The sequence below is a fragment of the Mustela nigripes genome, chromosome 13, assembly GCF_022355385.1.
Source record: "Mustela nigripes isolate SB6536 chromosome 13, MUSNIG.SB6536, whole genome shotgun sequence".
Classification (NCBI taxonomy): Eukaryota; Metazoa; Chordata; class Mammalia; order Carnivora; family Mustelidae; genus Mustela; species Mustela nigripes.
Window position 1 is genome coordinate 101,415,783 of NC_081569.1, and position 132,854 is coordinate 101,548,636.

Consider the following 132,854-nt stretch of genomic DNA (forward strand, 5'->3'; position numbering starts at 1 on the left):
GTCCCACTTCCTCTTCATAACCCCTGTCTGACTTTCTCAAAAGAATGTAACCCTCCTTAGGCATCACGCTATTTATCTATGATAGGCTGCAAAGAGGCAGTTAAGAAGGTTGGCATCTGTATGGTGAGATGCAAGTTGAATGGTTCTCACTTGTTTTCCTCTAGTATGTATTAGGAAAACATCAGAAACACTTTTCATTGGCAAACATACATCCAATTCCCACAAACAGAATCTAAAGCCATGTCCAATATCCTCTGAGTCCATAGAGAAGTTTCTTATTGTTTATTTTATTTTAGTATTTTCCTCTAACCACAAGGAAGATGATCACTTGGCAGCTGTGATGAGAAGAGTCCAGGCCGAAGTCTGACAGACCTAGATTCCAAATCTTCTAACTCTTCTCTATACTGTGTGACCTTGAGAAAATACTGAACCTCTCCTCTCTGGGCGATATTTTCCTCACGTGCAAAAAGGGACAATTTCTTTTGAAAATAATGAATGCAAAACACCTTGTTAATAATTATTATGATTATAGCAAATAATTTTTTAAGATTTTATTTATTCATTTATCAGGGAGAGAGAAAGAACAAGCAGGGGGAGCAGCAGGTAGAGAGGGAGAAGCAGGCTCCCTGCCCAGTGGTGACCGGATGCAGGGTTTTTTTTGTTTGTTTTTTGGGGTATTTTTTTGGGGGGGGGTTGTTTTTTTTGCCAATAGTAGGTTATATCAATTTATTTCACATAAGAACAGCGGATTTCAGGCCTATGATTTCAGGTTTTGATCCCAGGGTCCTGGGATCATGACCTGAGCCAAGGGCAGACGTTTAAACAACGGTGCCACCCAGGCACCCAATAGCAAATAATTCTTTATTCTTTTTTTCCCTTAAAATCTTCCATCACCTTTAAACAAAATAAGAGCAAAATAATTGTATTTCTTATAATCTTTCATCTCTCTAAGAACAAAAAGCCTAACTGTGTGCGTGTGGCTGCACCTGTCTGTTCACTTGCATAGTGTCACCATTTCCCAGGAATCAATACAATTATTTGCCCCTAGACATAGTTTCCCAGCAACACACATCTTGAACCAATTCAGCTGAATTTCCTTTGTCATTTATTGCCACCTGGCTCCTGCATCAAGTGACTCTGTAACCTTCCACAAACATTAGGAGTATGCCTACTTAAGGGAAATGAGTAAATATTATGTTTATACACTGTCTTTCTCTTGGGATTTTACGATACAGAGCAAAAAGCTATAGCCAAAGCCACCATAGTCTGTTCAAAGGCAGCTGGGTAGGTATTTTGGTGCCACGCAAACAGAGCAGAACAAATTCTCTCCCAGGGTTTTCTGACTGGGAGGAAAGGCAGGACTTGCAACAACTATTGATGATCAAGAGAGACCCAGGAAATAATCTGATTTTTCTGCACAAGAGTCTACCTTGACATCTTCTCTTTCTTTCCACTGGGAACAGGCTGACAAGTACCTTTAAGGCAAAACAACAGTCAAGTTATTGCCAAACAGTAATTTAGCAAATAGTATATAATTTTTCCATGTTTCAAGTGTAAATATCCTTCACTTTAAATTCTCTTTATCTTTCCAAATCAAATTTTTAAAAAATATTTTATATATTTATTTGACAGACAGAGATCACAACTAGGCAGAGAGGCAGAGAGAGAGGAAGGGAAGCAGGTTCTCCGCTGAGCAGAGAGCCCGATGCGGGGCTCGATCCCAGGACCCTGAGATCATGACCTGAGACGAAGGCAGAGGCTTTAACCCACTGAGCCACCCAGGCTCCTCCCAAATCAAATTTTTAAAACTTTATTTTGTTTGGATTCTTGTAGGCAAGATGTTTACCTTGGTATTCACTATGTGATTGCTAAGCAAATTAATCATTTTAAAATAATAATGTACAGTTTTTTTTATTTGAAAAATAATGATAGATGTTTTTGATAGGGTTAAAATCTCCTATAACTTCACCACAATTGTTATCAATTTGCTATATTTCTTTTTAATCTTTTTACTTTCCTATATATAGATGGTTATTTTTATTTCATATTGTTATATTCCATTGGCAACCTGCTTTGTATTCTATGAATTTTTCCATGTTACAACAAAATTTTTGTAGCCACTTAAAAAAAAATAGCTTACTATCCAGTTAATTTGATCAATCTCTTATTAACAATAGAGTACATCATTATCCACTATCACTCAAGGATAATCACTCTCAAATGACCTTTGCCAGGGTCTTAAATTTGTACCAGGTATAGATAAGTAAATTACTCTTTACTTTTAAGGTACTTTTCCTTAGCTTGTACTTGAAAAAATCTGTATTACAAATGATGTGAACTTGCATAAGTTATTTAGCTTCTAAACTCAGCCCTTTTATGTGTAAAAAACGAGGATGATAATAGAACCGCATTAGAAGATGACGTGATATTGGGCACCTGGGTGGCTCAGTGGGTTAAACCACTGCCTTCAGCTCAGGTCATGATCTCAGGGTCCTGGGATCGAGTCCCGCATTGGGCTCTCTGCTCAGCAGGGAGCCTGCTTCCTCCTCTCTCTCTCTCTCTCTCTGCCTGCCTCTCTGCCTACTTGTGATCTCTCTCTGTTAAATAAATAAAATCTAAAAAAAAAAAAAAAAAAAAAAAAGATGATGTGAGATCAATTCCTCTCATATACTAAGCAATCACTGAATGCTACTGATAAATGCATGGTATGGGTTTTTGTTGTTTTTTGTTTTGTTTTGATTTTAAAGATTTTATTTATTTGACAGAGAGAGACACAGCGAGAGAGGGAACACAAGCAAGGGGAGTGGGAGAGGGAGAAGCAGTCTCCCTGCTCAGCAGAAAGCCCGATGCGGGGCTCCATCCCAGGACACTGGGATCATGCCCTGAGCCAAAGGCAGATGCTTAATGACTGAGCCACCTAGGCGCCCTGAATGGTATGTTTTAAGCAAGATTCATCTCCAGTCAAAACAAATGGAAAAAGAACTTTGGGACTTTTAGTAACAGATATTAAATTGGGTTATGGACTTGCCCCAAGTGTAGGGGACAGCCCAAAGAAATGTAAGTCATACAATAAATGGACAATGTTAACTTCTGATCCAGCAGTGTCCAGCTTGCCTTCGTCAGGCACTGCCAGCCTGTCTCCTTGGTAGTCACAGACCACAACACAGCGAAACAGTGGCTCTCTACGCTGGCCACCTCAGGGCCTCCAGGCAAGCTAAGGCCAGCTCCTCTCAATTGTCAAGCAAATCTTGAAGCTCTACCAGACAAACAAGATGCTTTCCTGCAAAGAGCAGCATGTATTATTTTTCTTTAGCCTTTAAATGTCTAGTTGTTATTCCAAACAAAATTTTATAATGGGGCCCACATTTGGAATTTACTATAAGGTATTTTCCAAAGATTCTAAAATGCCTTGTATGGGGTTGAAGAAAAAAACTACTAGATTTTTCAGGTTTTTAACAAAGTTGAATTTAAATAAAAAAATTTTCATGGGCGCCTGGGTGGCTCAGATGGTTTAGCGTCTGCCTTCAGCTCAGGTCATGATCCCAGCGTCCTGGAATCGAGTCCCACATCAGGCTCTGTGCTTAGCACGGAGTCTGCTTCTCACTCCCCCTCTTTTCCCCCTGCTTGGGCTCTCTCACTCTCTCTGTCAAATAAATAAATAAAATTAACTCAATGAAAATAAATTTTTTAAAAAGATGAGAAAAAAAAGAAAACACAAAGAAACATTTTATTTTGAAATAATTTTAAATAAAATTTGCAAAAACAGCACAAAGTATTCCCATCTACCTTTCTATGAGATCCCCTAAATGTAAGCATTTTATTGTGCTTGCTTCATCATCCCTCTCCGCTGTTTTAAGTCACTGAATACTGTGTATGAGTTCAATGTGTGTTCTTCCTTTTTTTTTTTTTTAAAAGATTTTATTTATTTATTTGCCAGAGAGATCAATCACAGGTAGGTAGAGAGACTGGCAGAGAGAGAGAGAGAGAGCGGGAAGCAGGCTCCCTGCTGAGCAGAGAGCCCGATGTGGGACTCGATCCCACGACCCTGAGATCATGACCTGAGCCAAAGGCAGCGGCTTAACCCACTGAGCCACCCAGGCACCCTGTTCTTCCTTTTTTTAAAGTAAGCTCTGTGCTTACTTAAAAACTCAAACTCATGACCCCAACCAAGATCAAGAGTCACACACTCTACCAAGTGAGCCAGCCAGTGGCCCCTCAATGTGTTTTCTTTTCTTTTTTTTTTTTTTTTAAGATTTTATTTATTTATTTGCCAGAGAGAGAGATCACAGGTAGGTAGAGAGACTGGCAGAGAGAGAGAGAGAGCAGGAAGCAGGCTCCCTGCTGAGCAGAGAGCCCGATGCGGGACTTGATCCCAGGACCCTGAGATCATGACCTGAGCCGAAGGCAGTGGCTTAACCCACTGAGCCACCCAGGCGCCCCCTCAATGTTTTTTCTTTACAATCACTTCCTTCATGTGAACTGGTACTTGTTTCCTATAATTTACAACTCAGTGTATGATTTTAACATATATACAAAAGTATACACACACAGATACATACATTTATATTTTTTCAAAGTGATCAACACATATGGCCAAACAGTCAAATGGAAAAGATGGCTTTGTAACAGAAGGCTGTAGTTCTGCACTCAGCTCTGCTCCTCAGAGGCAATAAATATTTTAACCAGTCCTTTTTACTTTGGGTTCTTCCCCAGCCTACACATCTCTAAATCATACACTCCTACTGTTATTTTTTACTCATCAACTTTGGACATTTCCTTTTAACTTTCTACTTTGAAAACCAAGAATTTAGCCTACTTACTCCCTCCCTCCCATAGAGGTATCATTATTAAATACCAAATCAATTAAATACTAATTTAATAATAAATTACTATTCACTATTAAATACTAATCAATTAAATACTAAATCTCCACTTTTGTTCTATAGAAAGACAACTGCTCTCCCACTTTGTAATCAGAGGATATTAGCATTTTAATTATTTACCCTCTCCCCTTCATCTAAAGTCTAAAAAAAGTAAACTTTTTTTTTTTTAAGATTTTATTCATTTATTTGTCAGAGAGACAGAGAAAGCACAAACAGAGGGAGCTGCGGGCAGCAGGAGAAGCAGACTCTCTGCTGAGGAAAGAGCCTGAGCAGGGACTTGATCCCAGGACCCTGTAATCCTGACCTGAGCTGAAGTCAGGTGCTTAACCAACTTCTTGGCCATCCAGGCACTTACACTGTCAATTTATAACATTTTCACCTTGTTCCATTATTTGTCTAAGTTCATCTTATGAAAGGGAAAACTAATATGAATTTACATTTCCATAATGATGTAAACATGAGTCATTGCAGAGTAAGTAGCACGCTAAGAGCCCTTTTCCACAAGGCCAAGATCATGACCCCCTGTCACTTAGTGGAGTGTCAAATTGGAATGGGGATTCTACCTTTCACCTCCACCAAATCCCTTAATAGAATCTTCATGTTTTCCCAACTTTTTACTATTACCTGATCAGTTGCTGTCTGGGTATCTTTGGGCTTACCTTTTCTTTCTCAGGTTTTGTGAGCACAAAGGAATCCCTAAAATTCCAGAATGTGCTTCTCTGGTTCTCCATGGAAAATTTTCTTTCTTTCTTTAGAGCAGCCTTCCATTTTAATTGGTTGCCAAGAATGAAACCAATTCGGAAGATTTCACATAAATTCTAGATTTCTGTCTTCTATTGAAAAATTACAAGATTAGTTATGTGGACTCAGATTCTGCAGTAATGTGCAACAGCACTGTTTTCCTTCCCTTTCCTTGTCTGGCCCCTGAGGTCCTGGGTTTTCAACTCTTGAAATACAGACTTCCACTTAATCTTCTTGGCTCCAGCCCCACATCTCACTCCTGCCTCTCTCAGGTTCCAGAGGGCAGGCCATGCCTTTCTGGAACTGTAGCACCTCCTTATGTATTCCCCCTAACTTACTGTGTGGTCCACAAACCAGAACAGTTTCAATGGTATCAGATGCAGAAGCTCATGCTCCATCCTAGATCTACTGAATATAATCTGCAGGTTAACAACATTCCCTTGGTGACTCTTAGGCAGATTAAGAAAAGAACTGGTCTAGACTGTAGTTTCCCTGTCCTTGCTTCCTTGGACATTCCCTCCCCGCCCCCTTTTTGTCTTCCTAGGTTTATTCAATTATCTCATACTTGAATGTTCCCCACCCCTTCCACTTCATCATCAATTTTGTAGATGTAGTTTTAATTTTCATTTATTTTCCATTATTTAATAGGATCTCTAGAGACAAGGGGGAAAAAAATCTGTGTGGTCAGTAATTCAACAATTTGATAGCTCTTAAAACACTAGAGCAATAGAAAATTTTGCCATGCCCTGTTTTTGTTTTATTTGCTTGCTTATGTTTTTTACCTCTCCTCTCAATAAGAGCACAGATGGGAGAGGTGATGGCAGATGTTTATGATCTTGATGGAACAGTTCCTCATGCAGGAGTCTCCTGATGCCCTCTGGTTGATTACTTTACACCTGAAAAACCGGTGGCCACCATACTGCCAGAAGTACTGGCATAAAAAAAAAAAAAAAAAAAAAAAAAAAAAAAAAAAAAAAGGCAAACAAAGGAAACAGCTTAGCGGAGACGTGCAAAACCATGTTTCTTTGTTGTTCTGGGTGTATTTTTATTTTTAGCCTCACAACTGCTACTGTACATTTGTCCCAGCCAGTCATCCAAGTATTTGTGGAAATTAACTGCAATGTTATGAATGTTTCACAGATGGATGAACCAAAGCTGATGAGAAAACAAACTGGTTCTGATCTTTTCACCATTTTGGGGATCTGAGTTTTATCTGGCTGAAAATAAATGTTTTCAATCAGAAACTGTACGGGAATGCCTGAGTGGCACAGTCAGTTGAGCCTCGGACTCTCGGTTTCGGCTCAGGTCTGATCACAGGGTAGTGGGGTTGAGTCTCACGTTGAGCCCTGAGCTCCGTGCAGCGTCTGCTTGGGTTTTCTCTCCCTCCCCCTTTGCCCCTCCCCACCCTGTGCACTCTTTCTCTTTTTCAAATAAATACAACTTTTAAAAAGAGAGAAAAAAGAAAATGTACCACATAGAGATTTTTTTCTTCCCGCCGGAAACTGAATATCCTACTAAAAGTGGCTTGAACTAGTGTCTCTCAAAATTGGCTGCACATTGGAATTAACTGGGAAACCTGGCTCCCACTGGCCGAGGTCTGATCTCATTGGTTGGGGTGTGACCGAGGCATCGAAAATGATTCCCAGGTGCAACCAAGGATGAGAACCACAGACTGAAACGATGCGGACACTTACTGTTTCATTTAACCAGAAGTCTGGAGATGGCACTGCAGGCAAGGCCTGGGGGTTCGGTAATGTCATCAAGGACCCAGGCTCCTCCCAACTTTCTCCTTAGTCATTCTCAGGGTCTCCACCCTGATACTGATGGCTGCTGTAGCTCCAAACACAGAGTGGTCAAACACAGCAGGAAAAGGGGAGATCAAAACCCCCGGCCTCTCACTTGTCCCTCTAGAAAAACTGTCCAGGGAAATCCCACCCTGACCCCTTTGCCTCAAGAGATTTCTCCTTATTTCATTGGCTAGAAGGCTCTTAGACCAACGGCCAGTGAAGGAGAATGGCTTCTGTCAATTGCTTTTTACAAAAGAAAATGAGGGTTTCCTTAAACTAAGTAAAAAGAAGGGGATGACTATTGGGTGGGCAACTGACAGCATCTGTCTCTGTAACCTTGTTATCCCAAACAAACGAACAGTAACTCATCATTAACCTATGGATGCCATCAGGCTCTGTAGGACCCCATGTTAATCTTTATTTTCTTTTTGGAACAGTTCTAACTATTTATAAGAAGTAATATTCCATGACTTTTAATTCTTTCTTAGAGGTCTTCCAAAAAACAAAGAGAAATTTAATTTAAAAATAAACAGAATAAAATTCATTCCATCTTGGTGGTTACCATATGGGCTCATTGACACCTTTTTTTTTTTTTTTTTAAGATTTTATTTATTTAGGGATGCCTGGGTGGCTCAGTTGGTTAAGCGGCTGCTGTCAGCTCAGGTCATGATCCCAGCAACCTGGGATTGAGTCCTGTATCAGGCTCCTTACTTGGCAGGGAGCCTGCTTCTCCCCCTGCCTCTGCCTGCCACTCTATCTGCCTGTGCTCACTCTCTCTGACAAATAAATAAATAAAATATTTTTTAAAAATGTAAAAACAAAAAAAGATTTTATTTGTTTATTTGACAGACAGAGATCACAGGTAGGCAGAGAAAGAGGAAGGGAAGCAGGCTCCCTGCTTAGCAGAGAGCCTGATGCGGGGCTTAATCCTAGGACCCTGGGGTCATGACCTGAGCCGACAGCAGAGGCTTTAACCCACTGAGCCACCCAGACGTCCCTGATTGACACCTTTTATAAATTTAAGATACATTATGGGATTTTATTGATCTTATTTTCATTGGTTCATGTTTTGCCATTTCATCATTTAGGGAATTCTCTTATCATACCCTTCAATTTTTTCTATCTATATTTTAAAAGGCAAATAAATTATAAGAAAAGGGTAAAATGATGGAATCACCCAAAAGGATGATGCAAATCAGTGGTTAAAAAAAAAAAAAAAAAACCAACGAGGGGTGCCTGGGTGGCTCAGTGGGTTAAGCTTCTGCCTTCGGCTCAGGTCATGATCTCAGGGTCCTGGAATCGAGTCCCGCATCAGGCTCTCTGCGAGGCAGGGAGCCTGCTTCCTCCTCTCTCTCTCTGCCTACCTCTCTGCCTACTTGTGATCTCTGTCTGTCAAATAAATAAAATCGTAAAACAAAAAAACAAAAAACGGTTATCCTTCAGTTCTCTTATTGCATTGCCCAAAGTATTGCATCAGTTTTCCAGGAGGAATAAAAGAAGACTGGAGGAACTATTTTATAGTTTGCTTTAAGATTTCACAGAACAAGATGAGATTTCAGAATTTCTCATTCTCCAACCATAGCAGCAAACAAAAAATTGACAAGATGAGATGTTTCAAAATTGTTAGATGAATCAGAAGATAAATGCAAAGACACAGATAGCAACACTCTAGACTCTAATGGTGGTGGAATTGATCATATAAATGAAACCACAGATTACGAATTTTCAGATGATGGTGTTACTGATGAATTTTCTCAAACTCAAAAATCAATAAGTGACCTGTATTATTTCTTAGGACAGAAAGGGAATGTGGCATTTTCATCCAGTTGGCCATTCATTCGACAGGAAGCATGTTATTACTACACAATATTTTGCGACAAAAACCTGGACTCTCTTTTGCTTAAAGGACATATGATGGCATTCTTTATATTTTTCCTATTGTTTGTGTGCCAATATTCGTTTGAAGTGGTGGTTATGTATAAATTCTTGTGAACTTTCCTAATAAAGGTTTGTTTTGTTTTTTTGTTTTGTTTTGTTTTGTTTTTACTTACTATCCCTTTATTTTTCTACAAATTAATATCATGACTTTAAAGTGGTATAATGAATATCATTTTTGGTGTATTGGCAAAGATCATTCAGATTACCCAGTTGTGGCTCAGAATCCTTTATCTGTGTCAATGAGGAAAACATTGTTTAGAAGAGGTACTGTGCCAAGCTTTGAAGATACTCAAAAACAGGTCTGCTCTCAAAGAGTTATAACCACTGTTGTATGTCAGGAATATAAATTCTCTCCCGTTAGCTACAAATGCCATGTAACATTTTTCATTGTCAACTATAGGATATCCTCAGTATTTTCCCCTACTTCTCCCAATGTTAACACCTTAAACAACTGTAGTAGAATTTCAAAGCCAAGAAACTGACATTGGAACAATCCATACAACTCATTCAGATTTTACCAGTACAGATTTATTTGTGTGTGTGTATAGCTCTATGCCATTTTAAAATATATAAAGCCTCGTGAAACCATCACCATGATGAAGATATTCAACTGTACCATCACCACAAGACTTGCTTTATAGACATATCCCCCCTCCCCATTTTAACTCTGGCAACCACTAATCTATTCCCCAACTCTATATTATTTTAAGAATAGTATATAAATGGAATCACATGGTAGAACAGAAAACAAATTATCTTTTGAGACTGACTTTTTTTCAGTCAACATAATTCTCTTGAGTTTAATCCAAACTGTTGTATGTATCAGTATTTTGTTCTTTTTTGTTGTTGAATACTGTACTCTAATGTGATACACCTTTTGTTTCACCATTTAGCCATGGAGGGATATTTGCTTAGTTTCTAGTGCAAGTCTATTAAGAGCAAAGCTGCTATGAACAGATATATTCCTGTCTGGTTCGTTTGGGATAATAAGGTTACAGAGACAGAAGTAAATTTTCATTTCTCTGAAATAAGTGACTAAGAGCTCAATTGCTGGTCATATAGAAAGTCCGTTTTCCTTTTGAAAGAAATTGCCAAATTATTTTCTAGAGTGGTGGTACCATTTTACAATCCCACCAGCAATACACGAATGATCTATGTCCTACCTTGCATTTGGTGTTGCCACTATTTTTCATTTTAGCTGCTCTGATATGTGTATAATGGTGTCTCATTGTTGTTTTAATTTGCATTTCTCTAATGGCTGATGAGACTCAACATTTTATCCTGTGTTTATTTGCCATCTGTAAATCCTCTTAGCGAAATGTCTGTTGATGTCTTTTGCTCATTTTCTAGTTGGACTGTATGTTTTGTTTCGTTTTTAATGCTGAGTTTAAGAGTTCTTTATATATTCTAGATATACCCAGCTACTATTTTTAATCAGCTGCTGTAGCATTTAATTTGAGGGAGAAATGATGTCACGAAGAGTCTCTATCTCATTGAGCCACACGAATACTCCTCCCTCTTTAGAAAAACCATCTATATCAATTCCAATCCAGCTGTCTTCATCGTGGACACTCTTGGGGTTGGGGGGTAGGTTCCAACCTACAGCAAAACATTTCATTTGCTATTAATCTGTTCCATACTCTAAAAATCGAGTGCCAGCTCTTCATCCTTCTTTCTCGAGGGTTTTTCTTATCAGAGTCCCAAAGCAGTTGAGATAATACTGACACAGCAATTTTTCTCTTTGTTTTTAATTTCTCCCCCCTGCTTTTCCACTTTCATTAGATGGGTTTCTTCTGCCCATTCATTTTTCTGCTTCCGTATAAATTTAGCTTTCCCCTGCTATGGCAATGGCACTCACTTCTACACTCAACTTCTATTCACTCTACTGAACCTTTGCAGCTCAGTTCCTCAGCTTAACTGATTCTGCTTCTGTATCCAAATTCCAGGTTTCTGGGAGAGAGACTGGATCCCTGAATATTGGGGTCATTTGTGCACTTTCAGCACAGCTGTGGCCTGGAGAAGTGAAGTCAAGTGGCAAGTGATAGGTTTGTTTTTAAATTCATCTAGCCTGGGATGCCTCGGTGGCTAAGTCAGTTAAGCACAGGACTCATGATTTTGGCTCAAGTCATGATCTCACAGTCATGATCTCAGAGTCATGGAGTAGAGTCCCAGGTCTAGCCCTGCTTTGCATCGGGCTCTGTGCTCAGCAGGGAGTCTGCTGGAGATTCTTCCTCTCCCTCTGCCCCTACCCCACCCCATGCTCTCTCTCTCTAAAATAAATAAATCTTTAAAAAAATTAAATATAGACTAAATTTCTAAAATTGGTTAGACTATTCAGATATTTCTTTCTTCAAATCAGTTTTTTAAAATAACTTCATAGAAGACATCCCATACAGTCACCCACTTAAAGTATACAATTCAGTGGTTTTTAGTAAATCAGAGTTGTGCAATCACTGCCACTACCCAATTCCAGAACATTTCATCACTCCAAAAAGAAACCTTGTCCCCATTGGCAGTCACTCACCCTTTCCTCTTAATCCATACCCTTAGGCAACCACCCGAACACTTTGTCTCTATAGATTTGCCTATTCTGGACATTTCATATAAATGGAATCATAGGGTACATGGTCTTTGTGACTGGCTTCTTTCACTTATCATCCTTTCATATTTTATCCATATTATAACCTGTACCAGGACTCCCATTTCTTTTTATTGCCAAATATTCCATTGCGTGAATATACCAAAAGTTTAACCATGCATCACATGATGGATATTTAGGTTGTTTTTACTTTTTAGGTATATAAATGATGGTGCTCTGAACTTTCATGTACCAATTTTTGTGTATACATGTTTTTATCACTCTTGGATTTATACCTAGTTGTGGAAATGCTGGGTCATATGAGAACTCTAACCTTTAGAGGAATCACAAATCTGTCATGTTCAATTCCTACATTCCAGTATCTGAGAATTCCAGTTTCTCCATATCCTCCTCACCAAGACTTGTTATTGTCCATCTTTTTCATTATAGCCAACTTAGTGGGTGTGATATATCTCTTTGAGGTTTTTATTTGCATTTTCCTGCTGGCTAGATACTGAGCACTTTTTCATCTGTTTATAGGGCATTTGTTTATTGTCTTTGGAGAAATGTCTGTTCAAGTCCTTTGACCACTTTTAAATTGGATTGTCCTTTAATTATTGAGTTTTAAGAGTTATTTATACATTCTAGATGCAAGTCCCTTAGCAGGTATTATTTGCAAAAAAAAAAAAAAAAAAAGTTCCCATTCTGGCTTTTTCACTTTCTTGATGGTGTTTTTGAAGCACATTTTAAATTTTGATGTTGACTTTGCCTTATTTTTTAATTCCAGTTAATTTACATAGTGTAATATTAGTTTCAGGTATACAAGATAGTGATGCAACAATTCTGTGCACATCACTTCGTGCTCATCATGACAAGTGCATTCCTTAATCCCTATCACCTATTTCACCCATTCTCCCACCCACGTATTTTTTGTTGTGTTTCCTTCTGATGCTATATCTAAGAAACCATTGTTTAATCCAACGTCATAAAGATTTACATTTGTTTTCTTCTAAAAATCGTTTGTAGCTTACATTTAAGTCATAATCTATTTGGAGTTAATTTTTTTTTTTTTTTTTAAGTAAAAATGTATGGGGATGCCTGGGTGGCTCAGTCAGTCAAGCATCTGCCTTTAGCTCAGGTCATGATCCCAGAGTCCTGGGATTGAGTCCCACATTAGACTCTTTGCTCAGCTGGGAACCTGCTTCTCCCTCCACCTGCTACTCCCCACGCTTGTATGCATGCTCTCTGACAAATAAAATCTTAAAAAAAAAATATGCACGTGTTTACATGTATCCAGTTGTCCTGGCACCATTTGTGGAAAAGACTAACATTTTCCCATTGAATTGCTCCACCAACCTTGTGAAAAATCAATTGACAGTGAGAGTTTATTTCTAGACTCTCAATTCCATTGCATTGATCTATAGGTCTACTCTCCTGCCAGGACCACATTGTCTTCATTGTTATAGCTTCACAAAGTTTTGAAATTATGAAGTGTGAATCCTCCAACTTGTTCTTTCTTTTTAAAGATTATTTTGGCTATTCTGGGCTCCTTAAATTTCTATATGAATTTTAGGATGAACTTGTCATTTTTTGCAAAAAACAAACAAAAACCAAACCCAGCTGGGGTTTTGATCAAGAATGCATTGAATCTGTAGATCAGTTTGGGGAATATGGCCATTCTAATAATGCAGTGTTAAGTCTTCTAGTCCGTAAATACAGGGTGTCTTTGCATTTATTTAGGTCTTCTTTTATGTCTTTCAACAATGTTTTGTAGGTCAGAGTATAAAGTTTTGCTTACCTGTCAAGTGTATTCCTAAGTATTTTAGAGTTTTGATGTCTTAAGTCACTTTTACTAAGCTCTGCTTTTGTAGGTACTTATTTCATCAAAATTTTCCAACTTACTGTCATAAAGTTATTTATAATAGTCCTGAATTGGTCAGTGTTCAACCAGAGAAATAGAACTAGCAGGAAAATATATTAGAAGATTTCTTGCAGGAATTCACTCACACAGTTATGGAGATTAGAAGGCAAGTCTGAAACCCTAGATATACAGTGTAGACCTCTAGGAAGGGCAGGCAGGAAATCTGGCTTGAGCTGAAACTGCTGTGTACAGGTTTATTTCTTCTCCCTCAGGAGAGCCTCAGTTCTGCTCTTTAAGAAAGTCTTTCAACTGATTGAATCAGGCCCACCCACATTATCTAGGATTATCCTACTTAAAGTCACCTGATTATAATATAATCTGTAAAATACCTTCATAGCAGTACATAGGTTAGTGTTTCACTGAATAACTGGCAGATGTGGCCTAGGCAATTGACAGACAAAACTGATCATGATAGGCCTCTTTCAAAAATCTGTACCATTTGTAGTTAATACATTCCTTTCTATTCCTAGAATCACTTATCACTCTTTTTCTATTATGATTAATCTTGCCAGATATTTTCCAAATTCGTCTTTCAAAGAACCAACTTTTGGCTTTCTGATCCCATTATGTTTATTTTCAATTCCATCACTTTTTACCCTTTATGATACAGGGTATCATAAACAACAAGACCATCACCAGCAAAAGGCAACACTTCAAATTTTAGGTTTGAGTTGTTTGGTTTTCTTTTGGATTTTTTGGGTCCTTTTTTTATACATTTTGGGACCATGAATTTGGACAGCATATCTATGTGAAAGAAAAAACACATGCACAGAAGAAAGCCTGATGACATACACCAAAATATTAACAGTGGTTACCTCCAGATATTAGGATTGGAGGGGATATTCCTCCTTATTCTTCCCATATTAAAAAAGTTGTACTTCTGGGCCCTCTTGGTTGCCGTTGATTAAGTGTCCGATTTCAGCTCAGGGCATGATCCAAGGTTCCTGGGATCAAGCCCTGCGTGCCTGTGTTGGGCTCCCTATTCAGCAGGGAGTCTGCTTCTCCCTCTCCCCCTGCTTGTATTCTCTCAAATAAATTAATAAAATCTTTTAAAAATTATGACTTCTATTATAATGCATACATGTTGAAAACTAATATAAACTAATAATTAATATAAATTAATATAAAACTAATAGAATACTGTATGTCAACTCAAACTAAAAAAATGTATACACTTCTAATTAAATGAAATGCCGGATTTTTAAAAAGATCTTTTCAATGCAGGATTCTTGATTGATCCTAGATTGGGTGGTTGGCAGGGAGGGAAGGCTAAAGGATGCTTTAGGGGAAATTTTAATATGAAATGCATTTTAGGTAATAATGCTCTTCTGTTAGATTTCTTTGGTATAATATATTGTGGTTACATAAAAAAGAATGTCTTTGTTCTTCGGGGACACAGCTTGAGGCACTGAGGGTGAAATATTATGATGCATATTTCAAAGGGCTTGGGAAAAACCCTATTTATAAAGCATATATTACAAAATGTCAACAGTAAGTCAATCCTCAGATAAAGGTTGAATTATGTTCACTGCACTACTTGAAATTTTCCTTAGGTGTGAAAATTTTCAAAATAGAAACCTGAGGAAAAATTACATACTTCTATAATAAAGCCGTTGGAAAACAAGAAAGACCCATAAGACAACCAGTCACTGATTAAGATACTTTCTACATGGATGGGTCGCATCTTTTTGTCTACAGGGATCTGTTTCATGTTGGTGACAGTGGCTCACCACAGGCTGCTGCACTGATACGATAGGCTGTAGATTACCACAGCGCCCAGAGGTGGCAGGCATAACTCAGTGCTCACTCACTTGCTCTCTGGAATAATCAGATGATGCTCTTTTGATGAATATAAAGTATAAAAAGAACCTCCTCTTTGAGAAGTTTTTACTATTTCATACAAAGAATGAAATTAAACAAATGGCTATATTCTACAGCACATAACAAGCTCAGAATGGGCAATATTATTGAAATCATGATGGTGGTTAATATATTCATTCACTTCCATTTCCATTTTCCCACTCTTAAGTCCCAATTCTCTGAAAAAAATTCTTTTTAAAGGTTTAATCTTATATAGCAAAGGAATAAAGGTAATGTTTCTTGGTTTTCAAGTTCTGATTTAAAATTTAAACCAAGTCAATACAAAAATGTTCCTTCAACCAAATAAAAACCCTTTTTGGAACACCTGGTTGTCTCAGTTGGTTAAGCCGCTGCCTTTAGCTCAGGTCATGATCCCGGGGTCCTGCGATCAAGTCCCACATCAGGCTCCTTGCTCAGCAGGGAGCCTGCTTCTTTCTCTGCCTCTGCCTGCCACTCTGTCTGCTTGTGCTCTCTTGTGTGCACTCTCCGACAAATAAATAAAATCTTTAAAAAAAAAACAAAAAAACCCACCTTTTCCTTCAAATCCTTAGTATTATCAGGTTCCTATGGAACTGTAATAACTGAAGGACTATATCCTATGTACAACAAATAAGTTGAAGAAATAAAAATAAATGTATGTCTACAAACATGTTTTCCAAAGTACTATAAACTTTTACCTCAACTTCTTGAAATAAAAATTCATCCAGTATTCAGAACAAAATCAAATAATGAAGCAACATCAAATACCCAATAGCATAACTAATAATAGCCAACATCTATATAAAACATTACTACGTACTAGGAACTAAGTGCTTTTATCTCATTTAATTCCCATAACCCTAAAGTAGGTACTATTATTATACCCATTTTACAGATGAGTGGTCAAAGGCTAGAAACTTGTCCAAGGTTTATTTGGCTGGTAGGTATTACAGGGAGTCTTCAGACGCAGGTTGTTTGGCTTTGAAATCTGTGCTCCTAACCACTGCACTATAATGTCCCTCTATACTAGCTACTAATTAAAAAGTCAGAAATGCATTCCTTCCTAACCTTAGTCATCATGATAAAGCGTACCTTTGGCTTCTACATATCTGAATTTTCAACATTTTATATTCCTTCCAACATATAATACCATCCTCAATTCTGAGCCACCTGATTTATTTTTACTATAACCCCCCTTTCATCCCCACCCCTGTGTACTCTGCTCTCATTAAGTGGCTGCATTTATATTAAACTCTGCTTAGAATAATAACCAAAAATATATGAAATAATTAAATCTTGTTTGTCCAAAATTAAAGAGGAGTTCAACACTTTCCCTAACTCTTCAACTACTCTCTTATCAAGGCTTCAAAGACTTGCTCAGGAAAGTACTGCTGATGATGATAACCAGAGTATCTTACCAAGAACACATTATGCCCTGGGCTGAAATACTATCAAAACAGTATCCACAATCTTCTTTTCCATGTGTATGATGCTTAGCAGGATGGGGATGATGGTGGAAATTATGGCAATAAATATAAACTGTATTTTCTAGAAACACTTTCATTTCATGGAAATACAATGTTAAGACCACAGCAAGCTAAATATGGAAATGTGAAAGTCATTTATTTTTTAAAAACCAGGCAAATACAAAGACAACTGAAACCCATATGTGAAGAAATTTCTGAAACAAACAAAATAAAAAAATCTCATCTAAAAAATCATTTACATGTTTAGGGTTCATATTAAAAAACATGGTCCCTAGTTCAGTATAGACATAGAGAAGAGTCTATGGTAACAAACCTGGAGGACAATTTCTGTAATACTTCTCCGTACATGACATAAACCGAACGAGGAAACCCCTTGAAGGTACTTCAGTGTTCAGAGGTTTTAAGACACTGGCTTTGATGATTTTAAAGGTAAGAAACAACACCAAACTGGCTTCCACTAGGACACGCCAGTGGCTTCACATCGGTGACTAATCACAGTGTTTCTCAATGTCCCTCCATTTGGGAGCAGAGCAATCTGCAGAGATGACAGTTTTTACACATGCCCTGTCACCTACACCAATATAATCACCACATTATCTTACGAAGACAGGTAGTTGTCACTAAACTCTCAAAAATATATAATAAGTTTTCTAAATTTTTTTTTTTTTAAAGTCCAGGTTTATCAATGATGAATAAAAAATCCATTACCCACTTTCCCACTTTCTTTAACTCTATTCCTGCTTAAATGCAAAAGCTGACAGCTTCTGATTGGTCGAAAGATCTAAAGGTTTTTGCTTTTTAGGCAAATTCAGATTCTCCTTTGCTTTTTCCTTCTCATTTTCAGTTTCATAACTTTCATCAACCACATGTTTTCGCTTCTTTGCTTCAGCTCCATCACTTGTAGTTCCTCCTTTGGCCTTGGAAGCCCATGCCTTTGTAAAAATATGGGAGGAGGAAAGATTTTTAGGCAGTAACAAAGAAATAGGAAGAAAATTATTTCCTTTCTTTTCCAGGTAAAAATCCATATATAAAAGAGCAAAATTTTTTTTTTAAAGCAGCATAATTAGCACTTGAATTGTTAAGCTAATCATTAAGGGTTCTCATTGTTAACAGATTTTACTTAATTGCAGAGCACGTTAAAAAATTTACATTCTACCTCTAATATTTCAATCTAAACTCTGCTTGTATTTAACCATATTAAGTGCAAAATATTATAACAGCAGCTACTTTTTAAAAAATGAAACTTTTTGAGATTATTTATAAGCAGTTGTAGGTAACAATACAGAAGGATCTCATGTACCAGTTTCCCGGTTTACCCCAATAGGAGCATCTTGCAAAACAAATGTAGTATCACAATCAGGGTACTGACATCAATACAATTCCTCTCTTTTTTATTTCTACTCCTATGTGTGTTGTGTATATTTAATTCCAATGTAGATTCCATGTTCAAGATACAAAACAGTTCCATCATTATAAGGATCCCTCATGTTGTCCCCCAAACCTACACTTCCTACCCAGGTCCCCACTCCTGGTAATTAGTGCTCTATTCTTCATCCCTATCACTTTGTCATTTCAGGAATGACATTTCAGATATTCTTTAAGGACTGGCTTCTATTCACTAAGCAAGAACCTTATGAAGTTCAGTCGTTTCCATTTGTCTCTTATTCACTGACTGAATGACTGATTTTTTAAGGAGGTTCCACACCCAGCATGGAGACCAACGAAGGGCTTGAACTCACAACCTTGAGATCAAGAACTGAGCAGAGATCAAGGGCCCGATGCTTAACTGATTGAGGCACCCAAGCGCCCCTCCATCAGTCTCTTAAATCTATTTTAATATGTAATAGTTCCTCCTTCTTCCACTTTGCTTCTTTTCCCGTTTCTTTACTACAGAAAAGGAACCCTTTGAAGCTGCAGAATTTCTCACATTAACAGACTGGATTTAAGAAAACATTTAAGGTTTACCTTAACAATACTAATTACATTTTTAAGTATTCAAATACACAATCACAACCTTTACTAAGTCTCTTCCTCTTCTGCTGTATAAAACCATTCAAATGCCATTTTATCTAATTCTTTAGAATTTCTATCCTCTTATAAATTCTTATAAAAAATGAGAAGTATGAAGTTGCCAGTGAAATTCTAATAAGGCTAGAGGTGGTTAAACCAGTTTCTAGCCTCCTCATTTTGTAATGCACTTTATTCTTAAAATCCAGTTTATCGAGGCAGGTATCTATTTCACCAGGTGCCCATGCTGTGTACTGTCAGCCCTGGGGAAGTGAAATCTGAGGATTTAACTGATATACCCTGAACATTCCTTCCCCTTGCACCAGAAAGCTGCTCCTAGCCCTCCCTCACATGGCAGAAATTACATGAGGAGCAATAGGTACCAGCCACCTGTCCTAATTTCCAAGTGAAAGGCTATAATAGAACACTACCTTTTCTCCCCAAAAGCAGTATTCTCATTTTGGGTTTTTTGGGGTTTTTTTTTTTTTCCTTAAAGTAAGCTCTATACCCATAGTGAGGCTTAAACTCACAATCCCAAGATCAAGAGTCACTTGCTCTACTGACTGAGCCAGCCAGACAGTCCAGTATTCTCACTTTGTATTCAATGTGTAGTACATTGAAGTACACAGCATTTTAAAAAATTCTTCTTAAATTACAAGAACCTTAAAATCCAAACATGTGAATTTCATTTTTACTTATTCACTTAGTTTGCTTTTGATTTAGAAGTAATGTAATTTTTCTTAGAGTAGCCTACTAACTTGCATTATATAGGAACTTATATACAGATATAAACAGTATATCTACCCCAAATTTAACCCCGGCACTAAATAATAATTATTACACACCCACGCAGTCAAAGCTGACATTTCAGTTATTTAATTCCCTCTCAACCAAGAGTGTACCAGAGTATCTGCAATTTCCAAAAACAGAAAAAGGGAATTATCTGTAAGAATTTTTAAAATCTGGGAATTTAATAAGATCTCAATCTCAGCAAAATTATCCTTACCTTCCTTTCTTCAGCTGACAATACTCTAAATCTCATCATTCCTTCTTTTATTATGTCTGCTTCATCTGAAAAGTTAGGATTGTCAGACAAAATACTACTTCTGTTTTCTTCTAGCCACATCTGGAACCCAGTCTTTGGCCTAAAATAGCAATTATGTGAAAAAAATTTTATACTTAAAATGCAGTTTAAAGTGCTTTATGATTTTTCAGGTTAGTAATGAACCATTAGTCTTTGCATACCTATATAAAGTAAGAGAGACACAATTAATTTTTTTTAAAGATTTTTTTTTTTGACAGAGCACAAGCAGGGGGAACAGGAGAGGGAGAAGCAGGGAGCCTGATGCCAGCTTGATCCCAGGACTCTGGGATCATGACCTGAGTCAAAGGCAGACACTTAACCAACTGAGTCACCCAGGCGCCCCGAGAGACACAATTAATTACATCTGTTAATATTCATACTACATATTACCCTGGAGACCATGGGAATAACGAACTGAAAAATCCTTTGTAAGATCAATTCAAAGATTTTACATATTTGTATTTTCCAAGTGGAGCAACCATGAACTCTACCCTTTCAGCTCTTTTTAGAATACCTACACACTCAAGATCTCCAATTCCCCTCAGCCCCGCTGGGCCAGTAAAATTTTTCCAAGTATCTTTGGTGGGTTCTCTTTCCATTTCCCAAACCAGCTATTTGAAATTCTTATTTCTCTCAAGATCCTTACCCAACCCCTCTCTGCTCTCATAGCTGACCTGGGAGTGGGGGTCCTTTCTTGTGCAACTATTATGTAAAGCATAAACACAGCACACTTGTCAATTTCATTAGACTTTACTTCTGACACAATTGTCTTTAGGTCATAAGCAAAGGTTTTTAACGTAAACATTTAATATTTACTGAGCACTTACTATGTGCTAGGCATTGTTCTAAAAGCCATGTATTACCTCATTTCACCCTATAAGATAGGTGCAATTACTGTCTCCATTCCATGGATGAGGAAATTGAGGCTCAGAAACTTGAAATAACTTATTCCAGATTACACAGCAGAAATCAGACCCGGGATTGAACAATTTGGCAGTGTGACTCCAGCGTCCCCATGCTTAACACATCAGCTCTACTACTGCCCCACACTACCCTGTAGCCAAATGGAGCCTGAATAATAAATTTAAGGACACAGCAAAAATTAGATGCAAAAATACCACAGAAAAATATTTATGATAAAATTTTAAATGGAACCAGAAAGACAGGATATAACATTATAGCTCTAATACAAATCTCGTTAAATATAAAATCTTAATTTTACTAAAAAAAGATAGGGAAGAATTACCTTTATGAGTAATTGCGGGATTTTGCCTAAACTTTTTAATTTTTAGAAAAACAAGCTATTAAAAAAATATTATTAGTCTGGCTAGAACTACTTGCCCAATTTTTGGAAATATCCTAATATACTTCTACTTTCAGAAAAATAATAGAGCAAATAAAAATAAACAGCAACACTAAACAAAGGTTCTTGAATTTCTAGAAATATTCATTTTAATCAAACTTGGGGCAAGTCTAGCTAATAGCTTACAATCTCTCCCCAAACAGCTATTGTTCAAGAGAAAAACAAAATCGAACATTTCTCTTCTGATTGAGTATATCAACATTTGTGACAAAATATTTAGTTAAGGGGTGCCTGGGCGGCTCAGTGGGTTAAGCCTCTACCTTCGGCTCAGGTCATGATCTCAGGGTCCTGGGATCAAGCCCCGCATCGGGCTCTCTGCTCAGCGGGGAGCCTGCTTACCCCCCTCTCTCTGCCTGCCTCTTTGCCTACTTGTGATCTCTCTCTCTCTCTGTCAAATAAATAAATAAAATCTTTTTAAAAAAATTTAGTTAAGCAGTGATAATTCTTTAATGAAATTTCATGTAAGTAAGTTTTCTGTATAGCTCACTGATAGTAAAAAAAAAATTGGAATCTTCTTAAATAAAATCTTCATCATTTAATATCTGATTTGAATTCAGGACAAAAATGGGAAAAATAAAAACCAAAGCTACTCCTCAGATTAAATTGGTTAACATGAGTGGCACCTGGCTGGCTCAGCTGGTAGAGCATGCAGCGTCTGAACTTGGGGTAATGAGTCTGAGCCCTATGTTGAGTATAGAAATTACTTAAAAAATAAAACCTTTAAGGGGCACCTGGGTGGCTCAGTGGGTTAGTATCTGCCTTTGGCTCAGGTCATGATCTCAGGGATCCTGGGACTGAGTCCCATGTCGGGCTCTCTGCTCAGCGGGGAGTCATCTTCTCCTTCTCCCTCTGCCCCTCCTCCCTGCTTGCGCTTGAGCGCTCTCTCACAAGAAAATAAATAAAAATCTTTAAAAAAAAGAGAGACCTCAAGAAATGTGGTAACATATTACACTGGCAGACAAATAGGATACAGGCAAATAAGAACTCTCATATTGCAGGAGGCACAGAAAATGATACAACATCAACAGAGAAAAATTTGGCAATATCTATTGAAATTACAAGTGCACATTAACTTGAAGCATACAGGAATTCATCTTATAGCTATAGGTATATGTGAGAAATGACATTCATATGAAGTTATTCTTTGTGCTACCGTTTGTACTAGCAAAAGACCAGCAACCACCTTCTGTCCACCAGTAGAGAACTGAATAAATTATGGTATATCCATTCAGTGTATGTGAAAAGATTAAAGAAACTCTTTATGTAGTAATATGAGATGCTCTATAAAAAATGTTAAATGAAAAGAAGCAAGGTACAGAATAACATGTATGCTACCATTTCTGTAAAAATAAAAAAACAGATAAATCTAAGTGTTTGAACATGCACAAAAAATATTGGAGGGCTATGTGAGAAATCTGTTGTAGTGACTGTGCAAGAGGGGAACTGGGTGGACAGGAAAGATGTTTACTCTTTATCACACTTTTTTTGGGTAACTTTTCACTGTTTCTCCCATGCAACTATCTATTTTAAGATAAACAAAAAAATTATAAAATATGTACAATTTAAAACACATATAATTTATCAGGGTGGATCTTATTAAGTAACATAAATAGACATTAATCAATATTTATGGCTTCCTTCCTTAAAGTTATGTGTTCAGAATGTCCACTAACAGTATCAATGTATTACTTGTAATAATCAACAAGAGGGTTGAGTAATTTTGTATTGTTTCTGTATGCCTTTTATTGGGATATTATATCTTAAGAATAATAAATTTATTTATGTACTGACCTTTGATTTTCAGTGCTTTGAGGAGACATAGCTGGTGTTTCAGATGATGACTTTTTAGGATGTTCTTCTTTTACATCCTCAGTCTTATCAGTTTGGGAAGTTCTTTTCTGGAAATAGGATGCTGCAGATGCCTGTAAAAACATAATGAATACTGCAACAAAATCTAGTAAGATATTATATACTACAATCAACTTTTGAAAAGTGTGGGAAAATATATGTAGAATTCTTAAACCAACATGTGAAGAAGCCCCCTGAAGTTTTCAGCTGAACATAAACAAGACTACAGACACAAAATCCCCTAAAACTACAAATTCCGTATTTTCTAAGTGCTGAATTTTACTATATGAAATGGAAAAGAAAAAAGATCTATTGTACTAATGACAAATCTGGGATGAAATACAAAATCTGCGCTGAAACCAGAAGGCAAAATCAGAATACAGAACAAGACTGGGGGGTGCCTGGGTGGCTCAGCTGTTAAGCATCTGCCTTCAGCTCAGGTCATGATTCCAGGGTCCTGGGACCAAGCCCCACATTGGGCTCCCTGCTCAGCGGTAAGCTTGCTTCTCCCTCTCCACTCCCCCTGCTTGTATTCCCTTTCTTGCTGTCTCTCTCTCTGTCAAATAAATAAATAGAATCTTCAAAAAAAAAAGATTGGTGCCAGCTACTACAGCATCATCTTTAAACAAAGATACGCATCAGAATCATCTGGGAAATTTTTTTTAAAGACCAAACAGATTCCCGAGTCCCTGGGCCCTGAATGTGTATGTATATATATGTATGTATGTTATATATATATATATATATAAGTATATAAGTATATATGTTATATATATATGTATGTATGGTATATATGTATATGTATGTATACATATATATATGTGTATATATATATATATAAGTATATAAGTATATATATACACATATATACTTTTTGGGGGGTGGAAAGAAAACAAAATCAGATTGGAGAACCACTACCCTTGCTAGACAATCAATCATAAACAACTGGAGCCTCCTGTCCCATACCTGAAAGAGTGAACAAAACAAACAGAATATGTGCTGCTTATTGTTAATGTTGGTAGTTGAAATTGTACCTGCTTAGACTTTGGCTTTGGAACTAGAGGCTTTATAACTGGAGACTTTTCATTATTTGTAGCTCGATTAAGTGCAGTAGATTTCTTGGATGATTTGTTCATATTGTCTAAAATATTACTTGAACGTGCTGAATTCACTGAAGTGGATGGTTCTTTGGAATTGGCTGATACCTAAAGAACAAACTATTAGCATTTTATATTTAAAGAAGAAAAAAAATCCCAAGAGATTAATTTTTCCTTAAAGTATGTCAGGTTTATATTGTGGTCTCACATTTGGAATTGAACACATTTTGTACAATAAAATTAAGACTGATACACATATTAAATATATCACATCCCCAAGGAAAAGAGGGAATAATCTTTCAAAACTATCAGTATAGAGGGGCACCTGGGTGGCTCAGTTGGTTAAACAACTGCCTTCAGCTCAGGTCATGATCCCGGAATCTTGGGATCAAGTCCCACATCAGGCTCCCAGCTCTATGGGGTCTGCTTCTCCCTCTGACCTTCTCCCCTCTCATGCTCTCTCTCACTCTCTCTCTCTCAAGTAAATAAATAAAATCTTTAAAAAAAAAAAAAAGATCAGTATTTAGAGGGTAAGTAGAACATATAACTCTTAGACCAAGTGTGAACTAGTGCTGCTTTCATCTGTTTTCATGAAGATCTGCTTTAGTCTTTAATGCCTCCAAGTCTGGAGAGTGTCATCTGGTAGTCTGGAAATATTTCTTTGTATAAAAATGTACTGAAATACATTTTAAATATCACTAGAAAGAGTTTACCTTGAAGGGGTTTACTCGTCCTTGGTTGCTACAGGTAACTGCACCTTTCGTAACAAAGAAACCCTCACTTAATAGCGGCAAAACATAGACTTCTGATCTAATAATAGATGGAATATTTTAATATGTATCGTACAAAAACAAATGTATTTTGCAGCTTTAAAACTATTAACAACTATATATGACCTCCTACCTCTTTCCAAGCTAAAATACAAGCTAGTAAATGGGAACTACCCCAACTTGTTAATATGAAATATAACAACCCAATATTCATATAGATCTATCCTTCTCTCCTATTACCATGGAAGAACGGTGACTCGTTTTAGCTAAGTTAACAACTCCTCTACTTGTGCCCTAGATCCCAATCCCTCCTGCTTTGTCAGGAAACTCACCCTATCAGTGCCTACACCATCTTTGGATGTATACTACTTTTTCCTCTTTATTGGCTACTCAAGTTTCCTAACTTAAACAAACAAAAACAAGCCCTCTCAACCCCATAGAGCCAAATTCGAGAGCTGTCAACAAAGCTATTCCCAGTTCCTCAAGGTTCATACATTCCCACATCCAAAATATAATGGCTTCCAGCCCTACTATCCTATAGAATCTGCTCTTGCTAAGGACCCAATAAAGTCCGTGTGGCCAAATATGGTGGGTAGTTTTCAGTCATCATCATTTTGACGCACTCAATAGCATTCTACATAGCTGAGTGTCCCTTTCTTTTTGATACTGTTTCCTACCCTTGAGTTCTGAGATTCCATGTTCCTATCTCCTTCCTCTCTTACCTCATTTTCTTTTGATGGTTCCTCCTCCCGCTCAGTGTTTAAATGCTGGGGATTCTCCACCCCCTAAGCTCACTTTTCTTCTCACTTTATATCCTCCTCCAATGCTCAATCACCCATGCCCATGATTTAAATTGCTATCATTATGCCAACAATTTTCACTTTATATCTCCCTCCCAGACTACTTTCCTGAGTTCCTAACCCAAACATCCAATAGTAGTTCATCTTCCTCCTATCTAAACCTGAGTTTCCCTAGTGTTTTCTAACCCAGTAAATGGTACCATCATTCATTCAAATATTCAAGCTGGGAAACTGAGTCATTCTGTATACCCTGAACTTTCATTCTCTCTACTTTCATTTTCTTCAGCAACACTTTATCAATTCTTCTCATTCTTTCTCCCATTAGTCACCACCACCCGAGTCTAAGACACTATTCAATGTCACTTGAGCTGTCTCCTTATGTGCATTCCTCCTCTGCCAGTGTGCACACTCTCCCTCTGCTTTAAACCTACAAAGGCCTCCCAGTGACCTCAGAATAAAGATCAAAATCCTTACTGTGGCCTCCATGGATCTGCATGATTTAGCTCCCGCCCTTCCCTCCAAAACCACTAGGTGTCATATTTCTCTGCCTCTGTGCTCTTCGCACTACTCTTAGTCTTCGCAAATGCTATTCCTTAAGTCACACGCCTTTCCCTTGCTTCAGCTCTCACCCACTTCAGCCTAGCTGATTCTTATTCACCTCTGCTTTAAACATTCCATGAGGCCTCTCTTGGGGTCCTGACAAAGCCCTTACCTCTGACTAGATTACAGCACACTGTTATATGTTCTTATAATACTCTGTACATGTGTTTACAGGTAATTTTTTAAAATCAAAGGACTATATACACATGGTTTAAAAATTCAGTTGATACTATGTAAGATTTACGCAGGAGTGAACCATGCATGTCTACCCGACTTCTGTATGTCCCACCTAGTCAAATACCTGACACACAATAGGCACTTAATAAATATTTGTAAAATTAGCAGTTTCACAAACAATATTTCTGATAAAAACAAACCGAGGGCAGAAGAGTGGAGGTGGGGGTGGGCAAAACGGGTGTATTTGAATAGATATATCACTTTAAAGACTACTTGAACAATTTTCTTGATATTACAGAATCACAAATATTTCTTACCTGACTTAATAGCTGGCACATCAGCAGAATTTGCACTTTTAGAAAATGGAATCTGTCCTATAAAATTTAAAACAATACATTGTAAATGAGGAGAGAAAGTTACTCTCTATAATCAACAATCAGCATAGATATATTAACAAAGCACTGGTATTCAATTTTCCTCAGCCAAGTAAAATAGGGAAAGCCACATAAATGAAATTTCTCATCCTTAAATTACCTTAAAAATGTATCTTATGGGGCACCAGGGTGGCTCAGTTGGTTAAGCATCCAACTCTTGATTTCAGCTTAGGTCATAATCTCCAGGTTGTGAAATTGAGACCCATCTGGCTACTCGCTTGGCGGGCAGTCTGCTTCTCTCCCTACCTCTCCCTCTGTCCCTCCCCCAACTCATACACATACTCTTTCTCTAAAATAAATAAATGAATCTTTTAAAAAAAATCTTGCCATGGTTATGTAATTCTGGTTCTTCTTCTTTATCATCAGATTCTCTGGTGTCCTCTGCATCTTCTTCAACTTGGTTTCTAAGCCTTGGCTGGCCCCACTCTGTAGCAGTATTACTGTAACTAAAAGACAATATATTATTCAATAAAGAGCTATACAGGGGCGCTTGGGTGGCTCAGTGGGTTAAGCCGCTGCCTTCGGCTCAGGTCATGATCTCAGGGTCCTGGGATCGAGCCCCATATCGGGCTCTCTGTTCGGCAGGGAGCCTGCCTCCCTCTCTCTCTCTCTGCCTGCCTCTCCATCTACTTGTGATTTCTCTCTGTCAAATAAATAAATAAAATCTTAAAAAAAAAAAAAGAGCTATACAAAGACCAATTTGGGGCGCCTGGGTGGCTCAGTGGGTTGGGCCACTGCCTTCGGCTCGGGTCATGATCTCAGGGTCCTGGGATCGAGTCCTGCATCAGCTCTCTGCTCAGCAGGGAGCCTGCTTCCTTATCTCTCTCTCTCTGGCTGCCTCTCTGTCTACTTGTGATTTCTCTCTGTCAAATTAAAAAAAAAAAAAAAAAAAAGACCAATTTAATATTCAGAATGGTAAAGAAGAATTTAAGCAACTGATTATTTCTTACCCGGCATTCAGCTCTTTTCTGAAATCTTCCTCTTCCTCTTCTTCTACCTGGGTTGCTGCCAATTCAGCTGCCTTCTCTACAGCCAGTTCACTAAGTCTTTGAGCCAATATTAATCTCCGGGAACGAGAAGCATATTTAATGGCTAAATTCACAGCATTTTGAGTCATTAAATCAGCTAGTTCCACACAACGGAATTCCCGATCCAGTTTACAAGAAAGCTAACTCAGAATGGAAAAAAAATAAAGCCATGTCAAGGAAACTTTTTATTTAAAAATTTTTAAAATTTATTATTATGTTCAATTAGCCAGTATATAATACATCATTAGTTTTTGATGTAGTGCTCAACAATTCATTAGTTGCATATAACACCCAAGAGAAACTTTTTAAAAATAAGAGAATGATACTAGTAATAAAACTGAGAAATCAGTTTTCTAGATAATGCATCTCACTGACTTTAAGAACCATATTTTTATACATTTTAACATCTCTGAAAGTGGGAGCATCTCACAACTGACGGTGGGTCAGAGTTTAATTTGTAGCAATTTGGGGGAGGCTTAAATAATGATGCATTTTACAATCAATAGTAGCTTAGATTCAATGAAATAAGGCTTAGGATTTCAGGCTATTAATTGCAAGGGAAGTAAAGACCCTCCTTTACAATTCAAATGTAGTTTTCTTAAACTTGTTTCACTGCCCACCCACCCTCACCCCACCCTCGCCAAATAAGGCAGCAAGTTCAAAAAAGGAATAGATAGTAAATGATTTATTTGTTATTACTTTGCCCAGAATTGTTACACAAATACTACTAAGTGAGTTTGGGTGGGGAGAAGTAGATTTAGCCATTCATTTTTAAGTGTGATTGTCTAAGATCTCCAACTTCCAGAAACAGTTACACAACTTCTAATTAACAACTCTCTTTTTCTTGCTCTATTTTTTTATATGTAACAATACAAAACAAAGGGCATTCATTTAACATCTTAGAAAACACTTGACTACTTTTCTTTTGGTATGAATTTTTACAACTCAAAGTGAGGCAACTCAAGTACAATGTAAGGAAAATTAGTACTTCACAGACTACTAAGGGTTTCCTAATTCATAGGGTAGAAGGATTATTTTGTTACTTAGACATCCCACATCTCATGCCTCAGCACAGAGGTTTAGACAATCACCTGCATGTCCTTTTCAAGGTTCCTACTATCACTCATCTATAAACAGTACTTCTTAATCAGGGTAGTACTCTGCCTCAGGTGACATTTGGAAATGAAAAGTAGGATTCTCATAGTAATGAGGCTGAAGTTCCAGCATTTGCCAGGGGGACAGGAATGCTAAAGAACTGACCAGTCCTTAAGCTACTGATATACTCTGTTCAGAAACACTGTTCCAGAGGAAATGCTCCTCCAATGCTACATGGTAAATAACCAAACGGATATTCTTACCTGTGCTGTGGGAAATAAGAAGGTTACTAGCTCCTACACCACAAATGACATTTTTATAAAAGGAACAAAACTTACTCTACAATAAGCTAATTAAATTTCTTTAATACTGGGAGGCACTCAGTTGGTTAAGTGACTGCCTCTGGTTCAGGTCATGATCAGAGTTCCAGGATTAAGTCTCACATTGGGCTCCCTGCTCAGCAGGGAGTCTGCTTCTCCCTCTGACCCCCCCCCCCCCCCCCGTCACACTCTCTCATTCTCTCTCTCTCTCAAATAAATAAGTAAATAAAATCTTTAGAAAAAAATTTCTTTAATACTATACTCAAGACAGTGTCACATAGTGGTGACAACAGTGAATACTACTGTTGGGCTGGCAGGAAGGGCTACTAAAGATGGCGAAAGTTCCCGCCACAAGACCTGAGCTCAGACAGGAGAACAAAGGCCCAAGCAGTAATCTGAGACCCCCGCCCCCGCTCCCATGGACCAATGGGATCCCGATGAGCAGGCGGGATATCCAAATAAGGGAAACTTCCAAAAGACCCCTGAGCTTCCTCCGAGACCCCTTAAAAGCCCCCTCCTCCCTGCCTTGGGTGCGACTTCCGCCACTCTGAGCGGCGGAACCTCACCCGAGGGTGCCCACCTCCTCCCGGCGCAACTTTCCTGGCTCCCCTTCTCCTGAGCCCTGAAACTTCGACGGAGAGCGTTTTTAATAAATCTTGCCTTGCACCCACTTTGCCTGGTGTTGTGTTTATCTCGCCAGAAAAAACTTTACAACTACCTTTTTCCAACAACATGATGGCTCTAGAGAGTATAAGGCTAAGTGAAATGAGTCACAGAAAGATAAATACCATATGATTTCACTCATATGTATAATTTAAGAAATAAAACAAACAGAGAAAAAAGGACAAACAAAAAAACTAGACTCTTAACTATAGAGAACTGGTGGTTACCATAGGAGACATTGGTAGGGAGATGGATGAAATAGGAGGAGGAAGTTAAAAGTACACATATCTGCTCATGATCTTAATTACAAGGTAATGTCTAAAATATTTTACTTATTTTTAAAAATATTTTAACTGCAACATCAACTGGAAAATAATTGAGTAATGTATAGAATTGTTAAATCACTGTATTGTACACCTGAAATTAACATAACACTATAAATGATACTAGAATTAAAATTTTAAAAATTTTAAAAAAAGTTTCTGAGGTTGTGGAACTTGGTGCTAATTCACATACTTTTAAGAAATCCAATCTATAGAAAAGTGCAACTTTAATTTTTCCAGCATATTTATTATACTCACCGCAAGCATTTTCATTAAAAGCTCCTGTTGTTCTTTTATTGCTTGATTTTTAGTGCTTTCTTCATACTCATAACCATTTTTAGCTAAATAATCAAGGTAATTGTGAAACATGATGGAACGCCAAAATTGTTCCTACAAAAGTGAAAAAAACAGCTTAGAGAAAACTACCAGCTTAATACCAGGCAAGTATTAAATATCTATCTTGGGGCACCTGGGTGGCTCAGTGGGTTAAACCGCTGCCTTTGGCTCAGGTCATGGTCTCAGGGTCCTGGGATCGAGCCCCACATGGGGCTCTCTGCTCAGCAGGGAGCCTGCTTCCTCCTCTCTCTCTGCCTGCCTCTCTGCCTGTTTGTGATCTCTCTCTGTCAAATAAATAAATAAAATCTTAAAAAAAAAATCTATCTTAAGATAACGGATTCTGAATTAAAATAATTTTTTAAATACTTTTTCTATAGTTTATTTTGTAATTCAAATTTTAACATGATACCAAACCTTAACTTCATCCTTTGTACTTAAAAAAAAAAAAAGGAAATATAACATTTTAAACAGTATCTTAGCTATCATTAATGCTCAGAGAAGGTGGTACTACTTTTTAAGAGGCTGGTTTACTTCCTATTTAAAGTAACTAATTACAAGATTTCAAATGACTTTTGATGGTACAGGGCTATGCCTAGAGTGAAGCAAGCCTGGTCTAAGACCCAATATTTATGGAGATCTACCCTCTCAGGCACTCACCCAACTCTGAGAGTGAGTGAGAGCCTTTACCCTGATGTTCATGCCCATTTCCCTCACAGACAAAAATCCCTGGACACAGAGATGGCAATCAGGTACCCTTGTGATCATAAGCAGTCACCCTCCCACCCTGTTACCACTATTTATTTAATCATAAAGTAATGAGTATTCAACACTGTTTATCAGGGAAATTTTTAAATGTCTGCATCACAGGCAGTGTATTATCAAATTCAGAGTGTCAAGGTAAGATTTCGACATACCTCCATTTGTCCTTTCTCTGTTGCAATCTGACAATAAGGAAGCTTAAAGGATAGTATAGCTACAGCAGGTCGTGGAAGGGTGGGAGGAAACCGAGAACCTTTGCAAGGAATGCACCTGTCAAAAAAAAAAAAGTGTCACTACAAAAACTCCCTTCCCAAATCATAAAAACTGATCTCAATGTCCTGGGATCGAGCCCCACATCTGGGCTGTCTGCTCAGGAGGGAGCCTGCTTCCCTCTCTCTCTCTCTGCCTCCCTCTCTGCCTACTTGTGATCTCTCTCTCTGTGTCAAATAAATAAAATCTTTAAAAAATAGAATAAAATAAAATACAGCAGCTATGCCATAAATAGTTTTCAAGGGATCCATGTTATAAAACAGATCACCCAAGATGAAATACTGATGAAGCATTTCCTTTTATTTATCAGTTTGGGAATACTTGGTACTGCTGGTAGAAAGTGTCAAATAAGAGAAAAAGACAGTGATATGTCCAATAGAGATAAGTATCTACTACTAGATATTGGTAAAGTGAAGCAGAAAATCCAGTATATACCTGGTTATAATATATACCTGCTCTGCTAAATCAGTGGTTGCCTTATGAGATAATAAATAGCTCAGTGGTGAGAGCTTTGTCTAAACCTTTTCTGATTAGGATATGAAAGTATTTAAAGATGCCCATCGGTATGAATAGTAATGCAATTCATTAATTAAAAAGCATTCATTAATCACAGAGTGACATACGCATGTAGAATACCCTTTCAACTTATGTACTCCAAATTATTTATAAGAAAACCACTGGAAAACCTTGCTCACACACGAAGTACCTTGGGTGAATTTTTTATTTTCTCTAGTCATTTAAAAATACAGTACAATGTTCAATGCCTATTAATAACCACACATTTAATTTATAGTACAGCCTTTTAGTCATGGCTTAAAGTCATGACTTTCTTAAAGGGAAATACTAAGTAGAAATCAGATCCTCAGGTGTAAATTTTTTTCATAAATGTCTTCTAGTATTATCAAATGCCCACTAGAATAGTTAAAAATTAAATAAGTGGCAATACTCAGCAATCTTTTAAACTAGAGAGGCCCCCCTTCCTAATAAGATTTGAATACACTTTCTTCTTTTTGTGACCCTACAATAAAAAATACAAACATGTTTTTAGCGTTCCAATACTTTTGAACGTATAATCTCATTTCTTCTTCTTCCTCTCCTTTTATGATTTCATATAAATCAGTGGCTATCACCATAACAGGTGGTAGTTTGAATACCTGAAAAAAATCTCTTGTAGCAATTCTGTCATTCACAGAAGCTAGTGGTTTATTAGTCATGCAAAATGAAAAAGCATATGTGCATTCGGAAAGGAACAAGTCTAATGATACATATATATGTATATTAACATAATCAGAAGGAACATTGGGAATAATCTTAATTGCCTTAACTTTTATTTTTTTCTATAAGAAGACTTATATTCTCTTGTTTAAAAAAATTTTATACCTCAAATACTCTATTGACTTATCACAGTAAGCAATTATCACAAAGAAAAATTAGGACTTTATTAATGGTTTTTTAAAGCTACATTTATATCAAAGCAGGGAATTAGTAACCTGCTTTGATATAAATAAAATTTCTTATACTTTTAGCTTTAAAGACTTGAAGTAAAAAGACCTGTTCTCCATTAAATACCCCTTTCATTAAAGAAGAGGAAGAACAAACTCATTTGACTGCTAATTTGGTGGGTTTTGCCTATAATGAATAAGCCTCCAGGAAATTGCGTGGCTAAACCATCTGGAGGAAAAAATGCAAAAAATAAACTAGGGTTTACTAAGAAAACAAAATTACTTCAATTCCTTTTCAAATAGATAATAAAACTTGTTCTCTTATTAAGGGAAGAATCGAAAAAATATTAGACTAGTGAAAACTGGGGCCAATGTCCAGACTAAGCTTTCCCCGGGTAACAAGTTTTGCTTTGTGTTCTGGGTTGCACAGAGGAGACTTTGTTCACAATTTGTTTAGAGCACGTACTCAGGAGTAGATAATGATTTTAGCAGCCAACTCTTCCAGGCCTTTACATAGTGCAGCACATATAGTCAGTACTGTAACAAATGCTTGTTAAAACTCAAAACAAGAATTCGTTTGCAAGCATGCTTAAAACTCTTAAGAGCTTTTAAAAGCTAAAGAGAAAAGGAAGGAAGGCTAATGTTAGTAGAGAGCAAACTGGACTGTAGCATGCAAAATTAGGAAACTCAGTTATATATTAACCAGTAGTGATTATGAAAAAAAAATCTTCAGTGGAAACAATAAAGATAGTTTTTGCTAAACTGAAGTGTCATTCGAATGGAGATAGGAGTGATAACTTCTACAGATTAGTAATTACTCATATTCATGATTAAAGGCAGGTATTTCATATGGAATCAAATGACAAGTTTTAAATTCCTTTATTTATATCCCTAGGAGTTGAACAGTTAAGTCATATACTAACTCTGTTTAACTGTTTGAGAAAATGCCAAACTGAACCGAGTTTCTATCCCCACCTAGCGCTGTTTAGGGTTCCACATGCTCAATAGCACTAATTATTGTCCATCTTTCAGATAATAACCATCCTGGTGGGTATGAAGTGGTATCTCTGTGATTTTGATTTGCATAATGATGCTTAATAACTAATGAATACCTTTTCATGCATTATAGGCCGTGCGTGTTTTCTTTCGAGAAATGTCAGTTCAAATACTCTGCCTAGTTTTTAATTGAGTTACCTTTTCTTAGGTTACAAGAGTTCTTTATATATTCTGATACACATCCCTTTTAAATCTACATTGTACTCTAGTATGCACTTGTACCTAACATTATTACCTATTCTACTAATAGAAATTTAGGGTTCCAATCTTTTGCTAATATTAACAATCCTACAAGGCAGTGTATCTTTTGCACGTGTCATTTCCACATGTGCTAGCAGCACTATTTCCTAAACTTTAATGCACACACAAATCACCTGAGGATCTTGTTAAAATGCAAGTTCTGATTCAGTAAGTCTGAAGTGATGCCTGAGATCTGGTGTTTCTTTTCTTTGAAAGATTTTATTTATTTATTTGAGAGAAAGTGCATGCATATGCGTGCAAGAAAGAGAGCATGAGGGGCAGGGAGGCCGACATGTGGCTCCATCCCAAGACCCTGGGATCATGATCTGAGGGGAAAGCAGATGCTTAACTGAATGAGCCACCTCGGTGTCCTGAGATCTGGCATTTCTAATAAGCTCCCTGGTGATGCTGATGCTGATGGTCCATGGATCACACTTTAAACAGCAAGTACTAGTACATCTGCAGAAAAAATCCTAAGGCAGATAAAAAAGCACATGCATTTCTAATTCTGGTAGTTCTTGACAAACTGCCTTCCATAGGGATTATAACCAATTATACTCCTATCAGCAATTATAAGCTTGATTATTTCCCCCCAGTCTCACCAACTAAGAGCGTTATCATTTTCAGATTCTCCTTACTCGATAAGTAAAAAGAGTGTTTTTATAAGTTTTGATTCATATTTTTCTTATTTTGATATCAATCATCTTTTCACATATCCAAGAGCCATTTTTATTTTCTTTTCTAATTAGTGCCTTTCTAGAAATAGTCTCTCCTTACAACTTCTGTAATATGATGTTCTTCAAGTGATTTTTCTCTTATTTGCTTAGCCAATATTCATTTTCCTCATTCAAAAGCTCCATCTCCCAATACCTGACCTCTAAAGGCTGGAATTTCTAAGGGGTGGATTCTGTGACCTTTTTGTTTCTTTCTTCTAAGTGATCTCGTTTATTACTATTACTTTATTTTTTTTAAGTGTTTTATTTATTTTTGAGAGAGAGAGAACATGTGAGTGTGGGGTGGGGGGCAGAGAGAGAAGCAGGCTCCCCATTGAGCAGGGAACCCAATGTGGGGCTCAATCCCAGGACCTGGAGATCACGACCTGAGCCAAAGGCAGTCACTTCACTGACTGAGACACCCAGGTGCCCCTTGTTTATTACCATGAATACTTTACTTACTATGAAGTATATACTTACTATGAAAGTATAAAACTTTAAATACCTTCTATATTCTGGTGATTCCCAAATTTATATCTTACAGTCATATATTATAATACCTTCTTGATATCACCACTTAGATATTCTGCAGGCATTTCAACAATATACCCAAGAGCGAATTTGTTTTCACCTCTCATTTCTATAAATGGTATGACTATACATCTAGTTGCTTTAATTGGAGACATGGGTGTCATTATTGAGTCTTCTCTCTCACTCCCAACATGCCATCTATCAGAAAATCCTACTTGTTTCTATCTCAAATCTAGTTTCCTTAATTTCTGCTGACACCACCCTAGTTCCAGCTACACTAGTAGCTCTGCTGGATGACTGCAAAATCTTCCTCAATGTCTCTCAAAGGAGGCACTGATAGCACTTGGGAAGGAAGGACGATCTGTAGTTCAGTAGGACCATCCTGCACATTCTAAGATGTTCAACAGCCCTGGCCACAGCTCTCTAGATGCCAGGTAACTCCTGATCATTGTGATGGCTAAAAATATGATACTATGTCTCCAAACACTCTCAGAAAGCAGAATAAATTCCCCGACTGAAAACTGGGCTCCCTAATTTCAGTCTTACCTCTGCCAAGACATTTAGCACATGTATTTTTCTTTTTATAGTATAAATCAGATTACATCATTCCCCAGATAAAACTGTAGAATGGCTTCATGATACAATTTCAAAAGAAATATTAACTTCTCTATATGGTCTATAATGCAGCCTATATCTAACTTTCTGATATCAGCATGGACTTATGCTTCCCATCAACCCTCAACTTCTTGTATGCTAGCCATTTTTGCATTCTTTCAATTCTTTAAATACACCTAGCTCTTTCTGACCTGAGGACTTTTATACATGCTGTCTATTCTGCATGGATCATTTTTCACTTCACTTTTGCCTCACAGACTCCTTGGTCTTGGGTCTCATTTTAATTCTATCTCTTTATCAAGAGTCCTATGTGATCGTGCTACCTAGAATGTGCCCTTCTGTTATGCTCCATCGTGGGTCTGCTCAGATTAATTTGTGGCATTTATCCCAAGTAGTAATTAACATTTACTTATTTCTGGTATCTGTCTCCCCAGTCTATAAGTTCCATGAAAGCAAAGAACTCTTTGTTCACCAAGTACCGATATAATGTCACTGCCAGTTGCTTAGACCAAGAAGATATCAAGTGTCAAAGAAAGAAGAAAATATTTAATATTGAATAGAGACTAAATGGATTGAGAGTTGTACACCTGCAGTCAGCTACTAAATTTCTATTAGCCCTCTCTCTGGTTACAATTACTGAGCCCTTTAAAACTCTCAGGGGCGCCTGGGTGGCTCAGTGGGTTAAGCTGCTGCCTTCGGCTCGGGTCATGATCTCAGAGTCCTGGGATCGAGTCCCACATCGGGCTCTCTGCTCAGCGGGGAGCCTGCTTCCTCCTCTCTCTCTGCCTGCCTCTCTGCCTAACTTGTGATCTCTCTCTCTGTCAAATAAATAAATAAATAAATCTTTGAAAAAAAAAAAAAAAACTCTCAAAAAGCCACTGAATTATTCAATTCTAAATCACAGTTTAAAATAAAAGGCTGTAATAAAAGATGAAATGCCACATTTAGCTCTCCCTTCCCTGTCTGGCTGAAATAATACTAAAGTCTTACCATTAAATTTAACTTCTATTTTGGTCAGTAAGTTCTAAGTCAAGCAATCAGTTGAAAACTTCAAAATGAATTTCTAAGCTAGTAAATATGGAAAGCAAATATATGAACTAAGGTGAAGGACAAAAAAAAATTGTAAATACTTTAAAGTGTATAAAATAAAAAATTTCACAGTACTTTTTAGAAACAACCAAGCACTTTCTAATAGCCTACCTGAGTTGCTGGGGATTTTCATGGATACCAACCACCCAGTAGTGATCAGATTTTCCTTTGCAGTGTTCTCTTGTGTTACATATTGGAGTCCATGTGTTACCAAGCCCTCTGTTAAGCATTCGAACAACACCTTCTGAATCCACATAACAGGGAGTACCTACACAGCAATTGAAAAAGGAATCATTTGGAGAAATAGCTACATATTTGTGAAATAAATCCTATATCAAAAATATATACCAATGATTCAAATGTCAGTTCTAAAGCAAAAAGGTGAATAATTAAAGATAATTTCCCACAAAACTTCATTAACCACACAGAGTAAGACCTAACTGAATAAAAGAAAAAAAATTGCATGACTAAAATTTACCCAAGGGAAAAGCTGACAGTTTCAGTGAGAACTATGCCACCTAGTGGAATATAGCAGTATTTTTAAAAGCCAATTTCAGTTAAAAAAAAAAAAAAAAAGAGTTAAACCTGAATCTGAAGTTTCGCTAGTTAAGAGAGACTTGGAAAAATGACCAGAACCTGACGCACAGTGATGATATAGAGAAATTTGTGTTTAGTACTCTTCTTCTTCTTGCTTTCTTGGCCTTGTCACTGTTGTATTCCTCAACTTCTACCTAAGCAATTCTTAACCTGAAAACAAGTCAGCATCTCTGTTTCCCACTTACTCTGTTCTCATGTCAGGAAGTACACAGCATATTTGCTAATTACCCCTTTCATTATCTGTGACTTCATACACCTCTCACACTGCAAACAGGATGTTCCTCAAGTCTAGATCTAACTGGTAGGGGGAAAAAAACAAAGCTATATGAATGGAAGTTATTAATGGTCACATTAGAACATAAATAACTAATAAGGGGCACCTGGGTGATCAGTGGGTTAAAGCTTCTGCCTTCGGCTCCAGTCATGATCCCAGCATCCTGGGATCAAGCCCCACGTTGGGCTCTCTGCTCAGCAGGGAGCCTGCTTCCCTCTCTCTCTCTGTCTGCCTCTCTGCCTACTTGTGATCTCTCTCTCTCTCTCTCTCTGTCATATAAATGAATAATAAAATCTTAAAAAAAAAAACTGCTAAAAAAAAGGAAAGGGGAAAAAGTGAAGCTAATTTGAATAATATATTTTATTAAATCCAATATATCCAAAATATTATCATTTTAACATGTAATTAATATGAAAGAATTACTAAGATTCTTCTTTTTTTGTACTAAACTTTCAAAGTTTGGAGTATTTCATACTTACCACCATCTCAATCTGGATTAGCCACATTTCAAGTGCTCAATAGCCAGCCATACATGGCTACTGCAGTAGACAGTGCAGCTATTGAAATTTCCTATTTTTTTTGCATAGAATCTCCTGGAAAAGCCACAACTTGACTACTGACTTGTATCTCCTCGTTATCTAAAACAAACTTCTGGAGAAATGTATTTCTCTCTTTGTATGTTTTCTAAACAGAATTCACATGAACATCAGATCTTATACATAAAAGAATGGCTATCTTGCCTAACAATTCCAGTTTCCCCACTGCCAACATAGTAGAGAAATTTACACATAGAATATAGATAATTCACCTTAAGAAAAATAATTAGGAATAAAACAATGGAACAATCTCTACTTGAAAAAATGTCTTTAATATAAATAAGTTAATTTATCTTGCCTTCAGCTGAAAATCCAACCCACACTAGGTAGGATTTCCTCGTGAGAGGAAGAGGATCACCATGTAAAATTTGTTTTTTCTTTTTCCCCAGCTCTAGCAGTTGAACTCCAAGGCACTGATCACCATCAAATCCTGCACCTAGTGAGAATATATAAATAGAAATCAGATTTCAAAGACTATTTAGCTATAATGCAGTCTAGAGTACCTTCTGTGAACTGAACTGATTTTGTGATAAACTCTATATTAACTAGCACTACTTTTTATGGATAACCCCCCTGACTGAGGTACCATTCTGGTATAAAGCAGAATACTATGTTACAGGGACTATTTATACAAAGTGGTATTAAGCGGTAATTCACTCACCCAAGAAATATTTACAACGAGCTTACTATGTGCGAGGTACTAAGGCTACAATAGTAAAGAAGACATATCCTCAGGAAATTTATATTCAGGTAGAAGACTAATTTTGGGAAAAAAAATGTTAAGTGTTAACAGAGAATTAAAATAATAATGTGATACAGAGTGTCAGACTGAGTGATTACTTTAGACTGGACAGTCTAAAGGTAGCCTGTGTGAGAAAGTAAAATTTAGCTGAGATATAAATTGCAAGTTAGTTAGGGGAAAGAGCTGTAATACAGTAAACAGAAGGAACAGCTAACAAAAAGATCCTAAGATGGGAACAAGCTTGGTAAATTTGAAAAACACAAAGAAGCTAGTATGGCGAGAATGAACGATGAGAAAAAGTGGCAAGAGATGTGGTTGAAGAGGCAGGCAAAGGTCAGATCATGTAGGACCTTGCTAGCTGTGATTAAAGGTTTGATTTTTATTCTAAAGCAATGGGAAGTCATCAGAGGAATTTGAGCAGAAGAGGGACATGTTCTGATTTATGTTTTTAAAAGATCACTCAGGTTGTTATATGGAGAATGGACAATGGAAGGCAAGGGTTGAAGCTAACAAGCCAGGTACAGGACTACTAGTCCAGGAGAAGAGGGGTTTTAGTGGAGGAGATGAAAAGACGGTTTGGAATGTTTTACTTGATAGAACTGACATGGTGATATGACTTCACTGATAGGGTTGACGTGGGGGCGGTGAGGGCAAGAGAAGAATTCATGATTCATTTCTGACTTGACTGGCTGGGTTAAGAGTATGCCATTTACGCAGATGGGGAAAACTAAGTAAAAGGCAAGGCGGAAGGTAAAAAACAAAAACGCAAAAGTTTTATTATGACCAAATTTGAAATGAGTATCAAAATTGTACAAAGAGATTGCAAGTGGCCACTGGATATATAAGTCTATAGATACAAGGAGAGGGTAGGGCTGGTGATACTAATTTATAGGTCATGGACACACAGATCTATATAAAGCCACAGGCCCTGGGGGTACCTGGATGGCTCAATTGGTTGAGTGTCTGCCTTTGGCTCGGGTGGTCCTGGGATCAAGCCCCACTTTGGGCTCCCTGCTCAGTGGGGAGCCTTGTACTCCCTCTCCCTCTGTCTACCACTCTGCCTACTTGTGCTCTCTCTCTTAAATGAATAAAAAAATCTTAAAAAATAAAATAATAAAGCCACAAGCCTTAAGGAGATATCCCAGGGTAGTTACTCAAGCTGTACTTTTGAGCTATGAGTCAAGAAATGAATTTAAAGTTGCAAATAGTATTTAAAGAAAATTGAAATCAGGGGCGCCTGCACGGCTAAGTTGGTTAAGCATCTGCCTTTGGCTCAGGTCATGATCCCACCGTCCTGGGATCTAGCCCCACACTGGGCTTCTTGCTCAGCAGGGAGCCTGCTTCTCTCCCTCTGCCTGCTGCTCCCGCTGCTTGTGCTCTTTCTCTCTGTCAAATAAATAAGATCTTTAAAGAAAATGAAATCAAGGAATAAATACTGTCCATGAGACTTTTATTTCAGTTACATTTACAGATATGTACAGAATAGCAATGTAGAATGTAGTTCTTATTAGGGCTAAGAGTCAAAAGACTGAAAGTTCCTCATCTAGAGAAGGTACTAGAGAAGCAGGGCTGTGATAGAGTCCTGGAGCACTCCAGCCAAGAGGCTGGCATAGGAGGTAGAGCCAGAAGAATAGCCAAAGGAGTTATCAGTAAAAAAACATCTAGAGTGATGTTACAGAATCCAAGAAAGGAAAGAGCTGGGTAGGGGATGAGTAAAATAGGTGGTGGGGTTTAAGGAATGCACCTGTGTGATGAGCACTGGTAATGTATGGAATTGCTGAATCATTATATTGTACACCCGGAACTAATATAATACTGTATTTAAACTAAGTTGGAATCAAAATTTTAAAAAAGAGAGAAAGATGGAACTAGAGTGTACTGTGCTAAGCAAAATAAGGCAGTCAGAGAAAGACAAATATCATATGATTTCACTCATATGTGGAATTTAAGAAACGCAACAGATGAAGATAGGGGAAGGGAAGGAAAAATAAAATATGATAAAAATAGAGAGGAAGAAAAAGCACAAGAGACTCAATAGTTAAGAGAACAAACTGAGGGTTGAGGGAGGGGAGGTGGGCAGGGGGATGGGTTAAATGCATGATTGGTATTAAAGAGGGCACATTTGTGATGAGTACTGGGTGTTATATGTAAATGATGAATCACTAAATTCTACTCCTGAAACCAATACTACACTATTTATGTTAACTTGAATTTAAATAATATTTTTAAAAAATAGAAAATGTGTTTCTAATGGAATTATAAAAAAAAATAAGCATAAAAAGATTATCAGTACTCTTCCTTCTTTTCTTAAGTAAGCTCTAGGCCCAACATGGGGCTTGAACTCATGGCCCTGAGATGAAGGTTGCCTGCCCCCTATCAATAATCTTGATAAAATCAACAGCCATATTGGTCTAGAAATGTTAAACATAGTATTTTCCATTTGTACAGGGGTAACGCACTGTATTAAATATTTAAGGTCTTATCTACATGGGTTTGATTACAGAAACTAATAAAGTATTCTCTAAATAATGAAAAAAAAAATAATAATCTTGATAAAATCAGTCCTGACACATAGTGATGGGTACTGAAGACAGAATATGAAATGAAGGAAGCAGCAACTTTTTAAGTCATATTCAAACTGTCTTGGTCCTGTACACTAGAAGTTAGTTTATTTTTTGAGGCATTTAAACTCTGAAAATTCTTACAGGATTTAAACATGGAAGTAACTAAACCTGGAATTCTTTCTACAATACAGTTTTCCTACAAATAAAATATTTTCCTTTTCATTACTATAAGTGAATACAACAAAATTCTGTAAATTTGAAGACCATACTGATTCAAATACAAAATGAATGCAAAAGCAGGTATATAACCCAAAACAAAATAAAAGAAAGAGAAAAATTCTCAAGTAATTTTCATTTTACTTCAGGTCTCAGTAAAATTATAAAAGACTAGGAAAAAACCTACCTCTATGATAAACAATGAAAAGCTGTTCTCCATGTCCTGCCATTGATACTATAGGGCCAGGAAGACTGAAGATCTCTTTCTGAACACCTCCAATAGTGAACAGTCGAAGGAGCATGGCACTAGTGGCAGCAGCTGCCCATCCCAGACCAAGACATATGGCTTCAATATCTTCATTCTGAGGCATATCTACTAACCACTCTTTGCTTGAATCCCAAGAACTGAAGTGCAGACAGTGAAGCTTGCTAAAAATTAAAACAAGACAGAAACAAACTTTCATATTTGCTATTTTATATCTATAAAACTAATCATGATACCCCAGTGACAAAACCAAATAGCTAATTTTTCTATTAAACATAAATAGTCCAAAAATAGCTTTGAAAAAGTAATTATGAAATATCCTTAAAATGGACTATATTAAAGCCATTTAACAGTCATGTTAACAGGAAAGTGCTCATAGCTTAATGTTAAATGAAAACAGGCAGACTAAAATCTGCAGAATAGGACCTTAGGTTGCAAATATACAGAAAAAGATGACTAAATTTTAAAAAAGAGATGAAGCATCAAAATGTTAAAGAGTTCTTTCACTGCCAAAACAATTTAATACAGGAAAACAAAAGAAAAAAGGAAAAAAAATCACACAATCCCACCAGCAAGATCACCAACCACTGCAAACAATTTGATGTTTCCAGTCTTTTTTCTTTGCATACATACAGACACATAAGTTATTAAAGTTAAGTTTGGGAATGCAGATACTATAGTATTCAGAAACAGAGGTAGTACTGATTTTCTGAAGAGTAATTTAAAATTCTATTTTTTTTTAAGAAATGTATTTATATGAGAGAGAAAGAGAGAACAAGTGCCTGAGTGGGGGTAAGTGGCAAAGGGAGAGGATGAAGCAGACTCTCTGCTCAGCAGAAAGCCTGATGCGGGGCTCAAACACAGGACCCTGGGATCATGACCTGAGCCAAAGGCAGACACTTAACCAACTGAGCCACCCAGGCACCTCTAAATTCAATTTTAAAATGAAAAGTCACATTGTATATAGCTATGAAATAACATATCCAGGAAAACAGGGAAAGATATCTGAAATCAAAATTGCACATGGAAACAAATGTTCTAATTATGTGAAGACTCTGAGTTGGAGACACTGAGTCAACAGTGGTTTATTTTAGTGTACTAATTTAATTCAATAATGAGGTATTGAAAAAAATAATGAAGTAGTATGTGGATTTTACAATGTGTATATTAGGAAACCAATTAAAATGTTAAGATGAGTTTCTCAGACTTTAATGCAAACTCAAGCACCTGTAGATCTCATTAAAATGCAGATTCTGATTTAGGTCTGGGGTGGAGTCTGAGAGTCTGTTTTTGACAAGCTTCAAGTGACCCATGCTCCTAGTTTGCGGACCACACTTAGAGCAGCAAGAAGCTAAGGTATCCGATTAGGATTTTAATTTCGAATCACCTCAGAGTTGGTAAAACCTATAATCAAGTGTATAAGCATTAAAATCAGCTGAAAAATCAGGAAAAGGCAATCTGGCTGAAATAACAGAAAGACGAATAAAAATTTTTCTTCTTCTTTAAAAAAATATGGATGGATTCAGCACTCCACTGCTTTTCCATCATAATTTTGTCTATGTATCTACTTAACAAATATCATTCTGCCCTCTCCCTTTTTAAAAAGAGTTTCAATTCGGGGCGCTTGGGTCACTCAGTGGGTTAAAGCCTCTGTCTTTAGCTCAGGTCATGATCCTAGGGTCCAGGGATCGATGCCCGCACTGGGCTCTCTGCTCAGCGGGGAGCCTACTTCCTCCTCTCTCTCTGCCTGCCTCTCTGCCTACTTGTGCTCTCTGTCTGTCAAATAAATAAATAAAATCTTTAAAAATATTACATAAAAAATTTTTTTAAAAAAAGTTTCAATTCTATTTTATAATGACAAAAAAACCCAAAAAGCAGAAAAAATCCAGGTCAGTAGTTGTCCAAGGCTGGTATTAACTGCAAAGGGATACAAGGGAATATTTTTGAGAGATAAAAAAACATTTTGAGGAGCACCTGGCTGACTCAGTCAGTACAACATGTGACTCTTGGTCTTGGGGTTATGGGTTTGAGCCCTACACTGCTGTAGGGATTACTTAAAAATATAGCAGCAATGTCCACAACAGCCAAACTATGGAAAGAGCCGAGCTGTCCACTGACAGATGAATGGATGAAGGAGATGTGGTACAGGGACACCTGAGTGGCTCAGCTGGTTAAGCGTCTACCATCGGTTCATGTCATGATTCCGCACTGGGCTCCTTGCTCAGTGGGGAGCCTGCTTCCCCTCTGCCTGTTGCTCCCCTCGCTTGTGTTCTCTCTCTCCTTCTCTTTCTCTCTGACAAATACATAAATTAAAAAAAAAAAAAAAAAGTAGACACACACACACACACACACACACACACACACAGGAGTATTACACAGCCATCAAAAATGAAATCTTGCCATTTGTAATGACAGGATGGAACCAGAGTGTATGATGCTAAGCAAAATATGTCAATCAGAGAAAGACAATTATCATGATTTCACTCAAATATGGAATTTAAGGGGCGCCTGGGTGGCTCAGTGAATTAAGCCTCTGTCTTTGGCTCAGGTCATGATCTCAGGGTCCTGGGATCGAGGCTCTGATTTTCTGAGCCTACATCAGGCTCTCCGCTCAGCAGGGAGCCTGCTTCCCCTTCTCTCTCTGCCTGCTCCTCTGCCTACTTGTGATCTCTGTCTGTCAAATAAACAAATAGAATATTTAAAAAAATATATTTAAAAATGTGGAATTTAAGAAACAAAACAGAGGATCATAGGGGAAACGAGGAAAAAATAAAACAGGGCAAAACCAAAGAGGGAGACAAACCATAAAAGACTCTTAATAATAAGAAACAAACTGAGGGCTGCTGAAGGGTATGCGGTTGGGGTGATGGACACTAAGAAGGGCATGTGATGTAATGAGTACTGGGTATTATATAAGAATGATGAATCACAGGTCTGTACCTCTGAAACCAAAAACATATATGTTAATTAAATGAGTTTAAATTAAAAAGTTTTTAAAAATTTAAAAAAATTTTTTGACTGTGACAGTTGATACATACACATTCGTTAAACTCACTAAACTGTATACCTAAGAAGTACATTTTATTATACATGAATTACACTAATAAAGTAAAGTTAAAAAGGGGGCAGGGGTTTGTACAAAAAGAAATCTAGAAAAGATACATACCAAATTGTTAACAGTGGTTATATCTGAAAGTAGAATTCTGGGGGGGATTTTTATTTCCTAAAAATCCTGTACTGCTTGTTTGTTTACAATATATATATTAAATATTATGTAATTATGTCTATAATATATAAGCAATTACAGAGATAATTATATAATTATAATTATATACCATATTATATACATCTATATATCATACATATTTTACAATAGTAATGAAACAGAGTAACAATGTTTTATCTAACTCTTTAGTTTCTCTTGCAATTATAAATTGTTAATTGTATCATGTCATTTCCCCTGCCCCCCCACAATGCAGGGCTTGAACTCACAACCCTGAGATCAAGAGCTGAGCTGAGATTAAGAGTCAGATGCCTAAACCGAATGAGTCACCCAGATGCCCCATGCCATCCTGATTTGTAGTTAGAGACTGTAAAGGACAGGACAATTAGGCAAAAAGAGACATGTTCTGAGGTATTATGTATGAAACTCTTCTGTATCTAACAATCCAGCAGTGACCAATTCTTCCTAATAATCTGAAATTTACCTTGGTAGTTCATCAGTACTTTCACATGCCAACAAAACAGCTTCATAAGATAGATCTGCTACTGTGTAATTCAAAGTGTTTGATAAGTGTGTTGCGTGGTGTATGGAGGTATCATGGAACTCCACATCTATGGCATTGTCTTGCTCATCATTATAGCAGCGAATAATTCCAACAGAGTTCCATACCTATAAACATTAAGGTTAAATACAAGTCTGAGATAAATTAAAGGTCCTAAAATCAGTGGACTAAAGTAGTACAAATTAATAAATATTATAATTCAGTCTGTATTGAAATTGAAGTTATGGGAGCAAACACAGCTTAACTACCTTTAAATAGTTTCAAGTAACAGTAGTGACATCAGAACTACAATTACTACCTACTCTTTTCATGAGAAGAAGGCACATAAATATTTAGTAGCAAGTGGAGTATTTCATTTAATATTTTAAAAATTACGTGACTGCCATAAAAAAATACAATTCTGAACAACCAAACTATTAAATTCCCCAACAGAAATATTTTAAAAATTTACTTACTTATAAATATGGATATAAATGACAGCATATTTTCCTGCTCCAACTAACTATTTTATATCGTAGGAATAAATATATACATTTTAAGGCAATATAAACCAATACCATTAAACATAAACCAATACCATTTAGAAAACTTATCTTCCACCCATATATACTACAGGCTCACACTTTCCTCTACTACAAACAACTATAAATAAAATATGTAACAACAAGAAATTAAGACCTATTACTTGATGATGACTACGGACACCAATTAACAGTTTTATTAAAATAAAACAAGACTTCTAATATTTACATACAAATTTATGCCAGGCCTATCCTTTCAAAAAGGACAAGAGGCAAAGTCCTCAGTGGAAAGCCTCAAATAAATAAAAATATTAAACTTTTTAGTTCTCAGAACAAAAAGCTAATATATTCATTCATCCATTTAGGAAATATATTCTTTTTTTTTTTTTTAAAGATTTATTTATTTATTTGACAGAGAGAGATTACAAGTAGGCAGAGAGGCAGGCAGAGAGAGAGAGGAGGAAGCAGGCTCCCTGCTGAGCAGAGAGCCCGATGCGGGACTCGATCCCAGGACCCTGAGATCATGACCTGAGCCGAAGGCAGCGGCTTAACCCACTGAGCCACCCAGGCGCCCCTAGGAAATATATTCTTAATGCCTACTGTGCCATACCTTGTTTTAAGTGCTATCAGTAAACAAAACAAAAAACATTTCTTATCCTTCTGGAGTTTATATTCCAGTGGGATGGGGTGGGGAAAAGGGGCAGATAGTTTGTTTTCCATAGTACCTATCATCTTCTAATATATTATATTAGGAACCGCCTTCAAAAAATACCTTCTAACCAGTGTTTTGGAATCAGTATAAACTTCTATATAAAAATATGAGAAATAAAGTTTGGAAGTACAATCAAGAGATATTGCAAGATATATAGTCACATTATGTTCATTATGTCACTTTGCAAAGCAGATTTTTTTTTTTTGCAAAGCAAAATTTTATTTAATGTGATTTCCAATAATAAGGTTGAAATAAGGTTAAAACTGTAAATTAACCATAAAATAAATAAACCACAAAATTATAATGAACCAAAGTGCTTTTGGCCAGTTAATCAAGGTTTTAAAAAATATTTCGTACCAAACAAAACTAACTATAGTGAGATAAAACACTTACAATTTAAAGAGTTAAATAAAACGATTTTAAAGTTAAATGTAGATCCAAGGCTTACCATGAACCTATGCGTGAGATGCATGGGAGTAGAACCTGACTGGAATGGCTTTTGCCGGGGAGTTGGCATTGGCCCATCATAAAACGGCCTTTGGGATGTTACAAGTGGTAGATTATGAATGCTGTTGGCCTGATCATCTTCGTCTTCCTCTTTGGAAAGACTAGAACCAGCTTTTAACAAGGTAACATCTAGAAAATAAAAAATCATACTTAGAGAATCATAAATACCAATGATGTAGAAAAAGGAAAGCATTATGAAATCTAAATAAACTTTTCTATTCATATTTAATAATACTAGCATGCTATCTGCCTCTTCTACTATGTTAACATTTACAGTGATGGTACAAAACAATAGAGGGTAAAACTGTTGGTGTGGCAGTGGCACCAGTCTGTATTAGTAGTCAATTCATTGTTAACCACCACTCAATTGCTATAAAAATATTAATTCTGTTGAATCTTGATCCAACATAGATTTTTAAAAAATGTTCTTTGTGCTAAAATACAAAGTGTGCATAAAGAGTGACGTCCACCTCAAAAAAAAAAAAGCATTTGTGCAACTGAGTTGTAAGCTGAACTAGTTGATTTTTTCACAGAACACCATTTATACTTCAAAGAATGCGAAATAAACTATGGCTATGCAGTCTTTGGTATTTGGTAAACATTTTCTTTAAATAAATGAAGTTAATCATTTAAGAAAAAATAACTGACAGAATTTGTTGTCAATGATAAAATTTGAGTTTTCAAGCAAAAATCAGAATATTAGAAAATGGGGCACCTGGGTGGCTCAGTGTGTTAAGCCTCTGCCTTCAGCTTGGGTCATGATTCCAGGGTCCTGCGACTGAGCCCCAGATCGGGCTCTCTGCTCGGCAGGGAGCCTGTTTCCCCCTCTCTCTGCCTGACTCTCTGCCTACTTGAGATCTCTCTCTCTCTCTCAAATAAATAAATAAAATCTTAAAAAATATATATTAGAAAACTTGTACCTGCCACCATGTCATGCCTGACTGCTTCCTAATATTTAAAAACTTCTGATGAGATTGGTGATGATACTGATACTGGATAATAGTGTCAAAATTAAAAGACCTGCAGACCTATAGTGAACCAGTATTTTCCAAATTACCAATGCATATATTTTAAAATCAAACATGGTAAATTAAAAGATTCATTCAAGTCAGACCAATGGATTTTAATGTAATACAGCTGGAATATTCACTGGAGTTTCTGGATTTCACATTGCAAGTAAGTTGAGTTTTTCAGTACAGAAGCAAAGAAGACTATCTAGAAGTATTTCTTTTCTTTTCTTTTTTTTTAAGATTTTATTTATTTATTTGACAGACAGGAATCACAAGCAGGCAGAGAGGCAGAGAGAGAGAGAGGAAGGGAAAGCAGGCTCCCCGCTGAGCAGAGAGCCTGATGTGGGGCTCGACCCCAGGACCTTGAGATCATGACCTGAGCCGAAGGCAGAGGCTTTATTTAACCCACTGAGCCACCCAGGCTAGAAGTATTTCAACAGGCTGTTAAAATACTCCCTTTTCAAACTACATGTTCATGTGAGCCTGAAAACTATACACATACATCAAGTAAAAACATATATGACAACAGACTGAACTCTGAGGCATTATGAGAGAATTCAAGTCATCTTCTATGCTAGACATTAAAGAAATTTTCAAAAGGATAAAATAATGCCAATTTTCTTATGAAATTTTTTCATCTGAAACATTATTATGTATACATAAATGAGTTTATTGTTATTTTAAAGTAAATATTTTTTAAATTTCTTAGTTTTAGTTTCTACCATGGTAAATAATGATGTAACTCCACAAATAATTTTGAGATCCTCAAAAGTTTTTAAGAATGTAATGAGCAGGGGTGCCTGGGTGGCTCAGTGGGTTAAAGCCTCCGCCTTCAGCTCAGGTCATGATCCCAGGGGCCTCTGCTCATCAGGGAGCCTGCTTCCTCCCCTCTCTGACTGCCTCTCTGCCTACTTGTAATCTCTATCTGTCAAATAAATAAATAAAATCTTAAAAAAAAAAAAAAAAAAGAATGTAATGAGCTCCTGAGATCAAACATTTGAGGACTTCTGTTGTATAAAACCCGTATGATTTAAATGTAGCACAATTTACCACCACAAAATGGTATTTAGCATTTGATAATACCACTTATTTGATAATGATACATTTATTTGATAATGTTAAATGTACTATTTTAGCATGTAAGTTGTTGCAACAGGCACTTTATAAATTTTTATTTTATTTTATTTATTTGTTTGACAGAGAAAGAGACAGCGAGAGAGGGAACACAAGCAGGGGAAGTGGGAGAGGGAGAAGCAAGCTTCCTACTGAGCAGGAAGCCTGATGTGGGGCTCGATCCCAGGACTCCGGGACTATGACGTGAGCCAAAGGCAGATGCTTAACAACTGAGCCACCCAGGCACCCCTAAAGTGTTCTTTCAATTGTTATCTCTATTTCTTCAACAGATACTATACTATTCGGGTTACATATTTCTTGAGTTAGCTTGGTAGCTTATATCAAAGAATCATCCATTTTATCAAAGTTGTTACATTTATGGGCACAAAGTTGTTCATAACATTCTCCTTTATTCTTCTGTTATTAATAGCAGTGCTATCTTATAGAAATGAATTATATGTATAATTTTAAATTTTCTAGTAGCCATATTTTAAATAGTAAAAAAAAAAACCCAGGTCTAATTAATTTTAATATTATTCTATGTTAAAACATTATAATTTCAACACGTACTCATGTACAAAAAGGACTAAAATATTTTACACTCTTCTCATATTCTCTTCAAAATCTGGTTGCGTTTCACACTTACAACACATCTCATTTTAAACTAACCACATTTCAAATGCTCAATAGCCACAGGTAGTTAGTGGCTACCATACTAGATAGTATAGGTCTATAGGATCTATGGTGATGAGTCGCCTTTCATCACTTATATTAGTCATTTGGGTCTTCTTTTCCTTTCTGGTCAGTCAGATTCAATGACTTTACCAATCTTTTTAAAGAACTAGCTTTTGGTTTCACTGACTTTCTTTATAGGTTTTTGGTTGTCAATATCATTGCATTGTTTATTTTCTTCTTTCTGCTAGTATGGATTTTAATTTCCTCTTAATTTTCTAATTTGCTAAAGCATAAGCTTAGATCATTGATTTGAAACCTTTCTAACAAGTATTTTTTTTTTAAAGATTTTGTTCATTTATTTGACAGACAGAGGTCACAAGTAGGCAGAGAGGCAGGCAGAGAGAGAGAGAGAAAGAAGCAGGCTCCCTGCTGAGCAGAGAGCCCGATGTGGGGCTCCATCCCAGAACCCTGGGATCACGACCTGAGCCGAAGGCAGAGGCTTAACCCAATGAGCCACCCAGGTGCCCCCAAGTATTTGATATTACACATTTCCCTCTGTACACTGCATTAGCTACATTCTGTAAATTTAATAATGACTTCAAATAAAAAAATCTTTTCAATGAAAAATTGAAAAGATCATCAATGGGATGCACAATCATATCCACAAAATCAACACATACCAACTGAATTATCATCATCTTCTAGGATGTGACTTCGTTGTCTAGGACGACCTGAGGCCAGCATGAGGTCATCATCTTCTTCCTCATCATTTATAATCCTCTTTGAAAAAGAGGGAGTCTCAACTGCATTGTCATTTAGAAAATCACCAGCATTATTTGCATCATCTCCATCAAAAAGATCATTGTAATCCTTTTCCACTTTGCTAGATACCTTGAACAAATTAACACAAATTACAAAGTATCAGTGAACTATTTAGATAGACTCCTTTACTCAAATGGCAATTCTGTAATACACACCTATACATTCTACCATGTAAGCAAATGTACCTGACAAGAATAATAAATGTATTTACAAGGACTGTATTTATATTTATGTGAGAACTAGTCATTACTTTAAGTGCCTTACAGACTAAGGATGGGACAGGAGTGCAGGACAGATATGTAAAGAACTACTGTATATATACCCAAATACAAGGTAAGATTTTACTCCTCAAAGGTCATTCTCCAGAGAAGTCACCTTAAGTCCCTAAAAATGTCTTTTATTATAAGATTCTCTCATTTACTTTTATTAAATTGATTTTATACTGCTTAGGTAGGATATGTTTGCTTTCAATGATCTCAGTTAAAGCTAGTTTTTTTGTGGGCTTTCTTTTGATGCTTATAAAAGTAAATGGATAGAACCAACAGACAAAGGACGCAAGAAAATTCAACACTAATCCCTGATTACTGGGAATATGAACAATGTAGATGTAGAATCTACCTTTGGAGACCCCAGATGACTGTAAACAGTTTTTTAGATCACATTACTGTATTTGTTGGGTAATCTCCATGCCCAACGAGCGGCTTGAACTCACAACCCTGAGATCAAGAGATGCATGCCCTACTGACTCAGAAAGCCGATGAGATCACTTTAAAAAGTGAATAGTGGGCTCCTGGGTGGCTCAGTCGGTTGAGTGTCTGAGCTGAAGCTCAGGTCATGAACCCAGGGTCCTGGGATCAAGCCCCATGTCTGGGTCCTTACTCAGCAGGGAGTCTGCTTTTTCCTCTGTCCTTCCCTCTGCTCATGCTCTCACACTCAAATAAATAAAATCTTAAAAAAAAAAAGAAAACTAAGCAGATACACTGTAGAGCTCACAGGTGACTCCCATAGTATAAATGAATGTACAAATGCTCAATACATTTGTTATTGTATAACAATTTTTTTTACAACTGTATAACTGTACAAATGTTAAGCCAATGGAAGCTTATAGTTTGGTAAAAATTCTTTTTTTTTTTTAAATTTTATTTATTTATTTGACAGAGTAAGAGAGGAAATACAAGCAGAGGAAGCCAGAGAGGGAGAAGCAGGCTTCCCGCTGAGCAGGGAGCCCAAAGTAGGGCTCGATCCCAGGATGCTGGGTTTATGACCTGAGTCGAAGGCAGACATTTAATGACTGAGCCACCCAGGCGCCCCTGGTATAAAATTCTAATGAGAGCACCATCAACAGATTCAAAAAGACTTTATCACAAATCTTTTAGATGGAAATACATAAAATTGTGTTCTAGAAAACTAATGTTTAATGAAAGGAGAGAACAGAAATAAAAAATGCTTCTAAACTCTTATATTTAAACATATGATCTGAAAATAATAATTAAGAACTAAATGCTCTAGGAAGGTTTGCTTTTTTTAAATATTTAACTATTTTATCTTTAGTCCTAGGAGTTTACATACTCACTTGGGTTAAAAACTTTTTTTGGATTTTCTTTTTAAAAAATGAGGAATTTTATCGGAGAAATTAAAATCAAAACCTCATTGAGATACCACCACCTTATACCAGTTAGAATGGCCAAAATTATCAGGACAGGAAACAACAAGTGTTGGAAAGGATGTGGGGAAAGGGAAACACTCTTACACTGTTGTTGGGAATGCAAGTTGGGGCAGCCACTTTGGAAAGCAGTGTGGAGATTCCTCAAAAAATTAAAAATAGAGCTATCCTATGACCTTGCAATTGCACTACTGGGTATTTATCCCAAAGATACAGATGTAGTGAAAAGAAGGGCTATATGTACCCCAATGTTCATAGCAGCAAATAGCCACAGTTGCCAAACCGTGGAAAAAGCCAACAGGCCCTTCAACAGATGAATGGATAAAGATATGGTCCACACATACAATGGAGTATTATGCCTCCATCAAAAAGGATGAATACCCAACTTTTTTTTATCAACATGGATGGTACTGGAGGAGATTATGCTGAGTGAAATAAGTTAACCAGAGAGTCAATTTTTATATGGTTTCACTTACTTATGGAGCATAAGGAATAACATGGAGGACATTAGGAAAAGGAAAGGAAAAGTGAATTGGGGTAAACCAGAGGGGGAGATAAAGCATGAAAGACAATGGACTCTGAGAAACAAACTGAGTGTTTTGGAAGGGAGTGGCGGGAAGGTGGGTTAGCCTGGTGGTAGGTATTAAGGAGGGCAGGTATTGTGTGGAGCACTGGGTACAGTTGCATAAACAATGAATCTTGGAACACTGAAAAAAAAAAAAAAAGGACTTTTGCCTTATACTTACGATGATGTCCATAAAGTATTAGATGTATTATGATAGGAATATGTACTATGAAGAATAAAAGCAAAAAAGAAAAGAATGAGCAGTTAAGGGTTAAGGTTTTTTAAGAGGTAACCTTTAAACTAAAAACTGTTTTACAATTTACTTCATTTTTATCAGTTACACATGCATATAAATTAGTCAGGTTTATTATAAAAATGAAAATAGTCCTCCTGCACAGCCTCCAACTTACTTTTCTATTCTATTGGACAATTCTTTTGATAACTTCCTCCATAGTTTTAAATAATATTCTAGTGTTATTTTTTTTTTTGGCTTTTCAGTTTTAATTATTATCTATTAAATAGATTCTATTAACTTCTATATATTAGGAAATATGAGGATTTGGTATAATTTTCAACCACCCCTATTCTCTTGTATGTATGTACATTATTCTCCTACTCCAATCCTCCCAATATAGAGATTATTATGACCATATAGATGATATTCATCGTTGAATAAAAATACTAACAGCTATTCATGGTTGACTATAACTTATAAAGTGTTGTGTTAGAGACCTTCTAATTCTATACATAATTCATATAATCCTCACAATAAAACTCTACATGGTAGACATTATTGCCATCCTCATTTTATAAATGTGGCATATTATGACCACTTTTCCTTCCTTTTGTAATTTTTTTCCCTGGAGTTAAGAATCCTCTCTCTTTAAGCCTTCTTTTTTGGACAGATTCCCCAAAACCAATTCTAATCTCTTGCCTGAAAAGCCTAAAACCAGCTGACAATGCCATAGGGGCCAACTATGAAAAATAGGCTGGGAATTTTAACTTCCAAGTATATACACTTTCATTTAATCCTTTTCAGTACAGTATTCCTCCTCCACCCAATGCTACTCAACTGTACCCAGTGCACCAACCAAAGACCTCTGTTTTACTTTTTCTAGAGAACAAATTTCCAGCATTCTGCCAGAATATACATGACAGTGAGGGAACATTAATGCTGAGATTGGAGATATTACTTGTTTGAGCACATTAGGTGTCCACATTAATGCTGAGATTGGAGATATCTACTTGTTTACTAAACCAACCTTCTGTTTATAGCCCCAGTTTTAGATGTGTCTAGTGCTACCAAATTCTGAAATCATTAAGGGATTCAGTCAGGCAGTGAAATACTATTTCAGGCAGGCAGTCTAAATTGCATCTCTGCTTTCCCCCAACTATGGTCTTGGGAGTCAATTTTTTGACTTTTTAAGAAACTAAACTTAAGTTTCCCATCATGCTTCTATTTTCCAGGGGTTCCAGTATCAGTATCCGAGTAGACATAAATGGAGGGGGGGCGGTTAAGTAAATGATCTTTAACTGGAACCCTAAACCAAGACTTAAAATAAGACTGGGTATATTTGCCATGTAGGAGGAATAACAAACAAAAATAAGGAGTTGTATAAAACAAGGTGGCCTGTTTAAAGCAGTTCAGTAACGCCAGATGGCTAAGCATTAAGAGATATAAGGGTAGCTCTAAGAGTTAAAGCTAATTCAGAGCAGAAAAGGTTTACAGGCCAAACTAAGCTATACTTATTAACCCTAATTTTTATCTATATTTACTTAAATAACAACCTCCAGAAAACCAGGATACTAAAATAGTATTTCACAGTGGTATTCCTTATAAAGCCAAGGAATATTAATAGGCATTCTATGGAGGGGAATCCATAAGTTTCTCAGTAAAATATATTTAGGAAGCATTAGGTCAAACAAGTTTGTTTGTTTTTTTTAAAGATTTTATTTATTTATTTGACAGAGAGAGATCACAAGTAGACAGAGAGGCAGGCAGGGAGAGAGAGGGAAGCAGGCTCCCCGCTGAGCAGAGCGCCTGACGCGGGACTCGATCCCAGGACCCTGAGATCATGACCTGAGCCGAAGGCAGCGGCTTAACCCACTGAGCCACCCAGGCACCCCAGGTCAAACAAGTTTAAATAATTTTCTTTATGACAGGTAATTACTGAACATCTAATATAACATGAATTGTGATTGTCCAAGAAAGTAATGTATTTTGTGGTGTTTTCCAAACCCATATGACAATAAAAGACTTTGAAAAAACTATTCCACCATCTATTTATTACTTGTTACCTTACTGCTTGATGTCTTTCCACTGGGTTCACAAACATTCTCCAGAAGCCCTAGATTTCCTTCTGCATCAGTATAAGCTATTCGACCACAAGTAGGATGCCATGCCAGGCCACAAATTGCATAACCCTTCTCATGTTTCACCCTAAAATTAAAAAGTGAGTTCTTAAAACAGTACCAAAGTATATAAACTATACATTGCTTTAGGTTAATTTTAATTAGAAAGGTTAAATGACTTCTGACAAACTAATAACTATATACTATATGTTTGTATTCTAACAGTCTAATAATTGCAAAAATTTGAAATGCTTCATAATAAAACAAAAAATCTAATAGAAATGAGAAAAAAACAAAAACAATAAAAAAAAGAAGGGGGGTGTCTGGTTGGCTCAGTCAGTATAGCATCCAACTCTTGATCTCAGGGTCATGAGTTTGAGCCCCACACTGGGTATAGAGATTAGTTGGGAAAAAAAAAAAGGACAAAAGATATGTTGAATCATACCTTTCCATGCATTCTTTGGTTTCCACATTCCAAACTATAATTAAACCATTAATACTCCCTGCAGCTAAATATTGCCCACAGGGAGACCAGGTTACTATATTTAGGGCCTATGAGGAAAAACAATGAATAAATAACAATCTGCACAATTCGAAACTAAACACTTATTTTTATTACCAAATTCAAATTTTTACAACCCATATTCTGTGTAACTTCTAATTAAAGTGATTCATAAAGGCAGGACAGTTTGGCAAGACTTTCTAAATTTCTTTTTCAGTAATATTTAACTATCACTAGCAGCTATTACTTTGTTTACCATGAGAAAATTATATTGACACAATTTTAAAAGCAAAATCTAAAAACTGTTACTATCCTAGAATACAGATCATAAAAAGTACCCTCGCAACCGTCCCTTTCAAGATGAAGAGAACCACAGTGAGTGAAGTGAACCATATTAAGCCATTGCTAACTTACTGGACCTCTTGTTTCCTTGAGAGCCAAATGGGAATGTATAACAGAAAAAGAGAGAGAGAATATAGACCAATAAACTTTCCTGCCCTAACATTTCAGAGTCTATCTGTGATCACAAGTATCAATGAAACTCACTAAACAATAATGGCTAATTAATTACTGATAATGTGAAAATAACACGTTCTAATATTATGTTAGGGTTAAATATGACTTCTTATAAATTAAGAGACTTTCTTATCAAATATCACAAGGAGGGAAGCCTGGGTGGCTCAGTCCGTTAAGCGGCTGCCTTCAGTTCAGGTAATGATCCCAGGGTCCTGGGACTGAGTCCTGCATCGGGCTCCTTGCTCAACAGGGAGCCTGCTTCTCCCTCTGCCTCTGCCTGCCACTCTGCCTGATTGTGCTCTCTCTCTGACAAATAAATAAAAATGAAATCTTAATTTTTTTTTCCACAAGGAAAGAGTTCACACAGAACCTAACAAAGACCTATTTACTGTCCAGTTACCTATTTACTGAGGGGGCAAAAGGTGGACACATGCACAACAATCTGGAGTTGTTCTCCATGTCCAACAATACTTCACTACAACTATATTTAGGCAAAGTGTAATACTCCTGCTAGCCTAATGAAAGTTTCACTTATAAAACCTACCTGAGGGGGAGGAAAAAAAAACCTACCTGAGAGATGAAATTATCTGAAAGATCATATTGATTATTCCACGTTTCTCTTCTATATAGCTTAACAGACTTTTCCACAGGAACTGCCAGCAACTATTAGGAAAGACAAATGATTTAAACGAAAGTTTACATTAAATTAGAGAGAAAAAAAGCAAAAAAAAAAAAAAATCCAAATAAGAATACAAAACATAAAACCAAAATCGTACTTTATTTGGCAACTAACAAAACTCTGAAAAACACTTAAAATTTTGATAAGCAAAGAATGAATGATCACTCTATTGCTTGCACTGACAACCAGAGCACTTACAGTTACATATTTCTGATACTACTTCTCAGGAATCTAAGCCCTTTGGATCTAAACATCTACCTCATTTGCCAAAAGGAAAGAAACAGATCCAGAATGCTTTAAATATATTAAGAAAAGGAAGTTGATTTTTTTAGACATTCTTCCAAAAAGCAGACTAACAGAATAAAAACCATATATTCTTTCCATGTTTATACAAAAAAGAGAAAACTATGTATTATTTATGAACAGAAACACTATGTTAACTGTATTGATTTTTAATTAACGTTTCATGAGCAAAATAAAAATACACACAAAACTCCTCAACTATCACTTTAACACAGAATGTAGTAGTCTTAAGAGTTCACATGCTACAAAGGGCATACATTAAAAGGAAGTCTCCCTCCCATCCCTAAATCCTATTTCTACTTCCCAAAGGTGCACATAAGCATAGACTGCACCAGAATACATAAGAACAGGGGTGGTTGGGTGGCTCAGTCAGTTATGTGTCTGCCTTCGGCTGAGGTCATGATCCCAGAATCCTGGAATCGAGCCCCATATCAGGTTCCCTACTCAGCCAGGAGTCTGCTTCTCCCTCTCTCGACTACTCCCCCTTACTTGTGCTTGTTCTCTCTTCTCTCTGTGTCAAATAAATAGAATCTTAAAAAAATAAAGCATACACACACACACACACACACAAAACAGTAGCATTCTATTTATACACCTACTGCTCTATAGCTTAATGTTTTTTATTTCACAATGTATCAGAAGACTATTCCCAGTGAGCACATACAGATCTACCTAACTTTAACAACTGCAGAATACCCTACTTTTAGGAATACCAGGCTTAAAGATACAAATGTAGTGATCCGAAGGGGCACATGTACCCCAATGTTCACAGCAGTAATATCCACAATAGCCAAACTATGGAAAGAGTCTAGATGTCCATCAACAGATGAATGGATAAAGAAGATGTGGTGTGTGTACACACACACACGAATATTATGCAGCCATCAAAAAATAAAATCTTGCCATTTGCAATGACATGGATGGAACTACAGGATATTATGCTAAGTGAAACAAGTCAATCAGAGAAAGCCAATTTTCATATGATCTCACTGATATGAGGAATTTGAGAAATAAGACAGAGGATCATAGGGGAAAGCAGGGGAAAATGAAACAAGACAACCAGAGAGGGAGATAAACCATAAGAGACTCTTAGTTTCGGGAAACAAACTGAGAATTATTGGAGAGGAGGGGTTGGGAAGGATGGAGTGACTAGATGATGGACACTGGGGAGGGTATGTGCTATGGTGAGTGCTGGGAGTTGTGTAAGACTAATGAATCACAGACCTGTACCCCTGAAACAAATATACATTATATTTTAATTTTAAAAAAAGAAAAAAAAAGGAATACCAGGATTTATTTAATCAGTTCCTATTAATAAATATTTAGGATGTTGCTATTCTTTTGCTACTACAAAGAGTGATACAACATTTTCATTATACATACCCTGCAGTGCATATATATAAATATGCTTACAGGATTTATGCCTAGAACTAGTACTGTTCATTCTGATAAAAAACTGCCACACCTACTTCCACATAGTATATAATCAAACTTTTGATGTTTGGACATCTGATAAATGAAAAACAGGCTATCACAATAGTTTCAATTTGCATTTCTTTTGGTATGAAAGGTTGCATATACTTTCATATGTCAAAAGTCATCTGTATTATCTTTTTCTATACACTGCCTATTCATGTCCTTGACCATCTTTCTATTAGGATCTTACCAACTTGGTTTTTTTTTTTTGAAAGGTTTTATTTTAGGGCACCTGGGTGGCTCAGTCATTAAGCGTCTGCCTTCGGCTCAGGTCATGATCCCGGGGTCCTGGGATCAAGCCCCGCATCGGGTTCCCTGCTCAGTGGGAAGCCTGCTTCTCCCCCTCCCACCCCCCCTGCCTGTGTTCCCTCTCTCGCTATATCTCTGTCAAATAAATTAATAAAATCTTAAAAAAAAAAAGAAGGAAAAATTTTATTTTTATTTATTTTTCAAAAATCTTACTTACTTATTTCAGGGAAAGAGGAAGAACACAAGCAGGGGTAGACAGGCTGAGGGACAGACTCCCCGCTGAGCAGAGAGCCCAATGTGAGCCTCAATCCCAAAACCCTGAGATCATGACCTGAGCAATGCAACACTTAACCAACAGAGCCACCCAGGTGCCCCGAAGATTTTACTTTTAAGTAATCTCTACACCCAACGTGGGGCTCAAATTCACAACCTTGAGATCAAAATTTACATACTCTTACAAACGAGCCAGCCAGGCACCCCAGATCTTACTGATTTTTAAGAACTTTTTTTTAAAAAGACTATTTATTTCTTTGAGAGACAGTGTATGAGAGAGAAGATTAGTGGGAGGAGAGCAGAGGGACAAGCCAACATTAAGTGTGGAGCCCAACACAGGGCTTGATCCCAGGACCCTAAGATCTTGACCTGAGCCAAAGTCAGACACTTAACCTACTGAGATACCCAGGTGCCCCGACTTATAAGAACTTTCTGAATTTTAAGAAAATTAACTCTTGGGGCACCTGGGTGGCTCAGCTGGTTGAGCATCTGCCTTTGACAGGTCATGATCTCGGGGTCCCAGGATCAAGCTCCATGTCAGGCTCCCTGCTCAGGGGGTCTGCTTCTCCTTCTCCCTCTGCAGCTCCCCAGTTGTGTATGCTCTGTCAAATGAATAAATAATAAATAAATAGAAAATTAGCTCTTTGTCATATTTTTTCAAACATTTTTCCCAGTTTGTCATTCGTTCTTTGAAATATTTCATACAAAAATGTGTGCTTTTTATACCGTCAAGTTTATTAATCTTCCTGTAAAATTTCAATTACAAAGAAAAATTGAAAGAATTATATAGCAAACACGATTCATCATGTAGTAGGAAGCCTTTAAGATGGTTCTCAAAGATTCTCAGCTCCTGGTATTCATACTCTTTGCCAATATATTTACTCAGTCTTCTTTTCTCCACCTTTCAATAAACTAACTCTTTACATACTGGATCTATTTCTCTATTTAACAGATATCTATCCATGACTCAGTGGCACCCTTTAATTCTCATAGCATCATAATATGTGTATCTGACTAGATTAGACTCCAACACTTTTATTTTCTAAGACTTTGTTCTCCACATGGATTTTACAATAGCTCTACGGTCCCCTTCAAACATCTTACTCATATTTCACATTTGAATGTTCTCTAAACTATAGGTTAATTTAGGAAAGAACTGACATCTTTATATCGAAAATTCCCTTCTAAAAATGGAATATATTTTTCTATTTAAGTCTTCTTTTACTCCTCTCGATAGCACGTTAAAGTTTTCATTATACAGCCCTTTCACATTTTGGTAAGTTTACCCTTGTTAATTCAGCTTTTTTGACTTCACAGTAAATGCACCATTTTCCCCACTATATTTTCTAATAATTGTTTTTTAAAAAGATTTTATTTATTTGTCAGAGAGAGAGAGCGTGAGCGAGCCAGCACAGGCAGACAGAGTGGCAGGCAGAGACAGAGAGAAAAGCAGGCTCCCCACCGAACAAGGAGCCTGATGTGGGACTCGATCCCAGGACGCTGAAATCATGACCTGAGCCAAAGGCAGCCGCTTAACCAACTGAGCCCCACCATATTTTCTAAATGGCTATTTTTTATATACAGGATTGTTACTGGTTTTGCATATTAGTTTGTTTCCAAATGCCGTGGTGGATTTTCTTACTAATAATATTTTTCCCTCAGTTGATTTCTTAAGATCTTATATTCAACCATTTCATTTGTAAATAATAAGCATCCTCCATCCTCTTTTCAAACAATTCCTACCTTTCTATTGTCTATCAGGTGCTACTAAAATGTTAAATGCTACTAATAAAGTGGTAGACATAACAAGACTTTCCCGAGTTGTTCCATTATATACAAAATAAAGAATATAAAATTAACTCATACAAAATGTATGCTTCAGAAAGAACCTTTACAAAGTTAACATGTTTCCTTTTTTTTTTTTTTAAGTAGGCTCCATGCCCAGTGTGAAGCCCAACCCAGGGCCTGAACCCACAATCCTGAAAAATCAAGGTCTGAGCCCACACCATCAGTCACACGCTTTAACAAAATGAGCCACCCAGGCACCCCCAAAGTTAAAACGTTTCTTAAAGCATTTCAATACTTATTGGTTGGCTTGGGCACTAAAACTTACAACCTAAATGAAACAGTTATAATTTCAAAAACTAATTCTACTATTTTCACATTCAAAGTTGACAAGAACTACAAGTAACTAAAACAAAGGTTGAAAAGTAAGAGTCACTTACCTTCCCACTTTTTGGCTGCCAAGCAAGTCTGCAGATTGATTTTGCATTTATCACATCATTGCATTTTTGTAGCAGTGGCCAACTAATAGTACAAGTCTGGTATTTTAAAAAAGAAAATTTATTTCCCTTTATGAAACTTCTCCCAAAGAGATATGCAGAATGGAATATATTTCAGAGGTGCTTTCTTCAACTGACATATAGCATGAAAAAAGCAACTTGATTCACTTTCATCTAACTATGATATATGATTGACCTAAATTACTTTAAATAATTCAGAGGTATAAAAAGCACAAATCTTAAATATTTAATTAAATAAGTATATTTCCTATACAGAATAAGCAAACAATATACTCACTGAATACACGTATATACACACATGAAAAAAAAACTCGATACATTAAATTCTTAAAACATCTACAAAATTAAAGTTAAAAAATCTATAAAATGTTAAGGTATCAAAGTCAACTCTTTAAAACAGTTCAAACATGAGCAGAAAAAACAGTGGCTATTGAGGCATACCCTGTGGGGGATACTTTCCTCATCAGCCACATTATCTCTAGAATGCCTCAGGAAGAATTAATTGTTTCCTTTGCCAATCCAGAGACCACTTCCCAACAAGTGGTAGTTCATAATAGAGTAAATATATACTGACAGATTTTTTTTTTCCCCCACCAATTTATAAAACCTAAAACTGAAATATAAATCTATTTCCCATGTGATTGGGTATAAACACAATTACCCTTCAACACATTTTCACATTAGGTTATTACAGGATTTGATCAACTATAAAGAAAAAGAATTATTAATTTGACTCCATGCTATGTAATATCACATTTAAGGCAGAAATGAGCACAAAGTTTTAAATTCAAATTGATAAGTTTACCTGATCTGAAATTTGCCACACTTTGACAGATCCATCACAACTAGCTGATGCCTGCAAGAATAAAATAAATTTCTCTATGGTTACAGCCATAATACCATAAGGTAATTGGTGCAACTGATAAACCAAATAGCCTTTTTATCAACTGTGTGAAACTTTTCACTAATTCCCTTATAATTTTAAAAATACTGAAAAAAAGAAAAGAAGAAATGGAAAAAATGATTACCAGAAAGATGTCCTTAGGATCAAAGGAAAGACTTAAAACAGGAGCATCATGTCCTCGAAATGTTTTCTGTTGGCTGCAATCCATCACATCTACAACTTTGAGTAGAAAATCACTATGAACAATAAGAGTAATGTATAACAGAGTATTAATAAATACCCATGCAAAAACCTCTCCTACATCTACCCAAATATTTCAAAATCACAATACCCAAATACCCAAATATTTCAAAATCACAAGAGTAAATGTCATAATTTCTTTACAGCAACATGTAAAATTTGGCATCCAAATTTAAGGATCTACTTTTTAATCTTGGCTCTGTAAAGATACTAAAAACACAACTCAGGATTTCCCTTTAAAATACAAATACTTCCTAAGTGGCTTCCTTCATTACACCTTAAGCTTCTATTATTAATTAATTAATTAAAGTCCCAACCATTTTTATTTTTAAGTCACAGCCACTTTTAAGAGCACTATGTCAGGGGCATCTGCGTGGCTCAGCTGGTTAAGCAGCTAGCTGCTGATAGCGGCATAGGTCATGATCTCAAAGTCCTGGGATCCAGCCCTGTGTTGGGCTCCATGCTCAGCAGGGAGACTGCTTGAGATTTTTCACTCTCCCTCTCTATTCCTCCCTCTCCTCATGCACATTCTCTCTAAGATAAATAAATAAATTCTAAAAAAAAAAGTACTATGCCTTTTATTCCCCTCAGCAATTCATTAGTTCCTTTCTTTTTTCATATGACAAATAAGCATAAAGAGTAACAACAAAAATTCTGACAACTGAAGTTCTTCCCAAAATGATTTTTAAAATTTCGTATCAAACTATCATGTTTCCCCAATCTTTTTCAGCATTTATTGAACAGGCTGTCTGCAAAACAGTCTATCTCAATTAACAAAGAAGCACAAGGTTGCCCTCAAAAACCTTTACTAAAGACTTGAATATAAAAATTAGGCGGGGTACCTGGTTGATTCAGTCAGTTAAACATCTGACACTTGATTTCAGCTCGGGTCATGATCTCAAGGTTGTGAGACAGAGCCCCACATCAGGCTCTGAGTTGGGCATTGAACCCACTTAAGATTCTTTGTCTTCCTCTCCCTCTGCCCCTCCCCACCGCGCGCGCGCACATACACACACACACACACACACAGAGGACAGAGTACTGAAAATGTTACACTGAAGCCAATGAATGAGGCCATTCTGTTCTAATATTACTTCCTTTTCAGGTATCAGAGGGCCTTACCTAGATCCAGCAGCAACTTTTCCACCATCCCCATTAAAGACCACATGGTTTGCATTTGTGGTGAAGCGAGTCAATATACCATCTGGAACTCCTTCAGGAAATGTGTGAACTTGAATAGTATTATTAGATACTGCAGTGACCAATTTCCCATTCTAAAAGAATCATTGGCAAAAAAAACATCCTAATCAATTGAGTCTCTCCATACTTTAACAATCCTATAAAAAACATAAAAGCTTATAATTGTACTTAATGTCAAGAGAAAAATCATCATTCAATGTACAAGTTTCCTGAAGTACCTATTAGCAAAAAAAATTTACTTACTACCTTTACACAATTTAATTCTCACTTCATCAGCCAAATTTTTAGCCTCTGAATTTTCATTTACTTCTGACAAGAAAATTATTTAAATAGTATTTTTATGCATCCCCAAGTGTCATGAAAGAGACTCAAGGGAGCTTTTCAGAAAAAAAAAAAACATAGCTAGTCTCAGTGAGGGAACAGCACATCAGAAGGTATGGCTGGACTACAGCATTGCCACTGTGTTTCCACAATAAAATCATCAGATATCTTTGGAGTAAGTAAAATCTAAATGCAGAATCCATGGCTTCTCTTTAAAAACACTAAGTAAGAAGACAGCAGAATCAGAGGATCCTAAAAAGAATACACTTATAATGATGAACAGTGTAAAATGGTTGAGAATTACTATATTGTACAACTGGAACTAATATAACACTGTAGGTTAACTATACTGGAAGTAAAAATATAAACAACCTTTTTAAAAATAATAAAAACACTAAATGAACAGAAACTTTCAGGATCTGAAAATGATCAGCAGATACCATTGCTCTGCATAGATTTTGGCTAAGAATCATAAAAGGTCAAGTATCTGCCCTAGAACCTTAATTTTATTACTTACTTCTCTAGGAGGAACTAAGTCCTGACAGACTAAATCATCGTCTACCAATGCCTTACATGCTCTAATAAATCATAATCAATTATTGAGATTAAATGATAACTGCCAAAGAAACAAATTACTCAAGTTTATTAATAAATATCATACAGCAATAGGTCTCAGTCATATTTACATATGTAAGACCCTCCTCTTGTCTACAACACCTGCTCTCAGTCCAGTGGAAAAGAAACTTGGTAATACAGTGACATTTTACTACATAGAAAAATTGGGGAAGATGTCTACATCTGTTCAAGGAACAGTACAGATGACTCAGATTTGAACTATAATATATACTTATCTTCAATTACTGGAAAATCGTGAAAAAAACTGTTTATGCCTACTTTGTAACTACTCTTCAAGTAATTAAACAATCCACAATACACTAAATCTATCAGAAGCTAATCTAACAATAACTTAAATGTGAAAACAAGAAGAGAATTCAGGAAAAACTAACCAACTCAAGACAACACATGATGCTACATGTTCTTTGGCAAAACTGCAGAAACATCAACTATATGTATGCATGTACAGGAATTTTGCAACCTGGCTGTGCTTTACTTGGCAGAGAGATCTCTCAGTGGAATCCAACTAAGCATCCTCAGTTAGATCTAGTAAAGAATTCTGGTAACCATTAACTGGTCCTCCATTCATGTGAAAATATTAAAGTATGTATCTATACTTACTCACCCAAGAGACCTGAATAAAGGATGTGCTTTGAAGTCAATTTCCAACAAATCTACTGGGAAACCAAATCATTATCAGTCCTTTCTCAACTAGTAAAGCTAAAGAAAATTAAGCACTCAAAAAGAATCGGGGATCTGGTCAGATCACTCTTCTCCCTAGTAGACTGAGAAGAATGGGTCCAAACACAGATTGACTTGAGCTCCAGTCCACAGCGTTCCTTTATTCTTTTTTAATATTTTTATTTATTTATTTATTTGACAGACAGAGATTACAAGTAGGCAGAGAGGCAGACAGAGATAGAGAGGAAGAAGGAGGCTACCCGCTGAGCAGAGAGCCTGATGTGGGGCTCAATCCCAGGACCCTGGGATCCTGACGGAAGGCAGAGGCTTTGACCCACTGAGCCACCCCGGCGCCCCTGACCACTGTGTTCCTTACCAACAGAGTCAACTGACCTTCTTCAGACCTTTGACCTTTCCATGAATAAAATGGAGGTAATTTCACATACTTCCCCGTATCTTTGTTAAAAGGCCTTGACAATGTAAAATACTATGCAAGCTTTAACTATTACTACCAGTTGATTCATCTCATTTTTACTGTTTTTGGAGAGTGATATTTTCTCCACTTTGTTCTCAAACAAAACGTCTGACCATACTTCCCTATACCAATGACTCCAAAAACAGAAAGTATATTTATAAGCAATTATATTTTAAAAGGAAATCTGTTGTAAAATTTTCAGCTTCACATGGCTGTGTGGTAAAGTCATTTCAATGAAGTACCATAAACTCTATTCCTAAAGCCAAAGAAAACATTTAAGCACAGACTATCAGACTTGTAGTGGATTGAATAATGGCTCCCAAAAGACATGCCTAAGTCCTAAATCCAGTTACCTGGATTTTTTAGAAATAGTCTTATTTAGAAATAGGGTCTTTGCACACATAGTAAATTAAGGATCTAAATCTAATGACTGGTGTCCTTATAAGAAAATGGACAGGAGATTTGAGACACAGAGAAGAAGGCAATGTGAAGAGAGAAGCAGAGATAGGAGTGATGTATCTTCCAACTAAGGAACACTGAGGATAGCTGGCAACCCACCAGAAGCTAGAAAAAAAGGCATGGAACAGACGCTCTCTCAGGGTCTTGGAGTTAACCCTGCCCACACCTTGATTTCAGGCATCTTACCTTCTGAACTGTGAGACAATAATTTTCTGTTGTTTTAAGCCATTGAGTTTGTGAAAATTTGTTACAGCTGCCCTAGAAAACTATTACAAGACCACCTTTTTTTTTCCTTCTTTACAGTTTTTTCATACACAAATAATGCAGTGCATACATACTGTATAAGAAAATTTAAAAAATGAAATTGTTCTGGCCAAAGCATGAGTTTCCCTACTCTAATGAAATAATCTCCACTAACATTTCTAACTTTCTTATGTACATTTATGTATATATGTATCCTTTATCTTAAACATAAGACTACACAATACAGACTACTCTGCAACTCTCTTTCATTTTTCAACTCATTGTAAATATCTTTGCAGATATATAGTGCTCACTCTTTTTTGTGGCTACATAAAAATACATTTCATGGGTCTACCAAAATTTATGAAATAGAGACGTCTGGGTGGTTCAGTTGGTTAAGCATCAGCCTTCAGTTCCAGTGATAATCCCAGGGTCCTGGGATCCAGTCCCGGACCTGGTTGGACTTCCTGTTCAGCTGGGAGCCTGCTTCTCCCTCTTCTTGCCGCCCCCCTTGGGCTTTCTCTTGCCATCTCTCAAATAAATAAATAAAAATCTTTAAAAAAATTTTACAAAACAAATTCTCTCCTGAAGGACACTTCAATCAGTTCTAACTTATAAACAATAATTTTAAAAATATACTTGACCACACAAATAGAAGGAATATAAGAATTTCCTCAGGGTAAAGGGTACCTGGGTGGCTCAGTTGGTTAAGCAACTGCCTTCAACTCAGGTGATGATCCCAGGTTGTGGGATCAAGCCCCATGTCAGGTTCCCTGCTGAGTGGTAAGCCTGTTTCTCCCTCTGCCTGTCCCTACCCTTACATGCGCTCTCTCTGACAAATACATAAATAAAATCTTAAAAAGAAAAAAAAGGGGGGGGCACCTGGGTGGCTCAGTGGGTTAAACCTCTGCCTTCAGCTCGGGTCACGGTCTCAGGGTCCTGGGATTGAGTCCTGAGTTGGGCTCTCTGCTTAGCGGGGAGCCTGCTTCCCCCTCTCTCTCTGCCTGCCTCTCTGCCTACTTGTGATCTCTCTCTGTGTGTCAAATAAATAAATAAAATCTTAAAAAAAAAGAATTTCCTCAAAGTAAATAGCCAGAAATGACCATGTGCATTCTATGTTTTATACACAGTATGAATTCACTCCCTTTTTTTTTTTAATTTGAAAGGGGGCAAATGAGAGAGGGGGAAGTTCCATCCAAGGAGCAGAGGAGTATGACAAGACTCCTTGTTTGTTTGGTTTTTTTAAAGATTTTATTTACTATTTGACAGAGAGAGACACAGCCAGAGAAGGAACATAAGCAGTGGAAGTGGGAGAGGGAGAAGCAGGCTTCCTGCCAAGCAGGGAGCCTGATGGAGGGCTCCATCCCAGGACCCTGAGATCACAACCAAAGCCGAAAGCGATGCTTAACAACTGAGCCACCAAGGGGCCCAAGACTTTTTGTTGAGGACGAAGCCTGTCATGGGGTTCCATCCCACAACCCTGAGATCATGAACCAAGCTGAAATCAAAAGCAGGTCAACCTACTGAGTAGCTCAACCACTGAGCCACAGAAACATCCCTCAATTTACTTCTTAAAAAGCTCCCCAAGCACACCTGGGGACTTGATTTCAGCTCAGGTCATGATCTCAGGCTCATGAGATGGAGCCCTGTGTGGGGCCTACTTAAGATTCTCTCTCTTCCCTCTGCCCCTCCCCCCACAAAAAACAAACAAACAAACAAACAAAAAACCCAAAACTCCCCAGTTACATTTCCAGCAACTGTTGTGCAATACTGTAAAATAATAGAAAATACATATTGCTCTCTGCCTCTTATTCCTGGCAGAGTTCCTAAAACCCTTGAAATTTCCTAAGTGATAAGACTACTAGGCAGTTTTTGCTCTAATATTTGGTCTTTGATCCCAGTTCCCGACACAAGTTCCTAAATTCCCTGAGATTTCCTGGGTGATAGAAAAGACCCTTCAAAGGAGGCAATTCTTGGTGGGCTCCTGGATAGCTTCAGGATGAGGGCTGGTCATCAAAAAAATCAAACCATGATTAGAAACAGAACTTTCAGCCTTATCCCATCATCATCCAAGAAAGGAAGAAGGGCTGGAAATGGAATTAATAATCAATTATGCCAATGTAATGAAGCCTCCATAAAAATCCCAATGGTATGAGGTTCAAAGAGCTTCTCAGTTGGTGAACACATCCCCATTAACAGGAGGGCAGAGGATCCCAACTCCATGGGGGGAAAAAAAGCCTTTCAGACCTTCCCTATGTACTTCTTCATCTGGCTGTTCACCTGTATCCTTTCTCTATATTTCACTACATAATGAACTGGTAGGAGTGTTTCCCTGAATTATGTGAGCTACTGTAGCAAAAGACTGACTCCAAATAAGTGGGATCCTCTGATTTATAGCCAAGTAGGACAGATGCTGTGGGTAACCTGGGGACCTACTACTTGCAACTATTATCTGAAGTGGGGGTCAGTCTCATGGGACTGAGCCCCTGAACTCTAAGGTCTGTGCTCACTCCTGTCAGTGTCCAAATTGAACCGATCTGTAGGACACCCAGCCAGTATTACAGAAAATGCTTGGTGTAGGATAAAAAACCCACACACCTGGTGCTGGAAATGTTATGAGGAAGGTAGTAGTGTGAGAATAAAGGAAAAAGATAGGAAAGTGTTCTTCCTTTACAAATACTTACTTCTCCAAACCCTCACTAATACTGGAATTAGCAATATTTTTCACCCTTGCTAATCTGATAGAAAAAAAAAATTCAATTGTTTAATTTCTACTTCTTTGCTTATTAGTGAAATTTAACTTGTATCTAATATATATTGATCATTTCTATTTTTCCTTCTGGGAATATATTTTCCATTATATATGACCATTTTTTTTTTAGATTTATTTATTTGAGAGAGAAAAAGAGCACATGTGAGAATGCACAGGAGCAGGAGGGAGAAAGAGAGAAGCTCAAGCAGACTCCATGATGAACATGGAGCCTGACACAGGGCTCAATCTAAGCCTGAGACCACCACCAGAGCCAAAACCAAGAGTTAGAAGCTTAACTAACTGCACCACCCAGATGCCCCTATATAGGACAATTTTAAAAGAACATCTTAAGTATCTAAAGACTATCTCATTCCTCTACCTTAATGAACCTGGGTTTGAAAAAACCATGAATTCTGTGAAAATACTTTTTTCTACCCAAATACAATACACTCAAGTTAAAATTCATCACAAATAAAAAGCTTAGTGGTTTTTAGATACTTAGTTTGCAAAAGTCTTCTGAAAACATGTCTCCATTCTCCAAATAACCTACATATCATTCCCCTATTTACACCTTACATAAAACATTAGAGGGGCGCCTTGGTGGCTCAGTTGATTAAGTGACTGCCTTCAGCTCAGGTCATGATCCCGGAGTCCCGGGACTGAGTCCCGCATCAGGCTCCCAGCTCCATGGGGAGTCTGCTTCTCCTTCTGACCTTCCCTCTCTTAGCTTTGCGCAGTGGCACTATTGTAGCCAATGAGGTTTATCCAAGGCGCAATTATTGCTAACTGACCTCCCCTCTGATGCTCTCTCTCACTCTGTCTCTCTCTCTCTCAAATAAACAAAATCTTTTAAAAAAAAACAAAAACATTAGAAATATGTATATGTCTTGAAAAAGTTAAAATATTCCTCTTTTCTTGTGTAAATGGTTGTCTAAATTAGTGAACTAAAAACTTGAGAATGCCATGGAGTTTTCTCTCAAAGGGAAATAAAGGGAACATTTAAATCTCAAAAGAAAAAGTATAATTTCTTGCAAATATTTTAATTGGTTTACCATTAATAAACCATTTATCACCTTTAATAAACCATTCAGATTTTATTTTTTTAATTTTTATTTAAGATTATTTATTTATTTGACAGAGAAATAGGGAGAATGAGGAGGCAAAGCAGCAGGCAGAGGGAGAAGGAGAAATGGGCTCTCTGCCAAGCAGGAAACCCCATGCAGTGCTCAATCCCAATAGGACCTGAGCTGATGGTAGTCGCTTAACCAACTGAGCCGCTCAGGTGCCCCCCATTCAGATTCAGATTTTACTTGTAAAAATTTTGGGAAATTTATTGTATTATTATGGTACACATTTGAATATTATGATTTCATAAGAGAAAAAAATAAAAAGCATTCAAAACTTCAACAAAAATATTCTTTACACATTTATAAAAAATCAAACAGCAGTATCACTTCTCATGGTTTGCTATAAATGTTTCCAATACCTTCAAAGCACATGAATATGCCTTTTCTCCAACGTTAATGGACTTAGGATCATCATCATCTAAGTCTTCCCAAATCCTCACATCACCATCACTTCCACAAGTCACAATGTAACTGTGAAGGGAACACACTCATTAAAAGGTCATCCAAGTTTCAGGAAAGAAAAAAAAAAGTCACCCAGTTTCAGGCCTATTAATTTTTTGGGAATACTTTATCTTCTTTTCAATAAAATTAAAGTGTTACTCAATGTTTTCTCACTTTACATACATAGGTCTTAATAAAAAGGCCTGCTAATCTTCTATCCTATAAAACGAAAAGTGAGTTTAATGTTCCCTACAGTTTCTCCTTGGCATAAAATTCTTTATCTGGAATAATGTAAGAAAGTTGAATGGGTAATCTCTGTTAACAACAGGGACCAGGTCTACCTTGCTCACCACTGTGCCTCTAGCACAAAGCAAGCGGACATATAGAAGCCTTGATAAATATTTGTTGAATGAATAAGTGGATGGATACAAGAGCTCAGTTATCCTAAGCTGATTATCAAATGGCCACCTGTATCTCTCAAGTCTTGTTTTAAACCCATATTCCTGGTGCTTTTATTCATTTGGTATGTGTCCTGACACATATAAAAGCAAAAAATATAAAAAAGTAACATGGCAAATGGCAAAGAGAAGCCACATAAAGAACTGTAGAGGTTCATAAGAAAGGTGGTGTCTACATGGGGAAGTCAAAGGGCAAGTAGAACTGGATATGCTGAGATTGGTGAAAAGAGCAGTTCCAGAGGAAACCACATGAACCAGAATATGAAGTTAGTAAAATATGGGGGAGTTCACTTAGAGCAGAACAGACAGTACAGGAAATTGAGAAAGAAAATGTAGATTGGGGGTCATCCTATTTACAATGATCTTAATGCAAGTGTAGAAGCTTGGATTCCCTTCTATAGGAAATAAATAGAACCGTTAGTCTTTTTGTCTAGGACATTCCTTTTTTTTTTCTTTCCTTAAAGTTTGTATTTATTTGCTAGAGACAGAGAGAAACCACAAGCCAGAGGGAAAAGCAGACTCTGTGCTGAGCAGGGAGCCCAAAGCGGGGCTTGATCCCAGGACTCTGTGATCATGAACTGAGCTGAAGCCAGACACTTAACCAACTGCACCACCCAGGTGCCCCAGCTTAGGACAATCCTGATTTATGCATACAGCTGGTTTAGAATAGGTCAATTTTTTTAAATTTTAAGACATATTAGTATTGGGGCACCTGACTGGCTCTGTCAGAAGAGCCTGTGACTCTTAATCTTGGGTTGTGAGTTTGAGCTCCATGTTGGGCATAGAGGTCACTAAAAAAAAATACATAAACTTTAAAAAATAAATAAAATGTAGTATCTTTAAAAAAAACATTAATATTATTTGCATCAAAACTGGTTAGGTGGGTTTGACAGACCTCTTTGCATTTCCAGCTTCTGCCATGATCTTGTTTACTAGTGAAACATGTACAATTAAAGAATTCTCCCTTTATCACATAAGTAAATCTAAAAGACAAGTGATAACCCATCTCCCCATTCCAATCCTTTTTTTAATTAGCATATAATGTATTGTTTGTTGCAAGGCTACAGGTCTGTGAATCATCAGTTTTACACTACTTGATGCAACATAACTAAGACCTCCTTTCGCAGACAATAGGGACTAACAAACAAAAACTAAAGTGAAGTCAGTCAAGAGGCCTTACAGTGATTTCTTTTAGTCCTCAGTAGTGATGGGATAAGGACTTCATATTACTGTCGCTACTGACTATTTGACCCAATCAGCCGGCCAGCAAGGGAGAAGTTGCAGGTGCCAGTTGGCAGTACCAATGGCAAATTATAGTGAAATACAGTGGAATTAATGAGAAATATATGCAACAAATAGTTAAGTTAAATAGTTAAGTTGAGCTTTTAGAGTTGCCTAAACATTCTTCTGTGTTTTTGTCATTTACTATAGGAATAAAACTAAATGTTAACTTTATTGATTATGCCTTTGAATGAAGTACCTTACAGTAGCAACTAAAAAAAAGCTACAAGTTTAACAAAAGTACACATTTAACAAAAAATTAAATACTACATTTCTGCTTCTCAAGAAGTTGATAATGGAACTGTAACATGAACAAAATGTTAGTTGACGCTTATCATGGGGGCTGGATTGATAACACCAACCATATGAAGTCAGAAGACACAAAATTTCTGAAGAAACCTGAGCATCTACTTTGTAAGTTAGTAGTTATTTTGTGACTTCCTGAAAACCATGCTTCTACAGCTGCAGAGTCTGCATTTTGTCAGGCAGAACTTTTCATAATTTAGTAGTGTCCAATAGAACTTTATCTTAAAGGATGGAAATGGTCTCAAACAGGCTCCTGAGTAATTAAAGTGGGGTTTAAAATGTCACTCATGCAACTGAGGAACTGAATTTTAAATTTAATTAACTTTAATTAAAATCTAAAGAGCCACCTGTGTCTGGTGGCTATTGTACAGAACACTGCAGCATTAAAACAGATGACAGCGATTCTAAATTAATTTTGTTCATTTTTCATTTTAATTTTTCGAATTCAAGTATGAAGTAAAGTTATAGCTGTTAATACGTTGTTGCCATTAGTAAAATAATTTTTCAAACAGTTAAATGATACTGGCTATATTTCAAAGTCATCAGAGGGTTTAAATAGAGAATCAGTCAGATTAATTCCAATAATGGCTTAGTCTTCTCTTCAGCTCATGGAAACAAAGTAAAGCTTCTAGAAGTTTATTCTGTGGATGTGAAACATCTAACATCATTGGCGATCCTATATAACTTCATTTGAAAAGTTCAATGCTAAAGATAAAATTCTTTATTTTTGTACTAATACAACATTTTGGTTGAGCACAGCACTGTAGCAAAAACAATGTACTTACTGAGTTAAGAAACCTATGAAACATGTATGTACTTCAAATTGAAAGTGTAATTCATAACCAAATGCACTGTGATAATGTACCAATTAAAACAGAAGCCATAATTGTCAAATTCTGAGATCATTTTATTTATACCAGAAAAACAACAAAATTTTTTTAACAAACTGATATTAAATACATAAAAATACTTCAGCATTGCATGAGGTGCTTTTTCTTCTGCCTATCATCACTTAGTATTTTTTAAATATTTGAGCCTTTGAAGAGTGACTTTTTAAAATTTAAATTTAATTAGCTAACATATAGTGATGATTAGTTCTAGATCTAGTGTTCAGTGATTCATCAGCTGTGTATAATACCCAGTACTCATCACAGCAAGTGTCCTTCTTGATGCCCATCACCAAATAACCCCATGAAGAGTGAATTTATAAAACCTACATGTCCTATAATGATGGTATTATTATTACTGGAAACAAGTTCCCTAAGTCTTAGTAGCATCTTGCTCAAAATCAGTTAATAATTTTTAATTTAAGCATTCAACTTAAGGCTTTGAAGCTTTCAGTAAAATGCAGTTAATGAAAACAAAGCTTATGCACAGGAAGATAACTAAAACATATCCCTTCAAAAGCAAATAAGAATTGAACAAACTGTACATTAAAAGCTAAAAGACTGAATGATATAATTTTGAAACTCATTCATTGTACTCTGGAATATCTTGACCTATGAGAAGAATTTTTTGAGGGAACTCCTTTTTCAATTGTATAAATTTATGAACATATTCATAAATTTATTTTTTAATTTTTTATTTAAAATTTTTAAATTTTAAATTAAGTACACTTAAAATTTGTGAAACATTCAAAGAAACCACACACAACTTACCTGATGAATTTTATCTTTAAAAATATTAAAGAACTAATAAAATAAAGTAAAATAAATTTTAAAAATATTGAAGACCTCACTACTGAAAAAGGATACTCTGAATACAGGTTAAAAAAAAAAACAAAAAAAAACAGAACTTGTAAAAATACTGAAGGTGAAAGATTTACCTATTTAAAATAAATTTTTAAAAATTGAGACTCTTCTGGGACGCCTGGGTGGCTCAGAAGGTTGAGTTTCTGCCTTCAGCTCAGGTTGTGATCTCCAGGTCCTAGGATGGAACCTCATGTCAGACTCCCAGATCAGTGGGGAATGTGCTTCTTCCTCTCCCTCTGCCTCTCCCCCTGCTTGTGTTCTCTCTCTCTCTAATGAGTAAATAAAACCTTTACCAAAAAATAAAAATAAAATAAATAAAAATTGAGATTCTTCCATTTAACAGAATTTGCTTTGACCTTACCAGGTATGTGAGAACCTAAAGAGAGTATTTTCTGATTGAAAAGTATTATGGTCTAGGGTCACATGGGTGGCTCAGTCAGTTAAGCATCTCTGTTGGACTCAGTCATGATCCAGAGTCCTGGGATAGAGTCTGCCATCCATCAGGGCTCCCTGCTCTGCTTGCTGCTCCCCCTGCTTGCCCGCTTGTACATGGGCTCTCTCTCTCTCTGACAAATAAATAATCTTCAAAAAAAATTATGGTCTAAAAGAAAGTCACTGAAGGTCTCACTTCAAGTTCTCACTATAAATTTAACTCTGAGGAAGACTCCAATTTTATAATAAAAATAAAAAGACAATATTGAAAAAAATATTTTTCAGAAAAATATCAGCAATATCATGTTAGAGGAAGGCTAAAAAATGATTAAAGTACATGAATATGTACCAAAAATATTCTATTTATGTAAATGTTTGGATTATATGTTCAATGTTTAGAAAATCAAAGTAAAATTTTTTTTAATGTTTTAATGTCACAAATGTTTTTATGAAAAAATGTTTTGAAACAGTTTTTGAAAAGAAATGTTACAGATCTACCAAAACAGAATAATTTGCGAATCAATAAATAATTTTAAAAACTAATTTTAACTCTTGAAAGTTTTCTCCTCATTCCCAAAGGTGCTCTGGTTTGGATGGTAAGAAAATCACTGTTAAGTTTCTGAGTAAAAAAACCACGGTAAGGACTAATTCTATCATGCTTTTATCCTCTTTGTGACATAACTACAAGAAGCCAATGATTACCAAGTTATTTCTCACCATCTGGATTCTCCATCCTCACAAAGCAATGTTCTGTCCCTCATCTGACCCCCCTCTCCCTGACCCTTCCACTGGCCTCATGAAATTCACGGTCAGGAACCAGAAAAATCTCTCCATCCTCAGCTTTTTTTCCCAACATTTCTTCTGAGAACACTGCTTCATCTTCAGCCCTCTTAAAGGGTGGCTAATTTTTCTTCTACATTCCTGTGGGGTCTATTGATGGGCCTCCCTTGCATTTCACTATTACTTCCATTCTATTGCTACAAACTATTCTTAAAAAAAAAAAAAAAAGAAAAAGAAAACAGCAAAAACTGCTATCAAAACACTTATAAATCACTAGAGAAATCTCCCATGTTCCCTAAGAATTTTTAGCACAAGGCTGGCTCACTGTCATTCTCTAAGAACACTATTCCTATCGTAATTCTTAGTATTATCAGTATCCATTTAGACAAAGACTTACACCAAACCTTGTCTTCCACCTCATCCTCAAACCCCCATGGTCATAGCATAAATTTTGTCTTTATCAATATTGCAACTGCTTCATAACTTCAATTTCAATCACCCTAATCACTTATCTTTTCACCTTATACCCTTAATATCCTAACTTCAACAATTTTTTTACTTCTATTAGGATCTACAATCTATTGAAACTACTTCCTGTCTCTCACTCCCTTCAAATTCTCACATCCCTCCTAATCTGGCTTAGATTCCAGTCTGTCCTTCAGATCACTCCTTTACCTCATCCTCAAACTCTCTGACCCTTCTTCACTGTGTCATACTTACCTGGCAAATTCCCTATCTATGCCTATTAATAAATTTGTACTTGAAGCACCTGGGTGGCTCAGTTGATTAAGTCTCTGCCCTTGGCTCAGGTCATGATCCTGGGGTCCTGGGATTGAGCACCACTGCAGGGTCCCTGCTGTGTGCTCTTTCTCTTTCTCCCTCTTCCTTAAGCAAGTAAATAAAATCTTTAAAAAAAAAAAAAAAAAAAAAAAAAAGTTTGCACTTGCAGAGCTAAACACAGCTAGAGAAAAACACATAACTGGGTTGTCTGGTCTCACTTTAAATTTGTGATCACTAACCTAAAGTAGGCTTAGTGCTGCCCAGTATTCCACCTAACATTTCCCTAGGCCTTTCAGCTTTCCTTCTCTTCTGAACATCTATCTCATATATACTCCTCTTTCTTCAAACCTTTACTGCCTCCCACTCTTAACTTTGCTTCTTCTTTTACTCAGAAAACAGATGCAGTCTACAGAAATTGGCTGCATGTTCTCCCCATCCCATTTAGTTGCTCCTTCCTTCCACTTGTGAATTTGACCATGCTCTTACCTTTGGCCACTGTCTACCCCTTATGCACTATACTGTAGCCCCTCTCACCTACTGAAGGCTACCACTCCAGCAATTCTCCCTCTTTCTATTCTAACATCAACTTATCCCTCTCTGTCAGATCATCCCCACTCTACATATACTGTATCTCTCATCTTAAAACAAAGACCTTTCCTGACCTCAAATTCCTATCCAACTACCCTTGCTCTTTATGTGTCATCCTTACAAACTCCAGTTCCTTCCTTTCCATTTTCTTGAATCTACTGAGACAAGGTTTTCATTCTTACCACTCCATTTAAAAAGCTCAAGATCATCCAGTGCCTCCATATCACTAAATCTAATGGTGGATTCTCAGTCCTCAACTTGACCCACCACCATCTGACATAGTTTATTACTTCTCTCCCTTTTTTTTTTTTAAAGAATTTATTTATTTATTTGACAAAGAGAGACACAAGAAGAGAGGGAATATAAGCAGGGGAAGTGCAAGAAGGAGAAGCAGGCTTCCACCAGAGCAGGGAGCCTGATACAGGGCTCCATCCCAGGACCCTGGGATCATGACCTGAGCCAAAGGCAGAAGTTTAACAACTGAATCACCCAGACGCCCCACTTTATTATTTCCTTCTCCTTAAAATGCTTATATTTCAGGGCACCTGGGTGGCTCAGTGGGCTAAGCCTCTGCCTTCGGCGTGGGTCATGATCTCAGGGTCCTGGGACTGAGTCCCACATCGGGATCTCTGCTCAGCATAGAGCCTGCTTCCCCCTCTCTCCCTCTACCTGCCTCTCTGTCTACTTGTGATCTCTGTCAAATAAATAAATAAAATTAAAAAAAAAAAAAAGCTTCTATTTCATTTGCCTTCTAGACATCATTCTTGTCTCTTGATTTTCTGCTTTTCCAGTCACCTTTTCTTAGTCTCCTTAGCTGGATCTTCCTCTCCAACTTGATCTCTAAATGTTTTGGAGTGTCCCAGAGCTTAGCCCTTGAACCTTTTTCCTTTACATTTACTCTATCCCTAGGCGATTTCATCTAAGTTCATAGCATTAAATATCTACTTATTGACAACTTCCACATGTAGATTTGCAGCCTGGACCTCAATCCTGAACTCCAGGAAACATCAGCAAAAATAGATTTCTAGGGTGCCAAGGTGGCTCAGTCGGTTAGGAGTCTGCCTTCAGCTCAGGTCATGACCCCAGGGTCCTGGGATCAAGTTCCACATCAGGCTCCCTGCTCCGTGGGGAGTCTGCTTCTCCCTCTCTTTGTACCTGCCATTCTGCCTGCTTGTGATCTCTCTCTCACACTCTAATAATAAAACCATATAGATTTTTTAAAAAACCATATAGATTTCTGTTTCTAGCTTACATTTATTACTTCTCCTAGCTTTCAACCCATTTTATCCAACTGTCTACATCTCAAAGAAACATTCTAAATGTCCAAATGTAAACTCCTAATCTCCACTCTCATTCTACCTCTGAAATAATCTCTCCAAGCATTTCAGATATCTGTGAATGGCACTATCATTTCTCCAAATGTTATATCCAGAAACATAGACATTATCCCATACATCTCCCTCTCCTTCATCTTTAATGTCTGATCCACCCTATTGATTCTACCTTTTAAGTATTTCCTGAATGTATTCTTTTTTCCATACACATCTTCTCTAGTTCAAGCTTCCATCATACTCTATCAGAGTAATACAGATCCCAGTCTTTCTGCATCTACTTCTACTCCTCCAATTCATCCTTCACATAACTTCTCAAAAACAAGAGTCTAGTCACATGTTTCTGCTTCAAATTTTTAAAATATTCCTACTGCTTTTAGAATAAAAATATTATTCTATTATTATTATAATATGTATAATATATATTATAAATATATATTTATATATAACATATAAATACATATAAATATATATTATAAACATTATTCTAATATTATCATATTAAGATTCCTTAATAAAGTACAGAAGGTCCTGGCTAGGATAACTGCTACCTACCTTCACAGATTCATCTCTCATCAGCCCCCGTATCACACTCTACATTTTGGCATCCTTAGCTTTCTTTCAGTCCTTTGAGCATGGTCCCTACCCCCACTGGAATTTTGCAGTGTTCCCTCTGTCTGGAATGCCACCACTACCACCTCACTGCCATCATCACCCCATCTCTTTTTACTCCCGAACGTCTACTCAATCTTCAGATCTCATCTCAAGAAACAACCCCTCAGAGAAACCTTCCCTGCTTCCTCAAGCTGTATCAACTTCCCTTCAAATATACTTATCATTGCACCTATCACTTATTTCTAAACACACATTTGCTTTTGTGATTAATTTGTGCTCAATGTATGTCGATTTAAAAAGACTTCAAGGTCAATTAAGGAATTGATTGTGCTTTGTACTACTGTGCCTCTAGCCTCCACCAGACTTGACACCCAAGTATATTTTTCAGTGAAAGAATCAACACAGGAGTGACCGTGGAAGCCACACAACTGGACAGTACTGCAGAGGAATGAAACTTAAAAAGGTAAAAGAGACCAGGGTTTTGGGAAAATATCACAATTTAGCAATCAAGCAGAGGAAATAAGTTGGGAAAAAAGCGATCAAAAGGGGGTATGGGGTAACTGAGTGATGGACATTAAGAAGGGTACCTGATATAACGAGCACTGGGTATTATATTAAGACTGATGACACTGGGGCGCCTGGGTGGCTCAGTGGTTAATCGTCTGCCTTTGGTACAGGTCATGATCCCAGGGTCCTAGGACGGAGTCAGGCCATCAGGCTCCCTGCTGAGCAGGAAGCCTGCTTCTCCCTCTCCCACTTCCCCTGCTTATATTCCCTCTCTGTCAAATAAACAAATAAAATCTTTACAAAGAAAAAAAAAAAAAAAAGACTGATGAATCACCAACCACGACCTCTGAAAGCTAAAAATACATTATATGTTAATTTTTAAAATAAATTAATTTTTTAAAAAGCTGTCAAAAGGTTAAAAACAACAATGAAAAAATGAAATAGCATTACAAAAGCCACGGAAAGATACAATACCAGAAAGATAGAACAAGCCACTGAATTTGACAAGTAGGTGATTTGACAATAAAATAATGTGGGACGCAGAGAGGAAGGCAACAAAAGAAAATTCCGGGGGAAAGGTCACATCTTTCCAACTCGTCTGGAAATATGATTTTACACTCGCTTTTCCGAGATACTAGTTCTACCATGTCGGTCCGAATTGAACAATAAATCTAAGGAAAATATGTGTGCCATTTTAGATTTCAGCCTTATTTCTCTCTACCTGGGCGAGTCATTTTAGGTTGACTACTTATCTACCTTAAAACAACAGAAGTGCTAATACTTACACCCGAAATACTGTTTTTGTTTTTCCAAGCACCTTACCTCCCCAAATCATCAAAACAGACATCTGTGTGTCCCTCTGTATGTCCAAATCTCATCGGCTTCTGTGTGGCAGGCATCTTTTCTTCTACCTACCTAAAAATGTTTTATAAAAGCTAATATTATTTTAAAGGTGAGGAAAGACAGTGACTGATGGGGAAGGGAAGTTAGTCTCCGGCGGCCCCTTTCCCCCCACCCTGGTGGCACAAACAAGATATAGTAGAGGGTCTGCCAGACAATAAGCCGGGAAAAGGACACGCTTCCCTTCGGTGCGCGACACGGGCACCGGCAGCGGGAACGAGTACTCACCAACCGGACCGACCTTCTCCACTGTTGAAAAACGCGTTGCAAGAGCCAACCGAGCGCCGCTTCCCGCGCTCTGGCGAGCTCGCTACACTGCGCCTGCGCCCGCTCGCCCACGCCCAGCGCCGGGCGGGACCGAAGTCGCCGGGTGGTGGCGTCAGCGGCGCGCCGCCGGTAAAAGAAAAAGCCGGTTGCTACGGAAGTGATGGCAGCGCCTTGGGAGTAGGTGGAGGCGGTGACCGCAATGTGTGAGACAGGAACTCAGCGCCGACGGGTGGGGGCTTGCACAAAGGCATCGGCCTTTTCGGACCTACACGAGGTGCAGAAGTGGCTGGGCCTCCCTTCTCCACCTTAGCGAGCACTCAAGAGGGATGGCGGTGGTGATGGCGGCAGTTTCTCGGACAACCCCAGTTAAGCTGCGGTCTGAGAGGTGAGTGGGGGAAGGGTGGTTGCTGCCTGGCTTTGCCGACTGGGGTCGGCTGTCGCCTTCCAGCCTCTCCTAACATGAAACCATATCCGAGTGCAGCTGAACGTGTCCAGCTCCTCCTTGGGGCCCAGTTAGAGAATGAGGTCTTTGAGCATCTTCTCTCAAGGAGACCGAGAACCTTCCCAAACCTTTAATCTTGGCATCCTTCGTGTCCTTACCTTGTCGTTTCTATAGCGATAAAGGAGGGAAGATTTTCATCTCAATTCTTAGTTCCAAGAGGTATGGCCTGCACATTAATGCTTATGGGGGGGGGGGGGACCTTCTACATATATCCCTTAAGAAGAAAGTAACTTGGGTTTCCCCCTTCCCCCACCTAAAATTCTCTGAACTGCGTATTTAGAGCTAAAGGAAGAGCCAGAACTAAAGAATATTGTTGAATACTTAGTTCGCGCCTTACAATCTGAACCAAGGTCTCGGCTATTAAGTTCATGCTTTGATTGTGTCCCTGTGTTCTCCCATGTTGGTAGATGGGTGTGATGAATACCCTCACAGTTACATATTTTTGTGGTACCCACCTTCTAGTCTGCATCAGACACTAATTTATGAACTAAGGGAGACGTTTTTCTGGTGTAGACATTTCCCCATTGTTTTTCAACCTAGTTCCATTGTGAAAAGTTGCACAGTTAACACAAACGGTGCTATTGTTCTTCCTGTCTTGGCATTCTGTGAAGGTTGTTTGGAGCACTAGGGTTCCACATAGGCTTCCTAGATACTCAAGTTTGGTATGTTAATGAAGAGGAAAAATGGTTGGCTGAAAGTGAACTTGGAATTTGTGGAAAAATAGCCAAACTATTGTGGATTTCCCGCAACGGCACAAGATACCTGAGATGATTCTTTTTGAGTGACTTAATTTTATTTGGAGATCATTCATTAATTTTTAGATAGACTGATATGTAATTTTTTTTATCCAAGTAAATATCACTGGATAGACTATGGGATTGAAGTGGAACTCTGATAATATTTGTCTCTATATTGAATATATCTTGATGAGATTTCAAGGCCGTACTATTCAGAGCTCAGCATAAAAAAAATCTGTAAATTGGAACAGGAATTCTAGGTATAAAATGCCCTAACTATGACATCTATAACACTATGTGACTTTAAAATTATGAATGGCTTTGTGGCCATTCATGGCCACGTGAATGAATGGCTGGGTGGCTCAGTTGGTTAAGTGACTGCCTTCAGCTCCGGTCATGATCCTGGAGTCCTGGGACCTAGGCCCATGTCTCACTCCCTGCTCAGCAGGGAGTCCTCTTCTCCCTTTGACCCTCCCCAGTCTCATGTACTCTCTCTGTCTCTCAAATAAATAAATAAAATGCTTTTTAAAAAATAATTAAACTATGAATGGTATCTATATTTCTCTCCCTTAACTCTGCCTTAACAATCAAGCCATTTAATCCATAGGTTAAAGAAAAATTTCCTTTACAGATTTCATATGTATGGAAAGAGCTTAGGCCTTAGAGTCAAACAGCCCCAGGTTTTAATTACTCAGTTACTCATTGTATGACCTTGAATATGCTTTACTTTTTCTGAATGTCAGATTTATTTCTAAAATGGAGATATCTGCTTCCATGGATTGTTACAGTGTATAGAAGATACTCATGGATGTATAAAACTAATTGTTACTAATGTCTAGTGTTATTAACAGGGTACCTTGGGTGGGTAGTTAGTGCTTTTATTTAAAATAGACTGTTTTTGTTTAAATCATTATCCTGTAAAAGTTTTCAAGTATTAAAAGATAAACTCTTACTTTTGCTGGTATTACATTTCTCTTTCAGTCAAATGCCTATAAATTTTAATGTGAGTGAGTTCATGGTCTTGATGGAAACAGACATTCAAACAACATGTACAAGATAGTGTGGTAATGAAATGCAAGTAACTTAAATGTTAGCAAGATAGTGTGGTTATTTAGGATAATGTAGCCTTTAAAAAGAATCTGTTGTGGCTGTCAAAATTTTCCAAATGGATTTATTTATCATTAACAGTGGGTGTCTCATAGGAGTGGGTAGCTGAATGAACTCCCTGAAAATGACACCAAGATCACAGATTAAACTGCTATGAAGATTAGTTAGCTTTGCTCTGTTGTGACCATTTATAGTGTCCTTACACTCACAAATATTGTTCTCAAGAGCAATAGGATGAGAAAACATGAATATATTACAATTCTGCTGATGGTGATGAGTATTAGCTACATTATATACTCTTAGAGACTCAGTTTATCTAAGAAACATACCAGTGTTGTGTTATGGAAGGAGTTTAAAAAATGCATTTTCAACAAAATATGTACTTGATGTAAAAATCACTAATTACGTGAAAGATAAGGCTGGAAGAGAATGTTAAAATAACTAAAGAGAGGGACATCTGGGTGGCTCAGTCAGTTAAGCATCTAACTTGTTTCATCTCAGGTCATGAAATTTGAGCCCCAAGTGGCCTCTGCTCTGGGCATGGAGCCTACTTAAGATTCTCTCTCTCCCTCTGCCCCTCAACCCCCATCTCTCTGACATGTGTGTGTTCTCCCTCTCACTCTCAAAAATAAATGAGGAGAACGGCAATTTCTAAAGGCAATTTAGAAATCTGAAGATCTGTGTATCTCTGAAGATGTCCTGAAACTTACCAGCCTATTTAATTTATTTTTGGAGTAAATAATACTTGACTATGTGTAAACTTACTAAGTTATAAAAGACAATACAATAAAAGTTCTTTTCCCAGCTATCCAGCTCTTGTGGCTAGAGGCAGCAACAGTATTTGATTACTTTGTCACCTGGATAGTGGATCCTTACATAGCAAGACAGATATATTCACACTTTTATTGATGAAGAAACCGACTCAGAGAGATTAGTTTGTCCAAAGTCACATTCCTACCAAATGTCAAAATGAGAGATGGAACTCAGATCTTTTACCTTCAGATTCAAGGTAGTCTACCATACTGCTCCTCCATATCATAAGTGTTGCCATAAAACTTAGAATTTAGTAAAACACATTAGGACACAAAAGCATTTTAAGTCTGGAGTCACCTTATACTAGTTTATTAAAACTTATATTGGTAAAACTTATCACCCAAGCTTAAATATAAGGATATGTAATTTTTTTAGGAAATGTAATTATTATGAAACAATGGAAAGAATAATTTATAATCAGAAGAAACTTTGCCTACTCTTTCTGTTGAAATCTATGTATTTACTAAATTTGCTTGCTAGAAGCTGTATTTTTTTTAAAAGGTTTTATTTATTCATTTGACAGATAGGGATCACAAGTAGGCAGAGAGGCTGTGGGTGGTGGAGCAGGGGTGGGGTGAGGGGATGGGGGCCAGGATGCTCCCTGCTGAGCAGAGAGCCTGAGAGGACCATGAGATTATGACTGGAGGCAAAGGCAGAAGCTTAACCCACTGAGCCACCCAGGTGCTGCAAGAAGCTACATCTTTTAATAATTAAAGGTTTAGGGGTGCCTGGGTGGCTCAGTGGGTTAAAGCCTCTGCCTTCGGCTCAGATCATGATCTCAGGGTCCTGGGATCGAGTCCCGTATCGGGCTTTCTGCTCAGCAGGGAGCCTGCTTCATCCTCTCTCTCTCTCTCTCTGCCTACTTGTGATCTCTCTCTGTCAAATAAATAAGTAAAATCTTAAAAAATAATAATAATAATTAAAGGTTTAGGGTGCCTGGGTGGCTCAGTGGGTTAAAGCCCCTGCCTTTCAGCTCAGGTCATGATCCCAGGGTCCTGGGATTGAGCCTCATATTGGGCTTTCTGCTCATCCACCTCTCTCTGCCTGCTTCTCTGCCTACTTGTGAACTCTCTTTCTCTCTCTGTCAAATAAATAAATAAAATCTTAAAAAAAAGAAAGAAATGCTGAAGCCCCCTCAGCCTCAGATTTTCAAGCCTTATATGTGGACTTTGTTGTCTTTTGTTCCTTTTTTTTTTTTTTTAATTTTGCCACTTGCCCACCTCTCATTTTTAGAAATTAATTTTACATTAGAAGTTCTGAGTACTCCTGGAAGCTAACTGATATGCATTTTCATTAATCTCAATGTATGCTATTTTCATACATCTTAAATACTGGTGGTAAAAACATAAGGCAGCTTGCATTATCCAGATTTTGCAGTGTGAAAATTGAAGCTAAATGAGATTTTAAAATCAGATGATATAACTAGTATGTGACAAAGTCTGGATTTTAGCCTGTATTTGATGATTTAGCCCTTCATGCTATTTCATCTGCCCATTATCATTTTTAAATATAATATAGTGAAAAACTAGATTGTTGATTTTTTATAGATGTTTAAAACATTAAAATTTTCTCTTTATTTTTTTAAGATTTTATTTATTTATTTGACACAAAGAGAGATATCACAAGTAGACAGAGAGGCAGGCGGGGCGGGGGGGGGGCAGGCTCCCCACTGAGCAGATAACCCAATGTGGGGCTCAATGCGGGGCTTGATCCCAGGACCCTGAGATCATGACCTGAGCCGAAAGCAGAGGCTTAACCCACTGAGCCGCCCAGGCATCCCTAAAATTTTCTCTTTAGACTAAATTACTCTTACAGGAAAATAAACTGCAAGAAACTAGAACAAAATGTCTAAATTTACTACCTTTAGGTAATTGAATTATAGGTTTTTTTAAAACTTTTAAACTTTTCTGGATGTTCCATAAATTTATACTGAGCATATATTGTTTTTATTATTAAAAAATTATAAATTGGAAAGAAAAAAATACATCTGTTTAATCCAGTTTATTCCCTAAAGAGTTAGAATCATGTATCTTAAATATTTTGGTTTTCAGGATTCTTTTAAGGTCCTTCCACTTTTAAAAGTCCAGGTACTGCCAGCTCTTAGTTTTCTGTTCTCTCTTGTTCAGTGACAGGTTCCTGGCCATTTCTCTCTGGCATGCTCAGGGAACATACAATCATTTAAATATTAGCCCAAGTTAATATTTCTTCTAAAATTTGCTCCAAAAGGATTTGTGTGGATTTGTCAGCACCCTTTAAAGTATCATCTTTGATTTCTATACTACATAAAAAATGGTAGTAAAGGCACTTTCTTATTTTTTTTAAAGATTTATTTATTTCACAGAGAGAGAGAGAGAGGTCACAAGTAGGCAGAGAGTAGCCCCCCGCATCGGTGGGGCTCGATCCCAGGACCCTGAGATTATGACCTGAGCCAAAGGCAGAAGGTTAACCCACTGAGCCACCCAGGTGCCCCATAAAGCCATTTTCTTATCACTTTGATCTCTTCTGCCTCATTTATTCGAAATTTGTAAAATTCCAAGAACTAGTGATAGGCTATTTGAAAGGATTCATTCAGATTCAGAACCCAACACTTTTTTTTTACACTTAGATTTTATTTCTATAGGCAAGACACCAAAACACTTTTCTAATACTCATCTTTAGTCTTTAAAAATAGAACAGTAAAAATAATGTTCTCATTAAAAATTGTTATTTTTTTGGAGAACACGGTGGTTGAACTTATTTTTAAGAATTTTAAGGTTTGGGGGTGCCTGGGTGGCTCAGTGGGTTAAAGTCTCTGCCTTCGGCTCAGGTCATGATCCCAGGGTCCTGGGATCGAGCCCTGCATCAGGCTCTCTGCTTAGCAGGGAACCTACTTCCTCCTCTCTCTCTCTAACTATTTGTGATCTCTGTCTGTCAAATAAATAAGTAAAATCTTAAAAAAATAAATAAATAAAATCTTTTTTTAATAAAAGAATTTTAAGGTTTGGAAAAAAAGAAAAAGAAAAAAAAAAAGAATTTTAAGGTTTGCCCCCCCGGGTGGCAAAAAGTCGGTTAAGCTTAGTAAGTGTCTGACTGGATTTCATCTCCAAGCATGATCTCAGGGTCATAGGATTGAGCCCCATGTCAGACTCCACACAGCATGGAGCCTGCTTAAGATTCTCTCCCTCTGCTCTGTTCCCCACCCCTTGCATGCACTCGCTTTAAAAAAAAAAAAGTTAAGTTTTAATGAAACTTGTGGAAGAGATTAAGAAATTATTTTTCTGGGGTGCCTGGGTGGCTCAGTGGGTTAAAGCCACTGCTTTCGGCTCAGGTCATGATTCTAGGGTCCTGGGATCAAGCCCCGCATCAGGCTCTCTGCTCAGCAGGAGGCCTGCTTCTCTTCCTCTCTTTCTCTCTCTACCTGCCTCTCTGCCTACTTGTGATCTCTGTCTGTCAAATAAATAAGTAAAATCTTTAAAAGAAAAGAAAGAAAATTATTTTTCTAAATGTAAAGATTTGAGAGTTTATACATATAATGGATTTTTATCATTTTTGTAAAGAAATCACATAATAGTGAAGGAAATTCTGAATATCTTTTTTCTAAAAAGATCTCTCTGTAGCACAAACTTTTTTAAGCAGTTACTTTATTAGTAATTAAGATGTTACCTACACCATGAAATAACCAGCTAAATGTTCTGTTTTGCCTTTCTTTTTTAATATATCTGCTAAATAGCTTCTGAGAACCACTTATTCCCAGTAAAGATCATCAATTTTAGAACACCTTCAATTTCAACAACTTCGGTACTTTGCTAGTTACCTTAAGATAACTAGCAAACCTGATACGTTATAAAATGTCTATGATTGTGTCTGTTTACAAATATTTTGAAGATTATATTATTTAAGGTAATATAATCCACAAATCTATTCTAGCAACATGGAAGCAGGTACAGTTCACTGTAGGTAAACAAAGAAATGGAGAGGGCTGCCATCAGGTCCTCAGCTTTTTGGAACTCCCACTCTTCCTTCAGGAACAGGACACCATCCAACAAGTAATTTGACAATGAGTGATGGGAACATTGCCAAGCATATATTCAACAGTAATGAATTTTAATTTTTCTAATGTTTATACAAATATAAGTAGAAGTTAAATTTTCTTACTACTTTGAAGACTGTAACATTAAATGACATTTTGGACCATATATTGATATGGTCATGTTTTACCAAATCAATTTTTTGCCATAATTTATAAAAGTGCAAGGGACTTCTGAAGCATGAACTCAGTTTTCTAGCAAAAGAAATAGCTATGTAAAATTTATAGAAGGCTATAATTCTCAGATACATATAAAACTAAGTCAAGATTTTCTGTGTATTAACTCTTTAAGTACAAGTAAATGTATGGAACATTCATCTAGGGCGATGGTATGTCACATTATTTTATAGACATCTGCAGCATTAGCACATGTAAGAACAGTTAACCAAAAATCCAGAGAATACTTAATTTATTAGTAACTATTATGTACAAGTTGGTAAGCCTTATCAAAGTAAATCTGTTATGTTGGCATGTTAGCTTATATAGAATAAGGGTGGAAATTAGTTCTCTGGGAGAAAATGTTCTCTAGCTTCGTGTCTCTTGAGTTCCAGCTATATCTGGCATGTTGATCCTTTTTCACTGAAACATGTTATCCTCCCGAAAATTCTATTTGCTTATAAACTTTTTAAGTTAGAATTGGACTAGAGACAAAAGTATTCTGTCATGTTGTCATTATAAACTATTTCTTTTTTTTAAGATTTACTTATTTGAGAGAGAGAGAGAACAAGTGGGAGGGGCAGGAAGAGGGAGAGAGAATCTCAAGCAGACACCATGATGAATGTGGAGCTGAACATGGGGCTGGGATCACAACCAGAGCAGAAAACAAGAGTTGGACATTCCCAACAACTATGTCACCCAGGAGCCCCAGGAATAATTTCTATTAAACTGGCTTATGTGCTTTAATAAAATAATATAGGTATAATCTGTTTCTTTTTAAAAAAATAAGAGGTCATTGTAAAAAAAATAAGAACATTTATTGATTACTTAATACATTTAGGATCTGAGCTGAGTACTTTATATACATCATTTCATTTAATCTCCAACAGTTGAATACAATAACATCAATATCTCTTTTTTTTTTTTTTTTTTTTTTAAGATTTATTTATTTATTTGTCTGAGAGAGAGAGAGCAGAAGCAGGCAGAGTGGCGTGCAGAAGCAGAGAGAGAAGCAATCTCCGGCTGAGAAAGGAGCCTGATGCAGGACTCGATCCCAGGACGGTGGGATCCTGACCTGAGCCAAAGGCAGCCACTTAACCAACTGAGCCACCCAGGCATCCCCAATATCTCTATTTTATAGATGAAAAACACTGAGGTTTCAAGTCATGTGGCTAGTATAAAATAAACTGGACTCAAACCATAACTGCTAGTGGCCACCATTACTGTGCTATGGAACTGCATTCTTCTCATATCCATGCATAAAGATGTTGAAGATGTTAAAATGGTTTCTGCTGAATGGTAGGGTTATGGATAGCTTGGGGTTTTTTGTTTTTGTTTTTTTCATAATTATTAGCTTAGTTTGAATTAATCATAACTATGAATTATGGTTATTTATGTTCATCAAAATGATATATGCACCCAGGTTAAAAATGAAATTGAAATATTAGATAATATAAATGCTACAGTCCTACCCAATCCAAAGGCATCCACTTTCAATCTTTTAACTGTTTTTCAGATATTTACCTTTATATTTCTAAATCGTATGCTAATACTTCTTTCTTGATTCATCAGTTATCAGACATTGTCACTTGACTTCCTTTTATGATAGATGAGGATTTAACTCGTTTAGTCTCCTTTTCTTTTTTTTTAAGTCTCCTTCCTTTCTATTTTTTTTTTTTTTTAAGATTTTGTTTATTTATTTGTCAGAGTGAGAGAGTGTGCATGAACACAAGCAGGAAGCAGCGGGAGCAGCAGGCAGAGGGAGAAACAGGCTCCCCCCTGAGCAAGGAACGTGATGCAGAACTCAATGCCAGGACCCTGGGATCATGACCCGAGCGGAAGGCAGATGCTTAACCAACTGAGCCGCCCAGGCATCCCATCTTTCCATTTTCTTAATTGCATTTATATTGCAGTTTTGATGAATATGTAAATGATATTTGCAGTCCTGAGCCAGGTGTTTTACAACTCTACTTTCTTGTATAACTCTTGAATTTTTGTGTAATTGATAATTACCTAATTCTTCTTCTGTTGGCATTGTTCTCGATTGAATTTTCCAGAAGTCTGTTCTTTTTTTTTTTTCCTCAAGATCTTCCACCTTGGAGTCTATAGCCCTGTGTCGTTAAGTGAACTAGTTGCTCTGGAGACCCTATTATCTAGAGACTTTCCTTCTTCATCATCCTAAGAATTCACATTTCCTCTCTTTTTTTTTTTTTTAAAGATTTTATTTATTTATTTGACAGAGAGAGATCACAAGTAGGCAGAGAGGCAGGCAGAGAGAGAGAGGAGGAAGCAGGCTCCCTGCTGAGCAGAAAGCCCCATGCGGGACTCGATCCCAGGACCCTGAGATCATGACCTGAGCCGAAGGCAGAGGCTTAACCCACTGAGCCACCCAGGCGCCCCACATTTCCTCTCTTTATTTCCTGTGTTATGTCTTTTGTTGTGGGTGTACATTCTAATTTTAGAAGACCGTATCTTCCAATATGAGGTAAAATTGTTAATGCTTTGCATATCTGAAAATTTCTTTAATTTATCCTCATATTTGATGGATAATTTGGCTGGTTATCTCTTCAAAGTTGGAAAGTAGCTTCCATCTTCCAAAACTAGCCTCTGGCTTCCAGTGTTACTGTTGAGAAGCCAGATGCCATTTATTTACAATCCTTTGTGACCTTTTTTCCTCAGGAAGATTTGTTTTGTTTTAAAGTTTTTATTTATTTATTTGACAGAGAGAGAGCAATCACAAGTAGGCAGAGAGGCAGGCAGACAGAGAGGGGGAAGCAGGCCCCCTGCTGAACAGAGAGCCTGACGTGGGGATTCAATCCCAGGACCCTGAGATCATGACCTGAGCCAAAGACAGAGGCTTAACCCACTGAGCCACCCAGGTGCCCCAGGAAGACTGTTTTTTAATTTTTATCAATTTTGGGGTGTGGACTTATTTATTTCTTTATTTAACTGTGGTAAGAACACTTAACATGACATCTGCCCTCTTTAGTGTCTCCACTTTATCGCTAGGGTTCTAAAATTTTAGAATAATGTAGCTCAGTGTGCATTCCCCCCCATTGTGCTGGGTACTCAGTGAACTCTATCAGTATGGATGCACATATCCTTTGGTTCTGAGAAATTTTCTAACATAGTTTCCCTTCTTCATTTTGTTATTTTCTGTGAAATGTCTATATTGGTCCTCTAAGTTTTCTTACCTTTTGTGTCTAATAAACCATTTTTTTCCTATTTCATGTTACTTCCTCAATTTATTCTCCCAACTTTCCTATTGAATATTTTATCTCTGTAATCATATTTTTAATTTACAAAACTTTCTTGTTCTCCAATTGTCCCAGACGCCTCTTACTTATTCGTAGGTGTGATATCTTCTCTTAACTTGGAAGAAATTAATTTTATTTTCTGCTCTTTTTGTGGTTATTGTTTTCTCTAAGCTTTTAGTTTTAGCCTCTAAAACTGTTATTGTTCATGTTAGAGGCTTTCCTCAAAAATCTGATGACCTGTGACTATTCATTCATATCGTGGAGTGAATGAAGCACAACAATGCTGCCCGACAGCTGTGTGTGTGAGTAGGTGGGGCTTGTGGACTGGCAAGCTTCTCTGCATGCTTGGGTGGGTCTTCCAGTTTTATTTGTTTTATTTTGTTCTTTTTGATTCGTTTATTTATTTTGAGAGAGAGAGAGAGAGTATACGTCAGGGGAGGGGCATAGGAAGAGGGAGAGAGAGAATCTGGAGCAGACTCCCCACTGAGCACGGAGCCTGGCAAGGGACTTGATCTTACAATCCTGAGCTCATGACCTGAGCCACAGTCAAGAGTCCACTCTTGGATCACTCAACCAACAGAGGTACCCAGGTACCTCCCCCCGAGCTTTTTATTGGTGGAGTCCCAGCTGTCAGCATCTAGAGGTCTTTTCTCTTTGGCCATTCTGTTTCTTCTGCAAAGTATCTTTTAGTTCCCCTATTAGGAGGTATAAGTCTGGCTGCTGGAGTTTTGGGTGTTGGATGGAAAAAGGAAGTAGGAGCTTTCATTCTGATTTTTGTTCCAAACCTCCCCTCTGCCCTCTATGTCTGATATCCAGAGTTCTGGGCCTCACTAGTTCCGTTTCCCCAAATGATAAATATCCCATCTCCTCTAAGTGTAGGAGTAAAAAATGGAGAGATCCAGTTGTACTTATGCATATTTTCCACCCTGTTCTCCACCCACTTCTGTATCCGCTGGTGCCTCAGAGTCCTGGACTTTGCTTACTCTGTTGGTTTGCTTCTCATCCCTGTCATCTCTGTGCCTAGTGTTACCCAGCTCTCAGCTGCTGAGTTATTTACTGCTCCTCCATTCATATTCTGTCCTCATATTTTGTGATTCAAGTTGTAGATATCTGCTAGTCTTGTCAAAGATAAGATTTGTGTTTTCTCATTTTTTCCTTGTTTTAGGTTGACTTCTGAGAGGATAGAGCAAAAAGATTTTCACTTGGCCATTTCAAACCAAACAATTACTTATTTTACAATCAGAAAACAAAAAGCTGTTCTCATTTTGAGGGGAAATGAAGTTACAATATTCACTAACAAATTTAGTAATGGAAAGCAGCAGGTGTAGTAGCTAAAAGAAGCATTAGAATCACTAAACAATTTTATAGGAGACTTGGTTGTTACTGACAGCAGAGAGAACTTGAGAGAGAAAAACTGAAGCAGGCCCTGGTAAAGATGGGAATGCCATCAAGATCAGAGATAGGGAGCTTATCTTTGATAATAGAAGTGAAAGAAGAAATGGTACAAGGTAGAGTTAATAGGCAAGTTGAGGGAGTTTATATTCAGTGGAGTAAAGTTGCTTATAGAGTTTAATAAACTGCTCTTTGGGTATTTTTTTAGTAGATCACCAGGCATTTCAGATCTTACATATTTTTCAGAACTGAATAAAAAAAGTAGAAACTACGTAGTATTAATGAAAAAGGTCTGCTTAGGGCTCCTTTATTACTTTTTTATCTTGAAAAATATGTTTAAGTATAAGCTCTTAATAACAGATGTCTCTTCTAATCAATGACTCTTCATATTCTTCAGCTTACTTTGTTGCCTTCTTGTTTATTTTTGTTCAGTGGAACTTAGTCAACAAACAGCTAAAGCATAATGTTGAATATAATTTTGGTATAATAAATGATGATGTATCCCCCAAAATTAGATTTAGAAATACTTTCCCTATGGATTTTAAATGAGTATTCACTAGTGAGCTCACTAAACAAAATAGTCTGTATAATCACCAGGTGCTATTCAGCGTTCAGAAATGGAGTATTTTATTTGGCAAGTCTGATTCATTAGTTCACACTTTTAAGTACGTGCCAGTCTTATTTGCTACTACAGATGCTTGCTTGAAAAATCCTATTGCTTTGAAAATGCATTCAGGTGGCTCTAAACATTTACGTGACTGGTGGGATTCTGATGTTCCTCTGACATAATCAGAAACTTAATTGTAAAGTCTCCAAATTCAAATTTAATTTGCATAATATTTGAGATTATAAAATCCTTATTTAGGATTACAGAATCTCAATTCTGGGCTTAATATTCCACCTAAGAATAGTTAAGCTAATCCCCTCTACTTTCCCCGCTGATTCCGCCAAGCCCGTTCCCTTGGCTGTGGTTTTGCTGGATAGTAGGTAGGGACAGTGGGAATCTCGTTCATCCATTCATGCGCGTCACTAATTAGATGACGAGGCATTTGGCTACCTTAAGAGAGTCATAGTTACTCCCGCCGTTTACCCGCGCTTCATTGAATTTCTTCACTTTGACATTCAGAGCACTGGGCAGAAATCACATCGCGTCAACACCCGCCGCGGGCCTTCGCGCTAATCCCCTATATAACCAATCATTACTATTAGTCTTAATAAAACTCAGTGCTTCACATTGTTTAATTCTAATGTATCTAGCCAATTTTATTTTATTTTTTTTAAAGATTTTATTTATTTACTTAACAGAGATCACAAGTAGGCAGAGAGGCAGGTGGGGGGGGGGGGGGAGCAGGCTCCCTGCTGAGCAGAGAGCCCAATGTGGGGCTCAATCCCAGGACCCCAGGACCATGACCTGAGCTGAAGGCAGAGGCTTTAACCCACTGAGCCACTCAGGTGCCCCTGTAGCCAATTTTATAAGACAGTCATTGCTCTATAGAAATTTAACTGCTTGTTTCTCAAGATTACCAAGAAAAATACAAGGGTATATGTGTAAAGTAACAGATTTTTTATTTTTTTATCCTATTCCTTATTTTCTAAAAACTGCCCAGACTGATAGTGAAATTGACCATTTACTGAAATGAGTTGACAAAACTGCATTGGGAATGCTTGCATGACGTTCCTGTTGTTCAGTGATGATTATTAATTCTCAACAGCTTTTAGAACTTAAAGTTTATATTTTCAATCAATAGGAAACAAAGCAAGGAGAGGGAGGTTGAGGGTTGAGGGAACTACAGGGTAGTGGTTCTCAAACACCAACTCATGTATTTCTACCTCTTGTAATCAATTCACTGACTAGTCTGCTGTGAAATAAAAATAAGGGGAGGAGAGATTGACATAAGGTATACCTCAAGACTAGCAATTGTTCATATTTTGAGCATACAGTTGGACTAAGAGGCGGCCTCACTTTTTCCAACCTACATTGAAAATTAACTGTAGGAAAAGAACGTATATTCTTGACTCCTGGGCACTATGAAATTATAGTATATAGAAGAGCAGATCATTTAAGTGAAAACAAAATATCTTGGAACTGTCTTCCAACATATTCAGTATTCTTATCTTGTTCATGTACTAGTTATGCTTTTTCATCTTATGTCTGATTAGGGCTTAAAATAGAAACTACTGTGTGTGAAGTAAATGACAATTGGATGCCTGGATGGCTCAGTTGGTTAAACTTTGTCTGATTCTTGGTTTCAGCTCAGGTCATGATCTCATGGTCAGGAAATCAAGCCCTATGTTGGGCTCAGTGCTCAATGTGGAGTCTGCTTGAGATTCTCTCCCCCGTCTCTGCCCCTCACCCCTACCCCACCCCTGCCCACTTGCTTATCATGAGCATGGAGCCTGCCTGGGATTCTCTCTCTCCCTCTCCCCTGTTCCTGTGGTCTCTCTCTCAAAAAAAATTTAAGAAAAAAGAAGTGAATGACAAATGACTGCTGTTTTGTTTTGTTTTCCTTTAGATATATCCAGAGAGTGCCCAGAAGAAACTTCCTGCTGGAAAAACTGAAAAAGCAGTATTTATAACACTGGAATTTGTGGATAATTTGTTAAAATGGCAGAAAATAGTGAAAGTATTAGCAAAAATGTAGATGTGAGGCCCAAAACTAGTCGAAGTAGAAGTGCTGACAGAAAGGACGGTTATGTGTGGAGTGGAAAGAAACTATCTTGGTCAAAAAAGAATGAAAGTTGTTCAGATGCTGAAACAGTGAATGCTGTAGAGAAAACTGAAGTTCCTTTAAGGAGCCAAGAAAGGAAGCACAGCTGTTCATCTATCGAGTTGGATTTAGATCATTCCTGTGGGCATAGATTTTTAGGCCGCTCTCTTAAACAGAAACTGCAAGATGCCGTGGGGCAGTGTTTTCCAATAAAGAATTGTAGTGGTCGGCACTCTTCGGGGCTTCCATCTAAAAGGAAAATTCATATCAGTGAACTCATGTTAGATAAGTGTCCTTTCCCACCTCGATCAGATTTAGCCTTTAGGTGGCACTTTATTAAACGACACACTGCTCCTATAAATTCCAAATCCAGTGAATGGGTAAGCACAGACTCGTCTCAGAGTGAACTGAGGGATGGTCAGCTAAAACAAAGAAGAAATGTGGAAGAAGAGGTAAACTGCTTCTCACAAACCAATGTTCAGCCCTGTGTCATAACCACCAACAGTGCTTCTTCATGTAGAGGTGGTCCCATGACTGGCTCTGTGATGAACCTGCTTTCAAATAACAGTATAGAAGATAGTGATATGGATTCGGATGATGAAATTATTACACTTTGCACAAGTTCCAGGAAAAGAAACAAACCCAAATGGGAAATGGATGAAGAAATCCTGCAGTTGGAAACACCTCCTAAGTACCATACCCAGATTGATTATGTCCACTGTCTTGTACCAGACCTCCTGCAGATCAATAACAATCCATGTTACTGGGGAGTTATGGATAAATATGCAGCTGAAGCTCTACTAGAGGGAAAACCAGAGGGTACCTTTTTACTTCGAGACTCAGCACAGGAAGACTATTTATTCTCAGTCAGTTTTAGACGCTATAGTCGTTCTCTTCATGCTAGAATTGAACAATGGAATCACAACTTTAGCTTTGATGCACATGATCCTTGTGTCTTCCATTCTCCTGACATTACTGGGCTCCTAGAACATTATAAGGACCCAAGTGCCTGTATGTTCTTTGAACCACTTTTATCCACTCCTTTAATTCGGACCTTCCCCTTTTCCTTGCAGCATATATGCAGAACAGTTATTTGTAACTGTACAACTTATGATGGCATTGATGCCCTTCCAATTCCTTCTTCTATGAAATTATATCTGAAGGAATATCACTATAAATCAAAAGTTAGAGTACTCAGGATTGATGCACCAGAACAATGCTAGGGAATGTGTAGGAATATGGGAATGATTATATACATATTTTCATTTAATATTTTATTTTTCTTATGTCACTTTGAATTTTTCTACAAGGGCAGTTCAAATCTAAAATAAATCTCTGCCCTAAATTTTACTTCCAGATCAGTTTATTTTTCTTAAGAAAAACTAATTGTTTAAAGTTACACACTAGGGGTTAATGAATATTTTTTACCAGGTGTTTGGTTTTTGGTTTTACAGATAGATTGTATACTTAATTTTTTTTCTTAATTGTAATTTGCTTAAGGTCCAGGGATATTTGAAATTTGGTAGGCATTGCAAATACAATTAAGTAATCTATATTTCATACTTTCCTTTAAAAATAAGCTTATGTCCTTTCCTACATGTTCCCTTGTTAACCTATGCCATTGGCATCCCTATACATAAAATACAGTTTCCTCATCCCCCTTTCCCGAGTTGTTTTAAAATTCTTCAGTTAACCTGAGTGTGTTGTAATTCACAATCCATATCAATGTAATTGAGTCTTGTACCTTAATAATAAATAATAGGGATGTTAAAGGTAACAAAATGGTTTGAAATTAAACTTGAAGTGTTTTCATTTTAAATACTAACTATAAAGCAGTATTACTAAATTTGATTAATCTGATTAGGAAGAATCAAATGAGAACGTGACTTTTTGGAAGTGAATTTATTTTCTACACTGTAGCATGGTCATTTATTTTTGAATAGGTCTTTTACTCAACCTAGATGAGTTGCTATCTTCAGAACAAATATTGTTCCTTTCTCGCTGGAAGCTTTAAAAATAATAACACTATTAGTATAGTAGTTACTAACATATTAAAGCAACTATGGGGTTTTTCTGTATTTACTTATGAAGCATTTCTTCTGATTACCCTTTTCATAGAAATTCTGAGCCTGTTATTTTGGAGAGATGCCACGGTTTTATAAACAGCCAGAAATTTCCATCAGTAACCAAAGAGGACCTAAGTAGTCTTCATTATTTTAAAGTGAGCTTCACTAAGGATTCAAGAAGTAAAACATGGAGCTCAGTTTTTTGAAACTTAATATTGGTTTTGATTTTCAAGTTTCAAATAATTATTCCTGTCTTCAGAATTAACATGTCTTTACTGTGGCTTCAAAAAAGGAAAAACGTTTTGCGAGCTACATGGCTTACACCATACTGAATAGCACTAGGCACTAGAAGTAGTATTTTAAATTTGCTATCCCAGTACAGAAGCATTTTTAGAAATGTCATCCCAGTATGATAAAGGTAAATGGAGTGATACCTTATCTAACTCCACTTTTTTAAAGAGTCAGTGCAAATAAATTTCTTAGACAGTTTTTTCTTCTGGTGAGCTGTCTAGCCCTTTGTACAAATTGGCATTTTTAATATCTTAGTAATTGATTTCTTTCTTTCTTTCTTTCTGTTTTTCCTAGTAATTGATTTCTTGATGCTAATTTAGGTCCGGTAGGAAGCTGCTTCTACCTGGATTGGAAGAAATTTGACTCAAGTTTCCAATTAGAACAGATGTTTCTTAAGTATCATTGCTTTTATGTTGAAGTAGCATTTCCCTTTCCTGCAGTTCTGTTGTAAACATAAAGATGGCATTTTTCAGTAATAGCTTTAAAATACATTTTAAGCAGTTACAACAAAATTAAACCAAGAAAATATCTTACCATTTTCTAGCATTTTTTTTTTCTCAGTGATCTCAAGATTGTCTTATTCCAGGTAGGGTAACTACTAATTATGGCACCTGTCTGTGGAGTAATGAGGCTCAGGATATCATTAACACCGATATCGGGATAAATATCTCTTCTAAAGATGATACTTCCCTTTTTCAAAAGTAGAAAAGTCTCATACTACCTCATCTTTATTGTGACACTTTTTGTAGATCACTGAGAAGCTTGTCTTATTTACCAATAAACTGCTTCCTAAATATCCATTTTTGGTGAAAGAACACTAATAGTGTAGTAAGACTCTACCCATGATTATAGTTTTTTATCAGAATTTGATAATGAGACTTTCTGTTTCTGTGAAACAATTATTGTTTTAAATATTTTTCTTTTAAAAGTAACTTTTTATCAGTACAGAAAAACCTTAGGGATGACTAGCTAACAAATATTCTGTTATAGAGTAATTTTATAAAGAAAAAGTGAAATATAATTATGTTGTCTTTTATAATGGTAAAAATTAATGTTTATATGAAAATCAAGATATGAGTAGCTTTTCATATATTCAAACTGGTTGCTTGTGATATATTTTCTTTGGCTTTCTTATTTTTTCAACTTAAAGGTATTAATAACTGTTAACATTTTCAAAATACTGCCATATATATATCCTTGAAGTAAATGATCTAATAAATGAGAGCAGGGAAGAGACTCATTTACTCTGAAATGGTTTGTATTTTTCCTTTGGTATTTGCTAGAGTGAAAAGAAATATGGAAAGTACAAGTATAAAGACTTGAGAAGGGAATTGTTAACCACGAAGGAAAAAGGAAAGAGTAATTAATTTTTTAAAACATTAAAGAATTGGAATTCAGAAAGGTTAATACCTTTCTCTTTGTGGGGATAAATTTGGAAGAGCATCCAGTATTCACAAACCTATTTTTAAAATGTAAAATATGTAATTATTGGAATATATAAAACAAAAGTGACTAAGTCATGAAAGGAACTTAAGGAAAGATACAAATATATCTAAATATAAATTTTGTAACTCTAGGTTTGTGGGCATTTGAAAAGTATAAATTCCAGAGTTGAGAAAGCATCAGCATGGTGGAAATGTCTAGAGCTTATTGGTGAGAGAAGATGGAGCTAAAAGAAACAAGATAAAATATTAAAATTAAGAATTTAGGCATCACCTCAGGGAAGAGCCTTGATAGTGAAAGGGAACTACTTAACTGCTAATAGCTGGTCTGGACCAGACACTTAACTGCGCTTTGGGAATCATCCTGCACTAATCAGGAAATAAACTTGACTTTTCTATTTCTCAAGCTTTTCAGGACAATCCCACCACCACCACCACCATGCATTTTTTTTTTTTAAGCTATAGCATCTTGATTCATATTCTAATTCCTAAAATATTCTGAATGGATTTTTTTGGGATCCTGGAGCATTTTTGTATGAAAAATCCTATGTGATCTTTCTATAGCTATGCCATTCACTTAAATAATTCATAGGGAGAATGGTTTAATTTAAAGGAAGAAGATTAAAGGAAGCTTTTAGTCAGCCTGTGGTTAGATTTATTGATTTGGTGAACAGAACTGTGTTCTTTCCTGAATTTCAGCTAATGGTCAAAGAATGGCTTTCAGTTAAAGTTGTGACTTATTATAAATAATAGAAAGAATGTCTAAGTAATTAGAAATCCTTTAAAAAGTAGAGTAAATGTGGCCAATAGGACTCATACAAATTCCATTTCTTTTTATAAGAAAAACACAAACCATTATCATTTATTCATGAGCCAAAGCCATTAAGAAGACAAATCAAATTATCAACTTCCTGTCTCTCTGAAGTTTGGATCATTTTATAGACCCACATAATAGAGCAGTTTTTTCCTTTGAAACAAAAACCTTGAAACCTATCTCTTACAAATATACTTAGTTTTTATTTTAAAACTTTTTTGTCACTTTTATTTCTAATGAGTCAAATAGGTTATATATTGATTGGTGGAGTAAATTTCACAGGAAAGTAGACTTAACTATTTCTGGAGACAACACAGGGAGAACAATGTTTAAATGTAAAAAAACAAACAAACAAACAAAAAACTCCTATGTGTTAAATAATACCCAAATGAATGAAAGATTTTAAATCAAGCAGACTATTATTTCTATTTTGGAAAAAAAAAATCTTTACAATTTTGGTTTTAACTGTAATCAGTTTTACAATTATTTTTATTTCTAAAGAATGAACAGAAAGCACAACGTTTTTTTTTCTTTTTTTAATGTCCTAGTAGAAATGAACAATGCTACAAGAGTCTGCCTATGCCATTCTAGTGTATTAAGATATTTGACACAGTGGAGGTGACTTTTTAAATGGATTGGCTTCTAAGAAGTGTAGACTAATGGATATGACCCAATGGAAAGGGATTTGGGGTACATTAATCCTTTTTCAAATAAAAGTGGAGTCTATTTTTTGTTTAATTCTGAATAGATTACTCAATCCTAAATATCTTCATCTCTTAGCGTATAAAATGTAGATAAATAATACTTGTCACCTGACTTCCTGAAGGTTATTCCTTCATTTAAGAGGTGACCCTTGGAGCATACTTGAAAATAATTTCTGTAATTTCTTGAAAGTAACGTGATGATAGATTTTCAGAGTATCCCCTTAGTGGATCCTGCAAGTTCACATTCACTTCTTACAGTCTGTAATAGGCTTTCTTGGCTTGATTTGACAATAGAGATAAAGTACAATTTGGATTTGTGGTTTAGACTCGAATTGAATGAACAATTGCAGTTTTCTCCTACCCTTAATAAGGTTTATGTAAAATTGATGTTTGCCTGTTATTTTAAAAGTTGATTACATTTGCAGGAAGTGAAGATAATCACTTTTGCTGTGGTTATAATCAAATCTAAGCTTTCAGACTTGAGAGTAAAACTCAGAGGTTTACTTAAATTACCCTGACTTTGCTAGGATTGAATCAATTCTGTATAAACCAAGTAAGAACTTGATATATACTTGAATATAGATGGAATTTAACTAGTAACTTCACAAAGCTGTTAGTACTCTTGTCAGCTGGACTTGTATGATCCTCCCCTTACCAAAAAAGAAGTAAACTGTTCCCATTTTTATTTCTAATCCTGAAGTTGAATGTTCTTCTTGGATGTGAGTTCAAATAAATTGATCTGAATAAATTTTCACTTCTTCTTAATTAAAACTTAATATATAAAATCCAAAGGCTTTGTATTTTGTTTTTAAAGCATTGTGTATTCTGGGGTGCCTGGGTGGCTCATTTTGTTAAGCATCTGACCCTTGATTTTAGTTCATGTCATGATCTCAGGATTGTGAGATCAAGCCCCACCTTGGACTCCATGATGGGCATGGAGCGTGCTTAAGATTCTATCTCTTCCTCTTCTGCAAACGCTCTCTCTAAAAACAAAAGACATTGTATATCCTGGCTTTGCACATTCAACTTAGAAACAAAACACTGGGGGCACCTGAGTGGCTCAGTGGGTTAAGCCTCTGCCTTCGGATCGGGTCATAGTCTTAGGGTCCTGGGATCGAGTCCCGCATCGGTGTCTCTGCTCAATGGGGAGTCCGCTTTCCTCTCCCTCTCTCTCTGCCTGCCTCTCTGCCTACTTGTGATCTCTCTGTGTCAAATAAATAAAATCTTAAAAAAAAAAATTGGGGGCGCCTGGGTGGCTCAGTTAAGCATCAGACTCTTGGTTTCAGCTCAGGTCATGATCTCAGGGTCCTAAGAGCCCCACCAAAGGCAGAATGTGTTTGGAAGTCTTTCCCTCTCCTGCCCATGTCCTCCCCGCTTTGCTTTCATGTGAGTGCACGTTCTCAAATCTGAAAAAAGGTTTAAATCTATATTACACACTTTCTAATTTAAAATACTTTCTGTCTTTAGTGTGTCAGTTTGAGTCTTCTAGAAGCAGATGCCAAGATGTGAGTAAATGTGCAAGAGATTTCCTGGGGAAACACCTATGAAGGAAGAAGGTGTGGATGCCTTCCTATCACTTTGCAAGTCTGACAAACATGAAAGAAATGCAAAGACAAATGATGGTGGGCTTCAGACTGCACTGCAATTGTGAAGTAGATGGAGATTTAGTATTAAAGAAAAGGTTGACTGAGAGAGCCCACATGGAACAGAACAGGAATGGCCTAGCTCTTTAACACTCAGTATGTTGTTATTGGCTGAGAGGTGGGAAAACGAGGTTGTCAGTCACTGAGAGTGACCAGGACCAGAGTGAGGTGGGTGAGGCACTCAATTTGGGCACAAAAATTTTTTGACCAAAAATCTCAGCAATGAAAGGCAGTATTTCAGTACAACGTTCTTAAGGGTTTTTTTGTTTGTTTTTTTTTTTAAGATTTTATTCATTTACCCGACAGATCACAAGCAGGCAGAGAGGCAGGCAGAGAGAGAGAGAGGAGGAAGCAGGCTCCCTGCTGAGCAGAGAGCCCGATGCGGGACTCAATTCCAGACTCCTGGGATCATGGCCTGAGCTGAAGGCAGAGGCTTCAACCCACTGAGCCAATCAGGCGCCCCTAAGATTTTTTTTTTTTTAATTTGTTTATTTGACAGAGATCACAAGTAGGCAGAGAGATAGAGAGGAGGTGAAGCAGACTCCCTGCCGAGCAGAAAGCCCAATGAGGACCCTGAGATCATGACCTGAGCCCAAGGCAGAGGCTTATCCTCACTGAGCCACCCAGGCGCCCTCAGTACAACGTTCCAAATTCAGAACTAAGGGGCGCTTCCGCTGAGGTCATGCCAGTGTCCTGAATGGAGCTCCGTGACTGGGTCTCTGCTCAGCGGGAGCCTGCTTCTCCCTCTGCGGGTCCCTCAGCTTGTGTTCTCTCGGTCTCAAAATATTTTTTAAAAAATAACATCAGAATTAATACCTAATGAAGAGAAATGCCAAAATTTTACATATAATTTTACTGACTTCTGGTGACTCAGGCTTCCTTATACCTCCACGAGGCACTGTGGATTTGCTGCCTCCTGAGGGCAGGTAAGTCTTTCACACTGATGGTGAGGGGCTAGAGATTAGGACCCTGAGATCATGACCCCAGCACAAGTCAGACGCTTGATGACTCAGCCACCCAGGCGCCCCAGGAAAATTTCTAGTAAGATGCCCCTGCCCAATGACCCACTAACGGGCTACACAAAGAAGCTAAATGTTTTAATGATTCTGCATACTTCTAATGTGTTTTTATGTGTACGTACATATTATATGTACATATATTTTCACGCTATGTAATTATGTCATCTATATAACTCGCTAGCAGATTCCTTGGCGCTGGGGGAATGTGTCAATCATCCTTCAGACCCGACCTGGAGTACGTAAAGGTTTACTCAAAGATGGACATGTGGAGGGAAGAGGCGCTGATCAGGGAAAGGCTGCGTAGACAACTTTCAGTCAGTATCAACTGCCGAGTCATTTACAGACGTCTTCCCTTCCCCGTGCAGTTCCTTTAGCGCTCCTCAGTCTGGGCCTGAGGGCCGGTGGCCGCGTCCACACCCAGCCCGCTTCAAGGCCCGGCTGTAAAAATCTCTAAACCTAGGACATCCAAAAAATCAGTCCTTACACCACTCCAGGAAGCAAGTTTCCGTCAGGGTGCCCAGGACGTCACTGACTACAGGAATTTCCGGAAAGCCGGGGAGCCTTCCGCCCGCCAGAAGAAAACAGCCACGCGGGGCGAGCCGGAAGAACTACCGCGTCACGCCGCGCTGCGCCGCCGGGCAGGCCGCAGTTGCCGCCGGAGGCCTGCTGGGGGCGCGCGCGCTGCCCCGCCCGGCCCCGGGAGGAGGGGAGAGCGAGGGCGGGGGCGGTGCGCTCGGCGCTTCCTGTTCCGGCGCCAGGAGGAGCCGCGCGCTGTTAGTGCTGCCGCCGCCGCCTCCGCTGCTGCCGCTGCTGCTGCCGCCGCCGCTGCCGCCGCCACCGTCAGTCACTCCGCGTTCGGTTCTTCGGCACCCGGTTCGCTGGGACTCTTCGCCGCTTGTGAACTTTGCTGCGGGCTCGGATCTTGCCGGGTAAGGCTGCTTCGGCGCTAGTGGGGATCGTGGAGGGGGCCAAGGGAGTGCCCAAGCGGGAGACAGGCGCAGTAACGGAGGTACCTCGAGTCGCCTTTCCGGGGTCCAGGACTAAGCGCCTGCCCGCGCCGTCTTCCTTCGAGCTGCGAGGTGCCCCCCTGGTAGCCCCCCAGGGAGAAGGCGTCGGAGGCGGGTGACGTCGCGCCCGACGGGTTTCTCGGCGCTTGACGTCGGGCCTGGCTTGGGGGCGGGGCGGCGAGCGTTCCTGGCCCCTCCCCCACCTACCCCACCCCACCCCCACCCCCACCCCTTCCCGGGCGGCGGGACCCGCTCGGAGGCCGGTTCGCTCCGGTTGATCCCGGACTCCCTTTGTTCGTTTGGCCCTAAAGGGTTCCCGGCTCGCGCCCCTCGGCCCCGACCCCCTCCCCCATTTATTAGTTTCTAATAAAACGGGAGATACGGGCCTGAATAGTCTTAGGGGAATCTGGCACTTGTTTAAAAGATTGTCCTCAATGTGACAATGTTCTGGTCGTTATTCAACCAAAGGAATTGCTGGCAAATACATTCGATGAATACACATGACAGAGACCATGAGAAGTGCTGAGTTCTATGATACTCTCTTTTTTAGGATTTAGGAGCTTGTGTTACACATGGAAGCATATAAATAGCTGAACCATTTCCTCTTCGAAGACCAAGAGCAGTGCTTTTACTGGATAGAATTTCTAATGTTGAGGCATCAAACCATACCGAAAAAAATTTTTTACAGCATTAAAGCTGAAGAAAAACACAGGTCTTACACCTGATGATTTTAAAGCTCTGCTTTGGGAACAAACGTTTATTACAGACCAAGATAGCCTTCAGAGATCTTTCAGAAGTTCTTTGTTCGGCTGTATTCATTGGGTAGGGAGAAGAGAAATTATTTTTGGTACTGGCGTCCCTGATTGGAAACTGGTTTGTTTCAGAAAATTCAGTTGGATTGTGTGTGTGTTAGAATGTTCTTTTCCTCTCTCCAGGAGCAGTAGAGGTAGACCAATTCCTTAACTTCAAGCCTTGGGGCCAGTGTGTTTTGGAATTCAGAAATCTTTGGATTGAATCTCTAGATTTAGGAAGAGAATAAGATGCACATACAAGAGGTATCAACCCCCTCCACAAAGTCCCTGCAACATCCCCTAAGACAACATTTATATTTGTGCAGTGATAAGAGTGACTTAACGGAAATTATAAATATGCTTAGGTTAGATTTTGCCACCAACTGTTCTGTGCCAGACTTGGGAATGTTTCTTTATGTTTCTTTTATTTTCAAAAGTTTCTGAATGGAGAACTGCAGATAAAGGTTTGCAGACCCATAATACCAGTGGTAAAAGCTAACGTTTGTTCAGTTTTGTGTGGCAGACATTGACCTGGAGATTTGCTTATGATGTAAGTCTCAGGGCAGGTCCGTGAGGGAGAGACCATTCTACTACATCTCTGAGGTTTGAAGAGTTCAGCCTGTCCAGAGCCACCCAGCGAAGAGCTGTGGTTTTATCTAGGCAGTGGTACCTTTCGCCGTCATTCTCAACCTGTGCTACGTGCCTGTGTACAAAGGAAGAGGGGGGAATGTACATGTTGCCAATCCGCTCTTTTTAGAGCACTGGTTTTATAGACACTTACCAGTACCATTTAGTGTTTCACGTCACTAGTCCTTTTATAGATGAAGAAACTGAGAGTCACTCAGGTGAGCTGAAGCTGATGGAGACCCTCAAACCTTACCCTAAAGGAGCTCTGCTAAGACTCCTGTCCCTCCCCTTTCTGAACTGCTTACATTTCCCATAGTGTACTCTTCACCTTTTGCACAATCTGCTCTTCTTTCCTAGGGCGTCCCACCATCCCCTACTCCCAGCTCTTCCTTCATTGTTCCTACAGACTGCAAAAGAACCTCTTCTCAGGATTCTTCCCCTGATACTCCCTTCCTTGATTCCTTTAGGAGTTCTTTGAGGTACTCTCTTGGTGCCCTGTGCTTACGCCAGGTAAGGTAGTTAAGTGTTTAAAGGGTAGTTCTCTACAAGACTGAATTCCTTAAGGATTTATTCTGTGCAATATTACTCATTTCCGCAAAACCCAACACAGTGCCTGGTATGTGTGTTCCAGGCATAAGTATAAGAAATGATTTTTTTTAAATTACATGTCTTTAAAAAGTTTAAAATACTCCAAACATTTATCAAGTCTCCAGTTCCTTGAGTTACCCAAATGTAAAATAGAACTTATCTGATAAAAGAGCCAGTATTAAATATGATCAAATACTCTATTTCAAATTTTGTATTTTTCAGTATATTAGCACCATTCCCCTACCCCCCCCCCCAAACATCATTGTAAAAATCCTGTTTTTTCTTTTTTTAAGAGGTGGGAAGGGTCAAAAGGAGAGGGAGAGAATTTTTTTTTAAGATTTTGTTTATTGATTTAGACAGAGTGTGGGAGTGAGGGACAGGGGCACGGGGTTGGGGGAGGTGGTCTCCATCACCCTGAGATCATGACCTGAGGTGAAACCAAGAGTCAGACATGCAACCAACTGAGCCATCCAGGCACCCCTTTTAAGTTTCTTTTAATAAACATCTTACATATCTGTAGTACTTGATAGATTATTAAAAATGTTACTTTTAATTATCTGTAAAGTAGTCAGGAGTTAAAGCTGTTTTGCAGATGAGAAATGGTTTGTGATTAAGAAGTTTGCCTTAGGCAAAAGGATTGATGTCGGGGCGCCTGGGTGGCTCAGTGGGTTAGGCCGCTGCCTTTGGCTCAGGTCATGATCTCAGGGTCCTGGGATCGAGTCCCGCATCGGGCTCTCTGCTCGGCAGGGAGCCTGCTTCCCTCTCTCTCTGCCTGCCTCTCTGTCTACTTGTGATTTCTCTCTGTCAAATAGATAAATAAAATCTTTAAAAAAAAAAGGATTGATGTCCACATTTCATAACTCTCTAGTTCTGTATTCTTTATCACCCCACCACAGTGTGATGACCCTTTGAAATAAGCCTTGTTCGGTAGTCACTAGTGATTTACAGAGTTCAACTTTTAAAACCTCCTTGTGACTGGATTGCCATTTTTTTTTAACGATTTTATTTATTTATTTGACAGAGATCACAGGTAGGCAGAGAGAGAGGAGAAAGCAGGCTCCCCGCTGAGCAGAGAGCCCAATGCGGGGCTCAATTCCAGAACCCTGGGATCTTGACCTGAGCGGAAGGCAGAGGCTTAACCCACTGAGCCACCAAGGCACCCCTGGATTGCCATTTTACTCTAAAAGCCCTAAGAGTTACAGCAATGTTTTACCTTTCTAGTATATGTCAAAAGAGATTTGTGCTGTGTTTCAATTACTATTCTTGCTGCTCAGAAAATAGAATGATAATTTTTCAGGTGATGCCTAGATCTGCCATAGAGTACCATTGGAAAGTTTTGGAAATAAGCTTTTCAGTATTTCAGAAAGAAAAAGGAAAATCGGGGGGCCTGGGTGGCTCAGTGGGTTGAAGCCTCTGCCTTCAGCTCAGGTCATGATCCCAGGGTCCTGGGATCGAGCCCCACATCGGGCTCTCTGCTCTGCAGGGAGCCTGCTTCCTCCTCTCTCTTCTCTCTCTGCCTGCCTCTCTGCCTACTTGTGATCTCTGTCTGTCAAATAAATAAATAAAATCTTTAAAAAAAAGAAAGAAAGAAAGAAAGAAAATCTCTCTTGCTCATAAACCCCCCCCCTTTTTTTTGCGCCAGTTCAGGGTTACATGGGCCTCATCTTAATTAGCATAATCCATTGGCATCAGAGTTGCTCAGTTAGTTACGCGTCTGACTCTTGATTTTGGCTCAGGTCATGATCTCCTGAGGTGGAATCCCATGTGGGGATCCACACTGCATGGACCTGCTCAAGAGTCTCTCCCTCTGTTCCTCCTCTAAAAAATTAGCATAATCTAAGTATTTTTGAATGGTTTTTTAGAAAATCTAGATTTAAAAAATTATGTAGCTCTTCTCATATTCAAACACTAATGTCCAACTCTATTTTTTGCCTTTTTATGATGAAAGTAAGAATAAATTAGAATGTTTCCTGTTAATAAGAACACTGTATGTTCTACACATGGAGAGAAGGTCACTTTACTAAAAGTGCTTTACATCAAGAAATGATCTATTTTTAATCCCTTTATTCAGGGCTTCATTACTTAGAAGATTCTAATACCTCCTTTATCTTCCAGGATTTAACTTTTTTTTAGGATTTTATTTATTAAGAGACAGAGATAGAGAAAGGAAGTGGGAAAGAGAGGGAGAAGCAGGCTCCCCGCTAAGCAGGGATCCAGACTCAGGGCTCAATCCCAGTACCTGAGACCATGACCTGAGCTAAAGGCAGACCCTTAACCACCTGAGCCACCTAAGCGCACCCAGGATTTGATTTGATTGATTGATTGATTGATTGATTTTAGGATTTAATTTTTAACTTCAAATTTGGAAAGCTGGAGTTGTGAGTCAGTTAAATAGTATTAACTTGTGGAGTAACTTACATTCTAATGTAATTTTACAACTAGTTAGCTTTATATTGTATATATATTTTTTTTAATTAAGAGAAAAGAGAGAATTCTGAAAACCCAGAAAGAAAACCCAGCAAGACCACATGAAATTGAATGTATGTTCTCTGCTTCAGAATTAATGTGAACTTTGATACAGAACCATTTTCTGTTTCAAAAAGGCTCACCCTATTCAAAAAGCATGTTGGTCTTATGTAGACTTTGAACTTGCCAAACTTGCCATTCACTGATAAAAGTCCCTTCAGGTGTTCATCCTAAAAATTTACTGTTGTGTGATACAACGTTTTAGTATAAAACCTTAATGTGGGAATGAATGAATAGTTGCATTTGCTATATATTCTAGATGTTTTTGATGATCTGAATAAATAGCAAGGTCATAGCAGTTGTAGCCTTCATATTCTTTTTATCATTCCTGTTAGCCAATTGTACTTGAAAGTTACACTCTAAGAATGCAAGGGTGGGCTCAATATTAAGCAGTTTTTTTATATATAATTGTCTTTGTGGGTCAAAGGAGAAAAACTAATCAGCTCGTTAGGTGTTAAAAAGATCTGAAGAAATGCAGTGTCATCTTTAAATGGTTTTTTCCTCTAAATGTTTTTTAACTAGCAAAATAGGAATAAGTAAATCCAGCAAAATAGGCATAAATAGACATTTTTAATATAAGTTTTTTCATCTCAAACTGAAAAATGGGAATTTTATTTAAACATTAGAAGCATTTCCAGGAGATTTGGGAGCAAGACTATCGTGCTCACTATTTAAAATTTCATTATTAAGTTTAGCTGATGCAGAGAAAAGAGATGTAAATATTGGAAAGAGAATGTAAAATTATTATTGTTGTTACAGATGACATAATTCTTTACCTGAAATCCCAGAGAATCAACTGTGACACTCAGGAATAAAGTAATTTAGTAATGTCACTGCTTACAAAAGTAATACACTAAAATTTAAAAAACTTTCCACATGAGGTGCCAGGCTAGCTTAGTCAGTAGAGCATGCGACTCTTCTCAGGGTTGTGAGTTCGAGCCCCACGTTAGGACTAGAGTTTACTTTTAATATAAATAAATAAACTATTGAGTGATGAATGACAGTGATGGGAACTAGGAAGATATACCTTGTTCTTGAATGAAAAGATTGGATATTTTGAATACGTTACATGTCTTCTAAATTAACTGTAAATATAATGCAGTTCCAACCAGAACACCCAACAGATTCTTTTTACTCTATTTTTTTACAAAAAGATCTGGAAAAAAAGAAACAATATTTAGGAATCTAGGGGGAAAAGACAGCAGCAGTAGGTCAACTAACATTAAAATCTGTTAAAAATGCAAAGCTAATGAAATTAAGATGGGATGTTGTGGTGCAGATCAGTAGAAAAGAACAGGCTTCAGAATATCTATAGGAATAACAGAGACTCTATAGCCTGGTGGTAAAGAGCCTTGGCTCTGGAGTCAGACTGTATACCTGAGTTTGACCCCTCTTCTACTTGTCCCTAGCTCTGTCCCCTTAAACAAGTTAACTTGATAAGCTTCCTTTTCTCAGGCTGTCAACTGAGTGGAAGAATTTGTGTCTATTCATTGAGATGACCCACCTAAAACACTTTGAACAGTGTGCCTGTTCTGTAGTAAATACTCCATTTGTTGTTAGTACTGGCAGTAGATTGTGTTAAGGGTAGCTTGTTGTATCCACTGAGAAAAGGTAGATTATACATTAAGTCAGGGATGCCTGATGGCTCAGTCGATTACGCGACTGACTAGCTCAGTTCATGATCTCAGGGTCCTGGGATCAAGCCCCACATCTGGCTCCTTGCTCAGTAAGAAGTCTGCCTGTCCCTCCGCTCCTCCCCCTGCTCATTCTCTCTCCCTCTCCCTTAAATAAAATCTCTTAAAATATACGTATTTGGGGGCACCTGGGTGGCTCAGTTGGTTAAGCAGCTGCCTTTGGCTCAGGTCATGATTCCAGGGTCATGGGATCAAGCCCCGCATCGGGCTCCCTGCTCAACAGAGAGCCTGCTTCTCTCTTGTCTCCCTCTCCTGCCTCTCCGCCTACTTGTGGTGTCTCTCTGTTAAAATAAATAAATAAAAATACTTTTTAAAAATGCGTATTTTAAGTTAAACCATATTAGTACTGTTAGAAAGCATGGGTGAATTTTTTGTCTCCTATGTTTCAAAGCTAATTTTAAAATTTTATAAAGCACTAAAAAAAGATGTACTCGTAGAAAGGAGTGAAATTGTCAAAGGCGAGAGAGCACATACTTTCTTTATTTAAATGAAGTCAAAGAATAAGCAAAAACTAAGAAAGTGGTTGCTGAGTGGAAGGGCAGTTGATTGGAAAGTAGCATGAGTAAACCTGGAGTGAAGGAAATTGTTTTGTACCTTGGTTAAAGGGACATATGCAGTTGTCAGAGCTTGTTGATCTAAACACTGCACATCTCTGCGTTTTATTGAGTATTAATTATGCATCACTTTTAGAATTTGATGAAAGGACAAAAGTGGCTCGAAGACATAAGCAAATCCACAAAAAAAGTTTATTATAAATTGGGTATGAAATTTTAAAAGATGCTCTACTTTACACTAAATTTTAAAAATGCGGAAGTTAAAATAACAAAGTGTCAATTTTTAACCTGTCATAATTGAAAACTATTTAGACATTTAATACTCTCCAGTGGTGAAGAGGAGTTTTCAGAGATAGTGTAGGGTCACCTGGGTGGCTCATTTAGTTAAGCATCTGCCTTCAGCTCAGGTCATGATCCAGAGGTCCCAGAATCCACCCCCGTGTTGGGCTCCCTGCTCAGCAAGGAGTCAGCTTCTCCCTCTCCCTCTGCCCTACCCACTGCTCCTTCTCGCAGCACAAGCGCCCTCTCTCTCAAATAAATAAGTAAAATCTTAAAAAAAAAAAAAAAAAAAAAGGTATAACTGGCAAAGGACTTTAAAGTGGCATGGACTTTTTTTTTTTTTTTTTTTTTTTTTTTTAAGTAAGATTTTATTCATTTATTTGCCAGAGAGAGAGCATGAGAGTACAAGCAGGGGGAAGTGGCAGGCAGAGGGAGAAGCAGACTCCCTGCCTAGCAGGAAGCTGGATGCGGGAGTGGATCCCAGCACCCTGGGATCATGACCTGAGCTGAAGGCAACAGACTGAGCCACCCACACGTCCGGTGGCATGGACTTTTAAGATGTGTTTTATTTTTTTTTTTTAAAGATTTTATTTATTTTTTTAACAGAGATCACAAGTAGGCATAGAGGCACAGAGGCAGGCAGAGAGAGAGGAGGAAGCAGGCTCCCTGCCAAGCAGAGAGCCCGATGCGGGACTCGATCCCAGGACCCTGAGATCATGACCTGAGCCGAAGGCAGCGGCCTAACCCACTGAGCCACCCAAGCGCCCCTAAGATGTGTTTTAGATAGCCTTACCTGTTGACCGCAGATTTCCCTTTTAGTACTTTTCCTGATGACACATTTCCAAGGATATGTGTTGAAAAGTGTTCCCTGTATCATGGTCTGAAGCAACTCAAAGTGCAAAGAACGTAGACTACCACCAAAATGAGAGGCAGACTATATTGTGGATCCCTTCTATGTGAAATGCAGCCAGTGGAAGGGGACGGCATTTACAGAATTACATGAACTGCAACGAAAGTTTGCCCTCTGTAAAGAGAAAGACCTTGCGTATGTGATTAAGTAACAATGGTATATACAAAGAAAGTTCCTTAAAAAATACATAAGAAATGGTAAGCACTGGTTTTGAAGTATTCTTTTTGTTTTTTTCTTTCTCTTTTTTAGGAAAATGTCTGATGAATTTTCGGTAAGTTGATGCATTTATCCTTTGTAAGTATTTTGGCTTTTAAGAAAATGACATAGTTCTAACTGCAGGCCATGTAAGTCTTTTAATTTAAAAGAGATGCTTTTTGTGATCCTTGCTTTTGGCTGGGGAGAGGATGTGATTTTCATAGATGATCTGCCTTAATTGACTTAGATATGATATGTTTGAAATTTTGTTGTGTTGTATGTATTTATAAAGTGTTAGGTTGCTTTTGTTCTCTGTTAACATGGCAGTGCTAATAATAGACAGCATTTTGGGGCGCCTGGATGGCTCAGTGGGTTAAGCCTCTGCCTTCAGCTCAGGTCATGATCTTGGGGTCCTGGGATCCAGCCCCACATCGGGCTCTCTGCTCGGAAGGGAGCCTGCCCCCCACCGGCCGCCTGCCTCTCTGCCTACTTGTGATCTCTCTCTCTGTCAAATAAATAAATAAAATCTTTTAAAAAAAAAAATAGACAGCATTTTTTAATGTAACATACACCAAGTACTATGTTAAGGGTATTACATGAATTATCTCATTTAAGCCTCAAGTTAATGCTAAACTTTTTTTTTTTAATGCAGAAACTAAAGCTTAGAGAGGGTATTTAAGTTGTTTGCAGTAAAGTCAGGATTTAACTCCTCAGTATTTTGAGTAATTGGATTTAGAAAATATGATTTTCTCTAAGGAATTTGCATTGGAAGGTTGATTTTTATATTACATGAATTGCTTTTACACTGAGCAGTTTGGCTGTTGAAGATGTTCTAGGGGTTCGCAGTCCCTCGCTCTGCAGCTTTATAACCATGTTTGACATGATTTGCCCCTAAATAAGATAGGTAAAACATGCCTGTTTTGTCTTCCAGTTGGCAGATGCACTACCTGAACATTCCCCTGCCAAAACCTCTGCTGTGAGCAATACAAAACCTGGCCAGCCGCCTCAAGGCTGGCCGAGTTCCAGCCCTTGGAATAACCCAAGTGCTCCACCTTCTGTGCCATCTGGACTCCCGCCAAGTGCGACACCCTCCACTGTGCCTTTTGGACCAGCACCAACCGGAATGTATCCCTCTGTGCCTCCCACCGGACCACCTCCAGGACCCCCAGCACCCTTTCCTCCTTCTGGACCATCATGTCCCCCACCTGGCGGTCCTTATCCAGCCCCAACTGTGCCCGGCCCCGGCCCCACAGGGCCATATCCTACACCAAATATGCCCTTTCCAGAGCTTCCAAGACCATATGGTGCACCCACAGATCCAGCTGCTGCTGGTCCTTTAGGTCCATGGGGATCCATGTCTTCTGGACCTTGGGCACCTGGAATGGGAGGGCAGTATCCTACCCCTAACATGCCATACCCATCTCCAGGGCCATATCCCGCGCCCCCTCCCCAAGCACCAGGGGCAGCGCCACCCGTTCCATGGGGCACTGTTCCACCAGGAGCCTGGGGACCACCAGCACCATATCCTGCCCCTGCAGGATCATATCCCACACCAGGACTCTATCCCACTCCCAACAATCCTTTTCAAGTGCCTTCAGGACCTTCTGGTGCTCCACCGATGCCTGGTGGCCCCCATGTGAGTGTTAAATTTGTTCTTTAAAATGCACTAATAGTCACATAAGCACAACTGAAAGATTATTTGCCTCCTGTTTTGGATAGAAGATTAGAAAGCATTTAAAACTTTTTAAAAGAAGGGGTGTATGTATATAAGGTAAGAGTAAATTTCAAACTTCAGATAAAGCATTTAGAAGGATGAAAACAAAAGTATTCCTGGTACTTAGAAAAACTTCCCAAAGATCCCCCGAAGACTTTGTGATGTAGAAAGCAGTGTCCTCAGTAACATCCTTGAGATAAACTCAGGTGTATTTCATGGGACCTTTTTTTTTTTTTAAACTATTTCTCAGTCTCATTTTGTAGCATCACACCAAAGCACAGTTCAGTAAAACAGTCTCTGCCTGGGTGACTTCATCCAGATGTACATTTTTAGAGCATCTAGGACAATGAACACATAAGATTGCCTGTCCTTCCTGTTACTCTCCCTCGTGTTTCTCAGCCAAAGTTTTGTTGGATCCTCAGCAGCACTGAGCTCCCGAATAGCCCACTGTTCTGCACTGTCAGTCCCAGGCAGTGCCTCGTGCTGCACTGCCAGCCAAGCCAGAGGGCCAGGGTTGGCATCTGAGTTGGAGGACCTGTCTTGGATGTAAGACCAAATAGAAAAGTGTCCCTCTTCTCCTCGCCCCAGAAGTAAGCCAAGAGTCCTCAGAAAGAATCCTGATTCTCCATGGGGGCTGGGGCGGGGGGGAAATGACTTACTCTTAACAAAATAATCAGGTCTCCAGCTAGATGAATCAAATATCCACCCCAACTGTCCAGGAAAAAGGATCCTAATAAAAAGCCCCCAAAACTTGACTTTGATCAGTATAACTTATCTATCCAAATTCCCTTAAAAAGCTTTTTTTTTTTTACAAATTGTATGTCAAAATAAATGGGATGAGTTGCCATTTGGATTTATTAGGCAATAAGTATTTTATTTTAAACCACAGCAAGGAGTTAATAAACTCCACTTAGAAAAACTGGAGGTTTACTTTTTCTTTCTTCTGTTGCAGTCTTACCATTAAGTTAATGGACGAAGATATGACGCTTTGCTTTTTGAAGTACATATATATGCACATGAATGCATATATAAAAATTGCTGGTCTCACTATTCTTAGAGGGCATTCATGAAAGAACAACCCTTGCACCTCTCAGAGAAGATATCTGCCTCTTGTACTTGGATGTATAGTACATCTGATGGATACAATCAGATAAAAATGTAAAAGTAAATCGTTCAAATGTGATTTTTATTCGGTTTTTATGGAACGTTAAAGTGATGAAGTGTATTGAATAGCTCTTTGATAACAGTTTGTTTAAAACAAGTTTTCGATTTGTTTAAATTATGAAACCACACACTTAAAAATCTAAGATGATGTGGATTATTGTTAGAATCTGCAAACTCATTGGCGAATTATTTCAAGTATTTTTCTATAATCACTTTTTCCCTAAATAAACACACTTTGAAAACAATCACATTGTCATAATTTAAACAAATGATGCCTCTCAACATCTTGAACTGCTCTGTCGGTAGAAAAAATACACGTGGGCCTCGTGAGGGTGTAGTTTGGATATATATTTTCAAGCTGTTGGTAATTATTGTCAGATGTTGAGTTCATTAGCCAGGCAGTGTTCGTTTTTATCCTCGAGCTTTTAGTAAAAACTTTTCTTTGATTTTTGAGTTCCACGATTTGCTTTATTTTTAGCCAGATGGGTCACACAGCTCTAAAATCTGCCATTTATGAGAACTTTGTTCTTTTTAATGCAGGCCAACATGTGTGTAAATTAATTCTTAGAGACTTGTTCATCTCTGTATTGCTTTGGCATAGATTTCGAGATGTCAGTATTGCTTCAGGAAGAACTCGAAGGAAATAATTCTCTCCTTTGTCTTGAACCTCAAGCCAGAGGAAACCCCGGAAATTGCTTTATAGTGACAAGTCACTTGCATTCCCACAAAACCCTCTTCTACTCAGACCCTTCCCTGTAGGTCCCTTTGCCTCAGTTCTTTAGAAGGAGCACATCCCTTAGTTTCTCCCTGATATGGAAAACTGGCACACTCTAGGGGTCTGTTGTAAACACATATAGCAGTTACGGTTCAAGAACCTTAGTCATTTAGACATGACTCTGTACAAGTGCCATCAAAACGTGTACATGTCTTTCAGAGTCTGGTTAAGCTATGTCATTGTCTTATGCAGTTTCCTGCATCTGTTGTAAAGTGCTTATGGCTAACAGTTCTTTGTTTGTTGACAGGTAAATAGGTAGAATTGAGTACCATTCTTAAAAATTCTTAAAAATTACCCTCTAGCTCTAACACTGAAACTAGTAATAATAATAATAATAAGGTGTAGATCTCTGCAGTGTGGCTGTTGCTTAAATTAGTGTTTGTAACCACCGAAATAGCCTGAGTAGCTTTTTTTGTCACCTTATCTCTAAATCAGATCCTTAGAGTCTTAGAAGTGACTATGTTATTTGTCAAATAACATTGTGAACCTTTGAATGTATCCATGGGGTTACTAAAATATGTTGTGAATTTCTTGCCTAGTCTAGGAGAGATTTATGCTGGAGCTCTTGTTTTTGCTTAGAAATAAAATATTTAGTAGTTTGTTTCTCTTACATTTTAAATGTCAAGAATGCCAAATGCTGCCAATTTAATGGTTTGATAGCTACCTCCTTTTAAGAAAGCAAGATGGTCATCTTTGAGAAAAATACAGTGTTTAAGCTCCCTTTTAAGTAGGTGATAGAGTCGAGCTTTTAGAATTGAAGCTGATTTGTTTAGGTATCTTCAGACTGGGGAATGTCGTTAGACAGCTCCTACAGAGTGGCACCAGCGGTCTTGAACAAGCCGCACCAATCTACAACACTCCTGGAATCTTTGTCAGAGTAGCTCCATGGCAGGAGCCTTGGAAGGTATTTTAGCTTAAATGATCAGGCAGTATCATGTCAGCTAGCCTGGAGTGGGGTAAGAGGAACAGTGAGATAGCAGTGAAGATTTCCTGGTGGTTATTTTGGTTGTGCTGCATTGGAAGAAGTTGACAACTCTGGCTTTAGATAGAATATTTAATGTAACACTAGAGGATACTGTTTGATTAAGAGAAGTGGTAGCAGGTTTGGGGATCTGTGGTCATGCAGTCCATTTATTAGAGGAGAAAATCTGCTAAAGGATTTGAAGGACCATGAACATGAGATTTGGAATTCCTACTCCCAATAAATACATAAACTTGGCTAGTGACCCGTACTGCCCCGTGTGCCCTAGACATAACACCTTTTCTTTGCTTTTCAAGGACTTTCCAACTGGTAGTTGTGAAATTCTTTTTAAGCTAAGAAGGGAAATCACAGGGACTAGAATTTGCTTTTATGTTCCTTTTGGTTTTTTAGAACCTTATTTCTCAACCTACGAGGAGAGTCTTAATTCTTGTGGGTACTCTGGGACATAAATGTATTTTTAGATTCAGGGTAAAGTTAAAAGCAGTTGTTGTTTCAGTGGAGGAATGGGGGAAAACACAGGGGAAGGTTTTTCTCTTTACAAGGAAATACCGTTGCTTTAGAAACCAGTCCTTTTAGGCTGACATCAGTTTAGGGAAGAGACTGTTTCTTAGAAAGTTTGTTAGGTCTCAGAAGGGAATACACAAGATGGAATATGCTGGCACTTGCACTCTCAGAACAAGAACTTGAAGGCAAATTTGATGGAGATAATCGAGATGTATTGAGGACTCGTGTTTCTGGAGTTGGAATCTTAGATTTTGAAATGTTAAACCTAGAAATGATAAAAAAATGAAAATAAAGACCTTAGGTCCTCATCATCATGTGATGAGAATCAAGGCTCCTTTCCTTAAAGGAGTGCTTGAAATCCTTGGCCTTGTCTGTACTGGACTTAGTCTGACACCTTTTCATGCTTTTGAAGATGGCTATTCACAACTGGGACTCCACAGCCTGTTTTGTGTAAAGTAAAATATTGATTATTCAGGAATAGGCATACATTTGTTTTAATTACCCAGGGCCTCCTTCTTTTGTCAGTTTTCCTGTTGTTTTCAGTATAGAATAATAAAAGGAGAAAAGAAAGGGGGGTGAATTTTTGGCCTTGGTCTGGCACACCACTACAACAGAATATTGGCCTATTTTCTAGGAAAGAAGTCAGTTTTGCCCATAAAATTTGACCTCACAAATAATGATAAGTGCTACCTATTGTACTCCAGTGGACAGCTTTTAAAATTATGTGTTTAGACTTCTAAATGATCAGTGCCAGTATCTTCCTTCCTCACCCTGAATAATCGAGTGCTAGATTTATAAAATGCCAGGTTTATAAACCCTTGACATTAAACCTAAGCACAGACCTTCAGGTGTTGGTTTTTGAAAAGCATAAGGTTAAATTCAGATGAATCACACTGATAGAGGTACTATGCAGAGAAGGTGGTGGGCAGCTTTCAGGGAAGACTGAAATTTACTCTTAATTAAGCAATATTGAGTATTGACGATAGACCCCTTTTTATTTTCAGAATTCTGCCAAGTAAAATTAAAATTGCCAATAAAATAATCAGTATTAAAGAAATGCCATGCAAGCTTCTGGCTAGAGAACACATCTGAGAACTGCATTCATTTGGTAGACACTCCAGTGTCCAAACAAGCTTTGCCACCTTGCAGAGGCACAGAGAGGAAAGAGAAGGCCTGTCCCGCAGCGGCTTAACGTCCAGGGGTGGCATTTACAGAATGAATTAGTACACGCATTTTTGGTTTACCTAGGTAAACGTATTTTAGTTTGCTGCTGGTGGAAATGAGAGGCCAGCTTTTGGACATTTTAAAGAGCAAAGTGTGGTGTACCTTTTTTTAAAGTAAGAAATTAATGTTTCTCAAGATTGTAGTGTTTGTCAGTGCGACTGCTCACGTGTGCAAAGTAACGGGATGTTTTTCCTCTTCACTTCTTCCCTGGATGAAGGCACTTACTGCCTGTCACTGGTTAGCAGATACTGATTTGTTGCCATTAAGTAAACTTGACTTATGCGTGCTCTATAAAGTTTTTTTTTGTATTTTTTCTTAATATTGTGATTTTTAAAATTGACTTAATAATGACAAATTTAATGTATGTAATTGTCTATGCATTTTAAGTTAAACTGCCTAAAATGTGATTTGAGACATAGACATTTGTTTTGTATTATGAACTGTAAGCAATCTGTTTGAGACGTTAGGTTTTATCACCTGCTGCTGTATTTGTAAACAAAAACATATGTTGCTTTAAGAAGTAATTATAATTAGGAATAGTCTATGGATGTGATACTTGATATTTTTTAAGATAAACTTGTTTGCTTTTGTGTATTATACCTGAAAACTTTTTTAAAAAATGTATTTTCATGGTTTCACAGTTTTTCCCTGTATCTTATTCTTTAGGCCCAATTCTGGGCTTCCCTGAGAAGTCCGGAGCCTAATTAACTACAAAATTGTTATCCGAAAGAAAAAAGGGTCTGAGATGCTCCTCGGTGTTTGACCAGCATTCACTAAGTCATTTAAATAGGCTGCCTGGGAATAGCCTTCCCCAGGCCCTCCTTCAGCAACATGGTATCCACTGTGTGGGTTTCCTCTCTCCCTTCAAGGCTACATTATTCTTTGTAACCAAATTATCGGTGTATACAGAGTTAGGGAGCTTTCCCTCTCTGCCCCAACTGCCACCACCCCCGCTTTCTTTTATGAAAGATGGTTCTATTCTGTGTAACTACTATGCCTATGGTGAGGGTCACATTATCAAACTGGGTACAGTTTGCCATTTCCACAGGGGAGTTGCTACCCTGTCTTGAACCCCGGTGTGGGTGGGCCTGTAAATGAGTCATTTGTACTACATTGTGCTTTGGGGAGAGTCTTCTGCTTTTTGCCTTACAATTGAACAAAGTGCAATGTAAATTTTTAAGTTCTGTTTGATGTCTTATTTCCTATCCCTTAACGGGACCCACCTCAAACAGAGTTCTGAAATAAGTAGTAGAGTGCAAGATCATTCTGGAACAGGACTAGGGGCTTTTTCCCCATCGTGAAATGACATCACTTCAGCAGACACCTTCCTCCCCGGATACCTGACCCAAGCAGGTTCTTTTTTTACCACCATATTAAAACTTAGCAGTCCTTTTGCAAAAGATGTCTTTTTTTTTTTTATTATTTGACAGAGACCACAAGTAGGCAGAGAGGCAGGCAGAGAGAGAGAGAGGAGGAAGCAGGCTCCCTGCTGAGCAGAGGCTTTAACCCACTGAGCCACCCAGGCGCCCCTTGCAACAGATGTCTAAAGCAAAACAATTATTATTCGTGTATTTTTTTTTTTTTCAGTAACCCAACACAAAATTCTTTTTTTTTTTTTTAAGATTTTTAAATTTATTTATTAGAGATCACAAGTAGGCAGAAAGGCAGGCAGAGAGGAGGGGGGGAAGCAGGCTTGCCACTGAGTAGGGATCCCGATGCGGGGCTTGATCCCAGGACCCTGGGATCATGACCTGAGCCAAAGGCAGAGGCTTCAACCCACTGAACCACCGAGGCATCCCAATACAATAGAATTCTAATATCAGAAGAGAATTTGGGCCATCCCATAGTTTGTTCCTGTGGCATGTGAACGTCATACTTGCCATGTGGCATTAAACATTACTTTCTATTTTGAGACCCTGGGGTTCCCAAAATGACGGAGAGCTTAGTCCCTCCCTATTCTGTGTTTTCTCTAAAGCAATTCCTCTCTTCCACTTTTTATCATTTTATTTAGTGTTTTAGCTTGGGCTACCGTAACAGAACATCATAGACTGGGTGGCTTAACCGATGGGGATTTATTTCTCAGTTCTGGAGGCTGGGAGGTCCACAGGGTGCTGGCCTGCTCATTTCCCTGCCACAGGGGTCTATATGGCCTCTCGATGGCCATCTTCTCACTGTGTCCTCATTTATGGTGGAGAGTGAGAAGCAAGCTGTGTTCTCTCATACAAGGCCACTAATCCCATCATGAGGCTGCACTTCTGACCTCATCTAAATGAATTAGCTCCCAAAGGCTCCATGCCCAGATACCGTCTTATCTGGAGTGAGGGCTTTGGTGTGAATTTTGGGGGGCAAGTTGGTTCATAACACAGATACGTTGTTGGGGGAACAAAATATTTTGCTGCTTTTAAATTCCAAAAATGGTTGTAGATGACTGTGTCTCCTAGTTGACATTTGCTAAAATTATAATCAGATACAAGATACAATTCCATTTAGAATTGGAAGCTACACCCAAAGTGTTAGTATCCTATAAAAGAGGAAATTTAACACTTTTTAGTTTTTGCTTTGTTCTTATTTTATGTTAAGCCTCATTTTTTAAAACCATCATTTAGACGAGCATTCCTTAAAGATTGGTAGGCAGATTTAAAAGAGCCCTTTTTTAGAGATAAAGAGATTAAGTAAATTCCCAAGGCCATAATCTTAAAGGATGGTGCACAGTTCTTGTCTTCAAGGCTTAGGGTTTGTCCTGGTTTTTTTGCTCAGGCATCCAGTACCCTTTTTATGCAGTTGCTTGCCTACCAGTCTAGACCCTTGCTGTTTCTCTTCCACAAGACACCCTGACTTGTTCTTATCTCCTTAAGATGCCACTGGTAGGGACGCCTGGGTGGCTCAGTGAGTTAAGACCTCTGCTTTCTCGGGTTGTGATCTCAGGGTCCTGGGATCGAGCCCCATGTCGGGCTCTCTGCTCAGCAGGGAGTCTGCTTCCCTTCCTCTCTGCCTGCCTCTCTGCCTACTTGTGATCTCTGTCAAATGAATAAAATCTTTAAAAAAAAAAAAAAAAGCTGCTGGTAGGTAGGTTCCAAAGCTGTGGGAAACTGATGAAAACATTCAACTGGTTAACTTTCTAGATCAAGAAGCCAAGTTAGATTGAGCTCCATGTATTTTCCTACTTAACAGTTTAATTTATTGGGAGTTAATGATAGCTTTTATGTACGTTTTACGTACTTTGGCTCATTCCATTCTTAACACCCCTGCATTTGAGATTCATGCAGTCTAAGAGGAGACAAAAACAAGTAGTTGACAGTAGATTAAACAGTTCACAGGTATCTCAGTTAAGCTGCACAACAAACCTAAGACAAGGACAGTTCTTGTCCCCATTTTATAGATGATGAAACTAAGGCTAAGAGGTTACTTAGCTCTTCGGTCTGTGTGAGTTAGGTCACATAGCTACTATGTAAGGAACAGAGATTAGAATCCTAGCTGTGGTTGGTACCAAAGCTTTTGCCTTATCCCATCATACCACAGAATGCTGCTTTCTAAGAACAGCATCCTGTCCTGGTCACCTGAGTGCAGAAGTTCTGCTTCCCAAAGTATATACCTTGAAAGTCAGATCCATCTACCATTGAGTGTGATGTGGCAGACCTTTCACACGTGCCATGTCATTAAAGGAGTTGAATTGGAAATTCACTTTGAAGAGCTAGAACTTGTGTCTGAAATGCATGTCCTCATAGTTGATGAATAAGCACCGTTCTTAAACTACTAATGTAAAACTTAGTTGTATTTTCATAAACAGTTAAGAGTAGGTTTCAGATATGTTCGTGAGAGTTGTTAGGAAAGCTACTGGTCGATCAAGCCACCAGTCGCCTGTCCTACCGACTATTGAGGACACTGGGCATCCATATGCTCTGCAGTGGGAAAAGCGTGGATGAGGCTGTCGGGAGGCTGAGACAGAGGAGGTCTCTGTTAGCAGTGGAGGAGCAGCCAAGATGTACAGGAGAACTGTACAGAGGGCGGGAGAGTCCAAGGGACATTCTGCCAAGTATGGCTTGGCAGTTCTTTTTTTAAACTTGCCAGTACAGGACATGCTAAGTTAAAACATCTTAACCGTTGCCTAGTTACTGCAACACACAAAATTCCCAAGGACTAAACTTAATGAATACCTGGATCCCTTCTCGAGTGCCCAAAGGAATTTTTATAGAAAACAGACAAAAAGTACATGACTCACGATTCAGACTAGCACCCAGGCTTTTTAGGGAAGTGGGATGAAGAGGATTCATGCGGAAATGGGAAAAGCCTCTTTAACAAATTCTACAAGATTCCCTATCTGAAGGGCAGTTCTAAGTCTCAACCTCCAGTGAGTCTGCAATTGAAATCTGATCAAATTCTACAAGGCCACCCTTCCCGTGACCAACACAACTGCTGGGGAATCCGGGACAGAGTTTTTAGCTCTGAGCTCAGCTCTGCACTGTGATTTGCTGCAATTGACTAGCTTCCTGTGCTCACCTTAATGGAAAACATAACACTCAAAGCACCACGAGGGAGAAAAATGGAACGTGTCCTTGCTGAAGGGATCTATCTGGTGTAGTAGCATAACTAAAAGATTACAGCTCTCATAAATAGTACCTATATTAATGTCCCTTTTTAAAATTAGATTGTCACGGGGATGCCTGGGTGGCTCAGTTGGTTTAGTGCCTGCCTTTGGCTCAGGTCATGATCCCAGGGTCTTTGGATCAAGCTCCTCATTGGTCTCCCTGCTCAGCGCAGAGCCTGCTTCTCCCTCTGCCCCTGCTCGTGCTCTTCCTTGCTTGCTCTCAAATAAATAAAATCTTAAAAATAATAATAAAATTATTAAAAAAATAAATCAGATTGTCATACTTAAAGGCTTAAAGTTACACAATGTGATAACATACTTCTCGAAAACAAGGTTGTACAGTAAGTGGTCATATATCCCAGTTTGCCTGGAACAGTTCTGGTTTCTATTCAGGTATAATCATTAGTGCCCTCCTTGAATTCCCATTCTCCTGGTTTTGAGGATAAATTATATGACTATCCTAATTATAACAAAAAGTAATGCAAGTAAAGATTTTCCCTATTTGTTTCCTGAGATACAAACTCATCCTAAAGAACACATTTTGGCATAGAGGTTAACCGTTGACTCCCGTGTCATTTAGGCTGCCACTTATACTGCATCTTATAAAGGTGAAGAAAAACATCCAACTCACTTAATCGTAGCCACGTCATCTTCAGCAAACCCCAAAAGTGTGAAGAGCACACATTCTAGTTCTAGAATAGGAAGCCATGCCTTTTTTAGGCTAGAAAAGATGGATAGAGGAGTAATGGGAATACTCCCTTTTCTGGGCCTCTCTCCAAGGGTTTCTGCCCCATGACCTCAAACATGCCCCCCCACCCCCCGCCAAGTCCTGAAAGCAGTTTCCCTTAAAGCTTCAAGTTTCTTTGTTTTGTGTTGTTGTTGAACTTAGTCTTCTCACACACTGAATAGCACTGAAAATTATGTCCAATTTTGGGGGTCTTTGAGCTGCTGCATACAAACATTACCAGAGCTGTGGTAGAACTGCATTACATTTCTCCAGCCCTGGACTGACGTGAATTTTTGTGACTCACAGTAATGGTGGGAAGAAGCAGACAGTGACATTTTTTCAAAGGGGGCCCATTATTGGCAGGGAATAAATGATGAAAACTCGTCAAACCACGTCAGAAATATCTGCTGGCTGGTGTATTGGTTTTCACTTTTTTGGTGTTGGAGACCCATTTCTGAATACCGGACCTTGGAGCTCTCGCGTGAAGAGTGAATGCTTCAGGAGTCAGCACACTAATGCTTCACCAGTATTCCTGCTGGAGTGGAATGCCTGCGGCCACGACTAAGTTCTCTCGCACGTTTTCTCACATAGTTTCACAGCAAAGTTCTTGCATGTCAGAAACAATTTTTCCTGCTGCTGTCTTCACGGTACACGCCCTCTTTCCCCTACAGTTGGAATCCCGCTCTTCAACTTCTGCAACGGTGCTCAGCCTGTCTTCTGACAGCCATTGCCATAAAAGTGCGTGTCCCCAACTGTGGCCCAAAGTAATTCTGCACTTTGACCACAATTTGCTGACACGTTGGTTCTCAGCACATTATCACACTGCTGTGGTCATGAAGTTAGAAACCAGCTCACCGAAAACATCAGTGTGACTAGGATGTGAAACCTCAAAATACCAGTATCCATTCGCTGCTAGCACTTTCTATGACAAAGCACCTGGGAATCACGTCTGACTTACCCAGCCAAAACATAGTGCTCTCAGACAACTCATACTCTTTGTACACTGAAAAGCATGTTGGGGGGTTGGGAGAGAGATGCAGCTGGGGAGGGGGTGCATGGGAGACTTGGTACAATGTGATACTACTGTATTGAGTGGGGCGATGGCTATACATGAGCCATTTAACTCCAAAGACATGTAATACCCTTTTGTATGTATAATTTACATGCCCTTTTAAAAAAGTATATGGGACCTGTGCATCTAATCTTGAAAGGAACCCCGGTTTCACCTAGAGTCTTCCTGAGAAAGGTAGACAGGCCAAACTTCAGTGGTAGCTGATTTCCCAGGCATGTAGCAGCGATGTGAAGCTGTGCCTAGAGTCAATGTTCTTCCTTTATGCTAACAACTGAGTATTTCAATTGCTTTAGGAAACAGATGGTGTCATTAAGGACATAAAAACATAAAGGGTCTGCCCAGTGATCCACTCAGTCTAGTGTCCAGCGTGACAATGGAACCAAGAGACGTTTTGTGAGAGAGTACAATGGGTACATAAACCTAGTGTGCCACAGCCAGCCCCAGACAAATGGAGAAGCAGTGGTAAAGCAGGCAAGTACATCAGGCGTTGTGTGGGCCTAGCACAACGAGAATCACAGAGTAATTAGAGCCCCACAAACACAGGAGATAATAGGGATGACATGTTCCACAGTGATAATTAGTGTAGCTGGAGAAAAATGAGGACAATCTACTGAGAGCAAACACCGAGGCAGTGCATTGCCTGGTAAAGATCCCAGGTTCTGGAACCTGACCAGCTGTATTTAAATACTCTCTACCACTTACTAGATCCATCACATTGGGAGAGTTATGTAACCTTTTGGCGCCTCCATATCTTTAGCTATAAATGCAGAAAACAGTAGTTCCTAACTTCCCGGGGTTTTGAGAATTAAATGAAGTAATCCAGGTAAAGCATTTAGTGCTTGACATCATAAGCACTCAACCAGTGGGAGCTTATCATGGGACCTGGAAAGCATTTTCCTAGGTTTGGGGCCTACAGGGATATTGCTGTCTAGTAGAAGAAAGAAAAGTAAATGAGCCATTTCCATCCAGTGTGATGTTGCTGAAGCAGAAGGCACAGATTCCTCTGAGCATACCCAGTGAGCTCAGGTGGTTGAACGGCTACCATGTCTTGAGCACTAACCATGTGCGATTCGGTCTTGGAAGGGCTTTAATCACATTATCTCCTTAAGTCCTCACACCACCTTCCAAGCCAGGGGTAAAGGCCAGCTCTGTCCAGTGCTGAGCTAGGTTCCTTCCCCTTTGTGATGGGTCTTCATGAGTGCATCAAGGGAGCTTGCACGGCAGAACAAGTCCTGTCTCAAGAGAAAGCATAAGAGGGAGACTGTCCTCACCTCCAGCCACTTTGCCTGCAGCCATATTTGCTGGGTGTGCGAGTAGGTTTCAGGGAAAGAGGAGCAGCAGGCCAGGATGTTGGGGAGGAACTGATCGAAGTAGGTTGAGTGTAGCTGGTACCTCCAAGGAGCCGTGTTTCCAACATTCCAGAGAATGTCCCCACACTGGAACAGCTTTCCTTGCATTTGTCCTAGTGACATCAGCAGCATAACGGCAAACACGACTTGCTTCGTGCCTGCCCACAGCTACACTGTTCCTTAATGCTGGACTTCAGGAGAACACACAAGCTATTCACCACACAGTCTCAAGCTCCCTGGAAACTCTGAACAATTCATACTTAAAAGGAAAACCATGGCTTTTCCGCGGCTCCTTTGCTCCAGATTACATGAGAGACTTAGCCTTTGTACACTGACATCAACCACTACTCTGATCAGGGAGTCAATAGGAGAGGCATTCCTTGGAATGAGTAAGAAGAATCTTAGGGGAATCCAAGCCTTGGACAAAGGGAATTGAGAAGCCTTTGACCAAGAACAAAGGAAAACAGAACAGCCCTAAGTTAACTGCAAAACATACCAGCACCTAGATCGTTTTCGGTCATTCACCCAGACTTATTAGCCACTTACCCTCTGCCATGTCTAGTAATTCAAGAGAGAGCCCATTGAAACAATTTCTGCCTTCATTCAGCTCACAACCAGGTGGGAGAGACCATCATAAATAATGTTATCTCGCCTGTGATAAGTGACCTGGGAAAAAAGCATAACTTAGTAGGTAAGAGTTGAGTAGAGCTCAGCCGGGGAAGCCCTTGAGCTGCAACGTGAAAGATGAGCAGGATTTAGGCGATACATCAGGAGAAAGGTGCCAGGAAGAGAATCCAAGAGCGGTAATCCAAGAAGGCAACCCTCGGGTGGAGGAAGGGAGGGAGGGGCCAGGATTGGGGAGTGTCTACCTGCCCGTGGATGGTGTGGAGGCAGAGGATGTGAAATGGAGCAAAACAGGGGAGGAGACCTATGATGGGCTCTACGTTTCCTCTGTGCTGCCTACCAAATGAAGCAAACTATCTTCCCATTGATAAATGCTCCAATAAACTCAGTTTCAAGTCTTAAGAATCCCTTGACCATCCAGGATAATCACACCCTGAGATCCCCTGCATAGGGTTCCCTGAAGTCCCATGAGGCATATTTTCCTAGCCTGGTGGAAGAGGACGTCTCCTTTTTTTTTTTTTTTTAAAGATTTTATTTATTTATTTGACAGAGATCACAAGTAGGCAGAGAGTCAGGCAGAGAGAGGAGAAAGCAGGCTCCCTGCTGAGCAGAGAGCCCAATGTGGGGCTCGATCCCAGGACCCTGGGATCATGAGCTGAGCTGAAGGCAGAGGCTTTAACCCACTGAGCCACTCAGGCACCCCGGAAGTCTCCTTTTTTTATACTCTTAGTATCTTTCAAAGCCCTTGCCTGTGCCAAAGACCCACTCTATAAGCCATTTGTGAAAGAATATTGTCATCACTGTGCAGATTGGGGGAAGGGAAATCATCCCTGGATTTATTCCAAAGGGAAAATTAGAGAAATGATTGATTGAATAATTTGGTCAGCTCATTACCCCCCCCACACACACACATAACTGCAATTTCCTTAACATGCTTTTTTTTTTTTTTAAGATTTTTATTTATTTATTTGACAGATAGACTCAGCAAGAGAGGGAACACAAGCAGGGAGAGAGGGAAAGGGAGAAGCAGGCCTCCCACCGAGCAGAGAGCCAGATACAGTGCTTGATCCCAGAACTCTGGAATCATGACTGGAGCCAAAGGCAGATGCTTAACAACTGAGCCACCCAGGCGCCCCTCTTTATGCTTCTTGTCATAGTTTTCTTTCTAATCCAGAAAAACAGAGTGTTTATAAAGGACACAAGGTAATTTCAGACCAGCTGCTTGGCCTACACCTGATGTAGTAAATATCCACATTTTCCAGCTTCTTTAAGGCCTTGCCTAGATCAATTCCCAAGGCAGCATTTCCCAAGATGTGTTCAAACTTACAGCATTGTATGCTTTAAATACATATGTATATATTGTATGTTAATTACCTTGACAAAAATGCTAAAAAGATCAGAGAATAGGGTTTTCTGAAGTAAATGGAATACCTATTTCAAGAATAATATACATTATTATTGAATGTTTTTATATGCCAAACTCTGTACCAGTTAAGAGTTATTACTTCCTTTTGTCTTCCCAGTAACCTAATGAAGGAGGAACTATTACTTCCATTAAGTCACTCATGCAAATCATACAAACCAGGGAGATGCTAAGCCACAATTCAAACCCTGGACCACTTGACTTCACCACCCACAATCACAACCACTGCTTTTTCAGGTTTGAGGAGGCCCCCAAGAAATGTGCAGGGCAGTGGAGAGATAGACATCCTCCTCCAACCTACAGTAAATTAGGGAGAAAAGGGGGAAATTTGGTGAAGAGGAAACTAATGTCTTGCTACGTTCCAAACTAGACCATTGACCCAGTGGCTAGGTTCTGGATGCAGAGACCTGGTGCTTCCGTCAGGCCACTGGACAAGGGAGGTGGTGGGGAAGGATAGAACGCCTGTGTAGACTGAAGGCGATTAAACCATGCACACTCGGTTAAGAGGCCCTACCAGTCAGGGCTCCTCCAGTTTCTGCCCGGGGTTAAAGACAAGCAGAAGCAACTGAACAGACATTGCCTTGTCCCATTGCAGGAGTTCCGAGAGAGGTTGATAGTGGAAAGTTCTAAGGTTTAGAACCTTGGATGAGTCCTCTTATTGCTCAGTATTTCCACTTCCTCATCTCTAAGGTTGGGAAGTTGAACTTGCTGTGGTTCTCTCTATGTCTCACATGCTTTGTCCTGGCCTGTTTTTATGATTTTCCCAAAGAGCCTGAGGCTCTGATGGACATCCATGAAGTGTCTAGTGGGGTGACTTGACTTCTCTCAGCAGCTCTGTTATCTACAGGGCAATATCCTAAGATTATAAAACATTATTAACTAAAAAGGAAAATCATTAACTTTGGCTCCCCTTATATTCATAACTACTTTTCTCACTATAGAAGTGAAAGACATTAATTATAGACATTCTAGAAAATACAGACTGTGAGGAAAGAGTTAACAAGGCATGTCTGGTTGCTCTTTACCCATCGAGGGACCCATGATTAACCCTTGGCAGCCCTTAGAGTGTTCTTTACATTAGTGGTTGATGTGTTTGTTACATACGCCTGGACCACATGTACTCCTCAGGTTACTTCGCACAAACTTCAAGATCAACAACCTGCACCTAGGTTCATTGCTAGGGTTGAGTTTGGTTGACATAGTTGGTTGCATACACAGCGGGATCTACCTATGCAACCCCATAAGAGCACCCCATGTCTGTCCCCCGGGCAGACATTCTACACATGTCCTCGAAGTTAATGGTGAGTGAAAGAGTATTCCTATATGGCTTCAGAAAAGGAGTATTTGGACCAGGAAAGACATTGGAAGTCTGTGTTGAATGTCTATGGACCCCACACATGAGTATTGTTTTCCTGCTACTTTTGCTCTGTATCCTTTGCTATAATAAATCTCAGCGAGTATATAACCTGCTATTGAATCCTGTGGGTCCTTCTGGTGAATCAACTGAATAACACACAAATATAAATATATAACAATATATATATAAATTAACCAAATCCTTATACCTGGAGATAACACTTTGCTAACTTTAAAAACAAGGTTTTGACCAACCAAATCATGTCACAGAAGTCCTTCTAAATTGTGAGAAGGCAAACAAAACTGCTAATTAAATTGGTAAATTGGGGGTGCCTGGATGGCTTAGTCAATTAAATGACTGCCTTTTCAGGTCATGATCCTAGGGTCCTGGGATCGAGCTCCGTATTAGGCTCTCTGCTCAGTGGAGAGCCTGCTTCCCCCTCTAACTCTGCCCTTCCTCCTGCTCATGCTCTCCCTCTCTCTCTCACTCATTTGCTCACTCTCTGTGTCTCAAATAAATACAATCTTTTTAAAAAGTACTTAAAATAATAAATTGGTAAATTGTATCATGGAGTGAAGACTGAATTTTATGGAAGCCCCAGGTTTGGACTTAGAATAAGTGTACTTTTTTTTTTTTAAGATTTTATTTATTTATTTGACACGGAGAGAGAAATCACAAGTAGGCAGATAGGCAGACTGCAGGAGGCGGGAAGCAGGCTCTCTGCTGAGCAGAGAGCCCGATGTGGGGCTCCATCCTGGGACCCTGGAATCATGACCTGAGCTGAAGGCAAAGGCTTAACCCACTGAGCCACCCTTGTGCCCAAGTGTACTGTTTTATTTTTTTTTTTAATTTTTTATTTTTTATAAACATATATTTTATCCCCAGGGGTACAGGTCTG

At 38.1% G+C, this 132,854-nt stretch overlaps 3 protein-coding genes, 1 long non-coding RNA gene and 1 pseudogene across 7 annotated transcripts in view; 4 read left to right on the plus strand and 1 right to left on the minus strand.

Moving 5' to 3' along the window:
* LOC131999963 (uncharacterized) overlaps window positions 1–3,807 on the plus strand; it is a 28,506-nt gene extending 24,699 nt beyond the window's left edge. The window contains exon 3 of the long non-coding RNA XR_009399140.1: window positions 1–3,807. This exon is cut by the window's left edge and continues 235 nt beyond it. This is a non-coding gene — a long non-coding RNA (uncharacterized LOC131999963).
* Window positions 3,808–17,289: 13,482 nt separating this feature from the next.
* Window positions 17,290–82,611, minus strand: WDHD1 (WD repeat and HMG-box DNA binding protein 1). 4 transcript variants are annotated; one of them, XM_059373247.1, is made up of 26 exons: window positions 82,530–82,611; window positions 82,224–82,316; window positions 72,491–72,602; window positions 65,381–65,532; window positions 64,143–64,254; window positions 63,920–63,970; window positions 63,037–63,132; window positions 58,402–58,494; window positions 57,259–57,365; window positions 56,760–56,901; window positions 52,092–52,302; window positions 48,555–48,742; window positions 46,796–46,980; window positions 43,011–43,252; window positions 39,600–39,737; window positions 37,946–38,102; window positions 32,034–32,148; window positions 31,042–31,173; window positions 28,305–28,522; window positions 27,682–27,800; window positions 27,238–27,294; window positions 25,287–25,330; window positions 24,511–24,681; window positions 23,420–23,550; window positions 20,188–20,326; window positions 17,290–18,106 (listed from the first exon to the last, which is right to left on the minus strand). In XM_059373247.1, the coding sequence occupies exons 2-26, from the start codon at window positions 82,298–82,300 to the stop codon at window positions 17,906–17,908; spliced, it is 3,390 nt and encodes a 1,129-aa protein (XP_059229230.1). In that variant the 5' UTR covers window positions 82,301–82,316; window positions 82,530–82,611; the 3' UTR covers window positions 17,290–17,905. The 4 variants fall into 4 exon arrangements, with proteins under 4 accessions (XP_059229230.1, XP_059229229.1, XP_059229232.1 ...); XM_059373246.1 differs by lacking the exon at window positions 82,530–82,611 and adding an exon at window positions 81,482–81,588 and having other exon boundaries at window positions 82,224–82,303; XM_059373249.1 differs by lacking the exons at window positions 65,381–65,532; window positions 82,224–82,316; window positions 82,530–82,611 and having other exon boundaries at window positions 72,491–72,565.
* Window positions 71,730–71,901, plus strand: LOC132000377 (U4 spliceosomal RNA; annotated as a pseudogene).
* Window positions 82,612–82,675: 64 nt separating the features above from the next.
* SOCS4 (suppressor of cytokine signaling 4) lies at window positions 82,676–103,371 on the plus strand. Its single transcript, XM_059373250.1, has 2 exons — window positions 82,676–82,953; window positions 97,112–103,371. Exon 2 carries the CDS (start codon window positions 97,204–97,206, stop codon window positions 98,527–98,529), a length of 1,326 nt encoding a protein of 441 aa, XP_059229233.1. The 5' UTR covers window positions 82,676–82,953; window positions 97,112–97,203; the 3' UTR covers window positions 98,530–103,371.
* A 2,761-nt stretch (window positions 103,372–106,132) lies between these two features.
* MAPK1IP1L (mitogen-activated protein kinase 1 interacting protein 1 like) lies at window positions 106,133–121,457 on the plus strand. Its single transcript, XM_059373251.1, has 4 exons — window positions 106,133–106,214; window positions 114,511–114,532; window positions 115,388–116,092; window positions 117,123–121,457. Exons 2-4 carry the CDS (start codon window positions 114,515–114,517, stop codon window positions 117,132–117,134), a joined length of 735 nt encoding a protein of 244 aa, XP_059229234.1. The 5' UTR covers window positions 106,133–106,214; window positions 114,511–114,514; the 3' UTR covers window positions 117,135–121,457.
* Window positions 121,458–132,854: the final 11,397 nt, after the last annotated feature.

Bases quoted from the DNA above. Each gene is read 5' to 3' on its own strand.
- SOCS4 (XM_059373250.1), top strand. From the start codon at position 97,204: ATGGCAGAAAATAGTGAAAGTATTAGCAAAAATGTAGATGTGAGGCCC.
- WDHD1 (XM_059373246.1), bottom strand. From the start codon at position 81,576: ATGACCTGTACCAAAGGCAGACGATTAACCACTGAGCCACCCAGGCGC. The intron at 58,495-63,036 runs GTAAGTGACTCT...CTTTCCTAATAG, and splicing joins GGCAGCCAAAAAGTGGGAAG to TTGCTGGCAGTTCCTGTGGA. The intron at 31,174-32,033 runs GTATGTCGAAAT...TCACTTTTGTAG, and splicing joins CAGAGAAAGGACAAATGGAG to GAACAATTTTGGCGTTCCAT.